The 144,179-nt window shown below is 35.4% G+C and overlaps 1 long non-coding RNA gene and 1 pseudogene across 2 annotated transcripts; one reads left to right on the plus strand and one right to left on the minus strand.

The window, feature by feature from the left end:
* Positions 1–11,814: 11,814 nt before the first annotated feature.
* LOC141511590 (uncharacterized) lies at positions 11,815–75,814 on the plus strand. Of its 2 annotated transcripts, none has more exons than XR_012475353.1 (3): positions 11,815–12,324; positions 50,336–50,413; positions 75,730–75,814. It is a non-coding gene; the product is annotated as an uncharacterized LOC141511590 (long non-coding RNA). The 2 variants fall into 2 exon arrangements; XR_012475354.1 differs by lacking the exon at positions 11,815–12,324 and adding an exon at positions 28,287–28,407.
* An 11,340-nt stretch (positions 75,815–87,154) lies between these two features.
* On the minus strand, positions 87,155–91,914 carry LOC141512175 (protein DBF4 homolog A pseudogene; annotated as a pseudogene).
* Positions 91,915–144,179: the final 52,265 nt, after the last annotated feature.

The following is a 144,179-nucleotide window of genomic DNA, read 5'->3' on the forward strand; positions in this document are numbered from 1 at the left end:
TCTTATGAATTTGAATCTGTTCCTTATGGTTCCTCATATAGTTTGGAAATTAGACTTTTCTACTACTGCAAAGATTTGTTCTACCTATCAGTTTCCTTTATAATTTCAATTATTGTTTGGCTTGTGCAAAAATTTTTGAATTTCATATAATCAAAAATTTTCATTTTATCTTGTGTGGTCCTATCACTTATTTAGTTATGAACTCTTTCCCTATCTTTATGACTAAAATGTATTTTTTTTCTTTCTCCTCTAATTTGTTTAAGATGTGACCTTTTATATCCAGGTAATATAATCCATTTTTGAGTTTATCTTGGAATATGGTGTGAGGTGTTAGTCTAAACCTAGATTCTTGCAAACTGTTGTCAATTTTTTTCCCAGGAGTTTTAGTCAAGTATTCCATCAGTTCACCAGTAACTAGGTCTTTCGGTTTATTGAACTCAATGATTTTGTGTTTTCTTTGTTTCTGAATGTTGTGTGCCTAAAATGTTCCTTTGATTAACCTATCTCTTTTTTTAAAAATGACTTCCAAATTGTTTCAATGATCTGGTTCTGATAGACTCCCCTTAATTCTCATTTTTTTCGTTATTCCCCTCTCCTCCTCCCCCTTTGGATTTCCTCCCATTATTTTCATTATTCTTCCATAGAATTCCATTATTTATTTTTCCTAGTTTCATAAAATATTACTTTGGCAGTTTGGTATAATACTGAATGAATAAATTAATTTAGGAGTATTGTCATTTTCATTATACTAACTTTATTATCATTATTATTATTAGCTATATTTCCCTTGAACAAATAATATTTCTTAAAATATGTTTTTATTTCTGCCAAGAGTGTTTTATAGTTGGATTCATATAGTTCTAGATGAATATTAGTAGATATCAAGTATTTTATAGTTTCTGTAGATATTTTGAATTAAATTTATCTTTCTATTTTTGCTGTTTTGTTTTTTATATAGGGAATTATGATGACTTATGTGACTTTATTTTAAAACCTGCAATTTTGTTGAGATAATCAATTATTTTAGCTTTTTAATTGACTTTCTAAGGTTCTTGAAGTCCATCATTGTATCATTTGTAATGTGATAATTTTATTTCCCCTTTGCCTATACTTATCCCCTCAATATATTTTCCTTGTCTTTTCACTATACCTAGCATTTCTATTACTGTGTGGTGATAATGATAAACAGTAGTGGTGATAATGGACATTCATATTTTATCCCTGATTTTATTAAAAAGACTTTATTCTTTATTATGTTTTATATATATATATATATAAAACCTATGCAACATAATAATTATTATATCCTTTATGATATATAATGCATGCTCTTAAATTTACAGATATTATTTATTATAATGAGATGAAGTTCATTTATTCCCTAGAGTTTTTAATTGAAACAGGTGAGATTTTGTCAAAAATTGTTTCAGCATGTAAATAATAAAAGCCTATGATTATAGACTTCTATCATTTAGATTATTAACATAGTTTATTGCATTTATAGTCTTCCTTATGTTGAATTAGACTTGCATTCCTATTGTAAACTCAACCTAGTCATAGTGTAAAATCTTTCTAATATGTTGTTGGATTGCCTTTATTTTATTCAGTTTTTCACAGTTATTCACTCATTGGGATAATTGATATGATTGTTCTCTTCCTGATTTAGGTATTGAGTGGGATAAAATCTGAGATTTTTTCAGTAGAATATTATAGATTGGAGAATAGTTGACTATGTGTCCCTCCTCCCTAGAGAAAGCAACCTCTGGGATATTGGTGGAGTCAACTGACCCCACTTTATCTGTTGAAGTCTGGATGGCTATTCAATCCCTAGGGTTGAAGAGATAATCTGGTTTCGGTTTGAATTTTATCCACTTTTCCCTAGATTAGATTGTAAAACCACATTCCTCATTAATGAGGGTGGGTCAGTGGGGGGCAGGAATCAAATTAGGATAAACGTGATTCTTGGGGTTTTTGCTTTTGCCTCAATCTCTGTAATTGATTGTGGCCCATTCCTCGAGAAAGGAATAAAGCTTTCTCTTCATACCTTGAGAGATCTCCAAAATTTATTTAAGTGGCATTTGTCCCACACGGGTATTAAGATCATATTTGTATGATAGAAATAAATTAGAAGATTTTTCTGCTTTTCTGTTTATGTAACATTGAATTGAATTGTTCTTTGAATATATTTTATTTTTATGAGTATTCATTTATTTCCTATAATTTATGGGTTTTATTAGTATGGAATTAGGGACAAATTTCTGATAATTTTCTTTATTTCATTCATTTTCCTCTTTAAATCAGATTTGTTATTTATTTTTATTTATTTTTTCTCAAAAGACCAGCTCCTGGCTTTTTAAAATCAATGTAAATTAAATTTAAATTTACTCTTTTTTAATTTTTTAGAAAGTTCACTTTGTTATCCAGTGGGAGATTTTTGGTTTGTTATTCATGTAATCTCAATTGCATACCTAATTCATTTATTTGGCCTTTATTTCATTAATGAAATCATTGAGAAATATAAAGTTTCTTCCTCAGAACTGCTTTAGCTGAATTCATAGATTTTGTTATGCTGTTTCATTATCACTTTCTTTGCTAAAGTTTTCTCTTTTTTCTATACTTTGTTCTTTGACCCACCAGTTATTTAGAATCATATTATTTTATTTTCAATTACTTTTTATTTCTTTAAACAGCCTTTGTTGAACATATTTTAAGAAAAGAGACTATCCTTTTTTGTTTCCTTTCATGCTCCTCCCTTACTTCTCCTTTTCCCTTATTCTCCCCCCCACCCCCATGCTGCTTACAATTTGTGGAACTAGGTAAATGCTTAAGAAACGTTTATTGTTTGTTTTTTTCCTAATCCATTCAAACTCTCCTACTTCTTTTTTAATGGGGGAGTTCATCCCATTCACATTCAGAATAATTGCTAATTGCTTATTTACCTCTATTTGATTCTCTAGTACTTTCTCTTTGCTTTCAGTTCTGAGTTTGCAAATAAGAAGGTGATAAAAGAGATTGAGGATTTGTGGTCTTATAAAAGAAACAACTTATTTCCTCTCTGCTGAGGCTTTTATTGTCTTCATATTTTGCATCTGGATGCAGATTTTTACTCTTTGTTCCTTTCTTTTAAATTTCTCTTCGTGTTTTTCCCTTCCAAATTTGAGTCTGTTTTGCTTACTACCTAACTCCTTGAACTCTCTCCTATTTTTTTTGAGTTTAATGTATTTATTCCAAGATCTCCCCCCACCCCCTTCTGGCCCTCTATCTCTGACTGTCCAGGAAGGAACCTTGACACTGATAAGTCTGAGGTTGGAGAGAAAAGGTGGGGCCACATTATGGAAATATTTGAAAATAACTTGTAATTTAGAGTTAATGCTATAGGCAATGGGGTACTGTGGTAGGTGCTTAAGCACGAGAGTGGAGTGGTAGAAGGGGTATTTTAAGAAGATTAATCCTCCGGTGAGTGAACTAATGTAGGGAGGCAGAAACATCAATTCTTGAATCAATTACAGGACTTCCCATGTAACATGAACTCTGGACCAGGTCCCTCTTTCCCGCAGACCTGAAGGAAGGGTTTACTTAACTAAACTTTAGGAGACTTGGATTTGTTGCTCAATCTACTAACCACGATTTTCACCCTGAAGGATTTACTCAGTTCAACATGAGAGTGACTGATAAATTGGGAAGGAGGAAGAGGCTTTTTTGAATCCATGGTAGGGATGAAAAGCTGAGATGAAAAAGTTGTTTAGGGATGGTAAAGGCCACCCACTAGCCTCAGACTCTTAATGTAAAAGGAAGGAATTCTGACTTTGTTTACAAGGATTTTGGAGAAACCCTATTTGTTATTTTTTCTAACTTTCCCTCTGAAACTACCTGTTTGCTGAATCAAGCAAACTTTTAACAATCTATTCTTTATCTTTTGACTGACTTTTATCTTTATCTTTTCCTATAAACATGTGTGGTTAATCTCAGGGAATCCCATTTCATCATGTATAATTTAAAATGCAGGGGTGTAACTAGTGGTATATGATGGAATCCTCTTTTCTCTGGCATTGGATATTTCTAACAATCACCTGGGGGCAATATTGAGCCAGCTTTGATTTTACTCTTATTAACAACCAGGTAGATCTCATAAAAAGGATGAAAATTTGAAAATGATGTTCAGGACCTTTCCATGAGCAATAACAATCTCGAGCATGGCTAGATGCTGGTGGCTGAGCATTTTTCATCCACATTCTTTCTAGACTCTCATACACTGAAAGGAAACGGTTAGAGGAAGGAAGGAGTTAGCCACTGGCACTAAAGAAGAAATACAGTTCTAGCCTATATAGGAGGCAGAGCTGGAGTTGTCTGTAGAGTTTCCTGTTTTTATTCTTTTTGATTGGGGTGGGAGTGAGGGGGATACTGGCTACTAGGATGATTACAGAACACCCAGAATTTTCATATGTATCAATCAATCAACAAAGGTTTATCAGAATGACAAAAAAAAACAGTTCCTGCCTTCAAGGAGCATAAATTCTAATGGGCAAGACAATGCATAAATAAGTAATACAAGAGCAAATGAAAGTGGTTTAAAGTTAGGAGAAGGCAAATTAGTTTTGGGGGGTAATTCATAAAGTAGTGAGTCTGGACAAAAAAAAGCATAAATCTGGGAAACAACATGAAAGGAATCAAAAATGAGAAACTAGGAGTGGCCCAATGAATAAAAATGGAGACACTGGTGGGGTTCTATTATTTGGTGGAGAATGTTTGGCTTTTTGGTGTCTTTTGTGTTCTCTGCATTTTTAGCTAATATCTGTCAGAAACAATTTGTTACTATCTGAACATGCCTGTTCATAGAAAGAGATCAAAATGAGCCTAATTTCCCCCAATTGTTCCAATAAACATTTATTTATAATTTATGATAGTAATGAAACAAAATACAAAATTCCATAGCAAGGTAAAACCTAGATACAAAGTTTAGATTTGAGGTCCCTGCCCTCAAGAAGTATATATATTCTAATAAGGAAAACATTTAAATGACTAGTTCAACTAAATGGTTGGGAAGTTTAGTTGTAATTGCATTGGTTTTAAATGTATTTTATGTATGAAATCAGATTCTGAGAATCTGGGTAGAGACAAAAGTGTAAAGATCATGGGATATTCATTTTGCTCTTCTTCTAAGGGGAAAGAATCTTATGATTAATGTATATTAACAATGTATGCTTAATTTTAAAGAAGACAACTGATATGTGGGGCTCTGACTTATGCTGTAAGGTAACTTATTGATGAATAAGATGTATCTGTCAGTCATGTGATATTCTTTTGTAACTGCAAAGAGATTATATTTGAAATACTTAGTTATCTATTGTGAATATGTTATTTAAATACTGTATTGTTAAAGCCTAGGATTAATGTGTGATTGCTTTGAAGGGCAATAGGGGAAATATCAAAAAGTAAGACCCTTTCTGGGATGATCTGTGGGTTCATGAATAATGTAATAATGGAAGGATTGCTTTGTACAATCTAGTAATTTGTGTGTTACTCTTATTGCTGTTCTGTTATAATGAAATTAGTAATACATGTTGGAAATTTAAAGCTACCTAAGGTGTTCTAATGGTTTTAAAGAATTCTGAAAAATAATTTGTATGTTAGGGGTTGGCTAGGTGTGGAAGTGGATAGAGCACTGGCCCTGGAGTCAGGAGACTTGAGTTCAAATCAGGCCTCACTTAATGATTATCTAGCTGTGTGACCTTGAGCAAGTCACTTAACCCCAATTGCCTTGCCAAAAATAACCTTTTGTATGTTGAGGATGGCTGGTAGGTAAACAAGTTTATGTATAGAAGTGTCTTGCTATGTATGTGAATTGGGAATATTTCAGATCTATAATGTATATTCCAAAGTGGTGGTTGTTTGCTTTGAAGTAAAAGCACTATGTAATATGGGAAAGATAAACACAAGATAATTTGAGATTTCTTTGTGCAATCTCCTGGACAAAGGAGGCATTTATTTGTTGTAAGATACAACAAGGCTAGAAGGAGGTTTCTCTAGCCAAGGAGAATCTGATATATCATCTTTATACAGAAATGGAATAGATATGATTTCAGACAAAGGGATATCTCTAGTAAGAAATAGGAGATGAGGCCTGTAGGGCCAGTCATAGTTAGAATACCTGGTTTTATTTAGGCAAAGACCAAAGAAGGATACTCAGAGCTTTAGGTAGGGGTTTCATTAATTGGGACTTCATTAAGATTATAATTGGAATTTAGTGAATTGTATTCACTGGAAGTTCTAACTAGGTGAAATTCTTTTTTTTTTTTTTTTTAGATTTTTCAAGGCAATGGGGTTGAGTGGCTTGCCCAAGGCCACAGGACTAGGTAATTCTTATTATTCTTATTCTTATTCTTTTAGGTTTTTGCAAGGCAAATTTGCAAGGCTAGGTAATTATTAAGTGTCTGAGGTCAGATTTGAATTCAGGTACTCCTGACTCCAAGGCCAGTGCTCTATTCATTGTGCCACCTAGCCTCCCCTAGGTGAAGTTCTAACTAGGAAAAACAACTATTTTAGATTACAGGACTCTTAATCAATTTTCTCTTCTGTTAGATACCAGGATGATCGACAAAAGGAAATGCTACTGGGTAAAAATCATGTTCTTGGAGCCAAGGAAGTCAATGGGCTAAAGATGTTAGGTGACAGGGATGTGCAGCCAAAGGGGCAGCTTCTCAATATGGCTGAGGTTGGACCCCTTTGACTTGATTTCCCCACAATGACATTTGGATAATGTCTCACCTGGAAGAATAAATCTGGCTTAAGACATTTGACTTACCCATGTGACCTGCCTGGACACTGACATTCAATACTTATATCTATAAAGAAATTTTCCTTTAAATTCCTGGATCTTTATAATTAGTTACTAAGCAAACCAGAAAAAAGAAGTTTTAGGTAAATTGGATCTAATAGCCAGGGATGGGTTAGGTGTCTGGCTCTGACACCTGCTATCAGCTACATGCTAAGATAGGAATTAAGTTTCCTTAGTTTTTGTGTCAGAGGGGAGGGAATATTTAGGTAAGAAGAATGAGAAATTCTTAGGATAATTACAGTTTCAAGTTTTAGTTTAAGGAAAGGAGTGTGAGTTAGATAAGTATACTAGGAAAAGGAAAATATGGGAATATTTGTGAGAAAAAATTCATTTTGGTTAAGGATGTTTGAGTTGTTATTATAATGAGAACAAAGGTTAAAATTGTTTTATTTTAAACCAGATGCTGGGTACTCTTAGAACAAAGATGTATTGAATGTATGTGTTACAAGCTTGAGTCAATGGGATCTCATTGGGAGTTTGCTCATGTAGTAAAATACTAATGGAAATTTTAAAAGTGAACTATGTGTGTCAATATGACAAAAAGACAAAATGTAAATTGTAATAAGTTCCAGAATCTCATTGTTTTGTGATGGGAACTTGTATTTTGATCTGAATAAGTGTTTTGATCTGAATAAGATATTAAGCAGTTTCTCTACCATATGACAAGGTCTCAACTAGCTACCAGAGCTGGAGAGGACTTTTTGGAACAGATTTAGAAGATGATGAAGGACACTGGATGCCTCAAAGGGAGAAGAGAGGAGAAACACTGGACCAGTCCATCTCCACCATCTCTTGTCTATGTATACATTGTTTATCTGTAACTTCCCCTTGACTCTGTGAGTGTGACACCCCTATTTATGCCCTTCTCGTTATGGAAAGGAGGAGGGGAGGCAGGGTGAAAATGTTCTCCATTGAGAAAGAGGGAGATTATTGGGTGGCATTTATTATATCCACATGAGTCTATATATCCTATCTAGGGAGTGAGTCCTATCTCTGATTTGGACAATGGAGTATTAGTTAAGGTGGGAAGAGAATCTAGCTGACAGAAGTCAGTGCCCAGTCTTTTGGTGTGGTTAACTGTCGGATTTGTGACAGTTTGAGAACTGGCCTTTGGTGATGGTACCCCTAGGTCTGGCCTAGATTCTCAGTCCTAGGTCAGAAGTACACTATGGCACTGAATTCTGATCCAGAGGAGAGAGACACCAGTGGCATATGACTGAGTCAATTCAGGGTGACTATTGTTTATAACTGACTGGCCAGGATATTTGCCTGGGGAGTAGCAAATGTCTGGACATGTCCAGAAGCATGGTACATACATTTATTCTGGACTGTACAACTTAAGAGATAGGTGGCCCAGACTCATATGAGATTAATGATAGTACCTGGATCCCTTGTAAAGATGTGCAAACTAGGGCATTTGTTAAGGGAAACTTTTATGAGTTAGTATGGACTTGCAAGGAAAATGTTGAAATGGCCATTTGCAAGAAAAATAACTTAAGGAACATCACTAGGTATATTAGCTATTCTTGGGTTGGTTGGCACAAAATCAGGAATTTATTTTGATTGATTTTGAAGCCAGGAAGACTTTTTTTTAAAATTTATTTTTATTAAAGATATTATTTGAGTTTTACAATTTTCCCCCAATCTTGCTTCCCCCCCCCCCAGAAAGCACTCTGTCAGTCTTTACTTTGTTTCCAATGTTGTACCTTGATCCAAATTGGGTGTGATGAGAGAGAAATCATATCCTTAAAGAGAACAGAATTCTCAGAGGTAACAAGATCAGACAATAAGTTATCTGTTTTTTTTTTCTAAATTAAAGGGAATAGTCCTTGTACTTTGTTGAAACTCCACAGCTCCTTATCTGGATACAGATGGTACTCTCCTTTGCAGACAGCCCAAAATTGTTCCCGATTGTTGCACTGATGGAATGAGCAAGTCCTTCAAGGTTGAACATCACTCCCATGTGGCTGTCAGGGCGTACAGTGTTTTTCTGGTTCTGCTCATCTCACTCAGCATCAGTTCATGCAAATCCCTCCAGGTTTCCCTGAAATCCCATCCCTCCTGGTTTCTAATAGAACAACAGTGTTCCATGACATACATATACCACAGTTTGCTAAGCCATTCCCCAATTGAAGGATATTTACTGGATTTCCAATTCTTTGCCACCACAAACAGGGCTGCTATAAATATTTTTGTACAAGTAATGTTTTTACCCCTTTTCCGCATCTCTTCAGGGTATAGACCCAGTAGTGATATTGCTGGGTCAAAGGGTATGCACATTTTTGTTGCCCTTTGGGCATAGTTCCAAATAGCTCTCCAGAAGGGTTGGATGAGTTCACAGCTCCGCCAACAGTGTAATAGTGTCCCAGATTTCCCACAACCCTTCCAACAATGATCACTACCCTTCCTGGTCATATTGGCCAATCTGAGAGGTGTGAGGTGGTACCTTAGAGAAGCTTTAATTTGCATTTCTCTAATAATTAATGATTTGGAGCATTTTTTCATGTGGCTATGGATTGCTTTGATCTCCTCATCTGTAAATTGCCTTTGCATATCCTTTGACCATTTGTCAATTGGGGAAATGGCTTTTTGTTTTAAAAATATGACTCAGATCTCTGTATATTTTAGAAATGAGTCCTTTGTCAGAATCATTAGTTGTAAAGATTGTTTCCCAATTTACTACATTTCTTTTGATCTTGGTTACATTGGTTTTATCTGTGCAAAAGCTTTTTAATTTAATGTAATCAAAATCATCTAATTGGTTTTTGGTGATGTTCTCCAACTCTTCCTTAGTCATAAACTGCTCCCCTTCCCATAGATCTAACAAGTAGACTAATCCTAATTTGCTTATGGTATTGTTTTTTTATGTCTATGTCCTATAACCATTTGGATTTTATCTTGGTAAAGGGTGTGAGGTGTTGGTCTAATCTAAGTTTCTTCCATACTAACTTCCAATTATCCCAGCAATTTTTATCAAGAGGGAGTTTTTATCCCAATGGCTGGACTTTTTGGGTTTATCAAACAGCAGATTACTATAATCATCTCCTGCTTTTACACCTAGTCTATTCCACTGGTCCACCACTCTATTTCTTAGCCAATACCAAACAGTTTTGATGACTGATGCTTTATAATTTTAGATCAGGTAGGGCTAGGCCACCTTCTTTTGCATTTTTTTTTCATTAAGCTCCTGGCAATTCTTGACTTTTTATTTCTCCATATGAATTTACTTACAATTTTTTCTAACTCGTTAAAGTAATTTTTTTGGAATTTTGATTGGTAGGGCACTAAACAGATAGTTTAGTTTTGGTAGAATTGTCATTTTTATTATATTAGCTCTACTTATCCATGAGCACTTGATATTTGCCCAGTTATTTAAATCTAATTTAATTTGTGTGAGAAGTGTTTTATAATTATTTTCAAAAAGATTCTGAGTCTGTCTTGGCAATTAGACTCCCAAATATTTCATATTGTCTGTGGTTACTTTGAATGGGATTTCTCTTTCTAGCTCTTCTGCTGTTTCTTGCTAGACATATATAGAAAAGTTGATTATTTATAAGGGTTTATTTTATAACCTGCAACTTTGCTAATATTGCTAATTGTTTCCAGTAGTTTTTTAGATGATTTCTTGGGATTCTCTAGGTAGACCATCATGTCATCTGCAAAGAGTGAGAGTTTTGTCTCTCAGGAAGACCTTTCTAAAGACATTGGTATAAAAACTTGCAGTGGAAGGAGGTACAGCAACTTTGGAAATTTACCTATTATCATGATGATTATATGGCCTATTTAAGAGGGCCCCTTGGAAGTAAAGAGGAACAGTAATATCCATTTGTTGGAAACTATTCCTGGAAGACCAACTAACACTAGAGAGACATTATTGGATTTGTAGGACTACTGCCTAGACCCAGTTGTCCAAGAGTTGGTCAGTTATCTAGACTTAAGGGCCTACCACCTGGGCACAGAATGGGAGTTGGGGGTATGGAACCCCAGTTTATATCCTGAATAGACTAAAAAGACTCCAAGTTATTGGCCCTAAGTGGGATAATCCTATTAACCATGTGTGTCTTCCGTGTATGATTCTATCAGCAAATTAGGACTGGTGTATGGCTCTAATAATGAAGAGGTAAAAATATTCATAGAAAAAGTCAGTAGTGCTATCAAGGATGAGGATTGTGAATTAATCTGAGGAAGACACTGCTGGTGAAGTGTGAAGACCAAGCTGTTATTAAAAAGAAAGGGGGGGAGTTGTGAGGAATTTAGGGTGTTGGTCTTCAAAGGGTGTGGAAGGGGGCCCCTTTGAAATCCATTACAAAGGGGGAAATGGCCCCAGTCAATCATACAACTGGGAGAATTCTCCTAATCCCTTTCCAAAAACGACAAACTAGATTAGAAGAAACTAGTCCTTAACTGATCAAGAGTAACTTAGTCTTGACCTTCACCTTTGTACATGCTCAAAGAGATCTATCTGTTCTTGCTTATTAGTATAATGAGCAGGGTGGGGAAACATATAGGAACCATGTATCAATTAGATTTGTGACCCCAGCCTATGGTTAGCATGAAGGGGCAGGAATAAAGTCTTTCAAAGTGCATAAAAGAGCTTGTATGTTGGGATTTCCCTGCCTCTCTCTCCCACCATGAGAGAGGTGTGCCATTTTGTTAAGCTATCTTCATAAAAACCATTTTAATCACTGTGGATTAAGTATTCTCTAGTCATTTATAACACAGCCCATTTTATAGCTGAGGATTTGAGGCAGAGTTAAGTGACATAACATAGCTTGGAAAAATGAATTTTCCTGACTTCAGGTCTGGCCCTCTATCCTCTGTGCCACCTAGTTGCCCCATTATGTACTATAGTAAAAACAAGCAAAAAGAAAGATAAACTCTGCCCTCAAGAAGTTTACATTCAAATGGGGGGGGGGGGGCAATATATAAAAGAAGTTGAAAAGGAGAAGGGATAGCAAAAATGGCTGATTTGGCATTCTCCTTAAATGGCGATTCAGAGAGGAGGACTCTACCTTCCAGTCAGAGGGATGGGCCCCCCACAGGTACAGGGTACTTTGAGGTTCCAAGACTGAAGTGAATTTCTGAGATGAAGAATTTTCTGGGACATTCTAGAGAAATCCAGAGGAATGCAGTCTGAGAATAGTAGAGAGGAAGAGATTGATGTTGGTAGGGAGAGCATGTATCATTAGAGAGGCAAAATCCCAGAGGAAGTGGTCATGAGTTTAGTTGTCTAATGACAATAATATAAGAACATGATGAAATTTAAATACCGAGAGGTACTTCTGAAACTGGTAGTAAGGAATCAAGAGGAAAATAGTTATAAGGATGATGAAATTGTGAGCATTGAAGGGATCTGAGCCTCTGTTCTTAATATTTGCAGGAAAGTAAGTTTGTGAGGAAGGTGAGGAGAGGAGGGATTGAATGATTGATGAGAAGGAAAGGAGAATTGTTATAAGAAGAGAACTGGAAGCATCAGACACACATTAATGGTAAGTACAAACAGGAGCAAATGATAAGTTGAGATTCTATCATATGAACTTGTAATGATGGAAGTCTGCTCACTTAGGTGTCTTGATCTGTGGCAGAAGAGAAAAACAGCAGAAACTAAGATGACAGACTTTGGAAAAGGAGAACAAAGTTAAAACTGGCTGAGGCAAGTGAAGAAAAGAATCTGGGAAGAACTAATTTGAAGTTATTCATGCTTTTGAGGGCAAAGCTTGAGTTTTTTTCATACATTTTTGTTTTTCCATCTAGATTATAAATTTAAATCCCACCTCAGCTTCTTTATGTGACCTTGAGGAAATCTGGCAAACCTCTCTAGGTCTCATTATACCTTGGTCCAAAGTGAGAGAATGAGAGAACCTCTAAACTTCCTTCTATGTTTTCCTTCCTAAAGGAGTCTAATGGTTTTCAGTACATTAAGTATTAGAAAACATAGATACATACCTTGGGTATCAAAGAGTTTGGAACCCAGTTATCCATATTTGAAGAAACTGAGATATGGAAATATATGAGTAAATTTAGGACTTTTCCCAGTTAGGGGAAATGAGGCAAAGAGAAAAATTATCCTTTCTTAATAATTACCTAAGATCTGACCTAGTTTGGATAAGACTAAAAATCCTTTGGATTAAGAGCAAATGAAATAATATATAAAAATCACAGTTCTTACAGAAGTAAGCAGGAAATCTGCTGAGTTGGTTAATAAAATTTTCATTTGATTCAAAATAGGATTTACAGACTTTTAATTCTACAGGTTTGGGAATTAGGTAGAGAGGAATCAAAGAAAGAAAAAAATACTTGATAAAAAATAATCTTTGGGGGAAATTTAGCACATAAAATCATAGTTTTAGAAGGAATAACAGAAGTTTTTAAGTTCAATCAGTTAATCAATAAACATTCTTCAAGTAGTTTTTTATTTTTTTGAACTTTTAAAAAATTTTATTTATTGAAGGCAGTGGGGTTAAGTGACTTGCCCAAGGTCACACAGCTAGGCAATTGTCCAAGGCCAAATTTGAACTCAGGTCCTTCTGACTCCAAGGCTGGTGCTCTATTCACTGTTCCACCAAGTTGCCGCATTCATTATTTACTATATCATCTTCTAGAGTTTAAAAATTTCCACTGATGAAGAACCACCTTATAAAATAGGACATACCATTTTCTGACAGCTATACTTATTTTTCATTTTATTAAACTAAAAGCCACTTCCTTCTAACTTCCACCTTTTGGTCCTAGTTTTGTACCTAGAGGCCAAGCATGATTTTTACATTTTTGTCTATGAAGACAGCTGTGATATGCTCTCTAATCCCTCTTCCCTAACCTTATTATGCTTATTTCTTTCAATTAGTCCTTATATAACAGGGTTTCAAGTGCTTTCACCCTTCTTGTCACTCTCATTTGGACATACTACATAATGCCAATGTGATAATTTAGGTTCGATGTTTATTTTGATACTTTTTAATTCTTTTTTTGAATGATATTTTATTTTTTCCAATTATATACAAAGATAGTTTTCAAAATTCAGGGGGCAGCTAGGTAGAACAATTGATAGAAGACCTGCCATGCAGACAGGAAGACCTGAGTTCAAATCAGGTATTAGACATTTAATAATTACTTAGCTTCTATGATGCCCCTGTTTATGGGCCAAAGACATACGGTGCATCTCAACTATTCAGTGATGATGAATCCACATTGATTAATAATAAGGACTTCATCCTAGAGAAATGGGCTGAACACTTCTATAGTGTTTTTAATAGACCATCATCAATCAATGCAGAAGTCATGAACGGTTTACCTCAAATTGAAGTCATGTACGGTTACCTCAAATTGAAATCAATCAGTCCTTAGCTGAATTTCCAATTGAAGAAGAGGTTTTGAATGCCTTTAGGCTCCTTTTGAATGGCAAAACACCTGGTGCTGATTCTATTCCACCTGAGATCCGCAAGAAGGGGGGTCCATTGCTCATCTAAAACTTGACTGAAATTTTTCAGATTATATGGCATAAAGAGGTTGTCCCCCAAGAATTCAAGGATGGCTTCATTGTCCACCTCTATAAAGATAAAGGGAATAGATTGTATTGTGACAATAATAGGGGCATTTCTCTTTTAGTCATTGCTGGTAAGATTCTTGCCAGAGTCTATCTCAATAGAGTGATCCTTCAACTGGAATATGGTCACCTCTCTGTGAGCCAGTATGACTTCCTTCAGAAAGGGTTGAGGAACAATCGATATGGTTTGACCGACAACTCCAGGAAAAATGCCAGGAACAGAACAGAGGTCTGATACAATATTTGTAGATCTGACTAATGAGATCATTAGTGTGAGGGTTTATGAAAAATTATGTCACAATTTGGTTGCCCAGAGAAGTTCATCAGTATTGTATGTCAATTCCATGACGGCATTCATGGATTCTGTGTCCAAGAGCACTTCAATGGAGTGAAACAAGGATCTGTCCTTGCTCCCATACTTTTTATCATGATGTTTTCAGCCATGTCATCAAATGCCTTCACTGAGGATGAACATGACCTCAAGGTCAATTACTGCAGTGATGGCAAATTCTTCAACTTGAAAAGGCTTGTAAGCCAAGTCCAACATGGAGGTGCATGATCTTCTGTTTGTAGATGATTGTGCATTCAGGGCAGCCTCTGAAGCTGAGATACAGCAAAGTATGGATCAATTCTCTGCTGGTTGTGCTAGTTTTGGTCTAATAATTAACGTATGTGAAACATTTATTACAGCAAATGGAGAAGTTTTGAGTATTGTGGACAAGCTCACTTACCTTTCTGATGTGATTGAGACTCACCTTGCCAGTGTCCTTGGGAAGTTCTGAAAGAAAGTGTGGGAGAGAAGTATTAGACTGATTACCAAATAGAGCTGTGGCACTGACCTCTTTGCTATATGCCTATGAAACCTGGACATTCTACTAGTGCTATATCAGGAAACTGAATCACTTCCATTTAAATTGTCTTAGGAAGATTCTGAAGATCACCTGGCAGGAGAAGATACCAGATACTGAGCTCCTTTCTTGAGCTAAGTACATTACTACAACATTACTATAGCAAGTGCAACTATGATGGACTGGACAAATTGTTAGAATGCCAGATGTACGCTTGCCCAAAAAACTATTTTATGGAGAACTCACACAGGGTAAGAGCTCACAAGGGGGTCAGAAGCAGAAGGTCTCAACTTCAGAACTGATTGTACAGCATGGGAGACACTGGCACAGGATCGTCCAGCATGGCGTGCCCTCATCAGTGAGGGTACTGCACTCTATGAGGAAGGCAGAATTGAAGCAACTGAAAGGAAATGTGACATACATAAGTTTAGAGTACCCACCCCAGGTGTTCACATGGACAACTTGTGCCAGAACATTCTGATCAGCCAGTTGGATACACTGTAATTTGTCTCAAACACATAGTGATATAATTTTGGTCTTTTTTGATCATGAAGGACAAGAACCACTTAGCTGTGTGATCTTGGGCAAGTCACTTAACCCTATTGCCTTACATAAACCAAAATTCTTTTTTTGTAAGCTTTTGAGTTCCACATTTTTCTACTTCCTTCCCTACTCTTTCATTATGACAGTGAATAATCTGATATAGGTTATGCATGTATAAATATGTTAAACATATTTCCATGTTATTCATGTTGTAATAGAAGAATCAGAACTAAATGAAAAAACATAAAGAAAAACATATAACAACTTTTAAAAGTGAAAATATTGTGCTTTGGTCTACAATCAGCCTTCTCTAGAAGTGGATAGCATTTTCCATCTCAAGTCTTTTAGCATAGTCCTTGATCATGAACAGCTTGATAGGTCTATCATAGGTGATCATCCCTCAGCCTCAGTTCATGCAAATCTTTGTAGGTTTTTCTGAAGTCTGTTTACTCATGATTTCTTTTTTTTCCTTTATATTTTCTTTATTTATTTTTCCAATTACATGCAATGGTGGTTTCTACCAATCTTCTTTTTTTCCCTCAAGGTTTTGAATTTTATAGTTTTTCTCCCTCCTTGTCTTCCCTTCCCCCTGACAGAAAGCAATCTGATATAGGCTCTACATTTATAACCATGCTAATTACAGATCGATATTGAACATGTTGTGAGAGAAGAATAAGATCCAAACAGATGAAAGAAAACATTAGAGAGAAAAATTGACATAATGTATAAGACAATTTTTACTCAGATATAGTGTTATTTCCATTAAATGATACTGATAAATGACTAATATACTTCATTCATGACAAGAGAGGTAGGAAATAATTTCTTTTTTTAAGAAATCAAACTAAAAAACTTATTAGTGGGGGCAGCTAGGTGGCATAATGGATAAAGCACCGGCCTTGGAGTCAGGAGTAACTGGGTTCAAATACGGTCTCAGACACTTACCTAGCTGTGTGGCCTTGGGCTTAACCCCATTTGCCTTGCAAAAACCTAAAAAAAAAAAAAAAAGAAGAAAACTTATTAGTTCAGAATGGAGCTAAAAAGTGATGTAGAATATATATATATATATATATATATATATATATATATATATATATATATATATCTATATATCTGCATACATAAATTTCATGTGTTTGTGTGGGTGTGAACCTAGAAATGTGAAAGGTGTGTACAAGTGTCTAAATAAGGAATTCCCAGTATAAGGTGTAAAAAGTCACAGAATCATAGGATTTTAGAGTTAGAAAGTACCCTTGGAATACTAATGCATTGTTGGTGGAGCTGTGAACTCATCCAACCTTTCTGGGAGAGCAATTTGGAATTAAGCCCAAAGGGCAATAAAAATGTGCATAACTTTTGATCCAGCAATACCACTACTGGGTCTGTACCCAGAAGAGATCTTGAAAAAGGATCAAAACAACACTTGTACCAAAATATTCATAGCATATATTTGTAGCAAAGAATTGGAAATTGAGTGAATGTCCATCATTGGGGAATGGCTGAACAAATTGTGGTATATGTACCGTTATGGAACACTATTGTTCTATTAGAAACCAGGAGGGATGGGAATTCAGAGAAGCCTGGAGGGATTTGCATGAACTGTACCAAAATGTTCATTTACATGAACTGAACCAAAGACTATATCCTTAATTAAAAAAATCATTATCTTATTATGTAATTTTGCTATCATTTATATTTTATTTTTTTAAGGATACGATTTTTCTCTCATTCAATTTAGATCAATGTTTATTTAGCATGGAAACAATGTAAAAGACTGCCTTCCAAAAATTGTAAAATCGAAAAACAAATAATTTTTTTAAAAAAGGGCCCTTGGCAACAATCTAGTCCAAACCATACTTGAAAAATAATCCCTTTTACAAAGTGTTCATCCAACCTGGGCTTGTAGATTCTCAGTGAGAGACAGGTTCTTCCACTACCTCCTAAGGTGACCCATTCTACTTTGGGACAGTTCTAATCACTAGGAAGGTTTCTCTCCCCCCACCCCCCCCAAAGAATTTTTGTCTCTTTGTAACTTCTGCCCACTGCTCCTAGTTTTGCCTTTCATGTTCAAACAAAACAATTTTTTTTGGGTTTTTTTTGTTTTTTCAAAGCAGTAGGGTTAAGATGCAACTAGGTAATTATTGTATCTGAGACTGGATTTCAACTCAGGTCCTCCTGACTCCAGGGCTGGTGCTCTATCCACTGTGCCACCTAGCTGCCCCCCAAACAAGACAAATTTAATCCTTCTTCCATGTATCAGTCTTTCAAGTACTTGAAGACACCTCTCATGTTCTGTGGTGTCTTCTCCGGACTAAATATCCCCCCTTTCTTCAGCTGATTCTTACATAGCCCTGGTCTCCCTGTCCTTTCTAGCTTATCAGTATCCTTCCTAAAATGCAGTTCTCCAAACTGATTAAATAATTAAGATGTGCCATCTGCCACACTTTGTTTTGGCAATGATGTCTTTGAATTCCTTGACTTGTCCTGAATTGCCCCATTTGTATAACTAATTATCAATGAATAATTGATTCTTGGCCAATTCTTATACCTGGGCATCTATACCTTTTATACTGGCTTTTAAAGGGAGAATACAGTTAGAAGACTTAAAATCTGGGAGATCAGATAGAAAGTGGGCACATATGTTTAAATACAAATATAATGAAGTTTTCTAGAAGGAATCCTGTGTATTTTTCTACTACCTCCAGGGAACAATGTACTCCAAAGAACTTTAGACATTAGTGGATTGCTAGGTCCCTGAAATGGCAGTGGAAAGAGGGAAGGGAAGAACATGAGAATGCCTTTGGTCTAATTGGGAACCAAAGAAATGCAAGATGGTGGCAGTGAAACATCACTGGTAGAGAGATGTGGAAATAATAATAATAATAATTCATATAGGGCAGCTTGTGGCTCAGTAGATAGAAGGCTAGGCCTAGAGTCAGAAAAGTCCACTTCCTGAGTAAAAATCTAACTTCAGGGCAGCTAGGTGGCGCAGTGGACAAAGCACTGGCCCTGGAGTCAGGAGTACCTGGGTTCAAATCCAGTCTCAGACACTTAATAATTACCTAGCTGTGTAGCCTTGGGCAAGCCACTTAACCCCATTTGCCTTGCAAAAACCTGAAAAAAAAATCTAACTGCATACATTTACTAGCTGTGTGTATGTGTGTGTGACCCTGGGCAAGTTACTTACCCTTACTTAGGCTCAGTTTCCTTATCTGTAAAATGAGCTGAAGAAGAAAATGTTAAATATCACTTAAGGCTCAAGAAAATCCCAAATGAGTTCATGAAGAGTTGGGTCTGATTGAAATGCTCAGACTGTACAATTATTATCTCATCTGATCCTCTTGGGAGGGAGGTGCTATGATTCCCATTTTACAAATGAGAAAATTGAGGCAAACAGGTTAAATGATTAGTCCTAGAATCAGGGGAAAAAGTGAACCAAGCCTCCTGAACAAAAGAGATCCAGACATTTCTGTCTTAAATGGACTGAGAAGGAACTGCTCAGAAACTGATGCGGAATACTAGTGTGGAATAAAAACACCTATATAGTTATCTCTTTCACATTAGGACTTTCCCCATTGTGGTTCTGATCTAAACTAAATGCGAATTTTTGAGAAATTTTGTGGCAGCCACAGATGACATGTGAAGGCCAGCAGATGACACAGAAAAAGTTTAGAAAAAACAGAAGTGCCTGAAATATATGTATAGTATATTCTAATATCATTAAGTTTTATCTCTTACACAGACTTTTTTTTTTCAGATTGTAGGGGCACTGTCTCCCTAACCCCTGTGATGTGGAGGGAATAATTGTATTCTGTCATGCACCAGGAAAGTGGATTATAGTGCTGTATAAAACCCAGGATTATGGGGTTTAACTCTAGCATCTCCAAAATGTGTTTTTGTGGAAGAGATACCATCCATATAACTCTATAAGAATGGGAAACGGAATAGCTCCTTCGGCAACGTGACTTTCTGGAAAATTATGACAATATAAGTATTTTTGAAGAGGGTTAAATAAAACCTGCTCCCTTCTTCTTCCTCCTCCTCCTCTCTCTTCCTCTCTCTTTCTCCCCTTTTGAGAAGTCATTGGGTGCTGAAGTAGCATTTAAAATTATTTCACTTTATTCAATGAACAAAACCCAATTTTCTCTTTGTTACAAATATATATACTTAACCAAAAAAATTTCCACATTTCATCATGTTCAAAAAAAACATGTTTCAGGTATTACTGAGTTTAAAACCTTTATGTCATGAGGTAAATAGCATATAGAATGGCCAAATTCTGATGTATCTAAGGAAAATCAAAGCTTGCCTGAGCACTAACAAGACTGAGACCGTGTAATTAAATATATATATATATATATATATATATATATATATATATATATATATACATATATATCTTATCTGATTTGAAGTTATAAAGACTTAGAAAAAACAGAGAGAGGAGGATTTTAGGATTTACTTAAGTGATTTGGCTTTAGAAAAAAATAACTCAAGGGGGGTGTGGTATGGAATGTCAAAGGTCTACCTTTGGTTCTGTTTTCCCCAAAGAATATTGTTCTTTCAGTAGCATGGGATCCTCCAACACCGTTCTGGCTCATGGGTTCGCTATTGAGTCAGAGGAAAGGAGGTTACCTTCTGAGTCATGGTTCCACTTCCTGAGTTTCCTTAGTCACCCACTCTAGTCGAGACCAGGCCTAGCCTACTGAGGAATTTTCATGTTTTGTTTCAAGGAAAGTTTAATTTACATTATTTTTTAGTACTTTTGCATTGATGTCAATAGTTTTTGTGTATATGTATGTGTGTGTTTACAAGAAGTTGTATATACTTACTAATTGTGCAGTAAGGCTCAATTATAATGGCTCAAATAATAATAATAATAATAATAATAATGATAACGATAATAATAATAATATCTATTGCAAGTCTAATGGGGGAAGTAAAAGGATCTGGGTTTGATATTGGAAAATTTTCCAGTGCTAAGGACTAAGTTAAAAATGACATCTAGCTTCAGCCATACAAAAGTCTAGTGGCCTTAATATCCAATGAATAGCAGAAGTACAGGTGTCTTAGACTAAAATAGCAACCCCTCCCCCAGGTAACTTCAATGTCAGATTTCTAAAGCTTTATCCTAATTTTGCTTTTTAGTTGTGATCTCACATTTCCTTTATGGATCTTCCTGGATTCTATTATTTTCCAGGGAGATTCTTGACCAAAAATTCTTTTTTTTTAAAGGCAAAACCTCTACCCATTCTTACTTGAACCATGCCAGTCAAATTTTTCATGGCTACAATTTTTCTTTTATATCAGTGGTAATAAATTTAAAAGCAATGGAAAGAGAATCTTTCCTTGCAATACTGACCACTTGGGCTCTGCAATAGTAAATAAGATAAGTTTCCCCCAACCCCTCCTTTATATGGGAGGGGGAAACAGGCTGTGATTATTTTGGACATTCAATGGTGGGTACTTGCCAGCAAAGGTTAGAGGTATAGCTAAGGAAAGTATCAGATACTTGGTGGGTGTTACTTTCCAGTCTGTCTTGGCATTGTTCAACAGTTTTTCACTGGTCTTGCCAGCAAGCCCATCAGTTTCCAGTAGCCTATGGCATATTTCCTTAGCTCCCACTGCCCATTATATAGAATGGTAACTTGCCAGTGTTTCTCTCTCTCTCTCTCTCTCTCTCTCTCTCTCTCTCTCTCTCTCTCTCTCTCTGTGTGTGTGTGTGTGTGTGTGTGTGTGTTTGTGGTGGGGTGCCTAGGGTGTAAAGCACTGAGGGTAGAAAGGTATCACTCTAACTCTAGTTCATTCCCTAGTCTCTCCTTATCCCTGGGGCTTGACCAAGATGAATTCTCTTGAATCTTTCCTGTTCCCAGGGTCTTAAAAATGCCAAGTATAAATGTCAGGAGACTTGTGTGCTTTGGGTAAAAGTCTGCTCAATTTCCATAAATAGTTATGTTCTGAGTAGTCATGTCCCCAGATTTGTGAATTGGGGGCTTCTTGTATGTTTCTGAATTTTGTTCATAATGCTTTATTAACTGTGTTAGATATAGAATCTAAGCATGTATGTATGTATGTGTGTATGTGCTCATGCATGAAGGGAGGAGAAGGAAAAGTTTTATTTTCTAAAGTTATTAGCAAATGCTAATAGGTTTTGTAAGCCTATAATTCAACCATCAGCTTCTACCTAGGAACAGATTCTTCCAGATAGGGTTTGGAGCAGACAGGTTATGTGGGAGGCAGTGAGGTGGAATGTTTACACCACTGCTATTTATGGCCTCTCTGGAGAACACAGGGCTGTAGTCACTTCTCTCATTGGTAATAAGATTGAGAGAGAAAGGAACAGAGAGATTAAGACCAAGAGATTGGCAGAGATCTTAAATTGCTCCATGACTTGAATTAAAAACACAGCTTCACATATCTCAAATGTTAAAGTGCTCTCAATGAGTTATGGAAACAAACTTTTTTGGAATCGAAGAATTTGAGAGGAGTATTTTGAATTTTAGGAAGATCAGATCTTGTCAACTCTGTGACTAGTCCTGTTCTCTCCTGTAGTCAAAACATCCCACTAAAGTGGGGGATTGGTTACAAGAATGTGTTAACTGTCTCTGCTGTTTTATTTAGTTACTGTTATGGGCTAACTTTTTCAGACATAGGTGGGTGGGCCAACCAGTCATTGAAGAGATGCTTCATTTATCCTCAATATCATGGAAACTGGTTCACAGAAGTCACTTAAAAATGTTTGCCTACTTATGCCACCTAACTCAGCCTAGACTATCTGTTACTCTGGGTCTGAAAACCCTTCCAGGGACCTAGGATCTGGAGCTCATCTCCTGCTTTCACTCACACTCTATCTTGAGTTCTTTTAAGTGGATTGAAACATATTCACTGGAAACATATGCCAAAAGAGTAAACATAAAATAATAAACATCAGCAGTTCTTTTCAATAATACAGTTGTTCTCACACCAAAGTGTGTCAATAAGGATGTCTTGAAAGGCTTTTATTTATCAGAGCTAAGTATTTTACCTACCTGGGTGGAAGCAGCCATTAATTCAGGATTCACTAAAACTCAGGACTTGTCTCAAATGCCTAAAAGTCCTGAGAGAGGTTCCTCTGCTTTTGGTTCCCTTGAATAAAAAATCTAGGAGGTTGGAATACTCCAAAATATTTTTTAAATTTAGTTTACTTTTTTTGTCTTTTTATATTGAATTGGGTTTTAGCAGAACAAATAGATATTTTAAAACTACTATCTTTGCAGTGTAAATATTATTTTCATTTTTTGAATTTTTATTTGCTTATGAAGCTTCAACTTGATTCTGACATTTTAGAGGGTTCAGGAAAGAAGTGAAACAAAAAGTCTTCATATGAATTGAAGAGGGGAGAGATAGAGATAGAAATAGATAGATAGATAGATGTAGAGATAGAGAGAGTCAGAGAAAGACAATGAGACACACATACAGAGATAAAAGCAGTCAGAGAGAGAAAGAGAGAGAGAGAGAGAGAGACAGAGAGAGAGAGAGAGAGACAGAGACAGAGAGACAGAGAGAGGGAAAGATATAGAATGCCTGTTAAGTGTCAGTTGAAATGAGGGGACTTTGTGGAAGAATAAGATAAGCAGAAAGCAACAGACATTTTTTTTTATCGGGCATGTTTAAGGCAAGGCCTCTTGTAGATACTGAAGGCAGCAGAAAGGGAGATGGGGGCAGTAAAAGTTATCCACCAACTCCAAAGGGACAGAACCATAGATGTTACCAGAGAGAGCCTTAGGTATTTTAATCTCCACTTAGTGGTAGGTTAGTCTGTAGTAGCCTGACAAGGGGTTGCTAATAGGAATTGATACATTGTTACCTCAAACTCTTCCAGAGGCTCCTGGTTCTATCTTCAATCAATAACTAAGGGCAATTTAGGGTCATGGCAGATCTTGGACCAGGGTAGCTCAGGTATTTTATAGGAATAAGATCTCTTTGACTGTTCTGATCAGTTCCCACTTCTGAGATTGAAGGCAGGAGATGTTGGTCAGATAGGACCAGAAATTTCTAGTATGGATTTGATCTGGTCACTGAATCTATATAATAGATTCCAAAAAGAAATCAAGGCAGGATACTAGACTACTTCACCCTGCCCTAAAACAGAACAAAACAAAAAAAAAACCCAAACCAAAAAAATAAGATCTAGCTTTTAAAAATTTTTTTCTTTTTCTTATTGTGACTTGAAAACCATCATCAAATAGATTATATAAAAGGACAGAAAATATATTCTATAATACTGAATTCTGTAAAACTTGTATTTTAATAGTATTTAATAAATTTATATAATAAATATATTTTTAAAAATATATAAATTTATTATCAATGCTATTTTATTTGTAATCCCACTTCTGAATTTCCTTCTGCTTTTTGTTCTTTTCTTTCTTTTCTCTGTTTTTTTTAACTTTTCCCTCATTCTTTTTGATTTTTTTTTCTTTGTATCATTGCTTGCCTGTTCTCCCCCCCACTCTTTTTTTTTTTTTGCAAAAAAGGGCAAATAAAATCCTTGTAACAACATGGTCAAGTAAAACAAATTCTAGCATTGTCTGTGTCCAAAAAAATATGACTCATTCTGTTCCCTGAATCTCTCTCAGAAGGTGGGTAGCATGCACATCCTGGGTCTTCATTAATTGTGATTGTAACTGTACCAATGAAATAGCATTAATCAGAATTATTACATTTTTCAAAGTTGTTTATTCCTTAAAATGTTGCTATTGAACAAATTGTTCTCCTTGGCACTGCTCACTTCACTGTTCAACAGATCATATAAGTCTTCACAGATTTCTTGGAAATGATCTCTTTCATAATTTCTTATAGCACAATGCATTTGTATTTCATAATGTATTCAGCCATTCCTCAATTGATGCTGCCCTTTCTCTCTTCACATAACCCAGATTGGTTATTATACTTTATTTTTTATTATTTATTTATTATTGGTTATTATACTTTGTTTTTCTCCTTTTAACCCCCTCCTTTTATGAGACATTGTCCTAAATTGAAGTTTGTTTTCTTATGACTATTGCCTTCCAATTCTATTCCTTCCCCTTTCCCTGTCCCCTCCTGTTTCTCTCTTGAATTTAATTCATTTTGAACTGAGGAGGAGATGATATGGTCTTATGTGTGCTTTAGGAATATCATTTTGGCAGTTGTAGGGAGAATGGATAAGAGAAAGTAATAAGCAGGGTTTTTACAATAATTTAGGTGAGAGATGATGAAGATCTCAACTAGGGTGGTGGTTGTATGAGTGAAGGAAAAGGGACAGGTTCAAAAGATTTTTGGTACAAGTAGAATCTCATAACAACTGGTTATGAGAATAAGGGAAAATGAAAAATGAAGATTATTTCAGAATTTTTAAGTTGGCATTTTAGACAGAAACATCAAAATTTATAAGTGGGTTTTAAGGAATAGAGTCAAGATGACAATGTGAAAGATCTTAGATAGCCCTGCTACCTTAAGAAATATGTTAACAAAGATTTTAAGAATCAGAGGAAAATGATCAAGAAAACCAACTGGATTGGGCGGCTAGGTGGCGTAGTGGATAAAGCACTGGCCTTGGAGTCAGGAGTACCTGGGTTCAAATCTGGTCTCAGACACTTAATTAATTGCCTAGCTGTTTGGGCTTGGGCAAGCCACTTAACCCCATTTGCCTTGCAAAAACCTTAAAAAAAAAAAGAAAAAGAAAACCAACTGGACATATTAATAAAGACCTCCATTCAATCCAAGGCTAGAGGTCTGCAGGCCAATTATAAATAATTAGTATTGATCCCATTCCTTTTCTTTCCCTAAGAAGAGGGGTAGAGGTCAAATTAAGGGGGAAATTGTTAGATTATCTAGTGGTTAGAAAAACACAATAAACCATTACAACTGTAAATGTGAATAGGATGAATTTACCCATAGAATAAGTGAAGGTAGCACAATGGATCAGAGAGCAGAATCCAGCACAATGTTGATTATAAAAAATGCATCTAAGAAATAAAAATCTTATAGAATTAAAATGAGGGAAGAGAAATAATATTATGCTTAAAGGGAAGAGATTCTCTGATTTTCTTCCATCTAGCTAAAATTCTTCCATCTTCAGGAAGTCTTTCTTGTTTCTTTCCTTAATTCTAGTGCTCTCCCTCTGTTAATTATTCATAATTTTTCCTGTAATCTAGCTTACTTATATGTATTTTTTTCATATTGTCTTCCTCATTAAATTACAAGTTCCTTGAGAGCAGAGACTATTTTTAACCTTTCTTTGTGTCCCTAGTGCTTAGCATAGTGTTGGGTCCATAGGAGATATTTAATAAATATTTTCTGACTGACTAATATAATAATGTGTGTGTATATAAATATATATATATATATATATATATATATATATATATATATATATATAAACTATAATAGTACAAATGATATAAAGTAAAATCTAATTGGGCCGCAGGGAGAAAGCGAAAAACTATAATAGTTGGGGGTCTCTTAATTCACCTTTCAAATTAGACATCTAACATGAAAAATAAGAAGTTAAACATCTGAAAAGAATTTTAGAAACATTAGAAATGATAGATCTTTGTCAATTACTTACTGAGAATCATTAGAAATACATTTTTCAATTTTGCATGAAATCTTTATAAAAATTGTACATACTAGATCATAAAATGCAGAAAAATCTAAGTATTAAACATGTCCTTTATTGGCTGTAGCTTATGAAATTGAATCAATCAAGGGAATTTAAAGAAAGAATTCACATATATGGAAACTAAATAATAAATTCTTAAAGAATATGTGTATTAAAAACAAATGACAACAATGAAATAATATACCAAATCTTTGGGGATTTAGCTAAAGCAATCCTATGGAGTGGGGGTGGGGGAGAGGATCATATCTATAAGTACTTTTATCCATCAAAGAGGAAGAAAACAGATAAAAGAAAAGTGTATGTAACAATGAAATCAAAATTTTTAGAAGATAGTCAAAGAATTCCTTAGTGTCTATGCAATTTTTCAGCAAAAGAGATAATAAACAGATCAATGAATTAATTAAATGGGAATTAAAAGAAAACTAGAAAAACAACCCATCATAATTCTCCAATTAGAAAAACATTCTGAAAATAAAAAAAAGATTAACACAATTTAAAATGAAAAAAAGTCATAGACCTGGCATGATAACAATTGATTAGTCAAATGATTAGCTAATTTGATTTTTTAAAAACCCAGCTACTAGTTTTATCACTTCAGTATTTTTCTTTCAATTTTGTTACTCTTTTTTTTTTTCAGGATTTCTATACTGATTTTTGAAGTCTATTAATTTGTTGCTTTTCTAGTTTTTGCTTGCAAACTCAATGCATTTATCTGTTTTTTTTTTTATCTTTTGCTAAAGGAAATGTTTATCAATGTACAGTTTGGCTCTTAGGTCAGATTGTTTTGGCTGCACCCCTAAAGTTTGATATGTAGTCTCATTGTTGTTATCATGTTGATTAATTTGTTTCTGTGATTTACTCTTTTCCCACAAATTTTTCTTTTAGGTTTTTGCAAGGCAGTGGGGTTAAGTGGCTTGCCCAAGGCCACACAACTAGGTAATTATTAAGTGTCTGAGGTCACATTTGAACTCAGGTACTCCTGACTCCAGAGCCAGTGCTTTATCCACTGTACTACCTAGCCACCCCTCATGAATTCTTTTAGGATTAGAATTTTAGTCTCCCATTAAAATGTTATCAGTTCTTCAAATCATTTTATGACATTTTGGTCAGTAAAGAGTATTTATATTTCTGATTTTCTACCTGTGGTCATTATTATTATCTCCTGCTTTTTTTTGAATTCAATTCGAGCATAATGGATTGTGTTCATCTCATATTTTGATTTTGTGAATCTTTATGCTTCAAAGTCTGTTTCTTATTTAAAAAATACATTTTTTACATTGTGCTTTATAACCTGTTTTCTAATGACATCTTAACTGATATGGGCAAGTTCATCACATTTATATTCATGGTTAATTGTGTGTTTTTCTTCATCCTATCCTTTTGTGCTTTTTTTTCTCTTTGACCACTTGTCTTTTTTAAAAAGATGAAGGTGTTGAAAGGGGATTATATTCAATACTAGTGATCTAATAGTTGAATTAATCTACCCCTGTTCTATGCCACTCCTTTTTTCTCCTTTCTTGGACCCAACTCACAGATTTTTACCCTTTATTTCTTTTTGATCCCTTCTTAATGATCAGCTCTCCAAAAACTGAATACTTTGGTTTATTGAATTTTTTTTTTTTGTTTATGGCTACTATCTCCTTGATTCTTTTTGTTTTGTTTTTTAGGTTTTTGCAAGGCAAACAGGGTTAAGTGGCTTGCCCAAGGCCACACAGCTAGGTAATTATTAAGTGTCTGAGACAGGATTTGAACCCAGGTACTCCCAACTCCAAGGCCGGTGCTTTATCCAATATGCCACCTAGCCGCCCCTATCTCCTTGATTCTTTACTCCCTCTTAAACATCTCCTTCCATTCTACATTTCCATATTATACCATGCTGAATTTAATATTTTTATACACCTCTCTCTCTCTCTGTCAGAAGGTGAGATTCTTTGTATAACCTTCTTCTGCCCCATCCTCATAGGAGCCCATTTGCAAGACCCTAGAACTCAAGGTAAGCAGTCACTGTCGAACTTTTTAAAAAAACTTATTTGAACAAATGAGCCACATGGTTTATTTATGATTTTAAATGGATATACATTGATTTGTTTAAAAAAATAGTTGAAATAGTAAGTTCTACCTTTCTTTCTTAGTACATTCCTTTCTATTTCTCTCTAGCTGTTTTCCTCCTAAGGTCATCCAAACAGAACAAAACTTAGGCCTCTCTGTAAAGCTTATTTTTTACTACCGCTATGACCTTAAAGACATAAGTATTTTGAAGGGACACTTGTGTCTTCTCTCTCTATTGTAATAGCAGTATTTCATTATGTTTTGCCTCCTAGTTGTTCAAATATTTTTACTATCCTAGGAGACCTATATTTTCATTTCAGTTTCTAGTCAGTTCTGGTCTTTTTTCATAAAGAATGCTTGAAGTCCTTTATTTCATTAAATATCCATTGCCCCCTCAGTTTATACTCAGTTTTACTAGTTAAAAATACTCATGGTTAAAAAAAAAAAAGAATACTCATGGTTGTATTTTATGTATTGTATTGTATTGTATTGTATTGTATTTTATTGTATTGTATTGTATTGTATTGTATTGTAATTTTTGGCTTTTGGAATTTATTCTAAGATCTTTCTTAAATAGTGTAGTTTCCAGTTCCTTGGTACTTGAACTCTTTCTTTTTGACTGCTTGAAACAGTTTTTTTCTTTGACTTGGAAGCTTAAGGTTTTGTCTGTAGTATTCCCAGCTGTTTTCATTTTGGGGTTGTCTTCATGAGATGGAAAGTAGTTTCTTTCTTTTTTAACTTTGTCCTCTGCTGCTAATAGGGATGGGCAATTTTCTAATTTGGCATCCTTGATACCTTAAAAAAAAAGGTATATTGGATATCTAATACACAAAGTCTTAAAGAAATACATAGCTTGGCCATAAGGCAAATCCTGGAAGAAATGAAGCAAGAGATTTAAAAATAATGTTATAAATGAAATGAGAGCTCAAAAGGAAATCTTATAAGGAGAATACAGCTTAGTATGAGGTGTAAAATCTTACTTAAATAACAGACTTTCTGAAAATTAGAATGAGCTAAACAGAAGTTAATGATACAATGAGTCAACCAGAAATACTAAAACAAAGTCAAAAGACTAAAAAAAAAAAAAAAAAGAAAATGTGATGTCAAATTTTTTAAAAAATGATCCAGAAAATAGGTCAAGGAGAAAAAAATTCTAAGAATTATTTGACTTTCTGAAAGCTATGAACTAAAAAAAGAAAGAAAGAAAGAAAGAAACCTAGATACCACACATGGTTCAAGCAGAATAGGAATATCAAAAATCAAATTACAGGAGTGAAGAGGAACATATAAAATTAAATATGCTTGAGCAACTGAAAGAATATGAACAGCTTTGAGTGTTTCAAAAGAAATGTATTAACTAAATTTCTGCTTTTTTATCACATTGCTAACATTTCAAAATGACCCAAACAAGTTTCATTTTGAGATTCCAATGTCTTGCTGCTCTAATATGGCAGAGTTGACTCAACAGCAAAGGCTTTTCACTATGCCAAATTATCCAGAACTTTTATGGGACTAATGAAAGGGCCTAGGGTGAAAAGATAATTTAATTCTAGTTTGGTTTGAGATATGAGGATGTTAACTTCCCAGTTTACCTCTACAGTTCATCCTAAAGATCTGGGTCATTCATCTTCTCCCTAAAGCTTAGTATGTGGCTCCAGTTTTCTTCCCACTCTTCATGAGGCCCCATAGTCTGGTTTACCCTTTTCCAGGTTTATTCCTGGTGGCAACTAGTCTTACAAGGTAGGAAAGTATGAATTTGGATCTTTGTGGTTATTTTTATGTAACAATGTTTTAATACATAAGATGTTTGAGTTGAGCTTTCTATGCTTTCCAAATGGTGTCTGTATTTTGATTTTTAATGTGCTCCCTGAACAAGGCTGTCTGCAAGCACAAGCCAAATCTGGTTAAGAAGGACTCTCGTAACTGGAAAGGGTCCCTTGAGAAAGTACTTCAAGTCATTTATTCAGAACTGGCTGGTTTTACACTTGGCTTGAAAACTGACGACTTTCCACCAGACCTGACGCTTAGTATAGCACATCCTCTCTGAGATGGTGAGTGAGCCAAAGAATGAGCAGGTTGCAGGAATGAGTGTTATAAAGCAGATGTTATTAGTGGTCTCTGGGTGAGGTTGGGAGGCTGAGTACAGTAGCCTTATTGCTGGCTCTGAGGTGGGCTATGAGACTGTGGCCTAGAAAGAAAGCTACTCCCATTTGGCTCAGCATAACATCATGAAAATCCACATGTGGAGAAGCACTTCTGCATAGTGAGTATCTTCATAGCTCATATTTGGAAGAGATGTGTAAATATAGCAGTTTGGGAGACCTTGCTGGGCTGCCATTGCTTAGTGTTGACCAATTTTCATCTTGTTCTGAATATATTTGAGAATAGAAAAACTTTGATAAGATCAAGAAAAGGTGGTATTATCAATGAAGCTAGGTCTAATTTTCTGAGATGTCAATGATGCCACTTTTTAGCAATCTGATATCTTGAGCTTCATAAATAATCTAAAGGTTTTAGAATATGTTCTAACTTAAATATGGGATATTAATTCTAATGTATCCTTCTCTGTCCTACTGTTTATTTGTATGAGAGAACTGTATGATTCTAATAGTTTCTCTGAGGGGATAAGTAACCTATAGATTATGGTGTTAGAAATGGATCACTTCATAGAGCATCCAGTTAATTGTCCAATGCCTTCTAGAGTATAATCTCCTTTCTTTTTATACATTTTTTCAAAAATAGAGAAATATGATAACTCACTTTTATATTGGATCACAGATGAAGACACAGCCAACATAATGTTTTCCCCAATACAATTCTGTGAGGTGTGTAGTTCAAATATTATTAGTCCTATTTTGTAGATAGAAGTTTAGAGTTAAGTAATTTGTAATGGTTACAGAGTCAGAGCTTCCTTTGGATTTAGGAAGATCTGGGTTTAGCTGTACCTGCTATTGTGTGAATGTAGGCAAGTCACTTTACAATTTAATTCTCCAGCTGACTCTAAGACTAATTTGCAAAGTAGGTGCCAATCTGTATTGATTGAAAGAATCTCCTTCCAGTAGTTTTCTATGTCTGTGAAATCATACATTCAGTTCTTTCCTGTTTATCCCACCTCTGCCCTACATAGTATCAAAGGGGAGAAAAATATGACCATTTTATGACCTCTCCTTCCTTCTCAATGGGGTATCTGTACGGCAGTAGAGTTTCAGTCATGGAATATCCTCCCCAACTACAGAATCCTGGCAGACCTTTATCCTCAACTCCATCTAATCCCATTAGAAGCTAAAAGGTAGCTTGGGAAGCAGAGCTGCATATTGAAATGAAAAAGAAAAAGAAAAAATCTCAATTCTCCCTAGAGAGCTACAGTTTCTCTGCAGCCATTTCAATCTAAATCTCTTAGATAGCTATTACAAAAATATATCTATCCGTGTCCCTTGAGAAAATTATGGAGAAATACTTGGGCTATTATCTCTAGTGTAGTGAAATCATATTTGATTCTTGTATGAATATAAAAAATTGGTATATTGGTAAAGAGATGATTATTAAATTAAAAAATTTTAAATAAATTTTATTTAAGGCAATGGGATTAAGTGACTTGCTCAAGGTCTCACAGCTAGGCAATTATTAAGTGTCTGAGGCCAGATTTGAACTCTTGTCTCCAGGGCCTGTGTTCTATCTACTGTGCCACCTAGCTGCCCTGGATTGTTAAATTTTCAATGAGTGCATTTAAACCTTGAAATTTGGCAAATGCTACAATGCTACAAGTCATTGTTGAATTGTCTTTCATTGAACTTAAAAAAGTGTTGGAGGAAATATTAATTATATTTATTATTATATTATTATATAATATTATTATATTAATTATAATTATACATAAATTATGTATATAATTATACATAAAAGTATATCCCAAGTATATTCCCTCCTCTTCCCCTCCCCCCAACCCCAGCCAAATGTTAAACTTTTACCAGCATACCTTGTGTGTAGGTCATTCACTCATGGCTTGGGGCAAAAATTTCATTGTTTTAGGTTTGGGCCATATACCACTTGACTCAAAGTTTTATATAGATTCACATGAACTTAGATGCTGCATGGTGAAAAAACTTGAATACAACTAAGAATTAGGAGATTCAGATGTGCAGAATCTTGTGTTTCCTTTAATGGAAAGTGAGGGAGTTAGACGAGAAGATTTCTAAATTCTTTTCCAGGTCTTTCAAGCTACAGTGTGATGATTTTCAGACAGATTTAGATAACTGATAATAATAGCTAGTGTTTAGATAATGCTTTAAGGTTTACAAAGCACTTCAACCTCACCATCACTCTGAGAAGTAGGTGCAATAACTATTCCCCTTTCACAGATGTGACAACTGAGGTAGATAGAAGTTAGGTCATTTGTCCAGGACCTTATAACGAAGTGTTAGAAGCAAGATTTGAACCCAGGTCTTGCTGACTTTAACTCCAACATTTCATCTACTCTATCATCATGATTGTTTGATATTTACTGATCACCCTCAGTGCTTTATGCCTTGTAGTTTTGCCCTTGAGGCAAAATTGACTTATTTGCCTTATAATTAAAAAAATTAAAAAATTAAATTAAAAAATTAAATCTAATTAAATTTAAATTAAAAAAAATTTTTAAAAACCCAGAACAAACCTACAGGACCCATTTTAAACTCCTTTCCCTTAACTTTATGGAAATCAGAGAATCATGAATCTCATTTTTGACTAAATTTAGCATGAAGAGGTGCAATTTCTGTAGTGGTAGACCTAATTAGGTTATGCAGTGTATTTAATCTGGAGATCATTAAAAAATTTGTTCCTTCTCACATCATTTCATAACTCTTTTTAAAAAATATGCACCAGTGGTGCCAAAGTCCAAATATATATATGCAAGGAAGCACCAAGGCAGAAGAGGATCAAGGGCATATCCATTAGACATATTTTTAGCTTCCCAAGCTTAAAGGGTTTAAGTGCCAAATTATTTGCATATTGTACCCATACTTCATATTTCTCTACTTTGCTTTACTTTCCACTTGTGATATTGCCAGTCTCAACTTCTGAGATGTTTCTCCTTGCATTATGAGGATCAAATGAGAAAATATTTATAAAGCAGTATCTAGTGCATAGTAGGCATCATAAAATTTCCCTTCCCTTCTCTTCATTAATTCCACGTCAAACTCACAAATTTCCTAGCTGTATATTGAGAGCAACTATTTCAAAACTAGAATTTTGCAGTTAATACTTTTTATAACGAGGATAGAATGATTAAGCCTTTGCTACATGATCTAGAGAATTTAGAAGACCAATGGCCTTTGTGATCCTTCAACAACATTAAAGCAGAGCTTACCATGAAGTTGGCAAAAATAATTGGTTAATATAGGAAATAATCAGATGTTATTCTGGGGTGAATCTTGCTTTCTCACTCACTCCTCTTCTCCCATCTTCTCCTTCCTTCTCAATGGGGTATCTCTCCAGCAGTAGTGTTTCAGTCATGGAATGTCCTCCCCAAGTACAATTAGGACCATTTTTTAAGCTATTCTAGGGTCTCTTTTGTTCCCCCTGTCCCATGCCACCCCTGCTCAAGTTTGTAGCCTTTTTTGCAGGACAGTAAAAAACAGAAAAACCCAATGTCATGACTCTGAGTCCCCAAATTCACCTATCGTATACAGTTTTTACCGATATATATATATATATATATATATATATATATATATACCTAGATACAGATATAGATTTAGATATAGATATAGATATATAGTTCAAATTTGAGTTTGTAATAAAATAAAACACCTATGGAATTAGAAATTAGCAAAAAGAGGTTTACTTGGGGCAGCTAGGTGGCACAGTGAATAGAGCACCAGCCTTGGAATCAGGACTTGAGTTCAAATGTGGCCTCAGACACTTTTATTAATAATTACTTAGTTGTGTGACCTTGGGCAAGTCACTTAACCCCATTGCCTTGCAAAAACCTTTAAAAAAGGAGATTTACTCAGCCATAGCAAGAGAAGGATATTTAATGAAGTTACTGAGTTGATTCGTCTTGCTGCTGTTGGTCTGGTAGGCATACATCTCAGTTAATTTGTACCAGGAGAGCAGGAAACTCCAAAGTTTAGTCTTTGAGTCAATGGAATCTTAAGGACAGTTTTTAATACCTCTTAAGAGAAAATGAGCTTAGCCTCTGTAGGATTCAGACTCAGGAAAAGCCATTCTCATTTACATGGCAAGGTCATAGGAAATATTATGGTTGCTTCCCTTTCTGTAACCTTTTGTTCCCACTTTTTGCGCCTTCTTTAAACAATTGCACAGTACTTTCATACAGCTGGCCACTCCTTTAATGATCTGATAAACTAATTCTCTTTGAATTATTAGTGATCAAATATGTTTCCTCAGGGAAACTGGCATTAAAAATAAAACAAAAAAACTTAAACAGAGAGACTAATACTTAACCCAAAGAAAAGACTCTTTAATCATAAAAGTCCAATATCCATTTGCCTAGTGTGGTATAGCTAGTTGGTTCTGGTTGTAGGTTTGGGTGCAGGAAATGTGTTGCCTTTAAAATCCTCCACTAACAATTAACCACTTTTTTCAATATTTAAAGTCAGCCCTAGTTAAAGGGATCCATATTATTTTCCTCTCACAGAAAGCAGTAAGTAGCAATGATATTTTTTTGAATGCTTGTTTTTACTTGTTGGCATGATTACATTTCCGCCTTTCTTTTTGATTCACTTAATGCATAGAAAATTTTTTTCCATCCAGTTTTATTTTGTGTGTGTCTTTTAAAAATGTGCTTCTTTTAAACAACAGATTGTAGAGTTCTGGTTTTTTTATTCTTTTTTTATTTTATTGGATTATTTAATCCTTTCATATTTAAAAATTATAGAATTAAGTTTATATTTTCCCCTATCTTTAATATAAATTCTGTTCTTTTGTTCTGCTATAAACAAAGTATTATGTTCCTTTCATTATTTTATTTTAATTTTTTTTAAGGTCATCATGTTCCCACTGACTGATCCTCTTTTCATTTCTCATTCCCTCCTTTTATTTGTTACCCTCTTTGGGATTTTGTTCCTTTTTTTCTCATGTCTTTATCTGGTTATAAAATTCTCTTTTGTCCTCTCAGGTAGTCAAGTAGATCCTCTCTTCCTTTCCTTTCCTTCAATTAGCCTTGTTCATTAATTTAAGTATCATTTTTTCATGCCCTTTTCCAAAAAGAATTTCTTTCACTCTCTTCATTATACAACGACATATCTGTTTACTGTAGATCAGGGTGGGAACATCCATCCTGCAGGTTGTATAGGGCCTGCAATCATTTGGTCTGGTGCTGCCATGGGAACTCTAGGCAGAACTCAAAATACAATAAGTGTAGGAGCTTTTTATGGTGAATTAATTAAATATTTGACTTATTATAGCAGACTAATTTTTAAGTTGATTTTATAGGACCCCCAATGATGTTATAAATATCCAAATGGCCCTTGGCAGAAAAGAGATTCCCCACCCCTGCTCTAGACCCTCATTCTCTGATTTATGACCCCTATAATTCTCTCTCTCTCTCTCTCTCTCTCTCTCTCTCTCTCTCTCTCTCCTTTATATTCTTCATATAGTCAAAGCTTCCAGGGTATCCATTCTAGTTTCTCCCCCTTGGGTTACAGCCATTGCCTTGTGGGGCTTGCCCTACACATTCCTCTTTTTTCACTGTGCCTCATTCTGAGAACAATGCTAATTATTTCAAATATCAGAGAAGACAATGGCCCATGGCAGGGTACCTCTCCACTATGTCCATTATTATTCATCTCACCACTGTTTCTACAGTTTCCACATTTGTGCCACCCCATGTTTCTACATTTGCTTCATACTCTTCCTTGTTCCATATGGTTTTCAACTCACCCATCCCCTATTTCCCTGATGTAGGATGAGTAGACTTTTCAACAACCAAATCCCCAGGTTATCCAGTATAAGGTCTCATTTTCCTTCACCAACCATTTCTCTCCATGTACAGAAGCATTCATCAATGGAAGCTTCTCCCATCTCCCCTGAAGATTCTCTTTCTGAGTCCATAAAGATCACCTTTCCTATATTGATAACCTTTGATTTGACCCCAGTATATCATATACTCTTTTCTATCCCCCTTCTCCTCTATCCCCATTTCATATACTTCTTCATGTTCCCACAAAACCAAAACAAAAAACCAAAACATTGTTTCATCTGTAGGTAGGGTATTATCAGGTTTTGTCTGTGAATTCTTTCAACTAATATTCCATTTTTCTACATTCAGAAATTCTGGGAAGTATTCTTCTAATATTTCCTTGAGTATAGTGTTAAATTTTTTTGGCCTACCAAGTTCTTTTGGGAGACCTGTGGTCTTTAGGATGACTCTCTGTATCTTGCCTTTGAGATCAGTATGTTTTGCTTGCAATAGTAAGCATTTTTTTCTTTTAACATTATTGTCTTGCTTCTGTGTATTTATATTTCTAATCAGTTGTTCTTTCATTTGTTTCTTTGGTGATCACTTTCCATCACAGATTCCATTTTTTTCTATTCTGCCCATTATTTTTTGCTGCACATGCCATAAATTTTGTTCTCATAGTTCTTATTTCTTACATCAGCATTTTGGGGTTACATGTTTTCCTCAAATTCTATTCTCTGTCTAAAGTGTTGAATCTTTTTCTTTTGTTTTATATTTATTTGTGTATACTCAAACTCATTTACTATCTGGAAGTCACGTTTCCTTCCTTATGATTTATCTGTTTATGCTCAATGCCTTTGAGTTTTCTTCCTGAAATCTCTGGTGTTTCATTCTTTTTTCTCCTTAATTTCCTTTGTCACTTACTCTCTGACTCCCTCCCTCTGATTGTGGTTTCCTTGGGGACAGCATGTCAAAGCATCTCAGCTCCCCTCACACTGGGCTTCATTCATTCATTCATTCATTCATTCATTCATTCATTCATGCTTTACCAGCCTTAAGTGACTACTGGGTGGCCAGCATTGGTCCCAGCTAGCTACTGTGCTGTTGATATCAGATTTAGTGAAGTGTTATACAGCCCCTCAAACAAGAGTTTCCTGTTCTGGTGTCCTCTTCCATTCCTTCTGTTCCTTAGTTCTTTGGGCTGGCAATGGCAAAGTGGAACTTTTCAGTACTCGTGCTATAGAATTATCTGTCCTGGCTCCAGCTTTGCTGGTATAAAAGGGTTGTTGGTCTAGTTCCAGCTATGCTGATGTTCCATTGTTGTTCACCTTGGCACTGGCAGTTCAGAGTTTTGCAGTCCAACATTATACAGTTGTGACCCAGTCTGTGACCACACTTGCTATCTGACTCAACCAGGGCAAATTTCCAGTCTGAAATCCTGCAACCAGAGTTCATTGAGTACAGGAAAGAGTGTATGTTTGTGTGTGTGTATGTGTGTGTGTGTGTGTGTGTGTGTGTGTATGGGTGTGGTGTGGGTGTGGGTATATGAGTATGGTGTGGGTGTGGGTGGGAGTGGTAAGCCTGTGTCATATCCTTGAGTCTCCTAGTGCAGCCTTATTGTTGGTATCATGGAGATCTGGAAGGGTGCTGAGTGAACTCAGGGTCAGTTTGCATTAGTTAATAGGTTTGGAGTGTATGGAGTGTTAATAGGTTTGGATTCTGAGTGTTTCAACCATGGAGACAGCTGAAGTTTTATCTTTGGTTCAATATTTTTGTTCTGGAAAGGTTTGAGAGGTCATGGGGATCAGAGAAAATATTCCATTTTGTTGCTTATGTTACTAGGAGAAGTGATTATCATCACACTTTGATAAATGAGAATTTGAAAAAGAGATTAGAGTAGCCTTTTGATTTTAGTTTTATCCTTTTTCTGCTAAATTGTTGCCTCCACACATGTTTGGGGATTATCCAATAGCTAATCTGGTAGAATAATGAATGTACTTAGTCTTTAGTGTGATGTGTTGGCACATTCAATAATAAGTAATGAAATTTAGATGTAAGAATCTTTCTTCATTCCCAGCATGGTTACTGGAAGTTTGAATTATTGCCTTGTTATAGTTAGGATTTTCCTAACTATTATCAGTAGGCAATAATACTATATTTCTTTCTTCCCTCTGTGTTTGAAAAATTTTTTTTCAGGCTCCTGGTTATATCAGAAGCCTATATAAAGCATATGTTGAACAGCTGTGGCTGCAAGTGAACAGTTTTTTTCCAATTTAAAACTAATATATGCTGCTCTTACCATGTCCCATTTATTTCAGAAACTGATTTATATTTTAAAAATAGCCTTGATTTCCAAAATTATTTCAAATTTAATCTGTCATAGATTTGCTGAGTTCAAGAGTCCAAAAGATGAAATCAATTAATTAAGATTGGTCACTAACACTAATCATTCAAGGATCTAGTAAATACTTCCTGTGAGCCAGATACTTTGTTGGGCCCTGTGAATATAAAAACAAAATTATATCTCTGCTCTTGAGTAAATTACATTCTAATGATCTATATTACTATAAAGAGAATAAATACAAGGTAATTAGAGCAGTCATCAAGCAGTTGAGAGGATTTGTAAAAGCTTCTTGGGGAAGCTGAGTCTGGAATAAAAATAAGAATTTTAAAAGAAATGAGGAAGGAGGGCATTCCTGAATAGGGCAAAGGCATGGAAGAGGGATTAGAGTTGTACATAAGTAAATGTAAAAAGATTAATGGGTCTGGACAATAGTGTTTGAAAGTGAAAAAGGCTAGAAGGGTAGTAAGGGATGAGGTTGTGAAAGGTTTAGACTACAAGACAGAAGAATTTATATTCAGTCCTATTGGGAAATAGGTAGATCCTTGGAGTTTATTGCATAGAGAAGTGACAAGATCAGAAGAGTACTTTAGGAAAATCACTTTGGCTGATGTTTAGAAGATACAAGGAAGTCAATTAAAAGAGTCTTTTGAGTCCAAATAACATGAGGGCCTTCCCTAGGTGGCAGCTATGTGAATGGAGATGACGGATGGATACAAGAGACGTCATGGAGATAGAAATTATGAAGCTAGATGGCATAATTAATAAAGTACTGGGCCTAGAGCCAGGAAAATCTGAGTTCATATCTGGTCTCAGACACTTACTAGCTGTGTGCCCCTGAGCAAGTCTGTTGGCTTCAGTTTCCTCATTTGTAAAATGAACTGGAGAGGGAAATGGCAAACCACTTCAGTATCACTGCCAAGAAAACCCCAAATAGACTAACAAAAAGTTGACCATGACTGAAACAGCTGAACAAAAATGAGATATATGGGGTAAGGGAGAGTGATGAATCAAGGATGATGCTGTTTTCTAATCTGAGTGGTTGGAAAAGAGAGTTGTTATATTCTTAACAGAAATAGCCAGGTTCATAAGAGGGGTGAGTTTGGAGAAAAGATGAGTGCTGCTTTTGACATGTTGAGTTTAAAATATATATGGTCATCTAGTTAAAAATATCTAATAGGCAGCTGATAGTGCAAGACTACTCAGGAGAGAGACTCATGCTTGATCTGGGAGTCATCTGCACGAAAATGGCAATCTCATTTATCTTTAGTCATTTTAATGGGATGTGAGAGGTACAAATGAAAAATAAGACTTTTTTGCCCTGCCTAAATTTCCGAAGGGCATTTTTATATACACATGGCAGACACACATAAATTAATGAGTTTTTCTTAAGTGCCTACTAAATATTGGGTTCTCTGTTAGATTTTGGGGATGTATGTACAAAGAATATAAGAATATAACTACAAAGAATGAAACAAATCCCTATATTCTAATAGAGATAAGCTTATCTATAAATATATATATAGCATAAAGTGAATAAATACAAATATATGTATAAAGCTATTAAATACAAGGTAATTTGAGAGGGAGAACACTACTAGAGTTTGGGATGATTGGGGAAGATTTCATGGAGAAGTTGCTGCTTAGAACAGTAGTAGGCTTCTGTGAGGAGGAAGTGAATCAGATAAGGGGGAATAGCCAGTGGAAAACCACAAAGATGTAAAGTGAGATGTCCTACATAAGAAAGAGAGAGAAGGCCACTGGAACTGGATTGCAGAATGCAGAGGGGAGAATAATATCCAATTAGGCTGGGATATCAGTTTGTAAATGACTTTTAAAGCTAAACAACTTTTAAAGTTTATATTTTATCTGAGGAATTTATATTTTATCAGAGAGATAATAGGAAACCTCTAAAGTTTATTGAGTAGGTCACATGGTCAGATCTGTGTCTAAGGAAAATTACTTTGGTAGTAGTATAAAAGGTGAAATGAATTGGTGAGAGACATGGGGCATGAAGATAAAAGTAATTGATGTTGTGGAGGTAGAAATTACAAGTCTTGATAAGTGAAAATATAGTGAGGGAGAGTGATGAATCACTACCATTTGGAAGGCTGTTGGAAGCCATCTAGTCAAGAGGTAGTGAGGACTTAACTCAGATGGTATTTGTGATCTTGAAGATCAAGTCCATAGCAGTTTTTCTATTGACCATTGTTTATCTAGATATCAAACTCATCCAGGTATAGGAATAGTGAAGAGTCCAGGATAATGCTGAGCTTACAAGTCTGGGAGATTGGAAAGATGGAAATGTTTTTGATGGAAATAGGGAGATCTGTCCTACCTCAAGCCTGATGCTCCTCTGATTTAGTCCCACTTTTAGATTTGAACTACACAATAAGAGAGAACATATTCTTGGATACCATGTACACTCTACAAATAAAAAAATTTACTTGTGACTCATTGAGAGTTAGTGGTTCAAGTGGGATGGATTCATATCTAGCAACTTAACCGGAGGCTTAATTATAGAATTTTAGAATTAATTCTCTTAAAGTTCACCTATATAAGTTTGCCCCTTATGGGTTAGTTGTGTTTTTTTTTTTAGGTTTTTGCAAGGGTTAAGTGGCTTTCCCAAGGCCACACAGCTAGGTAATTATTAAGTGTCTGAGACCAGATTTGAACCCAGGTACTCCTGACTCCAGGGCCGGTGCTTTATCCACTACGCCACCTAGCCGCCCCTTGGGTTAGTTGTTTTTTAAGAGTGGTCTAGATGAACTATAAGTGGTCTATAAGAACTCACCAGATTGCCTGAAGGCTGAATTCCAATGGTATTATTTAGAATATTAAAATTTGACATATCCATACTTGTTATTTTGGCATGTTAATAGTAAAAAACTAATAATAATGCTTAACTTCTATACAGAACTTTAAGATTTACAAAGTACTTTACAAATATTATCTCATTTTATCCTCACAATAAGACTGGAAGAAAAGTGTATCCCCATCTTACAGAGGAAGAAACTGAGGCACATAGAAGTTAAGGGACTTTTCCAGAGTCACACAACTAGTACATGTTTGAGTCTGGATATAAACTGATGATGATGATGATGATATTGGTCCTTCATTCTTTCAGAAGATCATGATATCAGGGAGGTGGTATCATGACAAGCACATGAATTGGATTTGAGTCAGGGGATTCTGTGTTAAGTCACCAGTCTCACTTTCTTCTCCAGAGTCATCTAGATCCAGTGGTCAGATATTTATCAGGACAACTGGAGATGGCCCTGGATGTGGGGCAATCAGGGTTAAATGATTTGCCCAAGGTCATAGCTAGTAAGAGTCAAATGTCTGAGACTGGAGTCAAACTCTCATCCTCCTGACTCCAAGACCAGTGCTCTAGTCATTGCACCATGTAATTGTCCCTGGATTGACTCCAGGTCCATCATGCTATCACAATTGTACCATTTAGCTACCTAGTGAGAATTAATGATGCTTACATATACAAAAAAAAATCAAATATTTTATTGTATCTTATATGTCTTTCCATTAAATTTGTTGTTTATCTTTTTGTGGATAAACAAGAGAGAAGTTAGGGTAGGTTGTTGCTGTTGTTTTTTGCCCTGAAACCTACCTTAATACAGAATTTTTAAGTAAGGAGATAAAATCAGTTTGATCATGGAGAGGATAACAGGAAGTTGCTGTTAGGTTTCTGGAATATCAGACAAAACCCTCTGATGAATGTGTCTTTGTTATTTTCATTGTCAGTGACTGGTAACATCTTATTATGTTACCATAATACTATGATCTTCTTAGGATTTTAGGAGTCTCTTAGAGAATTCTGGCAGCTATTGGAGGTCCACACAAGAAACAGCAGGATGTAATGAACTCTTCTGGACTCTCAGAGGCAGGAGAATTTAGATCTGGTCATCACGGGACAGTTTAGAAAAGCATTCTTTGGAGATGAAAAAAAGGGAATGTTTCCACAAAGTAAATGCTTTCCTTCACTGAGGTCAAAATGGTTTCCTTCTTAGAGGAAACCTTGAGATTAACACTAGAATTTCAAAGTAGAGAAAGTTCAATTCTGTTTCTTCTTTGTTTTCTATGGAGACTCAGAGTCACATATCTTAAAAGGGAAGAGGAAGTCAAAATAGTCAATTATGTCTCATAAGTTTCAGAATGAAGGAGAGAATTCAATTTATATGCATGAGAGTTAAGGAAGAACTGTGTTTGTTTCTCTAAAGATCTCTTTGCAAATCCAAAGATAATCTTGATAACTAGGAATGAAAATTCATCTAGCAAAACTCCAATATTTCATTCTCAAGGTGCAAAGCAGTCTAAAAAGTTAGAGAATTGTCTATAATACTAAACCAGGCTTCTGGCATAATACTAAGATATTTCCCAGAAACCTTAAGACCCAGAAAAAAGATTTATGTCAAAGAGATAGAATAATTTCAGATTTCAAAAGCAAGGAAAAGTTATGACAATGTTTATAAGGAGAATCAGAAGAAATGCAGTGTTTACCAAAAAATCATCATTTCTCAGACTTCAGCATGAGAGCATTTTTGAATAAATAATCTGGTGTTGGTGTGAATTTTTAGTGTTTGGAAGATTTATTAGCAATGCTAACCTCAGGAAAGTTTCTCTCCTCTGGTGGTATTTTTTTGGAATTTATACTTTATGCTCTTCACCATAAACCCTTAATACAGCCACAGGGGTGGGGTAGAGTGTAATAACATAATAAAGATTTGGTAGGGGAAAAACAGGTGCCAGGTCTTCTTCCTAAACTTTCTAACTCAGTGTACATATCTCAGTTCTTTTTTGCACATGACACAATTAAGGAAAATGGATTTAAGATCTTTAAAAAATTCATTCCTGAGACTCACCACATGCATATAAATAAGTTAAGTAGTGCTTTTCTCTAGATCAGTTTTTAAGAAATCTAATACATGTCTAGCTGAACAGTCTATGTCATCTTCCTTCTTTTGGAACTGAAAGAACTGAGAAACAGAAAGGCTATCAAGAATTAAATGCTGAGTTGAATAAAGATATGAGATTGATTCCAATGAATTATTCATTAGGCTTTACTATATTACTGACTTATAACAAGAAATACCTTGTACATAAGTGTTTTAAGAGAGTTTGTTGAAATGATTTTTTTTAATGTAAGAAAAAAATAGCTTAATGGAATCCCAAAATTGGAAGAAACCTTAGCATTCATCTGTCTCAACTCCTTACCTGTACACAGAATTCTTACTGGGAATGAACTTAAAGAACATTTTATCAAGTCCCTTCATTTACAGTTGAAGAAATTGAGGCCAGGAGAGACCAACCTGACCCAAGGTCAAAATGACTAATAAATAACTGAGTGGAATTTGAATGTAGGTCCTTTATCTACAAGTCTGAGCTTCTTTCCATCATGCACTAGTGTGTAGAAGAATTTCCTCTGACAGAAAGTCATCTAGTCTCAACATGAATTCCTCGATAAGACACAAGGTATTAATTTTAAAAATAGCTCTAATTGCTATGTTCATTATTAATTTTAAGGGGAAAATTTACCTTAGTGAAAAACTTGAAGAGTAAAACCAAGTACATTTATTTCCTTCCCTTCCCTATCAGTTGAAGGCATCTAAGATTGCACTAGACTTTTTAGTGATCATATGACATTTCTTACTCAAATTGTGTTTATGAGATGCAACAAGGCATAGGTGAAGAGAAAATCTGAAAAATGAGTTTAAATTCTGCCTCTTCTCTTACTGGCTATGTGACCTTGCTTGCTTCATTTAATCTCTTAATGTTTGGACAATTCTTTAAGATTATGTGTTATTGAATGATAGAAGGAGTTCAATGTTGGGAGATCTTTCAATGAAAGATAGGTCTAGTAGTTAACTAAAAATCCCCAAGAATTTATATGAACTACTGTCAAATCACATCTTTTCTCTCTCTCTTTTTTTTTATGTTTTTGCAAGGCAATGGGGTTAAGTGACTTGCCAAAGGCCACACAGCTAGGTAATTATTAAGTGTCTGAGACCGGATTTGAACCCAGGTACTCCTGACTCCAGGGCCGGTGCTCTATCCACTGCACCACCTAGCCGCTCCAAATCATATCTTTTCTCATTCTATTTTAGGGGTGGTTGTTTTTATTTTTTTGAATAGGAATACATTCCATTCATTCCTATTCAATATAAAGATGTCAGATTTACTCTGTTTTGATTTCTTGAGCTTTTTTTTTAAGATGATGAATTCTGTCATACAGACAGTCTATTGCCTTTCTCCCAGATTCCTCTCTAAGTTATTGACAAAATCTCAAACAGAACAGAGGAGAGAGGGTCAAAGCTTATGTGAGGTTTACTTTCTGGTCGACATCAATGTTATTCCACTCCCAAATAATGTAGTTAGAAAATTGTTGGAAAGGGGTGGCTAGGTGGCATAGTGGATAGAGCACCGGCCCTGGAGTCAGGAGTACCTGGGTTCAAATCCGGTCTCAGACACTTAATAATTACCTAGCTGTGTGGCCTTGGGCAAGCCACTTAACCCCATTTGCCTTGTAAAAAAATAAAGGGAAAAAAAGAAAATTGTTGGAAGGTAGAAGAAACATAAGAGACCAAAGAGGGAAAAATACATTCTTTCAGAATCACAGAAGTTTAGAGTTAGAAGGAGCAGCTCATCTGTTGGAAGTTTTTTCATCTGAAACCTATGGTCCCATGGTCCATGTTCAGAGTTGTAATTTGCTAGAGCAGGCCTGCCTCAGGCCAATACCCTCTTAGTTCATTTTCATTGTTGGAACAAAATGAAATGAGTGCATTTCATTTTTTCCAGAAAAATGTGGGAGGTTTACTTAACGGTAGAATAGAAAGGATATTTAACAATTAGCTTGTACAAATGTTGCCCTTTTTGTCTCCATTTGGAAATGGACCTTATCTGCCAAGTCTGAAAGACCCTGCCACTATGGGTGAACATTTTATCTCTTTAGATGACACATAAGCTATGATATTATGGTCAGAAGCTAACAAGAATTTGCATCAGGCACAGCTTGAGTCTTAACCATCTGAAATAATTCAGTCCTAAGGACAATTTGAAGATTTTTCAAGCAAAGAAAAAAAATAGCTCAACTTTCAGCCTCCTAGCAAGTTGTGACAGTGATTATAAATTGTTACTGAATCCTATTTTGCTAAAGCATACTGTCAGTCTTTTATTTTCTATTATTTTGAAGTTAGTTGAGACGTAGCACCTTTACTCCCTCTATGAATAACAAGAGGTTCCTAAGTAAGATTCACTCAAGTCCTGAGCTCTCAGTCATAGTAATTCTAAGGCACAAGATGGAGAAAAGCTTCACTAGGGAAAGCCAAACTCAACTGAATTAATGTTTTTACTCAGTGAAATGCTCTTAGATCTCTGTGTCTGCCTTACTTTCCAATTCTTTTTATTAACTCTGGTGTTGATAACATGGCTTTTAGAAGATTTTATAAAGATGAATGCAGTGTGGAACATAGCAAGCAGGTCATTAATCCCTTAAAAGTGCAATTTAATGCAATGCTTCATGACAGGAAGTGAGCAGGATAATAAAAACCTTTACTGCTTAAAACCACACTTAATATTTTTATGGCCCAATTGGCTTGACAAAATATTCTTTGTGATTCATCACTTCAAAGTGAGGTCCTAGGGACCCATTAAAGATATAACTGCAGGCCTCATTCCCCATTGTATAATGCCACATGGTCTTTAGCTATTTAAGTAAGATCTTTTAAGTAAGTTGAAACCTTGCATCAGACAAGTTGCCCAGGAGACCTCTTCATTCCCTGACTATAAGTAAAACATATGGCTAGAGATATTATTTTAAATCATTCACTCAACTTCCTGATGACTTAACTCAGTTTTATTTGATATTTATATAAAGCTGATGATATTCTAGGAGCTGAAGAGACCATAAAATTAGAGATAGTCCCACCCACCTTGTTTATAATTTAAATAAGACAGACTAGAGAATTAACAAAGATTTTACTTGTGAGAGAGTTTAGGATTGGGTGAGGTTAATTCACATCAGACAGAGCTTTAGTTACTGATACAGATGGACAATATTAGTCAGGTCAGTATAAGCACTACTTCTAAAATAATGGGGTGAGAAAGGATCTTCTGGAGCAATGATATCCTTCCTTTTGCTTACAAGCAAGATGCTCAGTCCCTCTGTTGGAATTATTAATGAATACTTATCGACTGAAGAATATCTAGAGCCCTTTAAAAGACTCCAGGGAAGGGAATTCCACACTCTCCTTTGGGAATCTTCCTTATCATCTTATGACTTTCACCAGGGACATTTTCTTTGTCTAATGTAATGTTCTCTGAGTCCATTTCCTTCTCTTTACACATCAGAGGCAATGAAAAATCAAATAATTAGTTACTTTAATATTCATTGTTTCCATCCTTCAATCCCTCAATGTTACTAATGAGAGGATTATAATAACCTTTGACTTCCAATTTCCACTAGACTACCTCACTTTCATTCTGAATTTATTAAACATTTACTACCTATACAGCATTTATTGAACACTTAAATGAATAATAATAAAAATGAATATTTTCATGGTATTAAATATCATTTTGCCCATCATTTTCATGGCAATGCAAAGCAGTAACAAAATATCCCCTTGAAAAACCTAAGTTGCATGTTCCCACATATAGCATGAGGGAAGAATGGGAAATCAACTTGACTAACTTCATGCAGTGGAATCCAATGATAATTTCTTTTTCAGAGTTTTAGTCATACCATCAATTCTTCTCTGTGTTCACCTGATCATATTCCCAGAAAAGACTGTTTTCTTATATTTGTAGTGCCCTCTATGGGGTACTCCACCTCACTTTTAAGTCCCATTGCCTGGAAAATAATTACCTCAATTTTAAAGTACTTTCTCAGTTCAAACTCCTCAAAATGAACCCCCAGGGGTGTTTTTACTTTCCAGTCAACCAACAGTTACAATTAACTCAAAGCAAAGGCATTTACTGAAGTGACATGAATGGGAAGAATGGGCATACCCATAGAGTAGATAATTCAAGCAACACACATAGGGAACTTGTGTAGCAATTCACACCTACTAGATGCCATGGATCTACTGCTCCACTGGGGGTAGAGAATCTCTATTAGGCAAGTTGCTCAGTTGGGTCTGCTTCTCTCTAATTCAGTTCCCAACTGTCAAGTTGAATCATCTCTTGGCTGCCAGAGAGGACTATCTTTTTGAATTTGCTTATGATTTTAAAATCACCAGAAACATGCAATTTTGCTTCAGCTAACCAAAAGCTAGCTGTCTTATCATTCCATCAAGCTGACTGAGAAATTTCTTCATGGATCATAGACTCATAGTACTTAGAGCTAGGAGGGATCAAAAGAGGCTGCCTAGTTGATAGACAACCTTTATATCAAAGACAAAGAGGTATAAGAGGTATTAAGTTGTGAACAGGTCACTTCTGTATCAACTCCTTATTCTCTGGGTTTCTCCAGCCCCTTACTAGCAACTTTGTTCTGACTTGGGCACCCCTCCGCCAACAGCATAGTCTGCTTTCCTTTTATTCTTTATTTTTCATCATTAGAATGTTAGCTTTTTTAGGATAGGGACTATCCTTTTTTCCTTGTATTTTTATCCCTTGGCATAGAATTCATAACAAGTTTCTTTCTCTGTGTATATCTCTGTCTCTTTCCATACAACATTGACTGACATAATTAAAGAAATGTTTAAAGTAAATAATTTCTGACAGTGATTGTTCTTGAGGGAGGAGTATCAGCTTACATCAGGAACTTCCCTAGCTTCTTCCAAAATCATTTATCTATTGACTGCAAGCATTTTTCAAGCAGACTTCTTCACCTGTGTCCTGCCCTCCTGGTCTTACCTTAGGGGATTGGCTCTGTCTGAGTTCAGTTTTGATAAGTGACATGGAAGAATCTGATTTTGATACTCTCCATCCACTTAGTGTAGAGAAAAGGGGGATTTTCTCTTTTGGTTGGGGGGCAGGGTGTGGTATAAAGAGGACCCAATTTGTTCCAGGTGCAGTTTGTTTCCTTCTCTCCCCAGCCCCAAACCAGATATAGGATCAGACATGTTTTTTTATGTTTTCTTTTAAGCTCTTCACACTTCAAGTGGGAAATATGCTGATGCAACTCAAAGTAGTGGGAGCCTTGATCCAAAGTGGCTGTTTGACTTCAGGCCAGATTTTGCAACATCTGGCCTTTCATGGCAGAGGGGAAAACCATGTTAGACCTTCTGGACATGCCATGCAACTAACACTCAGCATCTATCAAGAAAATCTCCTTATCTGTGCATCCCCACCCATCTGTCTAAGGTCTGGGATGGACTCACCTGGAATTAGATCCAAAAGGCTAAAGCCACAAAGCTGTTTACTACATATTTAGCAAACAATGCACAACTTAATCATGACTAAAATTAACAAAAAAGTACTTAATAGACAGTATCATCTCAGTCCTATCAGAAGTCCTATGGTACCCCCCCCCCCCAATGGTTACAGTCTAGAAGAACTGCTGCTAATTCTTTCCTGGTAAAAAAAAAAATTGCATGTTGTGTTGAGGATAGGTCTAGTGTCCTGCTCTTTTTCTTTGTGCATTAAATTCTTTTAGCCTAGATTTCTCCCTTGTGAACAGCTGTCTGGCTAAGCCAATATTTCTTCTCTGCCCACAGCCAATTCTATCTCCCTGTCACTTGTGTAATGGATCTTGGATTTTTAGCAGGAAAAAAATTAAAGTTAGACAATAGCTTCTAATTGTTTCAGTTGATTACAGTGGTATTTGTTGACAGAATTACAATGTATTACAACTTCAGTTCTGGCTAAATCATAAAAATGTATGCTCTATTTGGAGCACATATTTGGGTATCTGACACATTAAACACTAGAAATATGCCAGGGTAACCAATGAACTGGCATAAGTTTCTAACCTCTGGATTCATAATCTAACACTTTGGAAATTTTGGGGCAAATTCTGCTAGTGAAAAAGGGAATAAATTCTGCACTTTTAATACTTTCCATGTGAACTTTTCTGGGCCTCTAGAATATTGTTTGGGTTAACTTTTCTCCTTTTCTTTCTTCTTTATCTTTTCTTTCCTCATTCCCTCCCTTCCTTTTTTCCTTCCCTTCCTCTTTTCCTTCCTTTCTTTTTTCCTTCCTCCTTTTCTCCTTCTTCCCTTCTCCTTTTCTTCCTCCTTTCTCTCCCTTCCTCCTCTTCTTCATTCTTTCCTTCCTCCTCTATTCTTTCCTCCCTCCCTCTAACAAATATTAAGTGGCTTACTAGAAGAACTAGACACTTATAGGATAGATAATCTGGCCCCTGAGCACAATTTCAGAAAGGATTTCTTTTTCCTGTCAATACATGATCAGTATTTACTTCTTTCAAGAAAAGTTTCAATTAGTATAAACTTTTTAATCTTTGCTCTGTAGCAGAAAGCCACATGCTTCTCAAAATGAATTATTTAACAACTGAGTATTTATTAATACTGTGGATAAAAAAGGTTTTGAAAAAAGCAGGTATTAAATAAAAATGCTCATTTATGAAACTTGTATATATTTTTATTTCATTTAGGAGACTCTTCCAATAAATAGATGATTGATCTAACCTGGAAATTTTGCATTGATTCCTAGGTTTTGGATACTTGAAACTGGAGGCACTATACCTAGCATGTGACCTGTGCCTAGTGATACAAAATATAATTGCTAAAAGTAAGTAGATTTCTTATTTTTTACTACCAGAATTAGGCCTAGCATTTTAGAATATTAGTCCAGTGACAAGGTTAAAAATTATGGTTTCTGGGGGGTGGTATTCAGAAACAAAATACTGCGGAATAGGGATAAAGGGAAAAAAAGGAGGGGAATACAAACAGAGGGAAGATAGCATGGAGGGAAATAAAGAGTTAGTAATTATAACTTTGAATGTAAATGGGATGAACTCTCCCTTAAAATGTAAGTGGATAGTAGAGTGGATTAAAAACCAGAATCCTACAATAGGCTGTTTACAAGAAACTCATTTGAAGCAGAGAGATACATATAGAATAAAGGTAAAAGGTTGGAACAAAATGTATTTTGCTTCAGCTGAAGTGAAAAAAAGCAGGGGTAGCAATCCTTATCTCAGACAAAGTAGCTACAAAAATAGATTCCATTAAAAGAGATAAGGAATAAGGAAGGAGACTATATTCTCCTAAAAGGTACCATAGACATTAAAATGATTTCAATACTGAATATGTATGCACCCAATGGGATAGCATCCAAATTCTTAGAGGAGAATCAGAACTACAGGAAGACAGCAAAACTCTACTAAAGAGAGACCTCAACCTCCTGCTATCAGATTTAGACAAATTGAATCATAAAATAAACAAGAAAGAAGTTAAGGAGGGAAATAGATTGTTAGAAAACCTAGATACAATAGACTTATGGAGGAAATTGAATGGGGATAGAAAGGAATATACCTTTTTTTCTGCGGAATATAGCACTTACACAAAAATTGGCCATGTACTAGGGCATAAAAACCTAATAATAAATTGCAGAAAGGCAGAAATAGTGAATACATGTTTATCAGATCATAATGCAATAAAAATCATAAGCAATATTGGGTCAGGGAGATATAGACCAAGAACCAATTAGAAACTGAATAATCTCATTTTAAAGAATGAGTGGCTCAAAGAACAAATTATAGAAAGAATTAATTTATCCTAGGTAATGGCAATAATGAAACAACATACCAAAACCTATGGGATTCACTCAAAGCAGCTGTTGGGGATATATTATATATCTTTAAATGCTTACATGAATAAATTAGAGAAGGAGGAAATCAATGAACTAAATATGCAACTAAAAAATTAGAGAAAGAACAAATTAAAAACCCCCAAATAAATACCAAATTAGAAATTCTAAAAATTAAAGGAGAAATTAATAAAATTGAAAGCAAAAATACTATTGAATTAATATATAAAAAGAAGAGTTGGTTTTATGAAAAAGCCAATAGAGTTGATAAACCTGTGGTCAATTTGATTAAAAAAAGAAAGAAAATCAAATTGCTAGTATCATAAATGAAAAAAAGATGAACTCACCACCAATGAGGAGGAAATTAAAGTAATAATTTAGAATTATTTTGCCCAACTCTGTGCCAATAAATTTGACAATCTAAGTGAAATGGATGAATATTTACAGAAATATAAGTTGCCCATATTAAATGAAGAGAAGATTAAATACCTAAACAACACTATCTCAGAAAAAGAAATTCAAAAAGCCATCAGTGAACTCCCTAAGGAAAAATCTCCAGGGCCAGATGGATTCACAAGTGAATTCTACCAAACATTTAAGGAACAATTGGTTCCAACTCTAAATATACTCTTTGGAAAAATAAGTGAAGATGGAACTCTGCCTAACTCTTTCTATGGCACCAATATGATGCTGATACTTAAACCAGGAAGAGTTAAAACAGAGAAAGAAAATTATAGACCTATCTCCCTGATGAATATAGATGCAAAAATATTAAATAAAATCTTAGCAAAACAATTACAAGTTATCACTAGGATAATACTTTTTGACTAAGTAGGATTTATCCCAGGAATGTAGGGTTGGTTCAATATTAGGAAAACTGTTAGTATAATTAATTATATCAACAACAAACCTATCAGAAATTATATTGATTAAATCAATAGATGCTGAAAAAACTTTTGATAAAATACAGCATCCATTCTTTCTAAAAATACTCGAGAATGGAGGAATAAATGGACTGTTCCTTAGAATAATTAGCAGTATCTATCTGAAACCATCAACAAGCATTATATTCAATGGGGAGAGGCTAGAGGCATTCCAAGGACATCAGGGGTGAAACAAGGATGCCCATTATCAGCACTACTATTCAATATCATATTAGAAATGTTAGTTTCAGCAATGAGAAGAAAAAGAAATTGAAGTAATTAGAATTGGGAAGGAAGAGACAAAACTCTCACTCTTTGCAGAAGACATGATGGTATACCTAGAGAATCTCAAGAAATCATCCAAAAAACTACTGGAAATAATTAGCAATTTTAGCAAAGTTGCATGATATAAAATAAACCCTCATAAATCCTCAACTTTTCTGTATATGACTAGCAAGATATAGCAGGAAGGGCTAGAAAGAGAAATCCCATTCAAAGTAGCCTCAGACAATATAAAATACCTGGGAATCCATTTGCCAAAGCAGATTCAGAAACTTTTTGAAAACAATTACAAAACACTTCTCACACAAATAAAATCAGATTTAAATAACTGGGCAAACATCAACTGCTCATGGATAGGCCAAGCTAATATAATAAAAATGACAATTCTACCAAAACTAAACCACCTCTTTAGGCTACTTCTTTTGTGCCCTACCAATCAAAATTCCAAAAAATTACTTTAATGATTTAGAAAAAATGGTAAGTAAATTCCTATGGAGAAATAGAAAGTCAAGAATTTCCAGGGATTTAATGAAAAAAAGTGCAAAAGAAGGTGGCTTAGTCCTTCCTGATCTAAAATTATATTATAAAGCATCAATCATCAAAACTGTTTGGTATTGGCTAAGAAATAGAGTGGTGGACCAGTGGAATAGACTAGGTGCATTAGCAGGAAATGATTATAGTAATCTGCTGTTTGATAAACCCAAGGAGTCCAGCTTTTGGGGTAAAAACTCTCTCTTCGATAAAAACTGCTGGGAAAATTGGAAGTTAGTATGGAAGAAACTTAGATTAGACCAACACCTCACACCCTTTACCAAGATAAGATCCAAATGGTTACAGGATTTAGACAAAAAACAATACTATGAGCAAACTAGAAAATCAAGGAGTAGTGTACCTGTCAGATCTATGGAAAGGGAAGTAGTTTATGACTAAGGAAGAGATGGAGAACATCACCAAGAACAAAGTAGATGATTTTGATTACAATAAATTAAAAAGTTTTTGCACAGACAAAACCACTGTCACTAAGATCAAAAGAAATGTAGTAAACTGGGAAACAATCTTTACCACTACTATTTCTGACAAAGGACTCATTTCTAAAATGTACAGAGAACTGAATCATTTTTTAAAAGCCATTCCCCAATTGTCAAATGGTCAAAGGATATGCAAAGGCAATTTACAGATGAGGAGATCAAAGTCATCCATAGTCATATCAAAAATTGCTCTAAATCATTACTTATTAGAGGAAATGCAAATTAAAGCTTCTCTCAGGTACCACCTCACACCTCTCAGATTGGCCAATATGACCAGGAAGGGTAATGATCATTGTTGGAAGGGATGTGGGAAATCTGGGACACTATTACACTGTTGGTGGAGCTGTGAACTCATCCAACCCTTCTGGAGAGCTATTTGGAACTATGCCCAAAGGGCAACAAAAATGTTCATACCCTTTGATCCAGCAATACCACTACTGGGTCTATGACCTGAAGAGGTGATGAAAAGGGGTAAAAACAACACTTGTACAAAAATATTTATAGCAGCCTTGTTTGTGGTGGTAAAGAATTGGAAATTAAGGAAATGCCCTTCAGTTGGGGAATGGCTTAACAAACTATGGTATATGTATGTCATGGAACACTATTGTTCTGTTAGAAACTAGAAAGGATGGGAATTCAGGGAAGCCTGGAGGAATTTGCATGAACTGATGCTGAGTGAGATGAGGAGATCCAGAAAAAACATTGTATGTACCCTTAACAGCAACATGGGGGTGATGATCCACCTTGATGAATTTACTCATTCCATCAGTGCAATAATCAGGCACAATTTGTTGCTATCTGCAGTAAAGAATACAATCTGTATCCAGAGAAAGAACTGTGTAGTTCGAACAAAGACCAAGGACTATTGCCTTTAATTTAAGGAATAAAACCTGATATCTTGTTGTCTGATCTTGCTATCTCTTATACTTTATGTTTCTTCCTTAAGGATATGATTTCTCTCTCATAATATTCAATTTGGATCAATGTATACCATGGAAATAATGTAAAGACTGGCAAATTGACTTCTGTGGGGGGGGTGGAGGGAAGTAAGATTAGGGGAAACATTGTAAAACTCAAAATAAATAAAATCTTTAAAAAGAAATTATGACTTCTCTATCTAAAAACTAAATATAGCTTAAGTGATTTGTTTATAAAACAACGGAATTGAAATTATAGCCCTTAGTGATATAATTCACTACCTTTACACAAGGCTATATCTGGAATCATGAGAATTATATCTAATTTTGAACACAGAGTTTTAATAAGACTACTGACAAGTCAGAGTGAGTTCAAAACCATGTCTTATGAAAATTATTGGAAGGAACTGGGAATATTTAACTTGGAGAAGTCTTGTGAGAGCTTTGAAATCTATCTTAAAGTATTTGAAGAGTTTGAAGACTGGTTCCCTTTGGTCTAAAGGATAAAACTAGAAGCAGTGGATACTAGTGATAAAGAGACAAATCAATGTAAGGAAATAGAGGTAATGAGTAGGCTTGGAATCAGGATAATCTGGGTTCAAATCTTGTCTCTGACATTTACTGGCTGAGGAACTCTGAGCAATTCCTTAACTCTTATGTTCTTTGGGTAACTGTCAGTACTTATTAGTACATACTAGTTAATAGTATATACTTATTAGTAAATATTAGTTCATTGATGTGCTATGATTTGTTTTGAATGAATTGGAAAAAAACCTATTTATTTAGTTCTTATTATATGTCAGTCAATATGTTAAGTGTCAATGATATAGAATGATAGACTCTGCCCTCAAGGGAAACCACTAATAGACCAGTGGCTAGGGAAGGGGGTTTTGGTGTAGGAAGTCAAATGGTTAGAATGTTGAATCATAGGGTTGTAGATTGATTTGTCCTTTCTAGATGTAGGGGATGGAGAATAGGCACATCTGGGGAGAAAGATAACTAGGATTAAGTATGGAGGCATCCAATATATTAGGTGATCAGGTACTCCAATCAAGACTTCTTGAGTCCAGGGCAAGAATTCCAAAACTTAATTACTTAGACCCTTCAGGGAATAGTCTCACATTCTGGCAGTTGAGTTTTCAAATTGGGAATTCTCTATGTTTATGAAATCACAAATTCTTCATGAACTGGGAAGGAAACAATTTCTTAATAATGACAGAAGTTCAAAAATCAAATGAGAAGCTTTGGGAAATAGTGAAGATCTTCAAGAAAAGGCTAGAAGAACATGTGTTAGGAATGTTGTAGAAGATTCATGAATGTCCTTAAAAGTTTACTTCAACATTTGAGAGTCTAAAGTTTTGTTAGCTGTTTGATATATAGGTTAAAAATATTTATCCATCTGAAAAATTTTTGTTCCTTTTCGAGTTAAGAAACCTGCCTTTATTGACTTTAGCATAAAGTGCTGTTATAGGTGCTGGCATTGAGGGGGTGGGGCTGAGATAAGCATAAAAAATTTTCAGTATAATTCCTTCCCTTAAAGAATTTACTGGGGGTGACTAGGTGGTACAGTGGATAGAGCACCGGCCCTAGAGTCAGGAGTATCTGATTTCAAATCCATACTCAGACACTTAATAATCACCCAGCTGTGTGGCCTTGGGCAAGCCACTTAACCCCATTGCTTTGCAAAAAAAGCCTAAAAGAAAAAAAATTAAAAAAAAGAATTTACTACAATTTCATGGAGATGAGAAAGTTTTATACTTTATCCATTAAGAACTTTCGATTTTATAAGTAATTCTTGGCAAGGAAACTCCCTGTATCTATGTAGAGCTACAAGTCATAAGTCTTAGAGAGTTGTCTGGGTCACTGAGAGGTTAAGTCACTAGTCATCTGGGGATTCAGTGGAAAAGGTAAAGGCATCTGGAAAAGAGGATTCACATTTGAAATCCTGCATTAAAATTCTGGCAATACTATTTTGCTGTGGCTTCTATATCCTGTGAGTTTTCCGAGCTATACTTTCCTAATTCATAAAGGTGACTCTAGATTCAAGAAGTTCTGAGTTCACATCTGAAGGAATGGGGATGACAATGGGGCAATCAATTGGAGGAGATGGTCCACCTCTTCACGTAAGATGTTAGAGAGATATTAGAGAAAATAAAGGGAGTATTTGAATGATATGAGACAAGGAGGAGCAGAAGAAATGGATCTCTTGACAAATGGTCTCATTTTTTAAATAAAAATTACAAAGTCATGTTTTCATCTGAGAGAGTAGGGGTAGGGCAAGTCATGAGAAGTTTTAATAGGAATGAAAAGATTTGCAAGATCCACTCCAGATAGTGGGCTAGTGGGTTGATATACTAAAATTGCTGATTATCAGTGAGGATCCAGTTGAGGTTGAATAACAGATTTATAGTGGACCCACTCAGAATGACTGCACAATTTTTTCTACTTTTGTTCTACAGTACACGTATAGTAGAGAAGGCAGTGGAAATGACCCAGACTGAAGCCTGGCAGGATGCAATTAGTGATTTGGTAAAGTAGGACTCAAGAGGGACACAAGAGAAGAGAACAGTGTAGAGCTGAACCAATTCACTAAGGGGTCAAAAGAAGAGAGGGGCAAGTATAGGGAAGATGGCCTAGGATTAGGCGGGTTGAGAATGAGGAATGGAATTTGAATGATAATTTACAGGAGCTCAAAATCATTGACAGGTTATGAGAATTTTTATTATTGAATTGGAAGGTGCTGCTTTTTTTCCCAAATAAGACTGGTGATAGGTGCAGTACCAGAGAGACAGATGGGGGGGGTGTCCTTTCATGAATGTGAAAGCTGGAGATTAGGTAGGAAATAGTACAGCAGGAGAAGGGAATTGAACCTGCACAGGCGAGATTAAAGTCCCTCTTACTACTAACTTTCCTCTTTCTCTTCTATCAAGGGATAGAGACAGCAGAAGATTGAAGGCCCCAAAGGTGTTGCTCTTTATTCCATCTGACGATGGCAAGGAGAATTGGGGTGGAGTGGGATTTTGGAAGGGAATAGCAGGAAGTACCTAGGATAGAAGGAAGATATTTTGGGGTAGATGGAAATTGGGCTTCTTAATGCCTTTCCCCAGGGGACATGCATTGTAGGAGGTAAACATTTTGTCAGACAAAGTTTTCACTCTTCACCTGAGGCTGGCGATGAGGCAGGTATTATATAATTATGAACTATTATCATTTTTTTATTATAAAATGAAGGTTATAATACCTACCTCTAATGATGTGTTTTGGAATTTAGGAAAAGACACAGTCTGCCAATCAATAAGAATTTATTATTATTTACCAGGTACAAGGACAGCTAGGGACTCAGTGGTTAGAATGCTGGACCTAGAGTTGGGGAGATCTGACCAGAGCATGCCATTGCTGTCCAATGGAGTTTTCTTGACAAAGATACTGTAGTGATTTGCCTTCTTCTTCTTCTTCTTCTTCTTCTTCTTTTTCTTCTTCTTCTGAGAGAGAGAGAGAGAGAGAGAGAGAGAGAGAGAGAGAGAAAGAGATAAAATAACAGCCAAACAGTGTTGGCTGGACCAGCAGGTCTGAGAAGACTGGGGCATTGAGTAGGAGTCCAACCCAGGTTTCTACATCTTGCTTCTCATCCAGAGGGCAAAAGATGAACTCCCTTTCTCTTACTGGATCTGGAATTAGGTAGAAGATGAAGCCTAATGAGATCAGGATACAAATTTTACATTAAACAATGAATAAATGGTAATGGGGATCTCCACCCAATTTGAGCAGCCTTTAAGATTACAAATTTTGTTTCTGTTACAATCATAATTCTCTACTTCTAGTCAATTTACATCTCAAGAATAGGGGGTTGTCAATTTATATCTCCACCCAATTTCTACATTCACAATTCCCTTCATCTTTCCCCTGCATTATTTCCCCCTCAAAATTATTCAGGACCCAGATTCTTCTGGGCCTTTCAGAGTCCATTTGGAGATGAATACATTACAGTGAGGACTTCATTGAGGCAGGGCCCAGAGAATGATAACTGGCAAAGCTGGCTGGCATCCTGCAGAGACTGGTCTCAGAGATATACAGCCAGGGAAACAAAACTCAAGGGAAAAAAGTTGAGCAAGCAAAAACCAGAGATATTGTAACAGAGAAGGCTATTTAACAGAGGTCCAATAATTAGGGAAAAAACAGAAGGTCTTTGAGGGGCAAGAATTATACTTTGTGATCCTAAGCCAGTATCAAAATACCTTTTATAAGAACATGGGTTCCAATATAACACAGATTCATTGATGGTTGCCATAGAGGATGTAAATAAAAGCTCAAAAATATTATAAACAAATGTATTGGAAAAGCATTTTTAAACTGCACATGTCCAAAATGTGATTTGCTACAAAATTTTCTATTTTTCTTTGGCCATGTTTGGAATGAACAAAAATTCCAGTTAAAGCAGTTAAAAAATATACCAATAGGCATTATTCTGATCCAAGGGCTCACTCTCATACTTAATTATGATGCATCTGGAATGATCATGGCAATTTGCTATTACAGAGCAGAGAGGGACACCAGGACATGTTCCCTTCTGAAGTCATGCAGACAATCCTTTTCAATGAGCCAGGTGAGGGATTCCTTTGAGAATCCTACCCCAATTGAAGCTAGGGCTGTTCTTTCATAGGCCATTTACTTCATGTGCAGCATTTAACATCAAACCCTATAGGGCTAAATGGCTTCATTAGCATATTGTCTTTCTATTTTAACATACCTGATGTCAGGCAGATCAATTATCGATATATTGTAATGTTGCATTTACCTATAACCAGAGCTTCAGTTGACTTGAGCACTAAGGAGAACCAAGAGTGTGCCAGACTGTAACTTGGTATAAGAGGTCCAGGGGGAAAAAAAATCATAATTCAATTGTTTCTCATGTATCTAAGGACAGTTCTGTAGATGAAAAGAATAAACAGATTTTGAGATGTAAAAACAACAATAATCCTAATTCATATTTTTTTTTATAAAATCAACTTTTTGCAATGAACCCATTTAATTATTAACTATGTTTAAAGTAACTAAGCATCTCCTTCTGACTAGGAGGTTGCCCATCATCTCTATACTTCTCACATAAAAATTAGAGCTAGTTTACATACATATATGTATCTAGAAACTTCTTTACAAGTCTACATTTACTAAATCTTAGAGTCTTAACCTAAGTTGAATACAGCCTTCAGTCAATATTAGGTTAACAAAAACTTAGCTCATAGCTGAAATCATTTTCACAAACTTTGCCACTTATAAACTTTCAAATGATAAAAGGGGATAGGCTCAGATCTCAGTTTCATTAATTACTTAAAATTAGACCCTTTCAAGCAATTCAATTCAAAACCCAAACTAAAAGGAGTCACATTTAACTAAGGTAACTGTAAGTATTTCAGATCTGAATTACACACACACACACACACACACACACATACACACATAGAGAAACAGACATAAATACACAAAACAACTCTTTTGTATAAAGGTTTCAATTTTATCAAAGTGAGATTGATATACTGGCCAGTACTAAATCTCTGAATATAGAAACATTTTCCCACCTCTCCAGGCCAGTGGAGAGATGTGAAAATGCCCCATTGATGTTTAAATACACATATACACACCACACACACACACACACACACACACACACACATATTTATATTATATATTTATTGAATGTACTAATTAAGACCAGTCAAAAAATGATTTTTAGAATCAATCAGAATTTCTTAGGGAACTTCTTATACGTTTATTAAGATTTTGAAGTAGCCAACCAATAGGTAAAATTGAATGCATTCTTTTTTTTTTTTAGATTTTATTTATTTTGAGTTTTTTAATTTCCCCCCAATCTTCTTTCCTTCCCCTCCTCACAGAAGGCAGTCTGTTAGTCTTTACAATGTTTCTATGGTATACATTGATCTAAGTTGAATGTGATGAAAGAGAAATCTTCCTTAAGGAAGAAAAATATAGTATTAGAGATAGCAGAATTACATAATAAGTTCATAGATTTTTTTTCTAAATTAAAGGTAATAGTCTTTGGTCTTTGTTCAAACTCCACAATTCTTTCTCTTGGATACAGATGGTATTCTCCACCACAGACAGCCTCAAATTGTCCATGATTGTTGCACTGATGGAACGAGCAAGTCCGTCAAGGTTGATCATCACCCCCATGTTGCTGTTAGGTTGTACAATGTTTTTTCTGGATCTCCTCATCTCACTCAGCATCAGTTCATGCAAATCCTTCCACTTCCCTGAATTCCCATCCTCCCTGGTTTCTAATAGAACAATAGTGTTCCATGACATACATATTTATTCCATAATAATTTATTTATTATTATTATATCCCAGCATGGGAAAAAAGATTCTCATAACTCTTGAGAATTGTAACTCTAACAGAGAGAATATACCTAGTCAGAAGTGATGGACATTCATGACTTATCCATGAGACTGTTATCCAATGGGATGAAACTGGCTATAACCCTACTTAGGAGAAAGACTGTAATAAATCTTAAGAATTTTAACTCTATTAGATGGAATATACTTAGCTAAAAGTGATGGATACTCAGAATTTTCTATGACTCAGATAAAATGATTTAAAAGCACTTCCTCCTTAGAAAGGGGTACAGGAAGGAGACAGGAGGAGGGAGGGGATTGAATGGGGGTAAATCTCATTACAATAAGAGGTACAAAAGACCTATGTTAATAGAGGGGAAGAAGGGAGGCGATGACAAACACCTGAATCTTCCTCTCATCAGACTTGGCTTAAAATTCACTTTACAAACACACACACTCAGTTAACTTAAAAAACATCATACTTCTCAAGTATTTTTCCCATGCTGGGATATAGCCAGTTTCATCTTATTGGATAGCAGTTTTTTTCTTTACCCCCCCCCCTTTTTTTACCTTTTTGTGTGTCTCTTGAACCTCCTGTTTGATGTCTAAATTTTCTGTTTAGCTCTGGTCTTTTCATCAGGAATTTTTGGAATTCTTCCATTTTGTTAAATGTCCATCTTTTCCCCTGAAAAAGAAGGCTCAGTTTTGTAGGATAGTGGATTCTTGGCTGCATTCCAAGCTCCCTTGCTCTTCAGAATATCTCATTCCAGGCCCTTAGATCTCTTAATGTTGCTGCAGCCAGGTCCTGCGTAATCCTTACTGTTTCTATTTGGTATTTAAATTGTTTCTTTCTGGCTGCTTGCAGGATTTTCTCTTTTATCTGATAGTTCTGGAATTTGGTCACAACATTCTTTGGTGTTTTCATTTTAGGATTTCTTTCCAGAGGGGATCAATATATTCTTTCAATAACTACTTTTCCCTCTGGTTTCATGATATCAGGGCAGTTTTCCATCACTAGATCCTGTAATATTAAGTCCAGGCTTACTTTTCTCTTTAATGTTTTCAGGAAGTCCAATAATTCTCAGGTTGTTCCTCCTCAATCTATTCTCAAGGTCATTGGTTTTGCTGATGAGGTATTTTATATTTTCTTCTATTTTTTCTATTTTTTGGTTTTGTTTAACAGGCTCTTGGTGTCTCATGAAGTCATTAGTTTCCACAGACTCCATTCTTTTTTTTAGATAGGAGTTTTCTTCATTTACCTTTTGCAAATCCTTTTCCAATTGGTCAATTCTATTTTTTGAAAGAGCTTTCCATTTGACCAGTTGAGGTTTTGAGAGAATTATTTTCTTTTTGCATTTGCCCAATTGAGGATCTGAGAGAATTATTCTCATTTTGCATTTGTCCAATTGAGGATCTGAGAGAATTATTATCATTTTGTATTTGTCCAATTGTATTTTCCAATGATTTGTTTCTTGTTACAAGGTGCTAATCTTCTCTTGGGTTTCTTTTCCCAAATTTTCCAATTGGTTTTTAAACTCCTTCCTTATTTCTTCAAGGAAGTCTTCCTGTGCTGGAGACCAGATCATATTCTCCTCAGAGGTTCTAGGTCTCTCTGAGTTGGGGTCTTTTCCTTCCAAGAATTTTCTATGGATCCACTTTCTTCTTTTTGCTGAGACCTTGAGTTGGGGAGGGGCTGGTTCACAGAGGTTTGGTGTTAGAAGTAAAGCCCTAGAGGCTTTACTGAGTGTGATATATCCAGCTGGACAGTAGGGGGTGTTAGAGGATTTGCTCACTGAGTGTAATTTCTCCAGCTGGCCAGTAGGGGGTGCTCATTGCTTTCTCTGGCTTGTCTGTGACCTTGATTGAGGCCTTCTCCCTTGGCCTGGAGGGAGTGACTGAAGCTGTTAAATATTTTTGTCTTCAATCAATTGTGGGCTTTACCCTGGGGTGAGGTCATCCCTCTCCCTATAGTCAGCTGAGTTGGTTTTTCTGCTTATACACCTGTGCCTGGGGCAAAAGGTCTGTAATTCTGTTTGTTCTGGGAAGAGGCTTCAGCCAAAATGGAAATGCGGACTCTGGCCTGGGATGATGTCCGCAGCTCTCCTGAACTGGAAGTCTCCCCCCAGCCATGTCAGCAAGCTCCATATGGTCAGCACCAACACCAATGACTCTGCTCCCTAGTTGACTCAAGCCCCTGTGGTCCAGCAGGCTCTAGCCCTGCTGCTGATCTAGTCAGTTCAGTTCTCTGGCCCTCAGGCTCCAGGGCTCCATCCCTGCCTCTAATCAGGCTGATCTGTGACTGATCCACCCTCTGTGTCTGGAATCACCCAGGACTGCAGAAGACAGATCTTGAGGTAGATGTTCTACCTGGCTTTTCTTTCTGAGTTTTGCGGATTGAATTTCTGTTAAGAGGTTTGTTTCATATCATAGATGGGGAAAAATCAGGAGACTTTAGAACTTTGCCTGTCTTCTCTCTGCCATCTTGGTCAGAAGTCTGATAATTTACTTTTTTAAAAAAATAGCTAATTTACTTTTTTTGATCAGATTGAGATAGATTGATACAGATTGAGATAGAGATAGAGATAGATAGATAGATAGATAGATAGATAGATAGATAGAGAGAGAGAGAGAGAGAGCACGCGAGCACACCAAGGAGAGCTGGTTGGACCAAGACTTTTGGGAAGTCTTTAAGGGGTCTTGAGGGGAGTTTAGAGCAGGATTTTATAGCCTTGCCCATTCTCTGAATGGTCTGGAGATTGAGGGAAAAAGGGAAATCCCTCTCCCTCTCTTACATGATTGAAACTGGGTAAAAGGTTGGAAGCTGGGCCCAGGTTAGGAATGAGGATCCAGTACAAATTTTACATTTAACAATGGAACAATAGGAGTTAATTTACATCCCAGGAGAAGATAACATTTTACATTTTTACAAAATTTAACAGTATAAAAATAACAAAATTTGTTTCTAATTACAAATTTCCTATATTTATAATTCCCTGCATCAGAAGGGCCCTTTAATGGGAAAGGTGTGGATACCTGGGCCCCTTTAGCCTACATGAAGTTTCTTAATGTTAGAAATGAAAGTATTTTCTCACAGCATGTGAATGAAAATGTAAAAACATTTCAGGAACTGTAAACAGTATTATATATATAGCAGCTGCTGCCACAATAAGACATATAGAGGGAAAAAGTTATTTGAAATAACTATCAAAGATCTGTGCAAAGATGATGGAAGATAACCCAACTATTTAGATGGTACTTTCAGTAGAAAACAATGTCATATGTCCTCATTAAAAACAATTGTAAGTAAACATGGAGTCTAGGAGACAAATAGACATTAGAAATTCTAGGTTTCCTTAATCAGCAATTGAAAGCAAAAGCAAAATAATTATGGAAATAAGCAAATTGTATAAGGATGAAAAAAGCAATCAGACATTAACCAGATATGCTGCTATTTAGGTTTAAGAATTAAATCAGACATGAGAGAGAACTTTTGATTAAGGAGGAGGCAGGACATTTCTGGTTATAAGTAGAGTCACAAGAAATCTCACACAACAAAATTGAAATTCGCATCAAATGAGTAATGGAAAGCTTATGAACTATTAATATTGTGGGGACAGAATCATTGTACCAAGGGAATTAAGTGAAATTATCACTTTTCTACACAAATGGAAAAGCTACAGAGCCAGATAAGATCTATAATTATTTGTTCATACTTCAGTGATGTGTGAATTAATAGCAAAGTACTTTACCACCTTCTTACATGCAAATCTTAGTTCATATTTATTAACCTGAATAATCAAGTATCTATTACCAAAAGATGAAAATACTTTTGAACTCTTTAGATAAAGCCCAGTTATATGTTAATGTATTTATACAAAGCAAATTCAACTTCCATCATTAAAAATTGTGGATATGTATATGCAAAAGAGCAAAAAGGGTATACCAAAAAAGTTTTAAAAAATCAACTTATTTTTGAGTCAAGAATTGTGAACAAGCTGATTTCAAGGGTCATGATATTTATTTTGCCTTCATGGTTAATTATCACAAAGTTTTTGACTCAATTTTATACAGCAAATAAAGAAAATTGAACTGAAGCATATTGAAAATGCTAAATTATTTCATGTTCTCATGGAAAACTGATCTCTATGTCACTTGCACAGTAAAGTTAAAAAAATGATAAAAAATGTGGCATCTTGCCTGCTAATGTTTTTTTGAAACTAAAAAACCCCTTATCACTTCTCTGTAGAGTGCTATAGAATTCTGTATAGAATTCCTCTTCCATCTCCTACTTGAGTTATACTGAGAATACTTTCAGTGGGCCTACAAAGGATGAGCTTGTTGATATGCATTATACTTATAGCCAAATATAAAAAGCAACAATTTTTTTATTTACCCATGCAATAATCTGTAAAACATTAAGTAACAGCAGTTTTCTGAGTTCCTTCAAGCAAGTTGAGAGTGTTTTTCAATAATAATAATAATGGTATAAATATAATGAAATCCCACCAAAATGCACATATTCTAACAATTTCCAAGCAGCATGGAAAGTTAGCAGAAGAAACCAAGGACATGTGGAATCAGGATTAGATTTATATCATTCTGTTGTCTTGTCTCATATTTGAGTTGTGCCAAAGATGCTTTCTGAGAGCTAACAGAGGAGAATACTTCTTATCATCTTAATTCAACTACAAAAAAAGTTTTATCTACCTGTGTAAGAAGTCTGCAGATTAACTTATCTGGAACCACTCTGAATTCCTTAGAATGAGAAGAAGATGCTTTTTTTAAAAATAATCATGATGATGATGATGATGATGATGATGATGATGATGATGATGATAAAAAATCCCACTTCTTAAGTATCTACTATGTGTGCAATATCATTCTAAGTGATTGTAAGGGCCATGAGGAGTTCATCCTGAGAGTCATTGAGACCAGGGACAACAGGGATGTCCATACCAGAGTGCTCTGAACTCAGGAAGGTGCTCTGGCCCTTCTGTTTGTTCTCTGGCTTTCATCCTTATCTTGTTGAAGATTCTCAGGAAGGAGCTTTTCATCCTTACCTTGTTTAAGTGTCTCAGGAAGGAACTTTGGCCCTTATCTCTCTGCCTTTCATCCTCATCCTGTTTAAGCCAGGATACACACCTTTTGTGGTATGCCCATTACTCTTGCACAGTGCCTGGAGATGAGGAATGCTGATAACAGGGAGACTAGGCTTATATATACCCTTACTCAACTATGTGAGTTAGAGATATAGAGATGTAGAGATGTAGAGATGTAGTGCCCTGTTAATAAAACCTGTTACATATCTCTCCTGGTTGAACTCTCATTATTGAACGTGTGGGTCGTGTCTGTGTGGTGCCACGAAGACCTTGAAAAGTTAGGACCCGGCTGCCCCAAAGGAAAAGTCAAAGGACTTTTCAGGTGATGACATTAAAAATATTAAAGCAAGATAGTATATACTTCAAGGAGTTAAAAAGGGGAAAAATGCTAATAGGGGAAAACAACAAAAGGGGAAGTGGCCAGGAAGGGGTAATCTGGTCTGGGAAGTTACAGTGATAGAGAGTAGAACAATAGGGTCCTCCAGGGACAAACTCTTTCTGAAGACTATGGTAGTTTCGATTTGCTTTATAATTTTCAATGTAAGTGGTAGAGAAAGTGGTGGTGAAGGGAGCATGCCTGTTGTAGCAGGGTAAAAAATCCCTGTGGTGGACTTCTGGGGGAAAATAATTCTTGATTAGCAGAACAGAGGAAATGAATAAATGAATGAAACATTTAACAAATGCTTACTATATGCAAAACACTGTACTTAACAATAGGGATTTTTTGTTGTTGGGTCATATCAGCTGTGTCTGAATGTTGCTGAGCCCATATGGGTTTTTTTGGGAAAAGATACTGGAGTGGTTTGCCATTTCCTTCTCCAGTTCACTTTACAGATGAGGAAACAGCTGCAAACAGGGTTAAGTGACTTGGCTAGGGTCACACAGCTAATAAGTTTCTGAGCCTAGATTTAAAGTCAGGTCTTTCTGACTCCAGGGCCAGAATTCTATCCATTGTGCCATCTAGCAGTAGGGATGCAAATTGAAAATCAAGAGAGTTCTCTTTAGGAGTTCACATTCTAAAGGAAGAGATAAAATTCCCATTAGCAAGACAAATGATAGGGTTCCATGGAACTTAAGGAGTTATATTTAATTAGTTGTATTATATTTAATATAATTTCCACTGATAAAATAATTTCAATTTATGATACTGAACTATTTGAGAATATAGTGCCAAGGACTTTTCGTGACAAGACTTTTTTTTACTGGCCCTTCAGTAGCTATAACACTTGAAGGAATAGTTGCCAAACCTTATTTCTACGAGGAGTTGGGGCAATGCTATTGCTGAGATTCTTGCATCTACGATCCTGGAATGTCTTCATTAAGATGTGAGGGGAGGAAAGAGGTCACAGTTACGGTAGTTTGATTTACTTGTTATGTGCTGCCTCCTTTATTTCCCTCAGGGTACTTTGCTTCTGCTAGGCTAGTTTAACTGTCCTCTGATCCCAACTGGTTGCATTTGGTGCAGATGGCTGGCACCTTCCTCATAGAAGCTGTTTCTCAGGAGAATGACTGTGAAGGCTGGCCTGCAAGCAGGACCTTAGGTTTGGGCAAACTTTTACTCTGAGGACTCTGGGCTCATCTGTTTATTGATAGCAGCTGTTTAACAGTTGTTACTAGTAGAAATGAGGATGGAAGTAAAACAAGAGATTCAGAATAAAAAAAAATTAGGGAGGAAAAAATGGCAAGGAAAAATGATCTTAGAATAGATGTTGGAAATTTTCTCTCAAGAACTGAATGTCATGAAAATTAGAATGAGACAGACAGAAAACAATGACTCAAAAAGACAACAGCAAAAAAAAAATCAAAACAAAACCAAGAAATTTAAAAAAAATATAAGAAAATCTAAGAAATGTAACATAAAAAATTGACCTGAAAAACAGGTAAGGGATAATTATCAGAATAAATGAAATAAATAAAAGTCTAGATGCCATATTTCAGGAAATTAAAAATAAAATTTTCTCATAACTCTGAGAACCAAAAAGCAAAGTGAAAATAGAAAGAGTCCCCACTCACTTGCAGAAAGAACCATCTCTAAATGAAAACTCCCAGCAACATAATAGCCAAATGATTTCAAGTCAAAGGAAAATCTCTAGTCAAAAATAAATTAAGGAGATAAAATTAAGGAGATAAAATAAGGATCACAAAAGACAGCCCACAAATAAAACAAAAGATGATAGCATAATGAATTAGAAAATAATAATACAAATCTTGTTTCTACAAAACATGCTTGAAATACAAATATTCACAAAAAATGGGGGTGAAGCAAAATTTATTATTAAAACAGGGGCTGCAATCATGATTTCATATAAGGACATGGTCTGAGGTTGGATTTGAACTCAGGTTTTCCTCACTCCAGACCCAGTACTCTTTCCACTATGCTACCCAACTGCCCTTTTTATGATGGACTTTTTTTTTTTTTAGTTTTTGCAAGGCAATGGGGTTAAGTGGCTTGCTCAAGGCAACACAGCTAGGTAATTATTAAGTGTCTGAGGCTGGATTTGAACTCGGGTACTCCTGACTCCAGGACCAGTGCTTTATCCATTGTGCCACCTAGCCACCCCTAACTGCTCTTTTAAAAAAGAGACAGAAGAAAATTCTTTTTTTTAGGTTTTTTTTCTTTTGCAAGGCAAATGGGGTTAAGTGGCTTGCCCAAGGCCACACAGCTAGGCAATTATTAAGTGTCTGAGACTGGATTTGAACCCAGGTACTCCTGACTCCAGGGCTGATGCTTTATCCATTACACCACCTAGCTGCCCCGAGAAGAAAATTCTTAAGGTGAAAATGAAGGACCATGATGCCAGGGAGCACAGTGACTTGGCTTTAATTTGGAATGGTATCTAAATAGTCCAGTTTGTATGTTGTAGCAGTATTCTACCTTATCCTGTCCTGTCCTATCCTGTCCTATCCTATTCTACCCTACCCTATCCTGTATTGTAACAACAACGACAATGACAACAACAACAACGTCAACAACAACAACAACAATGACAACAGCTAGTGTTACTTCTAAAGACCAACTTATTACATATATTGTGAGGGGGGCACCAGGGACAAGGAAGGAATTGCCAGTCAGTTTGTTACACAGTAGAAATTCTGTGTGTGCCTTAATACCGCTATAATTGTTTGGCAGTCATGACAGGAACTCTGAAATGTCAGCCAGCTGGATTTTGGTTATATTAATTATTAATCTAGTTGTTCCTTTGAGAAATAGATAAGATTTCAGGCTGGTCCTATTAAAAACTATTGTGATGATCAGTTTTAAATGCAGATCAGTTTAGCATATCATATTCCTTTCTGTTCTTGTACTACAAAAAGGCAAGATTTCATCAGAAAAAAATGTAGGCACATTGGTATAAAATACGTTGGTACAGACAGCACTGATTACTAAACTAGGGAAGATGTGTAAAATTTCTTTGCAGACCAAAGAAGTTCAACAAAATGAAAGTACAAGTTGTTTCAAATGTGAAACAGAAAGGTTGTGCACCGTAAATATGATGATGCTTGTCCTTCATTCTCAAAGAAGACCATTACACCAGGGGGTGATGCCATGACAAACAAATGAATTGGATTTGAGTAAGGGGGTGCTGTGCTAAGTCATCAAGACAGGTAACTGAAATTCTTGCTTCTCTGGAGAACTGCAAAACAATTCAAAACTTTGATGTAATTCTTATTTTTTAAAGCATTTTCTTAAACATCACTTCTTTATTGCCAATGATGAGAACATCAGTGACCTCTCCAAACATGTTCAATTTATTGTTTCCATATTTTACACAAAGCATTCACAACTCATATGAATGAAAAAACTTAATAACACATTTTGAGAGATTAATATTTAGACCATACCAACACCTTTAAAAAGTTAACTAAATACAGGGTTCATGATTTCAGGGCAGCTTTATAATGATTATAATTCCATGTCAAAAAAGTGGAAGAGAATTGATAGATATGCTCACAAAATACAAGACAAAATGAACAGAAATACTTTTCACTTCAAAAGCAATAATAGAGATGACAATAGGTTACCATCTTTAAATTTGTTGAATGTAATCTAAAGTAGTTTATCTTTTATGACTATCTAGAGACTATGCAGTGGTTAAGATCCAAGATGAACTCCAGTCTCCAGTTGCCGGAATGTTGGTGATAAGGTGGAATCCCAAAGCTGATGAGGCCTTTTGAAGTCAGAAGCTTGCTGTCCTTTAAAAACTAATAACAACAACAATCATAATATAAATGACAGCACATGATAGTACTGCCAGAGACATCACAAAACTTTCTGGACCAAGATAACTTTGCATTAACAAAGTTGATTACAAATATTATAAACATGTTCCACTCTAAAGTTTCAGTGATTCTTTATTCCAGAAATCTCAGCTGCATTTGTATCATTGTTTTTCACTTAAATTATTAAAAGCTAGGGAGATGTTAGTTACCTTACACAAACTGTACACTAGTAAAGAGTCTTAGTCTCACCAAAGAGATAGCAAGTTAAGTGTTCTATATAGTTACTTCTGGAATATAAAAGAAAAGACTTACAGAAGAGGTGAGGTTTTAAAAACTGTATTTTCTAAGTTACTTCCTCATCTGCTCCTTTAAATTTATTGAAAAAAGAGGAAAATCAAGAGAATTTGACTCTTGAATATCTAGACACAAGATCTAATCAGATTTTCTTCAAAAGTTTTGTACTAGAATAACAAATGAAACACACATGCACAATGGAGCAATAATCACTTGGTTAGATGATATTGAGAAAATGATTACTGTTCAACTGGTATTGGGAAGAATACAATGGATGGTAGCTAATGATCGAGAATATTAGAGAACTCCAGCTCAGACTGTTAGAATTACCTCCAAGCTTCTGAGGGGAGAAGTAGCTATGATAAATATGGATTATTATAATGAACCCAGAGCCTATGTGTCCCGCACACATTTATACTATTTATATATTCACAATAGATATATTTATATCTATTCACAAATATATTTCTATATTAAAATTATAAAAATAATCTGGAACAGTTAGTATCTATACACATAATGTAAGGCAATAGTTCTTATTGCCTGTGTTGGAATCTAAAGATTTTCTAATCGTATATGATATTGATGGGAGTGAGGGTTGATACAAATGAAATAGAAGGCACTTGTCTGTTTTAGAGCTTATTTTCTAGTCAGGGAGCTAAAATATATATAGAAAAAGTCATGAAGCTAATCATATACCATAAACGATACCAATAACTTTGAATTCATGGATAACACCAGCTTTAATAATCTCTCCAACAGAAATTTTCGATATTTACTATTCTTATTTTTTAGGAAGCATTGGAATCTAGGACAGCAACAATTTAGTATTCATTACTTACGAGTCTGTAAGAAGACAAAGAATTTTAACTCTTATTGGTAAGAAGAGCGAGTGTTTCATTGTCACCTATGAAAAACCTGAGAATTTAACTGTTATTCCCTGTGTTGTATATGAAGTTATCTATTATGAACAGAGAAAGACTGTGAAAGGACAGAAAGAAGGGGAAGGAAAAAATTATTAAGAATATAATATGTATCAGGCAATATGTTAATCACTTTACAAAGATTAACTTATTAAATATCATCTCAAAGAAATTACTCCCCTGAAGAAAGGAAATTAACCTTTAAATTGCAAATAAAATGAAGATCATTTAGAGACTTGACTGCTTTCCAAAGAGCTGAATGGTAGAACTAGGAGTGAGAAAGTAAGAGTAATAGTAATGTAAGTGATCTTTCTCACAGATGAAGCAATATAAATAATGTTTTTGTTTAATTATTTATTATAGTTTAATCAATTATAAAGCCAAGTAAGTTTGCTATTTACTTAAACGTTGTAGAATAGGAGCTTTGGTATCTCAAAAAGATAAACAAATGGGGGATTCAGATCTTATTTATTAATAACCAATAAAGTATAAACTTGATAATGAATAAATTGTTATTTGGAAATACTCCTGGATTATCTTAGAATTTGTGATGAGAATAAAATGAGGTGGTAGAGGCAAGATGGTAGAGTGAAAGGAAACATTTTTTGGTTTAGCTACTCCAATACTTACTCCACAACATACCTACTCCACAACAACTTAGAAAATGTGCCATATTGAAGTCCCAGTGAGTCATTTTTCCAACCCAAGGAAGTTTAGGAGGACAGAAAGAGATTTGTGGACACTGGGGAAAGAGTTGTCTAGGAGCACACAGTGGTAGCAGCAGTGGGAAATTTCTGGATTTTGGAATGGTAAGAAGGCTGACACAGAATATCAGATTAGGAAGCACTGTTCAAAAAAGAGAAACAATCACTAATTTCATTAAAGATAATGACAACATTAAGACCACATACCAAAATTTGGGGGATATGGTCAAAACAGTACTTACTGGAAAAATATATCTCTAAACACTTAATTTTTAAAGAGAGAAAGAGCAGATAAATGAATTGGCCATAAATGAAAAAGTTGAAAGCAAATATATTTTTAAAATCCAATTAAGGGGCGGCTAGGTGGCGTAGTGGATAAAGCACTGGCCTTGGAGTCAGGAGTACCTGGGTTCAAATCTGGTCTCAGACACTTAATAATTACCTAGCTGTGTGGCCTTGGGCAAGCCATTTAACCCCGTTTGCCTTGCAAAAACCTAAAAAAAAATCCAATTAAACATCAAGATAGATATCCTAAAAATCAAAGGAGAGATAAACAAAATTGAAAATAAAAACTTAATTAAAAAATAAAATAGCTAAATCATTGGCTAATTTGATTACTCAACTGACAGAAAAAACAATAAAAACTAAAGCATGAATTTAAAACCAGTGAAAAAGAAATAAAAAGAATTACTAGAAACTAATTTTCCCAACTATGGGCCAATAAATCTGACAAGCTTAATGAATGAAATGATTGAATATTTAAAAACATGAATTGCTCAGATCCTATAAATGAATTCCCTAAGTGGGGGGGACCAGGACAGATGGGTTTACAAGGGAATTCTATTTCTACCAAACATTTAAAGAGCTCAAACTGTTTGACAGAATAATAAAGAAAATGTCCCACAAGATTCTTTCCATTAGGTCACAAATATGACCAGGGAGAGTAAAAACTAAGATTAAAAAACAAAACCAAAAACAGATCATTTCTCTTTTGATGCAAGAATTTAAATAAAGCAATAGAAGATTATCTCAAAATATTCAAAAAAAATCAGAGACTGTGACCACATCAGATTTATACCAGGATTGCAGAATTTATTCAATACTAGGAAAACCATAAACTTTATTGACAAAATTAGCAAAAATAAGAATGAATGAAAATGAATATGGCAATGAGTCAAACAGCGGACTAGGTTTCACATGATTTTGGTTAGCTTGTAAAAACCTGCTACCTATAAATCAGTATTCTGAGGGAATGTAAAATAGGGGTGAGTAAGTAAAGTGAGGTTAATTAAGGAAGATTTCCTGGAAGACATAACTTCAGTTGGGATTATGACAGACATGGTAAGCATAGATTTCCCGGAAGGAGGGTGGTTTTTCAAGGTCAGGCATAGTAGTAGAATGACAGAAAATCAATTGTTAAGGATTACAATTAGAATTAAGACTAAAAAAGTTTATAAAGACAGCTGATGGAGGCTGTAAGAGGCACTCTAGGACATCTTAAATCTAATATGACAATTGTGTGAAGGGATGAATTGGAATTGGGATATGAGAGAGCCTGAAACATCAGCAAGAACAATAATACAAATGTGAAGTAAGGAGAAAATGGAAAAAAATGATAGTTGTGACAATGGAAAGGAAGTTACCAACAAAAACTGAAAAGAGAACTCTTAGAAGATGAAGAGGAACGAGTAGTAAAAAATGATTCTTGGAGGGAGTAGAATATTGATATTATTTGTTTACTTGCAATGGGATTTTGATTTGCACATTCTTTGTATTTCTAATATGATGCATTTTACATACAACCTTATGTTAAATTGTGCTTCTTGAGGGCAGTGCCTATGTTTTGTTCAACTTTGTATTTCTCTGTCATGTCACTTCCTTGTACATAGGAGGTATTCAAAATGAATATTTTCACCATTTGTTGAATTGAATTAAACATACTAATTTTCATTTGGAATACAAAAGAAAAAGAGTACATTTGATAGCTTGCCTTGGATTTAGGGAGATCAAAATCAAAGTCTAATCTCTAATACATACTTTCTGGGAGATCATGGGTAGGTGCTTTGACCTGTCAGTGCTCTAGACAACTCTCCAAGATAGGTTGATGATCTGTGTTAGTAAAAGGAACTTCCATGCTAGAAATTTCCTACACAAATCAGAACATGATTCATATCTTATTTCAGCTCTTGATGAATTAGCTACATAGATATGATAAGTTATATGATAAGGTATTCAAAGGTATGAATTTATATTTTCCCCTTTGTCCTTCTTCAGGACAAATTTCTTTTTTCTCAAAGAGAGGAGAACTATGAATTAGCAATATAGAATGATGGGAGAGAAGCTGTATTTAAAGAATCTATTGATGTAATTACTGATACTCTCTTCTGGACTCTTCTGGACTCAGACATTCAGGTTTCTCTTCTCAAATAGATTCATGAGAGACTACTAGGAAACAGCATAATTGGGGATATATTGCTGGTTTATCTCCATAGAGAAATAGGAGAAATGATTTGTATTAAAGCAGGTTACCCCAAGGCAGTTTTTCCTCTCCTTAACACATTGGTTTTTCAAAGAAAAATATAAAGAATGGTAAAGTCATTGCCCTTCATTTCCTATTTTTTTTTTAAATGATGTGTGAGACTGGAGGAGACAAAAATGTTCATAAGCTTTGTTTTTGAAGTATTCTCCACCAAAGAGGCTATTAATTGTGAGCTTAGCATACCATATTTTGCTTTTCTCTTTCCCATTTCCAATCCCTCTTTTTCTTCCCTCTCCCCCCATATCAAATTTTTACTCCAGGAAAAAAATATTATGCCAGCAGCCTAGCAACATCAACTCTTGACTTCAAACTGAAGGGAGAAATTTCCTGACACTCTTAGGATTTGGTGCCTTCATTGGGGGAGTCAAGTTCTCCTATTTTGAGATTACTTTAAAACTCTTCTTCTAGGGGAGGCTAGGTGGCACAGTGGATAGAGCACTGACCTTGGAGTCAGGAGTACCTGAATTCAAATCTGGCCTCAAACATTTAATAATTACCTAGCTGTGTGGCCTTGGGCAAGCCACTTAACCCCATTGCCTTGAAAAAAAAATCTAAAAAAGAAGAAGTTATCTAGTTTAAAACTCTTCTTCTTACTCTCTGTAAACAAATGCCTTGTTAGTCCATTGTCCCAGAATGTGCTAAGCAGAAATTTTTATTTTCAAAATGTTCCAAGGGTGAAAGTACCCTCCCTATGCTGGGGCTTTCTATACCCTCAGGCCTTCTCTAACCAAATTGATTCAATTGCTACCAAAAATAAAAAAAAGGAAGGAAAAAGAAGAAACCAACCATATATGACTTTTTTCCCTTAAGTCCAATAACAACTATTTTCATAAAGAGGTCCAGATGTTTAATTTTTCCAAAAGAAATTTTAACAAAAACAAAATAAAAGTAACTGAGGAGAGATCATTTTTCCATTGACTTCTTAACCCAAATGGGACTAGTTATGCCAATAAAATCACAGATTTGCTTTCCTCAAACACTCATCCTTCATCCTTCTATTGCCTCTGCTTTTACACAGGTGCCTTCCCAGAATTCCACTAGCTCAGATTTTTGCAAGTTGCTGCACTGAATTTCAAGAAGCCATTATAAAAGGCCAAGTGTGGAGAACTGTAAGTTGCTGCATTTTTTTCTCCAATACAGTAAACCTATGGGTAATTATAACCTGGGTTCACTAGCATGATTTACATTTTTCTGGGTCTGTTAGGAAATTCCCCTATTCTCATTCTTCAAAACAGAATCAAACAATGAAGTAATATGTTTTCCAAATATTCTGAGTCTCAATTCATAATTTAGAAAAAAGGGTGTGGTGTAGGACAAGAGACTATCTGGGTGGAAGTCACCAGAACTGTAAGCCATGGTTTATTATGTTGTCAGCTGGATTCTGATGTCAAGTCCCTGAGTTTTTAAACCTCCTAGTAAACAAATTGCAACTATTAAAAATTTACCACAACCCTCACACTTTATGAGCCCCAGAAAGATTATAGAAGAAATTTTTATATTGAAGATTTTTATATTGAAGCTTCTGAGCCTCCTTAAAATTTTTCATTAAGACTTGTACAACTCTTGGTTCTTATTGGGAAAACAGTAGATATTGAAGTCTTCTGTATTAGGCATTTATATACCTGGACACCTACCCAGATCCTCCTACCTTCCAGTCCCATAAAAAAGAGATGTCTGTGTGTGTCCCATAGCTTGTTTGATTAATGCTTTAGCTCATACCTAAAATGCCAGTTTAGCCGACAGTTTGTTTTGTTGGAGTTTGGTTTGTGCATAAATATGAGTGGGAAGGGATTGATTTTTTTCTCAGTACACATTTTATTTTTATTACTCCTGCTTTGCTTTTTGTTTCAAAAGGATGGCATAAAGTCAGGATAAAACAGCTGTACTAAAACCAGCTGGAAAACCCCAATATTTAATTGATACTCTTAAAAGATTGTATATTTAATAAACCATTCAGTCTTTGTCTCTGTATCCCTGTCTCTTCTTCTCTGTCTCTTTCTCCCCATCCCAAGTTACATATACTATACAGTAGGATCCAAGATCCTTCATGACACTGCACACAAGATGTCAATGAGAAAGTGCATAGGATTTTCCAAGTATATTAGTGCAGTTTTAAGAAGTTAAAGCTTAAATTATTAAGCTGCTAAATCTATCTGATTATCTGATAAGTATTCTTCAGAGCCCCTCATTACTTATACCAGTTTTCCCAAAAGGTTTAGTTCAGTTTTAACAACTTAAGCTTTCTTGAAGGATTTAATTGATTCATGAGTCCTCTTTAGTGATGGAGATTGTCATTCAGTATTAGATGACTATTTTGTGCAACTCTTGAACATCTTCTCCCAGCAGCATGCCATAGAGGATCCCATTAAAATACTGAAGCTTTCTCATCTTCCCCTGGAAGGTTATCAGTGGAATATTCTGGCTGACCACCTGACATTCTTCCTTCTTTCCCCATGGCAGCCCATCTTAGCTTCTTCTTTTTTTTCTTTTAAATTTATTTTTTATTCTCATTTTGTACAAATGTTTTTTTGCATTAATAAAATATTCTTGTTTATAAGTAAACAAAATACCCCTCCTCCTCCATGAATATAGATAGACTTGTTTGGGTGAAAAAAGTAAAGGGGAGAGAAAAAATTAAAATAAAAAAATAATAATAGTAATAATTGTAGGCATGGCCAGGTGGCGCAATGGATGAAGCACCAGCCCTGGAGCCACGAGCACCCGAGTCCATATCCAGCCTCATAAACCCAACAATCACCCAGCTGTGTGACATGCAAGCCACCCGATCCCCACTGCCCTGCAAAAACCAAAAAAAAAAAATAAAATAAAATAAAGAAAAAAAAGACCCAAAATAAAATAAAATAGTAATAATATTAGGGGTGGCTGGGTGGCAGACAGAGCATTGGCCCTTGAGCCAGGAGCACCTGGGTCCAAATTCAGCCCCAGACACCCAAAGATCACCCTGCTATGTGGCCCCAGGCAGGCCATCCAGCCCCACTTGCCCTGCACCCTCCCCCAAATAATCATAACCAAAAATGTGCTTGAGTCTTTGTTCCAACACCAACAACTCTGTCATGGGTGGATCTCATTCTTTATGATAAGTCCATCACAAAAGTTATTTCCATATTTTTCCGACGTTGCCATTGCTGATCGCAACTCCCTCCTTTCTTATTTCTCCACTACCATGTACTCTATTTTCTCTCTCCTTTCTCTATGACTCTGCTGTAGGGTCACTGAGTGGCACAGCAGACAGATCCCTGGTCCTGGGGCCAAGAAGCCCTGAGCCCCCATACCACCCCTTAGGCCCAGAATCCACCTGGCCCTGTGGTCGTGGGCAGGCCTTCCAATCCCAGCCCCTTGCAAGAAGTAAGAAAGAAAATGTGTTATATCTGGCCACTCTCCCCCCATGGTCTATCCTCTCCTCCTTTATTCACATCCCCACCCCTTCCCCCTGCTCCCCCCTCCTTCTTATTCCAGATGGCTATACCCCATTGAGTATATTTGCTGTTTCCTCTCCTAGCCATCTCTAATGAGAGCAAAGTTTCCCTTATTCCCCCTTGCCTCCCCCCTTCCATATCATTGCAATAGCTCATTGTAATAAAAAAAAATCTTATGTGAAATATCTTGGACTATTCCCCCTCTCCTTTTTCTTTCTCCCATTCTATTTCCCTTTTTTTCTATTGACTCCATTTTTACACCATATTTTATCTTCGAATTCAGCTTTCTCCTGTGCTTCAACTATAAAAGCTCTCTCTACCTGCTCTATTAACTGAGAAGGTTCACACGAGTATTATCAGTGTCATTTTTCTATGCAGGAATACATGCAGTTCATCCTCATTAAGTCTCTCATATTTCCCCCCTCTCCTCCAATCTCCATGCTTCACCTGAGTTCTGTATCTGAAGATCAAACCTTCTGTTCAGCTCTGGCCATTCCAAAAGGAATATTTGAAATTTCCCTGGCTCATTGAAAGTCCATCTTTTTCCCTGGAAGAGGACATTCAGCCTTGCTGGGTAGTTCATTCTTGGCTGCATTCTAAGTTCTCTTGCCTTCCGGTATATTGCATTCCAAGCCCTACGAGCTTCCAATGTAGCTGCTGCTAAGTCCTGTGTGATCCTGACTGCAGCTCCATGATATTTGAACTGTGTCCTTCTGGCTGCTTGTAATATTTTCTCTTTGACTTGGGAGTTCTGGAACTTGGCTATAATATTCCTAGGGATTGGTTTTTTGGGATCTCTTTCTCTGGGGGATCAGTGGATTCTCTCCATTTCTATTTTGCCCTCTGTTTCTAGAATATCAGGGCAATTTTCCTGTAGTAATTCTTTGAAAATGATGTCAAGGCTCTTTTCCTGATCATGACTTTCAGGTATTCCAATAATTTTTAAATTATCTTTCCTAAGTCTGTTTTCCATATCAGTTGTTTTTTCAATGAGATATTTCACATTTTCTTCTAATTTTTCATTTTTTTGGTTTTGAAGTATTGATTCCTGATTTCTGTTAAATTCATCAATCTCCCTGAATTCTATTCTTTGTCTGAAGGATTTGTTCTCCTCAGAGAGTTTTCTTATCTCTTTTTCCATCTGGCCAATTTTGCTTTTTTAAAGCATTCTTCTCCTCAATAACTTTTTTGAACTGTTTTATCCATTTGACCTAAGCTGATTTTTAGCATGCTATTTTCTTCAGCATTTTTTTGGATTTCCTTGACTAAGCTGCTGACTTCATTTTCATGTTTTTCCTACATCTCTCTCCTTTCTTTCCCCAGTTTTTCTTCCAACTCCCTCATTTGATTTTCAAAGTCTTTTTTTGAGCTCTATCATAGCCTGAGACCAATTTCTGTTTTTCTTGGAGTCTTTAGATGCAGGAGCTTGTGCTTCCTCATCTTCAGACTGAGTATTTTGGTCCTTCTTGGGCTCATTTGCAAAATATTTCTCAATAGTCTTCTTTTTGTTTCTCTGCTTGCTCATTTTCCCAGCCTGGGCCTGGTTTGGGGTGTTTCTTGAGCTTTTGGGACACTCCCACAAGGGTCTCAGTGTGTGCGGCTCTGTCCTCCCTCCTGGTCTGTGAATGACCATAAGCGCCCCCCTCTGCCAAGGGGCTGAGGTGGGGGGGGCTGCTGTTCTATGGGTGGGGCCTAGACTGTGATCAGAATCTGAATTTGCTCAGAGCCCCAGAGTCCTGTTTCAGGGGCAGAGGACAGAGCTAGGCAGTCTCTCTTCACTCCCTGCCCTCAGCTCAATGGACTCATGCCCTGGGGGCTCCTGCTTACTGGCTCTGCCTGCTTCTGTTTCCTGGATCAGGGCTGGGGAAAGAGGATGCTGCTTGCTGTGTGCCCTGAGGGCTGGGCTCCAAGTTCTCTGGCAGAGGTCCCCTGCTGTTCCCCCACTTTGTGCCTGGTGCTCCTCGGGATGCAGCTCAGGAGACTCCCCTACTGCTGTGAGCTGAGACACCTAGTGCCCTGGGGCTGCCTCCGGGAGGCTGAGGTTCTTTCCTCTGGCAGGCCACCCCTCTGGTGGGCCGCCCCTCCAACTCAGGGGAGCAGAGCCTTTCTGCTCTTTTCTGGGTTACCTTGAGTAGGAGAACTGCCTCACTGGGTCCCTTTGTGGGTTCTTTAGTTAGTGGAAACTTTAGTTAGAGTCCTTAGCTGATGAATTTTATCAGAGAGCTCCTAGGACTCAATCCCTTATTGTCGCCCCATCTTAGCTTCTTAACATACAATTCCTTAATGATATGCTTTACTTCCATTCTTCTAGAGTTCCTCATAGGTGTTGTGTTGCGGCCTGGTAATGTCACACCCTATACTATGCCTTTTCATTGCCCTCTGTATGATACTTATACTTAGTTTTTTGAAGAATTATATATATCATATAGTAACACATAAAGTTTATTTCATTTTTAATTTATAGAATAAAACAAGCATTTCCATAGCATAGTATAATAAAAAAGATGATTGCATGTGAACTTTCCAATCTATTATGTACAACTTGCTAGTCCTTTAAAAAGATGCAATAAAATTATATAAATTTCTGTTTTTTCTTTTTTTCTTCTTATGTCCCTCCCTTTTTCAATATGGCAGGAACACTATTAAAATGTTATTATTGAAAAGATAGTTGAGTGGAACTATGATGGCAGAGTTGAAAAGCACTTAGCCATATTTTCCTAAAATTCCCCAACAATCAACTTTATTTTTTATTTTTTTAGGCATATGAACTTTATTTTTTTCTTTCTTTATTTATTTTTGAATTTTACAATTTTTCCCCAATCTCCCTTCCCCCCATCTCCCTAGAAGGAAATCTGTTAGTCTTTAAATTGTTTCCATGCTATACATTGATCTAAGTTCAACGTATTGAGAGAGAAATCATATTCTTAAGGAAAAAAATAAGAGATGGTAAAATTACATAATAAGATAGTAGTTTTTTTTTAAAATTAAAGGTAATAGTCTTTGGTCTTTGTTCAAACTCCACAATTCTTTCTCTGGATACAGATGGTATTCTCCATCGCAGAGAGCAACAAATTGTTCCTGATTGTTGCACTGATGGAATGAACAAGTCCATTAAGATTGCTCAGCAACCCCATGTTTCTATTATGGTGTACAATGTTCTTCTGGTTCTGCTTATCTCTCTCAGCATCAATTCATGCAAATCCCTCCAGGCTTCTCTGAATTCCCATCCCTCCTGGTTTCTAAGAGAACAATAGTGTTCCATAACATACATATACCACAATTTGTTCAGCCATTCCCCAGTTGATGGCCATTCACTCAATTTCCAATTCTTTGCCACCACAAACAGAGCTGCTATGAATATTTTTTGTATAAGTGATGTTTTTTACCCTTTGTCATGATCTCAACAGGGTACAGACTTAGCAGTGGTATTGCTGGATCAAAGGATATGCACATTTTTATTGCTCTTTGGGCATAATTTCAAATTGCTCTCTAGAAAGGTTGGATGAGTTCACGGCTTCACCAAAAATGCATTAGTATCTCAGATCTCCCACATCCCTTCCAACATTGATCATTGTGCTTTTTCTTTAGTCAGTCTGAGAGGTGTGAGGTGGTACTTCAGAGATGCTTTAATTTGCAATTCTGATAAGTAATGATTTAGAGCAATATTTCCTATGAATATGGATGGCTTCAATTTCCTCATCTGTAAATTGCCTCTGCATAACCTTTGACCATTTGTCAATTGGGGGTGGCTTTTTTAAAAATAAAATTAATTCAGTTCTCTATATATTTTAGAAAAGAGTCCTTTGACAGAAATACTAGTTGTAAAAATTGTTTCCCAATTTACTACATTTCTTCTGATCTTGGTTACAGTGGTTTTGTTTGTACAATGTAATGTAATCAGAATTATCTAGTTTGTTTTTAGTGATGTTCTTTATCTCTTCCTTGGTCATAAACTTCTTCCCTTTCCATAGATCTGAACGTAAACTATTCCTTGATCTCCTAGCTTGCTTATAATATTGTCTTTTATGTCTAAATCTTGTATCCACTTTGATCTTATCTTGGTATAGGGTGTGAGGTGTTGGTCTAATGCAAGTTTCTGTCATACTAACTTCCAATTTTCCCAACAGTTTTTATTGAAGAGAGAGTTTTTATCCCCAAAATTGGACTCTTTGGTTTTATCAAACAGCAGATTACTGTAATCATTTCCTGCTATCTCTTTTGCACATCGTCTGTTCAAATGATCTACCACTCTATTTCTTAGCCAGTACCAGACAGTTTTGATGACTGATACTTCGTAGTATAATTTTAGATCTGGTAGGGCTAAGCCACCTTCTTTTGCACTTAAAAAAAATAAATCCCTAGAAATTTTTGAATTTTTATTTTTCCATATGAATTATAATTTTTTCTAACTCATTAAAGTAATTTTTTTGAATTTTGATTGGTAGGGAACTAAATAAGTAGTTTAATTTAGGTAGAATTGTCATTTTTATTATATGAGCTTGGCCTATCCATGAGCAGTTGATATTTGCTCAGTTATTTGAATCTGATATTTGTGAGACAGGTGTTTTGTAATTGTTTTCATAACGTTTCTGAGTCTGCCTTGGCAGGTAGATTCCCAAATATTTTATATTGTCTGAAGTTACTTTGAATGGGATTTCTCTTTTTAGCTCCTTCTGCTGCATCTTGCTAGTCATATATAGAAATGTTGAGGATTTATGAGGGTTTATTTTATATCCTATGACTTTGATAAAGTTGCTAATTGTTTCTAGTAGTTTTTTAGAGGAATTTTTTGGATTTTCTAGGTATAACATATCATCTTCAAAGATGACATCCTTTTGCTCTATCCTTTACTCTATATGTATCTCTCTGTTTCAAATGTGTTTCTTGTAAGCAGCATATTGTAGGTATCTGGTTTTTAATTCACTCTGCTATTTGCTTATGTTTTATGGGAGAGTTCATCCCATTCACATTCAAAGTTTTCTCTTCCTTCCCAATTCTAATTCCTTCAATTTCTTTTCCTTCTGTTATTGCTAACATTTCTAATACAATATTGAATAGTAGTGATGATAATGGACATCCTTGTTTCATCCCTGATCTTATTGGGAATGACTCTAGCTTATCTCCATTGCATATAATGCTTGTTGATGGTTTCAGATAGATACTGCTTATTATTCCAAGGAACAATCCATTTATTCCTATACTCTCTAGTGTTTTAGATAGGAATGGGTGCTGTATTTTTCCAAAGGCTTTTTCAGCATCTTTTGATATAATCACATGATTTCTGATAGGTTTGTTATTGATATAATTAATTATACTAACAGTTTTCCTAATATTGAACCAACCCTGCATTCCTGGGATAAATCATACTTTGTCATAGTGTATTATCCTAGTGATAACTTGCTGGCTAAGATTTTATTTCACATCTATATTTATCAAGGAGATAGGTCTATAATTTTTTTTCTTTCTCTGTTTTGACTCTTCCTGGTTTAGATATAAGCACCATATTGGTGTCATAGAAAGAGTTAGGCAGAGTTCCATCTGCACCTATTTTTCCAAAGAGTTTATATAGAATTGGAACCAATTGTTCCTTGAATGTTTGATAGAATTCACATGTGAATCCATCTGGCCCTGGATATTTTTTCTTAGGGAATTCAATAATGGCTTATTGAATTTCTTTTTCTGAGATAGGGTTATTTAGATACTTAATTTTCTCTTCATTTAACCTGGAAAACATATTTTTGTAAATATTCATCCATTTCACTTAGATTATCAAATTTATTGGCATAGAGTTGGGCAAATTAATTCTAAATTATTACTTTAATTTCCTCCTCATTGGTGGTGAGTTCACCTTTTTCACTTATGATACTAGCAATTTGGTTTTCTTCTTTCTTTTTTTCAATCAAATTAACCAGAGGTTTGTCAATTTTATTGGATTTTTCATAAAACAAACTCTTGGTTTTATTTATTAGTTCAATAGTTTTCTTCCTTTTAATTTTATTAATTTCTCCTTTAATTATTTTAATTTCTAATTTGGTATTTAATTGGGGGTTTTTAATTTTTTTCTTTCTCTAATTTTTTTTAGCTGCTTGTTTAGTTTGTTGATTTCCTCTTTCTCTAATTTATACATATAAGCATTTAAAGATATAATATATCCCCTGACAACTGCCTTGGCTTTATCTCATAAGTTTTGGTATTTTGTTTCATTATTGTCATTATCTAGGATGAAATCATTAATTCTTTCTATAATTTTTGTTTGATCCATTCATTCTTTAAGATGAGGTTATTTAGTTTCCAATTAGTTTTAGGTCTATCTCTCCCTGGCCCATTATTACATGTGATTTTTTTTATTGCATTATGATCTGATAAGATGTATTTACTATTTCTGCCTTTCTGCATTTGATTATTATGTTTTTATACCCTAGTACATGTTCAATTTTTTCTAAGTGCCACATAGAAAAAAAAGTATATTCCTTTCTATCCCTATTCAATTTTCTCCATATGTCTCTCATGTCTAGGTTTTCTAACAATCTATTTACCTTTTTAACTTCCTTCTTGTTTATATTATGGTTAAATTAATCTAATCCAAGAGCAGGAGTTTTGCATCTATGTCTTCCTGTAACTCATTCAACTTCTCCTCTAAGAATTTGGATATTATACCACTTGGTACATACATATTTAGTATTGAAATTGCTTCATTGTCTGTGGTACCTTTTAGGAGGATATAGTTTCCTTCCTTATCTCTTTTAATGAGATCTATTTTTGTGGCTACTTTGTCTGAGATAAGGATTACTACCCCTGCTTTTTTCACTTCAGCTGAAGCAAAATAGATTTTGCTCCATCCTTTTACCTTTACTCTCTATATGTATCTCTCTGTTTCAGATGAATTTCTTATAAGCAGCATATTGTAGGTATCTGGTTTTTAATCTAGTCTGCTATTCGCTTATGTTTTATGGGAGAGTTCATCCCATTCACATTCAAAGTTATAATCACTAACTCTTTATTGCCCTCCATGCTATCTTCCCTCTGTTTGTATTTTTCCACTTTCCCCCTTTATCCATATTGCCCAGTATTTTGTTTCTGAATATCACTACCTTCAATGTCTTTGCCCCCTTATATCCAATCCCCCCTCCTTTCTTTCCCCTTTCCCTTTGCCCCTTCTTCCTTCCCTTCCTCTTTTCCTCCCCCTCCCCCTTTCCCCTTTTAATACTTAAAAGGTAAGATGTGTGTATGTTAACTGTAAGCCAAATCTGATGAGAGTAATATTCAGGCAGTTCTCACCTCTTTTCCTCTTCCCCTCTATTGCAATATGTCCTTTGAGCTCTTTATGTAATATCATTTACCCCTTTCGATCTCCTCCATCCTCTTGTCTCCTTTCTGTCTCCCTTTTTAAGAAGATATTGTTTTTAAATCATTCTATCAGAGTCACGAGTGTCCATTACTTTGGACTAAGCGTATTCTCTCTAATAGAGATACAATTCTCAAGAATTATGAAAGTCTTTCTCCTATGTGTGGATATAGCCAGTTTCATCTTATTAGATAGCAGTTTTTTTCTTTACTTTTTTTTTAAACCTTTTCATGTGCCTCTTGAGTCTCCTGTTTGAAGTTCAAGTTTTCTATTTAGTTCTGGTCTTTTCATCAGGAAAATCTGGAAGTCTCCTATTTCATTAAATGTCCATCTTTTCTCCTAGAAGGGAAGGCTCAGTTTTGCCAGATAGTGAATTCTTGGCTACATTCTAAGTGTCCTTGCTCTTCAGAATATCACATTCCAGGCCCTTCAATTCCCTTAGTGTTGATGTAGCCATGTTCTGTGTAATCCTTACTATGGTTCCTTGATATAAATTGTTTCTTTCTAGATGCTTGCAGGATTCTCTTTTATCTGATATTTGGACACAATATTCCTTGGTGTTTCCATTTTGGGATCCCTTTCTGGAGAGGATCGATGTATTCTTTCCATAACTATTTTGCCTTCTGGTTCCATGATGTCAGGGCAATTTTCCACCACTAAGTCCTGTAACATTAAGTCCAGGCTTTTTATCCCTTCAATGTTTTCAGGGAGCCCAATGATTCTTAAGATGTTTCTCCTAGATCTATTCTTGAGGTATTTTTGCCCATGAGATATTTTACATCTTCTATTTTTTGATTTTTTTTTGGTTTTGTTTAACAGATTCTTGTTGTCTCATGAACTTCATTAGTTTCCACAAACTTCATTCTTTTTTGTTTGTTTGTTTGTTTTTTGCAAGACAATGGACTTAAGTGACTTGCCCAAGGCCACACAGCTAGGTAATTATTAAATGTCCAAGATCAGATTTGAACTCAGGTTCTCCTGACTCCAAAACCGGTGCTCTCTCCACTGTGCCACCTAGCTGCCCCCATTCTTTTCTTTTTAGAGAACAATTTTTTTCATTTTCCTTTTGCAACTCTTTTTCTAATTAGTCAATTATATTTTTGAAGGAGTTTTCCATTTGTCCAATTGAGGTTTTAAGAGAGTTATCTTCTTTTTTGCATTTTTCCAATTGCATTTTCCAGTGATTTGTTTCTTGTTACAAGGTGCTAATCTTCTCTTGGGTTTCTTTTCCCAAATTTTCCAATTGATTTTTAAACTCCTTCCTGATTTCTTCAAGGAAACCTTTCTGGACTGGAGACCAAATCATATTCTCTTCAGAAGTTCTAGATCTCTCTGAGTTTGGATCTTTATGTTCTAAGTAGTTTTCTATGGACCCCTCCCCTCACTTTAGTGGCCTTTCTTCATTTTTCTAATATCTTGTGTTGGGGGAGGGGCTGGTTCACAGAGGTTTTGGAGTTGAGATCCCTAGAGCTCTGCTCACTGGGTTTAGTAACTCTAAGTGGGCCAGCCCCGAGCCAAGTAGGTGCTGGTTGCTTTCTCTGCAGTGTTTGTGACCTTGATTTGAGGCCCTCTTCCTAGGCTGGAAGGGGTGGGTGGCCCTGTTGGATACTTTTATCCTTGAACAATGTGGACTGTACCCTGGGGTGAGAATGCTAATCTCCCTATTCAGCTGAGAGAGCTCTGCTGTCCACATCTGAGCCTGGGGGGATGCCAGTGGTTGGGCTGTTGTGTTTTTCTGGGAAGAGGATTCCTCTGAAATCAAAGTATGGAGTCCCCAGTCCTCCAGACTAGCTGAGTCCTGCAGATCAATGTCTAGCCACACTCTGCAACTCCCTGCACCTGAATTTGCCCTCCAGCCCTGCTGCAGCACCCCAGACTGCTGCTTCCACAGCCAAAGCCTTTCAGTTGGCTCTTGGACTATGGCTCCCACAGTCAAAGCCTTCCTAGCTGATCTTAGATTAGTCCAGCTCTCATGCCCCTCCCCCACTGGTTCTCTGCTCTCAGCCCCCAGCTAATCCATGATCACTGGAGACAGACCTTTTGATCTTTTTCTGGGTTTTGTTGATTGAATTTCTGTTAAGAGGTTTGTTTCATATTATATAGGAAGGAAGCCTTGGAGACCTTACCACAATGTTTGTCTTCTCTCTGCCATCTTGACTGGGATCCCCTCCAGTTAATTTTAAAGTAATGCCTCATATTTAATTCTGGGGTAGCAAAGCCAGCAAAAGATGAGAGTGAAACATTCTACCAGCCCAAAACAATATAGGAGGTCAGAAAGACAGATCTTTGATATGGGAGAGAGGATGTTGATACAGAGCTCACATGGATGAAACATTAACAGTGGGACTAGGTGGTGACAATGGAAGCAGCAGCAGCAGCTTTGGGAGCTCTCAAGTCAGAGATTAATAGCTAAATACTCATTATTCTATCCACTATACTCATTATCCATACTCGTTATCCATGCCCACTTCTGGGTTATAATTAAAAGGCAGAGAGGAGAACTTTTGGTTAAGAGAGAGTGAATGAAAGCTTTGAGGTGTGGTATCACTTCTGACCCAAAGGGATCAGGGACTCTGAGAATCACTATAGATTGTAATCCCAAGGGATAAGGGACCCTTTCTGCCTAAGAACCAGAATGCAAAGCCAGAGGGCAATGATCACATCTCTCCCCAGATATCTCAATCTTGGAGGCATTAAAAACTTTCAAACTCTCAGAACTATCTCTGAAAATAGCAGCACCTAAAACCTGAAACTTGGATCAGAGTTTTCTTTTCCCTATCCCCAAAGAATGTTCTGAATTAACAATTTGGGTAGAAAATGAGCAAACAATAAAAAATTAACCGGACAATAAAAAGCTGCTCTGGTGACAGGGAAGATCAAAATGTAAACTAGAAGACAGTGAAGTCAAAACAGCTGCAAGCAAAACCCCACAGAAAAATGTGAATTGTACATAAACCCAGTAAGAATTCAGAAGAGCCAAAAAATGATTTTCAAAGTCAACTAGCAGAGATTGAGAAAAAATTTTGCAAAGAAATAAAAGCAAAGGAAGAAAATTATGGAAAGACAATGATAATGAAGAAGCCTACACCTTAAAAAAACAGAACTGGCCAAATGGGAAAAGAGATACAGAATCTAACTGAAGAAAATAGTTTCTTAAAAATTAGAATTAGGTAAATTGAAGATAATGAATCCATGTGACATTGAGAAATAATAATACAAAAACCAAAGGAATATAAAAAAACCCAAATGTGTACTATTTCATTGGAAAAGAATTTAAGAATTATTGTTTTACCTGAAAACCTTGATCAAAGAAAAATCCTAGACATCATATTTCAAAAAAATTATCAAGACAAGCTGCCCTGATATTCTAGAACCAGAATGTAAAATAGAATTGGAAAGAACCCATTAGTCACCAATCCATTCACCCACCTACAATTAAGTGAAAACTCCAAATATTATAGTCAAATTTCAGACCACCAAGATCAAGAAGAAAATAATGCAAGCAGCAAAAAAAGAAACCACTCAAAAACAGTGGAACCGCAGTCAAGATTTAGCAACTACAATTTTTTTTTAAATTTATTTTTATTAAAGCTGTTATTTGGGTTTTACAATTTCCCCCCCAATCTTGCTCCCCCCCACAGAAAGCAATCTGTCAGTCTTTACTTTGTTTCCATGTTGTACCTTGATCCAAATTGGGTGTGATGAGAGAGAAAACATATCCTTAAAGAAAAGAAGAGAAGTCTAAGAGGTAACAAGATCAGACAATAAGATTTCTGTTTTTTTCTAAATTAAAGGGAATAGTCCTTGCACTTTGTTCAAACTCTACAGCTCCTTATCTGGATACAGATGGCACTCTCCTTTTCAGAAAGCCCCAAATTGTTCACAATTGTTGCACTGATGGAATGAGTGAGTCCTTCAAGGTTGATCATCACTCCCATGTTGCTGTTAGGGTGTACAGTGTTTTTCTGTTTCTGCTCATCTCACTCAGCATCAGTTCATGCAAATCCCTCCAGGCTTCCCTGAAATCCCGTCCCTCCTGGTTTCTAATAGAATAATAGTGTTCCATGACATACATATATCACAGTTTGCTAAGCCATTCCCCAATTGAAGGACATTTACTGGATTTCCAATTTTTTGTCACCACAAACAGGGCTGCTATAAATATTTTTGTACAAGTGATGTTTTTACCCCTTTTCATCATCTCTTCAGTTGTAGACCCAGTAGTGGTATTACTGGATCAAAGGGTATGCACATTTTTGTTGCCTAAAGTACTGAATGATATTTATACCTATCATTAAAATGTACAGTTGATAATACAGCAAGAACTACATGCATAATGTTTTCAAGAATACAATTCTCACCATTTGTGAAAATATAAATTAAAGGTAAAACTGTGAAAAAACACCTCTTAAATTCAGTTAATGTGGAGATTGAGGAAGGGGAGAGAAACATGGACAGTAAGCTATTCCCATTTTCTTCTTACCAAGCCTCTAACTAACATTACACAAACCATGAATTTCAGAACAACTTGTAAAACTCCAAAACTCAGAATTTCCTTCATTGACTTGAAATAATACCATTAAAGACTGCGTTGGTGAACTCTAAATAATGTCTTCTTTTTTATGTAGCAGGAAATTCTGTTTTGTTCTTCCTAATACTATTTGAATTTTTTGGTGTAGCTTCCTTGAAGTTAAAGTATCTTTACTTTTGACCTCTACTTCTTTAGGGTCTTCATCAGAATGACTATGGAATGCCATTTTTGGCTTGACCTGTATGTTGTTCTGGTGAATTATTAATGACTAAGATTTGAATTATAACTATGTGGGGAGCTAGTGTATTTTTTTTCTTCAGTCAAGTATCTGGAAAACATGTACTACCCTTTGTTTTAGTTCTGATATATTTTTATGTGTTTTTTCAAAATCAGAAACTTGCATAAATGTCTATAGAATACTTTGTTTTAATTCTTCTAAATCTTTTTTATTTAAAGTTCCTTGATATTCAGAAACTTCAGGAGTATATCCCTTTGTATCTTTATTCAGAGTAGTTGTACAAAATCCAGCTCAATGTCCTTTTCTTCACTGGATTTCTAATAAAATTTTTTTACAATACAAATGTTTTTTAATTTTACTTGTTGAATATAAGGACTTTGAACTGAAGGAGCAGGATCCCTGCTTTCTTGTATTAGAAATTTTGTGTTTTCATCTATTTGGTGGTATTTCCCCAAGAGCCATTCTTGGAAACAGTGGTACAATTCCACTGGTACAGTTGTTTTTCAGGTTCATTCTTTTTAAATGTATTTCCACATTTGGGGGCAAAAATCCAATAATGCACTTTAATCTTCTGGATACATTGCTTTTGTATTTTACAAAATCATTTACCAACTTGGATATGATATCATCAGAAATTTTTCTGTGTTTCACTTAGAAGATAGGCCTGGGACACCTCATTTCTGGGAGCAGCACACAAAGTTACACTTCTTGTTCTCTTTGAAATAGAACTTCATGGGAGTGTAATGTCCTTCATTTGGTTCACAATCCATTCTGTTCTTTTGCTTAGCTTCTGCAGATTAGATGTTTTATCCAAATCAAAAGGACAGTAGGACTTAGGAACAGAAAAGTTCATAAGAGATACATCGGATGTCTGAAAGTGAATTGTCTATGATAGTAGCTTGTATCTTTGATCTTTATGAATGACTTTTTGAACCTTGCTTTTTCCCCTTTCTGACTACCAAATCATTTCCCTACCTCTCTTAGTGATGTGCTTGATTTCTTGATCAGATTACAATTCTTTTTTCTTTTCCTCCATATATCATTTAATATCATCAATAAGAAGAATTTTCAATCCCCAGGACAAAACCTTTGATAATGTTTTTACCTTTTTTTTTTTTAGATTTTTGCAAGGCAAATGGGGTTAAGTGGCTTGCCCAAGGCCACACAGCTAGGTAATTATTAAGTGTGTGAGACTGGATTTGAATCCAGGTACTCCTGACTCCAAGGCTGGTGCTTTATCCACTACACCACCTAGCCACCCCTATTTTTACCTTTTGAAGGGATGAATACATATCACTTGCTAGCTCTTTTAACTAATAATTTTCCTTTGCCCATACATAATGGATCTGGAGTCCTGAATGAAATTCTGTAAACTATTTCCTCCTGTATATGTTGATTCTGGACTTGGAACAGGAGTGTTACACTCCAGTGTCTGAGCACATTTTGCTTCCTTTTTGTTTGAAATTAGATAACATATCTTTGCTGAGAAATTCTTCAATTCTTCCTCCTAGTTCCTTGAAGTCCTTTTCCAGTCTTTTAGAGATCACAGTAGATATCAAATTAAGATAAAAAGTTTCCTTCAGATTGGTTTATATTTAGACTTTTCTGATTTGTTATCGTTTTTCAGTTTTCAAAGGGGTCTTTTTTCTCATATTTTTTTTTGTCTGCTAATGGCTTTTACTGTGGATCCCCATAGTACCAGCTTTCATGTTTGTTGAGCAGAGGTCCTCATACTGGAACCAGTTTTGAAGGTCCACTCTTCTCTAGTTGGACTGCTTTCCAGGACCAGCTTTAAGAATTTTTGACACTAATATTACAGGATATACCATACTCATATTGATTCTCTATTACCTGGTTTTCTTTCTAAATTCTTCCTTCTTTTAAGATGAATGGCGAGTTCTCTTTCCATCTACATTAATTTGTGCAGATGAACCCTATTCTCCTTCCTCATTGTAATTATTTTCTTTTGTATCTTCAGAATTATTGAACATCTCCCATCCCTCTGCAACTGCCTTCCCCTATTTTAATCCATAGGTTCAGTCAGTCAGAACACTAATTAAGTGCCAGGCATCAGGGATTCAAAAGGAGACAAAAGATGTGTCTTTTGGGAACTCATATGGGGAAGGCAACAAGCAACTATGTGTACAAATATCCTGTACATAGACAAAAAGGAAATAATTAAAAGAGGGGCACTGGAATTAAGAGGGGTTGAGGAAGGCTTTTTGTAGGTGCAATTTTAGTTAAGAATTGAGTAGACTTGAGAAAGGAGAATGTTTTAGGTAAAGGAGAAAACCAGAAAAAATGCCTCGAACTGAGACAATAACAGAATAACAGAATAACAAAGAAGCCAAAGTTATTGAACTGAAGACTAAATTGTAGGGAGTTAAGGTGTAAGAAGACTAGAAAAGTTAAAAGGAAAGTTATGATTGACTTTGAATGACACACAGGACTTTGTATTTGATACCAGAGTCATTGTATTAACTTCCAGGATATTTAGAAAGGTGAAAAAAAAATAGTCCCTATTCTGAAGGTGTTCATAGTCTAATGGAGGAAAATAATGCAAATGATTATAAATTAGCAACATATTTATAGGAAAATTAGAGTTAACCATAGAGGAAAAGAACTACTAGCATTATAGGAGATTGGGAAAGATTTCTTGTATAAGGTCTTTACCTTTTTTAGCTGATACAGGAAGCCAGAAAAGAGAGATGAGGACTGAGAGAATTCCATGGATAGGGAAGAGCCCCATCTTAACAAGCCCCATCTTAACAAGTTCATATTCAAATGAGGAAGATAACATGCTTAGAAGATTTCAACCACAAATCATATTGAAAAGTTCCATCCTCCCTAGAGTACCCAATGTTGTTGTCCAGTCCTTTCAGTCTTATCTCTTTTGACATGATCTTATTTGGGATTTTCTTGGTAAAGAAACTGGTATGGTTTGCCATTTCTCCAGCTCATTTTATAGATAAGGAAACTGAGGCAAACAAGATTAAGTGACTCATCCAAGGCCACATAGCTATTAAATGTGTAAGACCAAATTTGAACTCAGAAAGATGAGTCTTCCTAACCCAAATGTCAGCCTTCTATTCATTCTACCACATAGCTGACCATGGGAATGTATCTTAATATTTGACATAATGTTTTTTGTAAGCATCTTTGCTTACTACTAGTTTTTACCTGGTCTGATTCTTCCTGAATCATGAATTCCCATTTTTTCATATTAATATATATATTTCATGTTCTTTTAAAATTTTTTTTATTTTATTTAAGGCAATGGGGTTAAGTGACTTGCTCAAGGTCACACAGCTAGGCAATTATTAAGTGTCTGAGACTGGATTTGAACTCAAGCAGGTACTCCTGACTCCAGGGTCAGTGATCTATCCACTGTGCCACCTAGCTGCCTGATATCTTTCCTATTCTTACCTATTCTCCCTTTATTGAAGTGGTTAAATATTGGAGAGCATGTTTAATCAATTTGAAGTTTTTTATATTCTTTTGTAGATTTTCAGTATCATGTTCTCCTCAGCAACTGATACAGCTGATTTTGGTGTATCAGCTGCAATTTTTTTCATCCTGGTCTTTTTTGCAAATACTTACATTAGTACTAAAATAAACAATGACCTAATAGCCTATAGAATGATGTTTCTTCTTGTCCTTAAGTATTCAATAAGCCTGACTCTGACAACTCCTTTCTTTGTTTCTCCAAGAAGGGCTTGTGAGCTATCCTATTTAGTTGAAACTTCCTTCTTCCTTCTTTTTTTTTCTTTATTCATTCATTCATATCCAACTCTTTATGGCCCCATGTTCCCTGGTATGCTAGACCCTTATATCCTTCACTATCTCCTGAAGTCTGTTCAAACCCATGTTTATTTTTTTTCCATGAAGCTATCTCTGTCTCTCTAATCTCATCTTTTAATGTCCCTTTTACCTTTTTTTCTTTCATCTTTTCCAAAATCAGGATCTTTTCCAATGACTTCTATATTTATATTATGTGATCAAAGTATTTAAGCTTCATTTTCAGTATTTGTCCTTCCAATGAATAGTCTGAATTAATTTCTTTCAATATTGACTTGATTTGATCTCTTTGCTATCCAAAGGGACTCTAAAAAATGTTTTCCAGCACATTATTTCAAGAGTCAATTCTGCATGACTTAGCTTTCCTTATAGTCTAACTCAAACAACCATACACTATTACTGGAGAAAAACAGCTTTGACAATAGGCACCTTTATTGGTTATTTATATGTATGGTCTCATTTTTTAGTATACTATTTAGATTTACTATAACTTTTCTTCCAAAGAAAAAGTGTCTTTTAATTTCATGGCTACAATCACTGTCTCTAGTGATCTTTGAGCCCAAGAATGGAAAATCTTCTTCCATTTTTTCTTCCTCTATGTATCAAAAAGTGATGGAACCAGTTGCCATAATCTTAGGGATTTTTTTGGGGGGGAGGTTAAACTTTAAGTCAGTTTTTATATTCTTCTCTTTCTCCCCCAATAAGAGGTTTCTTAATTTTTCTTCACTTTCTGCTATCAGAGCAGCAGCATCTAATATTGGTTGATATTTCTTTTAGTAGTTTGATTCTTCTAATTTCATTTATAACAAAAATATTGATTAAAAGGATTCAGTTCAGGGGTGGCTAGGTTGTTCAGTGGATAGAGCACCGGCCCTGGAGTCAGGAGTACCTGAGTTCAAATGTCACCTCAGACACTTAATAATTACCTAGCTGTGTGGCCTTAGGCAAGCCATTTAACCCCATTTTCCTTGCAAAAACCTTAAAAGAAAAGGATTCAGTTCCTCCAGTAAACTAACCACTTGTTGGTCATAAGACAAAGGTGTCACAGTTAGAGAAACATTAATTATATTGGAATTTGTTGATGGTCTAAAAACTATCTATTTCTTTATATTAATTGTCCCTTTTCCCACTTCTCTATAATCATCTCAAATGAAGTAGAAGGTATGACTTAGGATGCAGGACAATTTTAAATCTTTCTTTATTTTATGGTCTGAAATGGCCAGAAAATTTTATTACAAGGTAATTAACCTATTGTGATATATCTCTCTGTGTTTGGCTGGGTTGGTCTTTTGAAAACAGTCTATTACTAGCATCATACTCAAAGTCTATCTAGCATGGTTGAACATATCAAAGATTATGTTCTACTAGCAGAACCTTTAGTATCCTAGGGCCAGCAAAGATAGAATTTATAGAATATCTTATAATATTCTGTAAATATTAAAACTGGGGGTAATCTCAGAGACTACATATTAAAAGACAGTTTTAAGTGAAAGTGAAAGACACTATTAAGTGAAAAAATAATATTTTATTTTTCTAATTTTATGCAAAGATAATTTTAAACTTTTATTTTTTGTAAATTTTTGTTAGCTTTTTGTAAACTTTCATAAACTTTTTGTAAACTTTTATTTTTGTAAGATTCTGAGTTTCAAATCTTTTCTCCCTCTCTCTTCTCCTTCTCCCCTGCTCAAGTCAGTAAGCAATATGATATAGGTTAAACATATTTTCATATTAGTCATGCTTTGAAAGAAGAATCAGAACAAAAGGAAAAAAACCAAGAGAAAAAAAAACAATAAAAAAAGTAAAAATAATATATTTTGTTTTGCATTATACTCCATAGATCTTTCTCTGGATGTGGATGGCATTTTCCGTCACAAATCTTTTGGAATTGTCTTTGATCTCTATATTGCTGAGAAGAGCAAAGCCTATTACAGAGGTTTCTTTGTTCTGTTCACTTCACTAAGCATGTAAGTTCATGTAAGTCCTTTTAAGTATTTTTTGAAACCTACCTGCTCATCATTTTTTATAGAATAATAGAATAATTTCTTTGTATTCATATACCACAATTTGTTCAGCCATTCCTGAAATGATTGGCATTCCTCAATTTCTAATTCTTTGTCATTGTGGAGAAATTCTTGAAAAGTTGGGAAACAATTGTGAAGGGAATCATGGTCCTGTAAATTATGTATTTGTTTCATGGTATATTAAGGATAGAAGTAACAAGGTGCTTTAGTGAATAGATCACTGAGCCTGAAGTCAGAAAGATCTGAATTCAAATTTGATCTCAGACACTAGCTGTGTGACCCTAAGAAAAAATGGCAAATCACTTCCTTATCTTTGCCAAGAAAACCCCATAGAGTCACAATGAATCAGACATTACTGAACAACAACAACAACAACAACAACAACCTTTCGAGGATAGCTGGTGTATTGGGAAGGTATGAATTCAAATACCATAAAAGGGAAAAGTATAGGGAGATTAGATTAGAAAGCAGAATACAGTAGTATTGTTCATATAAAACACATTTAACATACAGATCGACAAAGAGTTAAAAAAAATGAAGGACTGGAACATTAAAATTTAAACAGGTGTCTTCTGACCTTTTTTGTTAACCATCTATTAAAATAATCCAGTTTTTTTTCCCCACATGTGCCATTGAGATAATTGTAGCTACATTAAAATTTCCCATTTTCCTTTATGAGAAAACTCAGGGGCTTGGTATATAGTTAGTGAACCATGTTTCCTGGTATGGCTATCTTTTTTCTATCTCTAATATCTCCAGTTGTATTTTTAAAAAAATTCTTCAATACAAAATGTTCTACAAATATGTCAACTGTAATAGTTATCATTCCCCCCCCCCCCGAATATTTTCTTCTCTAGGCTCAATATGCTTGATTTCTTTAACAGATACTTATGTTCCATGTACTTGGTGCCTTTCACTATTCTGATTATATTCTTCTGGACCCTCTCTATGTTTATTTGTATCTTTAAACCAGAATCCCCAGAACTGAAGACAATACCCAAGGTGAGATGTCAAGGGTAGTAAGGTCATCACTTATCTTTTCCTAGAAGTCATGATCTTATTAATTTAATTTTTATTTAATTTTATTTTTTTATTCTCATTTTGTACAAAAGGTTTTTTTTACATTAATAAAATATTCTTTTTCAAGAATAAACAAAATACCCCTCCTCCCCATGAATATAGACTTGCTTGGGCGATAAAGTAAAGGGGAAAGAAAAAAAATTAAAATTAAAAAAATAATAGTAATAATTGTAGGTATGACCAGCTGGCACAATGGACGAAGTACCAGCCCTGGAGCCATGAGCACCCGAGCCCACATCCAGCCCCGTAGACCCAACAATCACCTAGCCGTGTGACATGCAAGCCACCTGATCCCCACTGCCCTGCAAAAACCAAAAAGAAGAAGAAGAAAAAAGACCCAAAATAAAATAAAATAGTAATCATAGTAGGGGTGGCTGGGTGGCAGACAGAGCATTGGCCCTTGAGCCAGGAGCACCCGGGTCCAAATCTGGCCTTAGACACCCAAAGATCACCCTGCTATGTGGCCCCAGGCAGGCCTCCCAGCCCCATTTGCCCTGCACCCTCCCCCAAATAATAATAATAAAAAAATGTGCTTCAGTCTTTGTTTCAACACCAACAACTCTGTCATGGGTGGATCGCATTCTTTATGGTAAGTCCATCACAAAAGTTGCTTCCATATTTTCCCAACGTTGCCATTGCTGATCGCAACTCCCTCCTTTCTCCACTACCATGTACTATATTTTCTCTTTCCGTTCACTCTGACTCTGCTATAGGGTCGCTGAGTGGTGCAGCAGACAGATCCCTGGTCCTGGGGCAAAGAAGCCCTGAGCCCCCACACCACCCCTTAGGCCTAGAATCCATCTGGCCCTATGGTCCTGGACAGGCCTTCCAATCCCAGCCCCTTGAAAGAAGTAAAAAAGAAAATGTGTTATATCTGACCACTCTCCCCCCATGGTCCATCCTCTCCTCCTTTATTCACATCCCCATCCCTTCCCCCTGCTTCCCCCTCCTTCTTACTCCAGATGCTTATACCCCATTGAGTATATATGCTGTTTCCTCTCCTAGTCACCTCTGATGAGAGCAAAGGTTCCCTCATTCCCCCTTGCCTCCCCCCTTCCATATCATTGCAATAGCTCATTGTAATGAAAAAAATCTTATTATATGAAATATCTTTGCCTAATCCCCCTCTCCTTTTTCTTTCTCCCATTACATTTCCCTTTTTTTTCTATTGACTCCATTTTTTCACCATATTTTATCTACGAATTCAGCTTTCTCCTGTGCTTCAACTAAAAAAGCTCCCTCTACTTGCTCTATTAACTGAGAAGGTTCATATAAGTATTATCAGTGTGATTTTTCTATGCAGGAATACATGCAGTTCATTATCATTAAGTCCCTCATATTTTCCCCTTCTCCTTCAATCTCCATGCTTCACCTGGGTCCTGTATCTGAAGATCAAACCTTCTGTTCAGCTCTGGCCATTCCAGAAGGAACATTTGAAATTCCTCTGGTTCATTGAAAGTCCATCTTTTTCCCTGGAAGAGGACATTCAGCCTTGCTGGGTAGTTCATTCTTGGCTGCATTCTAAGCTCTTTTGCCTTCCGGTATATTATATTCCAAGCCCTTCGAGCTTCCAATGTAGTTGCTGCTAAGTCCTGTGTGATCCTGACTGCAGCTCCATGATATTTGAACTGTGTCCTTCTGGTTGCTTGTAATATTTTCTCTTTGACTTGGGAGTTCTGGAACTTGGCTATAATATTCCTAGGGATTGGTTTTTTGGGATCTCTTTCTCGGGGGGATCGGTGGATTCTCTCCATTTCTATTTTGCCCTCTGCTTCTAGAATATCAGGGCAATTTTCCTGTAGTAATTCTTTGAAAATGATGTCAAGGCTCTTTTCCTGATCATGACTTTCAGGTATTCCAATAATTTTTAAATTATCTTTCCTAAGTCTGTTTTCCATATCAGTTGTTTTTTCAATGAGATATTTCACATTTTCTTCTAATTTTTCATTTTTTTGGTTTTGAAGCATTGATTCCTGATTTCTGTTAAATTCATCAATCTCCCTGAATTCTATTCTTTGTGTGAAGGGTTTGTTCTCCTCAGAGAGTTTTCTTATCTCTTTTTCCATCTGGCCAATTTTGCTTTTTAAGGCATTCTTCTCCTCAATAGCTTTTTGAACTGTTTTATCCATTTGACCTAAGCTGGTTTTTAGCATGCTATTTTCTTCAGCATTTTTTTGGATTTCCTTGACTTCATTTTCATGTTTTTCATGTTTCATGTTTTTCCTTCATCTCTCTCCTTTCTTTTCCCAGTTTTCCTTCCAACTCCCTCATTTGATCTTAAAAGTCTTTTTTGAGCTCTGTCATGGCCTGAGACCAATTTCTGTTTTTCTTGGTGTCTTTAGATGCAGGAGCTTGTGCTTCCTCATCTTCAGACTTAGTATTTTGATCCTTCTTGGGCTCATATGCAAAATATTTCTCAATGGTCTTCCTCTTGTTTCTTTGTTTGCTCATTTTCCCAGCCTGGGCCTGGTTTTGGGGTGCTTCCTGAGCTTTTGGGACACTCCCACAAGGATCTCAGTGTGTGAGGCTCTGTCCTCCCTCCTGGTCTGTGAATGACCATATGTGCCACCCTCTGCTATGGGGCTGAGGTGGGGGTGGCCTGTTGTTCTATGGGGGGGCCTAGACTGCTATCAGGATCTGAATGTGGTCAGAGTCCTGTTCCAGGGACAGAGGACAGAGCTAGGCAGTCTCTCTCTCTCTTTACTTCCCTCCCTAGGTTCAATGGGCTCATGCCCTGGGGGCTCCTGCTTACGGGCTCCACCTGCTTCTGTTTCCAGGATCAGGGCTGGGGAAAGACCAAGCTGCTAGCTGTGTGCCCTGAGGGCTGGGTTCTATTTGTACGCTCTGGCAGAGGTCCCCCGCTGGTCCCCCACTTTATGCCTGGTGCTCCCCGAGGTGCAGCTCAGGAGGCGCCCTGGGGCTGCCTCCGGGAGGCTGAAGTTCTTTCGCTCTGGCAGGCCACCCCTCTGGCGGGCTGCCCCTCCAACCCTGGGGAGCAGAGCCTTTCTGCTCTTTTCCGGGTTACCTTGAGTAGGAGAACTGCCTCACTGGGTCCCTTTGTGGGTTCTGTCTCTGGAAAGTTTAGTTAGAGTCCTTAGTTTCCAGTTTAACCTGAGAGAGAGCCTAAGACTCAATCTCTTCTTGTCACCATCTTTGTCATGATCTTATTAATTCAGTCCCAGATCACATTAATCTTTTTTGGTTTTGGTTTGATATATTGCTTTTTTAATCCACTGCATCCCTTAGTTGTTTTTAGAACAACTGCTAAGCATGTCTTCTTCCATGGGACCGTCTCATAGCCTCCCCAGAAGAGGAGAATCTGAGGAGAATCTGAGCTATACAAGCAGATTGGGGACAAATCCAGACCTAGGTCCAAGCTGATCAGTGCCTATCCAGTAGGACCATCACCCTGCCCCTCCACCAGCCACTCTGGGGGAATAGCACTTTCTCTAGTAAGATAGAAGCTGAACCTAGATGACCTAGTCTGGTACCTTCTATAACATTTGGAGAATGTGTACATCACTGTTTCATCTACTTCCCACTACTACTTATAAGACTTTTCTTATTTCTTTCCCTATCCCTATATTAACCCAATCACCAGTCTTACAGAAGAAAAAATATGCCCAATTCCTCACTCCTGATCTCTTATTCATATACTCCTTAACCCTATCCCACTCATGTCCCACTTCCCACTCCTTCCATCATATCCTCTAGGATTCTAATTTCATAATAAGCAAACTTCATTTCATCATGAACTTTTTTCTCTCATAGTTCTATCTGCTAGCATTTCACTAAGACAGAGTTTAGTTATCTCAATAACCAGATAACTCTGAACCTTTGAAATTCACTCAGGCAAAAATTTCCACCCAATCTTGTTCTATACCAGTTCCTTATTCCTCTTTTTTCTAAAGAAGTTCCCTACCTGTCTCACCATCTTTCTCTAAATCATAGCTGAGGCTTTCATAAAAGGAGACTTCAGTATTCCTAGTAATATTCTCTAACTCCCCAATCTCTCAATTCTTCAGGCTTCTTAAATTTCATAACCTATTTCACAACATAACACTAACAGTTATAATAAAAATATTATTACTATTATATGTTATATAATATTACATAAATATAATATTAAACTTAATAGGTATATTATAAATATATGCTATGCAACTTTAATAGGGAAGGATTTTCACTACAGCAGAGAACTGTCATCTCCCATCCCTCTTTGGTTGATTCCCTTTCTTCCTTCTGACAGAAGTTATTCCAAAACTTCTTCCCTCTTCAGGCCTCCACCACTTTTCTCTCCCTATTCTTTCTCTGAGGATCTTACCTTTTACTTTACATAGAAAATTGGTGCTATTTATCATGAGGTTACTCTTCTCTCTTTTTTCATTGAATGCCCATTCTTTCCTTCTTTCCTCCAGTCTGAAATGAAATAGCTCTTCTTTGGCCAAGTCAACTCCTCTACAAATGCATTTTATTTTTTTTTTTAGGTTTCTTTTTTGCAAGGCAAATGGGGTTAAGTGGCTTGCCCAAGGCCACACAGCTAGGTAATTATTAAGTGTCTGAAACCGGATTTGAACCCAGGTACTCCTGACTCCAGGGCCCATGCTTTATCCACTGCGCCACCTAGCCTCTCCTACAAATGCACTTTAGACAATCCCCTCTCAACTTTTCCAGTTAATTGCAAACTTGATTACCTTTCTTTCTCTAATTTTTACCCTCTCTCTATGTACTGATTCTTTTCCTATTGTCTATACTATCCCCTCAAATGATTATCATTTTTCTTCCCTTTCTCAGCCTAAACTGAAAGCATCTAATACTAGCTGACTTCACTTTCTTTTCCCTTATTTATTCATCTTTTTGTAATCTGCCTTCTAATCTCCTCTCTCATTGATGAGAGATATTTGCTCCAAAGTTATTAGTGCCAAATCTAATGGTCTATTTTCAGTTTTCATCCTTGTTTACTTGCCTACTGAATTTGATATAGTTAACCACTCTATCCTCCTGGAGACTTCCTCCTCTATGGAATTTTGTGATATTACTTTCTCCTGTCAGACCCCTTCTTTTAAACTCCTTTGCTGGTATCATTCTCATCATACCCCCTATTTGTGGGTGTACCTCAGTGTTCCTTCTTTAGACTATCATCTATATGTAGGTGATTCATCGATCTTATATACCTTATTCTCTCCCCTGAGGTTCACCAATTTGTCATTTCAAACTGGTTGTTTCACAAACTCAGGATGGACAAAACTAAACTCATTTTTCCTTCTAAAACTCTACTCCATACAAGACCATACAAGAACAACTCAAACTATACTACTGGTTATTCAGTTGTTTTCAGTCATGTCTATTCTTCATGATTCCATTTGGAGATTTGTCATTTCTTTCTCCAGGTCCTTTTATGCATGAGGAAACTGAGAAAGAAAAGGTTAAAAACTTACACAGAGTCACAAAGTTAAGTAATGTTTGAGGTCCAAATTGAAACTTGAGAAATTTATCTTTTTGATTTCAGGCCTGTCCCCTGCACCATCTAGGTGTCTCCTTCAAATTATATTACAAAGTGGTAATCAAAAACTATTTGATATTGGATAAAAATAGAGTGGCTGATTGATGAAATAGATTTGATACACAATATATAGAACTGGGGAAGTTAGGTGGTGCAGTGGATATACCACTGGGCCTAGAATCAGGAACGTTCATCTTCCTGAATTATACATTTTTAACTCAATGAAAGTCTTCAAGAAGAGAAAAATAAGCATACTTCCAGGAAAATACAGTGACTATAATTTTTGCTTAATTGTTTTTTTTTGTCAAAATCTGGAAGGTTGAAGTGGGACAGAAAGACCAAAATGCATTATAACATTTTTTTTCTCAAAGGTTAAAAATGTTTGCTTGAGAAATATTTCTTCCTTAAAAACCATCAATTATCTTTTATTTTGCATTTCTTCTGCATAACACTCTAGATCAATGAAAGCAACATGTTACTTATTAAATTTAATCATAGAGACAACTTTAGAGAATTCCAGAATCCCAGAGTTTGGAGTGACTTTTTAGTCCAATTCATATGTTTATCCAATGACACATGGTCATCTAGTCTTTTAGGGAGAAAACTCATTGTCTGCTGGAGTAACCCAATCTACTTGATGGTTCTAATTGTAAGGAAATTTTTCCTGATGTCAAGATTTTTTTCCTTTTTTAATAATTTTCTTTATTTATTTTCCCAACTACATGTAAAGATAGTATTCAACAATCATTTTTTGTAAAGTTTAGAGTTCCACATTTTTCTCCTCTCCCCCTGACAGAGAATAATCTAACATAGGTTATACATATGTTACTATGTTAAGCATATTTCCATATTAATCATGTTGTGAAAAAAGAATCAGATCAGAAGGGAAAAAAATCATGAGAGAGGAAAAAAACATAAAATGTAAAACAATTTAAAAAATTGAAAATAGTATGTTTTGGTCTGCATTCAGACTTCACAGTTCCTTCTCCGGATGTGAATGGTAATTTCCATCACAAGTCCTTTAGAATTGTCTTTGATTATTGTACTACTGAGAAGAGCAAATTTAATTGCCGCAATTTGTTCAGCCATTCCCCAATTGATGGGCACCTGTTGCCAAGTTTGATGAGAGCTACAATCAGCAGGTTTCTCTCTATGAAAATTACAAGGAATGATATTGGAGAAGTGAGTAAATGTTGAGAAAGTGAAAAAATGAATTAAAAGGATGTGTCAATCATTGACATGGGGAACCTTGTGAGTTTTGATTAATAGGTATAAGGGTCTGTCAGGATCATCTAGTACAAATTCCTCAGTTTATAGGTGAGAATTTTGAGACCTAGAGGAGTTAATTGACTTGAGCAAAGTCATATAATAAGCTGCAAAGCTAGTATTCCAATCTAGGTTCTCTGATTATGAATCTAACAATCATTCTATTGCACAATGCTGTCTCCTTGAGAATCAATGATTTACCTTTGAGCCAATGTTTTGAAGAGGATTATTCTCAGCAATGGAAGATAGATGAGAATATTTGTAAAATTTAAAAAGTCTGGAAAAACTCAATGAGAATTTAATAATTGCTACCAAAAATACTAATTATAATAAGGAAGCTACTATTATATTAGTAATGTTTATTTAAAATATTTTTGAAAACTAATTTCAAATCCAAACTTATTGTCATTTTAATACTAGAAAGAAACTCTTATTTTGCAGCAGATTCTGAAACAGCTTTCTTTCCTATCATCATCCTTTGAACATTTTCCAAATGTTTGGAGAAAGATGCTAAGATTTTTAAAAATGGCTTCAACAATGAAAATTGTTACTCTCAAGGGAGATTTTCTAAGAAGACTCTTCTACCTTGGAGGGTGGAAAGCATAATTTTTGGGCAACACCCTGTCTATTTTAAATCATTGGAGAAGGGAAAAAATATTTGTCTCCAAGACAGTAATTTTCCAGATGACACCATCTTGTTGTACAGTTGCCATACCATGAGAAAGAGCATTCTTGTGGTTTCTGAACTGGAAATGCTGTAGGAATACTATTTCTGGCATTTTTTCACAGTGAAGCAAGATGTGCATGGGAAACAGTCTGACCAGATACATTTTGTTGTCTTTCAGCATTTTCAGAGTCAGTAATGTCCTCAAGACACATAACCCTTTTGCGTAGGACTGTTGAGTATATGAGTGTTGAGTGAAACTGGTGATGGTGAATAGTGGGTGGAAATGTCAGTCAAGGTTAACACCCAAAACTATGATCTTGTCAAACATCCAGATTTTCTTCATGCAATTATTCTTTCACTAAAAAAAATCATTAATCTTTAACTTTGTGTAAATTGCATTTGATTGGGATTTAAGTATATATTGTCCTTTTAAAAAAATCACATCTGAATGGATAAAATGGAATCTGGTTGACCTTAACTCTTATACCTCAATAAAAGTTCATAAAAAAGTCAATAAAATATTTTTTATATTTACAATTTTAAATGTTTTAGTTATATGGGAACTTTACTCAGGTATTTTTTTTTCTCTTTAATTTGTAAGTAAGGTCACCATTAGGACTACTAGAACCAACTTCAAAATGATCAGAGGATCAGAGGATCAGAGGATATAGAGCTGGATGGACTATTGAAGTCATATTCAGTCTGCTTTCCCTAAACTGAAAACATGAACAAATATGGTGTATTACTCTTAGAAAGCTATTTATTTAGTAAGTTTAGAAACCACTTTGAGGTTACCACTATTAGAATGAGAGGAAATCTCTAGCAATTCAGACATCAGAATAAGGGGACTATGAAGCAAGACTGAATCATTTTATACCCTGGCCTAATGGATGAATCAGGCATTTTTTAAAATTAATCAAACCTCAGAATATCTTATATTTTACTGCCATCTCTCAAATAGAATAGCCTTCCTTCCCCTCCCTTTCCCTTTTCCTCTTCCTTCTTCCCTTTCCCCTTCCCCTCTCTCCTTCTCTTCCCTTCCTTTCCTCCACTCCCTTTCTTTGCTCTTTCTTTCTCTTCTCTCTCATCTAACAGGAAAAATACAATATTTTCTGACATTTCAGGGAAAAAAACCCAAAAAAATAGGCAAGAATCAAGCTCAGACCTCAAACTCTGCCCCTTGATGTAGGAAGACTGTAGAGATAGTATGTTTGACTCTAAAAGGAAGGAGTATGTGGAAAGACCATGAGGCTTCTCTGGCTTTTATTGGGGATAGTGTTGACAGCCTTGGTAGAGTGCCTGAATCTTTTGTCAGACCTGAGAATTGTCTTTTTACCACAGGAGTAAAGGAGATTAATAGACTGAAGAATAAAAGTTGTAGGTTGTAATATAAAGAAATTTGAAGTAAAATATTCTTTGTTTTGCACTTGAGATATAGATGGTTTTTATCTCCTGTGAAATTAAATCTCATGAAAACAAAATTCATTGAAAAAGGAAAAAAATAGATAGGATCATATCTGTCCCCTCTGAGATGGGGAAAGTTAGTGGAGTTATGGAAATAGTCCTAAATACTTCCCCTCTTTCCCTCCCTCCCTCCTTTCCTTCCTTCCTTCCCTCCATCCTTCCTTCCTTCTTCCTTCCTTCCTTCCTTCCTTCCTTCCTTCCTTCCCTCCCTCCCTCCCTCCCTCCCTCCCTCCTTCCCTCCTTCCTTCCTTCCTTCCTTCCTTTCCTTTTGTTTTCCTCCTTCCTTATATATAGACAAGTGAATATCTAATTTCCTCAGCTTTAAAATAGCTTCACAGAGTTGTGAAAAAGGAGAATATTGTGTCAGTCAAAAAGTTCTATATACAAATGAACAGAATTACTATCCTTAGGCCTTCTCTTTGTATAGAAGTAAATGGTGATTCTTGTAGACCAGTCAACAAATGCTATCTCTGGCAAGAACTAACATTAAATTCTGTCTCTGGCAAGCACTAGTAACCTGGAAATACTTCTACTATCTCAAGATAAGCTCAGGTAAATAAGACGACCAGCTTGTGGTAAAGCATAGCTTAGATGTAGACTGTGTGAAGGACAGTAATATGAAATCTAATTATAGACATATCATGAAAGCTTTAAGTGCTAGACAAAGAAAGGGATGGAATTCAGGAGACAGAAACAGGGACTGACCTTGTTATCCTAAGCAAGCCTATCTCAGAAAAAGAAATTCAACAAGCCATCATTGAACTCCCTAAGAAATAATCTCCAGGGCCTGATGGATTCACAAGTGAATTCTATCAAACATTTAAGGAACAACTGGTTCCAATTCTATATAAACTCTTTGGGGAAAATAGGTGAAGCTGGAACTCTGCCTAACCCTTTCTATGACACCAATATGGTGCTGATACCTAAACCAGGAAGAGTTAACACAGAGAAAGAAAATTATAGACTTATCTCCCTGATGAATATAGATGCAAAAATATTAAATAAAATCTTAGCAAAACAATTACAAGTTATCACTAGGATAATACTTTTTGACCAAGTATGATTTATCCCAGGAATGTAGGGTTGGTTCAGTATTAGGAAAACTGTTAGTAATTATATCAACAATAAACCTACCAGAAATTATATGATTATATGAATAGATGCTGAAAAAGTTATTGACAAAATACAGCACCCGTTCCTACTAAAAACACTAGAGAGTGTAGGAATGAATGGGCAGTTCCTTAGAATTAATATGCAATAGCTATCTGAAACCATCAACAAGCATTATATTCAATGGGGAGAGGCTAGAGGAATTCCCAATAAGAACAGGGGTGAACCAAGGATGCCCATTATCACCACTACTATTAAATATCATATTAGAAATGTTAGCTTCAGCAATAAGAGAAGAAAAAGAAATTGAAGTAATTAGAATTGGGAAGGAAGAGACAAAACTCTCACTCTTTGCAGATGACATGATGGCATACCTAGAGAATCTCAAGAAATCATCCAAAAAACTACTGGAAACAATTAGCAACTTTAGCAAAGATGCAGGATATAAAATAAACCCTCATAAATCCTCAACTTTTCTATATATGACTAGCAAGATACAGCAGGAAGGGCTAGAAAGAGAAATCCCATTCAAAGTAACCTCAGACAATATAAAATACCTATTTGCCAAGGCAGATTCAGAAACTTTTTGAAAACAATTGCAAGATACTTCTCACACAAATAAAATCAGATTTAAATAACTGGGAAAATATCAACTGCTCATGGATAGGTCCAGCTAATATAATAAAAAATGACAATTCTACCAAAACTAAACTACCTATTTAGTGCCCTATCAATCAAAATTCAAAAAATTACTTTAATGAGTTAGAAAAAGTGATAAATAAAAATATGGAGAAATAAAAAGTCAAGAATTTCCAGGAATTCAATGAAAAAAAGTGCTAAGCAGGTGGCTTAGCCCTACCTGATCTAAAATTATATCATAAAGCATCAGTCAACAAAACTGTCTGGTATTGGCTAAGAAATAGAGTGGTGGACTAGTGGAATAGACTAGGTGCAATAGCAGGAAACAATTATAGTAATCTTCTGTTTGATAAATCCAAAGAGTCCAGCTATTGAGATAAAAACTCTCTCTTTGATAAAAACTGTGTGAAAATTGGAAGTTAGTATGGAAGAAATTTAGATTAGACCAACACCTCACACCCTATACCAAGATAAGATCCAAATGGATACAGGATTTAGACATAAAAACAATATTATAAGCAAACTAGAAGATCAAGGAGTAGTTTACTTGTCATATCTATGGAAAGGGAAGCAGTTTATGACCAAGGAAGAAATGGAGAACATCATTAAAAACAAACTAAATAATTTTGATTACATTAAATTAAAAAGCTTTTGCACAGACAAAACCACTGTAACCAACATCAAAAGAAATGTAGTAAACTGGGAAACAATCTTTACAACTAGTATTTCTGACAAAAAACTCATTTCTAAAATACACAGAGAACTGAGTCAAATTATTTTTTAAAAAGTCCATTCCCCAACTGACAAATGGTCAAAGGATATGCAAAGGCGATTTACAGATGAGAAGATCAAAGCGACCCATAGTCATATGAAAAATTGCTCTAAATCATTACTTATTAGAGAAATGCAAATTAAAGAATCTCTGAGGTACCACCTCACACCTCTCAGACTGACCAATATGACCAAAAAGGACAATGATCATTGTTGAAAGGGTTGTGGGAAATCTGGGACACTAATGCATTGTTGGTGGAGCTGTGAACTCATCCAACCTTTCTGGAGAGCAGTCTGGAACTACACCCAAAGGGCAACAAAAATATGCATACCCTTTGATCCAGCAATGCCACTACTGGGTCTATGACCTGAAGAGATGATGAAAGGGGTAAACATATTATTTGTACAAAAATATTCATAGCAGCCCTGTTTGTGGTGGCAAAGAATTGGAAATCAAGTAAATGTCCTTCAACTGGGGAATGGCTTAGCAAACTGTGGTATATTAATGTCATGGAAAACTATTGTTCTATTAGAAACCAGGAGGGACCGGAATTCAGGGAAGCCTGGAGAGATTGCATGAACTGATGCTGAGTGAAATGAGCAGAATCAGAAAAACATTGTACACCCTAACAGCAACATGGGGGTGATGATCAACCTTAATGGACTTGCTCATTCCATCAGTGCAACATCCAGGAACAATTTGAGGCTGTCTGCAATGGAGAACACCATCTATATCCAGAGAAAGAACTGTGAAGTTTGAACAAAGAGCAAGGACTGTTACATTTAATTTAGAAAAAAAAAAACCTGATATCTTATTTCTGATCTTGCTATCTCTTTTACTTTATGTTTCTTCCTTAAGGATATGATTTCTCTCTCATCACATTCAATTTGGATCAATGTATACCATGGAAACAATGTAAACACCTGCAAATTGCCTTCTGTGGCAGTACGGGGAGGAAAGTAAGATTAGGGGAAAAATTGTGAAACTCAAAATAAATAAAAATCTTTAAAAACAAAAGAAAAAAGGTCATTGAGCTCAGTAGTATGCAAGACTTATTTCTAGGGGGCTGCTTGGAACCCCCATCCCACCAAGGAATAGCAATCAGAGGACTGGAAATGGATTGATTTTCAACCCTCTCAAAATAATCAATCTGGACTTTTCTTTAACACAAATACACTTAACTTTATCCCCAGTACTCTACCAATCTTCCCTCTTCCTTTGCTGTATAGGTACCCAAACTCCTCTCTTCTGAGGTCTTGGAGCTACCAGGCACATCATGGCTATGACAGCTGCATCTCAAAGAAGCATTTTTTTGGGGATGGTACTTGGAAAATAAGGATTCTCCCTTCTCCCTTACATTTTGGGTAGGATAGATTCACCCCAAATCTATCCCTCTTCCAAATTTCCCTATTTCTATTGAGGACCCCATCATTCTTCCAGTCTCCAAGGTTTTTACAATTTTGCTGTCATCTTCAAATCCTCTTTTTCCCACCCTATCCCACTCTTTTCAGTTTCTAAACCTTGTTAGTTCTGTTTCTACATCTCTCACATCTCAATCTTTCCCTGTACACATACAAACATCACTCATAACCTCCTAATTGATCTCCTTGACTTTACTCTCCAATGTCTGATATAGATATGAGGGCCTCCACCCCAACTGCCTTTAACTCTCCAAATCTGAAATTAATCCAGGACCTAAACATTTAAAGCCTCCAAAGGCATAGCTAACCTAACTATAACAATTATGTTTTTCTTTCCTTGACCTAATCAGGGAAGCATTTGCCCTTGATAAGGATGGTAAGGAATAAACTCTTCTCCATAGTCAGTTTTACATCTTTTATCATATTGGTAATTATATGCATAATAAAAAATAAAAAATAGAAATTATAAAGTATAAAGTATAAAGAAAAAAGAACATTTAATAGAGTCAATAGGAAGATCCCAGTATTTATTGAGTTAGGAAGTGAAATTTTGAAATATGACCTTTAATGTTTTGTATTTATCTGGAACTAACTGTGGTAGATAGTGTACAAAGGTTGGTCCAGGGCTAAGTTTTGCCAGCTGTTCTCTAGTTTTCTCAGAATGTTTTCCCACATGGGTAGCTCTTGTTACAGTTATTGATACATTTGAATTTAGGTAACATATATCCAAGCTCTAAATCTTTGATCTTATATCTATGTTCAATTGCTCCTGGGGCTTTTTTTTTTTAGGTTTTTGCAAGGCAAATGGGGTTAAGTGGCTTGCCCAAGGCCACATGGCTAGGTAATTATTAAGTGTCTGAGATTTGAACCCAGGTACTCCTGACTCCAAGGCAGGTGCTTTATGCACTAGACCACCTAGCTGCCCCTGGGGGCTTTTTATTTAGGTTTTTCTATTCATAATTAGATTGAATTAGATATTCAATGCCTTTTTAGTATTGTTTGGGATCTGATAATGCAAGGATAAAAACAAAGGGGATTAAAAGAAACAGAAAATTAAAAGGTTAGACAGAACAAACAGGCATCTGGCCCAACTCATTCCTGAAAAGAATCTTGATTATGTCAACCAATCAATCAATCAAAAAACATATTACAGGTTACTTATTTATATGCCATTTACTATTAAGCCTTGGGAATAATCTGTTTTACCACTTTGAATGTTTCTTCAAATATGACAATGATTTTGACAAATAAGATTGCCATTAATTTTATAGTAATGGTCCTATTAGTCTTATAGACACTATTATATAAAGAAATGATTTGATTATTCCTATTGCTTTACATTAGTTTAAAAAAACTGGAAGAAAGAGACAAAACTCTCACTCTTTGCAGATGACATGATGGTCTACTTAGAGAATCTCAAGAAATAATGCAAAAAAACTACTGGAAACAATTAGCAATTTTAGCAAAGTTGCAGGTTATAAAATAAACCCTCATAAATCCTCAACTTTTCTATATATGTCTAGCAAGAAACAGCAGAAGAGCTAGAAAGAGAAATCCCATTCAAAGTAACCTCAGACAATATAAAATATTTGGGAGTCTATTTGCCAGGACAGACTCAGAATCTTTTTGAAAACAATTATAAAACACTTCTCACACAAATTAAATCAGATTTAAATAACTGATTTAAATATCGGCTGCTCATGGATAGGTAGAGCTAATATAATAAAAATGACAATTCTACCAAAACTAAACTATCTGTTTAGTGCCCTACCAATCAAAATTCCAAAAAATTAGTTTAATGAGTTAGAAAAAATTGTAAGTAAATTCATATGGAGAAATAAAAAGTCAAGAATTACCAGGAGCTTAATGAAAAAAAGTGCAAAAGAAGGTGGCTTAGCCCTACCTGATCTAAAATTATATTATAAAGCATCAGTCATCAAAACTCTTTGGTATTGGCTAAGAAATAGAGTGGTGGACCAGTGGAATAGACAAGGCATAAAAGCAGGAGATGATTATAGTAATCTGCTGTTTGATAAATCCAAAGAGTGTGGCCATTGGGGAAAAAAAAACTCCCTCTTTGATAAAAATTGCTGGGATAATTGGAAGTTAGTATGGAAGAAACTTAGATTAGACCAACACCTCATATCCTTTACCAAGATAAGATCCAAATGGTTACAGGACATAGACATAAAAAACAATACTATAAGCAAATTAGAAGATCAAGGACTAGTCTACCTGTCAGATCTATGGGAAGGGGAGCAGTTTATGACTAAGGAAGAGTTGGAGAACATCACCAATTAGATGATTTTGATTACATTAAATTAAAAAAGCTTTTGCACAGATAAAACCAATGTAACCAAGATCAAAAGAAATGTAGTAAATTGGGAAACAATCTTTACAACTAATGATTCTGACAAAGGACTCATTTCTAAAATATACAGAGAACTGAGTCATATTTTTAAAACAAAAAGCCATTTCCCCAATTGACAAATGGTCAAAGGATATGCAAAGGCAATTTACAGATGAGGAGATCAAAGCAATCCATAGCCATATGAAAAAATGCTCTAAATCATTAATTATTAGAGAAATGCAAATTAAAGCTTCTCTGAGGTACCACCTCACACCTCTCAGATTGGCCAATATGACCAAGAAGGGTAATGATCATTGTTGGAAGGGTTGTGGGAAATCTGGGACAGTATTACACTGTTGGTGGAGCTGTGAACTCATCCAACCCTTCTGGAGACCTATTTGGAACTATGCCCAAAGGGCAACAAAAATGTGCATACCCTTTGACCCAGCAATACCTCTACTGGGTCTATACCCTGAAGAGATGAGGAAAAAGGGTAAAAACATTACTTGTACAAAAATATTTATAGCAGCCTTGTTTGTGGTGGCAAAGAATTAGAAATCAAGTAAATGTCCTTCAATTGGGGAATGGCTTAGCAAACTGTGGTATATGTATGTCATGGAACACTATTGTTCTATTAGAAACCAGGAGGGATGGGATTTCAGGGAAACCTGGCATGAACTGATGCTGAGTGAGATGAGCAGAACCAGAAAAACACTGTACACCCTAACAGCAACATGGGAGTGATGTTCAACCTTGAAGGACTCGCTCATTCAATCAGTGCAACAATTGGGAACAATTTTGGGCTGTCTGCAAAGGAGAGTGCCATCTGTATCCAGTTAAGGAGCTGTGGAGTTTGAACAAAGTACAAGGACTATTCCCTTTAATTTAGAAAAAAACAGATATCTTATTGTCTGATCTTGTTACCTCTTAGACTTCTGTTCTTTTCTTTAAGGATATGATTTCTCTCTTATCACACCCAATTTGGATCAAGGTACAACATGGAAACAAAGTAAAGACTGACAGAGTGCTTTCCGTGGGGGTGGGGGAAGGGAAGCAAGATTGGGGGGAAATTGTAAAACTCAAATAATATCTTTAATAAAAATAAATTTTAAAAAGCTGCTATATTTTCTGAAAGGGTTTTTTCTTTATACATGATTTTAGTTGTTTTGTTATCTGTATGATCTATTATATATTATATATTTATATATTATATTATATATTTAATTTTCTTTTATTATGAGTTGTCCTTGAATTCTTGATATAAATTCAACTTGTTTAAGGTGAATGAATTTTTAAATATATTACTGTAACAACATTTTACTTACTATTTTTGTATTGTATTCACTGATGATTGTTGGTCTATAGTTTTCTTTCTACTTAATCTTTCCTTAATTTGGTTATCAAAATTATTTTTCTTTCATTGAAGAAGTTTTGTAAGGTACTTTATCACCTTATGTTTTTGCAAATTTTCCTTGAATGTTTGATAGAATGAATGTGCTTCAAGGATTTGTTTTGTTTTGTTCTTTCCTTTGGGAATTCAGTTATTACTACTATAGTTTCAGTGTCTGAGATTGAACTGTTTAAATCTTTTTGTTCTATTAATCTTGAATTTTAAATAGTTTTTTTTGACATTGGCAATGTGATACAGAGGATTGGGAACTGGTTTTGGAGTCAAGAAGCTCTGTGTATGAATTTCACCTTAGATATCTTTCCCGGGAAAAGAAGAGTTTGTTTGAGATAGGTCCTGATAGTCTAGAAAGGTAAACTGCATTACTACTTGGAGGTCCCTGTCTTCTCTTTGGGGAGGGTGCCAATATAAGACTGAAATATGGTATGTAGGAACAAGGAGAAGTTGTCATCCCTGAAATCCTAAATCTACCTTCTCCCTTTATACATGTTTTTCCTAGTCATATAAAGCTTAAGGTTAGAATTCTTGGGAATGAGGGAGGAGATTGTGTGTCAGCTCTATGGGTGAGCAGTTTTTTTATCTTCTTCACATTCCTAATTTGATTATAGTTTTTATTGGAAAGGGAGTTGTAAGTAATGCCTCACAATCTCTCTGTTTCCTTGTCTACAAAATGAGGTAGTTGGACATTGTAGCTTCTAAGGTCCCTTTCTTATTTCTAAATCTATGATCCTATGACAAAAGACTCGATATAGGTTCTAGTAATTTCCTAGATTTTATTGTGAATTTCACTTTATCATTTTTGATTTGAGAAATTTATCTTTCATTCTCTCTCTTTTTATCACATAGTATTATAATTTGTTTTACATATTAGTGTTTTAAAGGTGTCTTTTAGAGACATTGTGACATAGGGAATAGAAAATTGTTCTGGAAGCTGGTTAGTCTTGGGCACAAGAACTGTTTTTGGCATGTACTGGTTATATGACCCTAGTCAAATTAAACTCCTGATTCTCTAGGCAATGTGTTTTAAGTACTAAAGAAGATGATGAACATTTGTAGAGGGAGTTTTCTGATTCAGAAATTTTCTGACCAATGAAATCACAATTGAAGTCCCTATTTTAACCTAATTCATCTATCAACTTGACAAATTTTTCTTTTCATTACTGTCTTTTCTTTGATTTTTCAAGAAGAGTATTTTTGTATTTAGTTGTCAATTTTGCTGATTTTTAAAAAACTGCATTATTTAATTGACTATCTTTTTTTCTCAATTTGTCAATGAAAGGTAAGTATACAAGGATTGCTTTCTCCATATTCCACAGGTTTCACTATGTTGTCTCATTGTTAACATTTTCTTTGACAAAATTATTTCTTATTTCTATGATTTATTCTTTTGTTCCATTATTCTTTAGAATGACATTCCCTTACTATTTTAGACTGAATAATTCACATTCTTTTTTTTATTATAATTTTTATTGCATAGGAATCAACAAAGAATGGGTTTAATTACTCTGAATTTTTGCATTTTTAATCTTAATGCTCTAGTATATGGTCAATTTCTGTAAAGGTACCATGCAAAGCTAGAAAATACATTTTTTGGATTATCATTCAGTAATTATCAAAAGTCTGGCATTTCTATTTTTTCAAATTCTGTTCAAGTTCCTAAGTTCTTTCTTGTTTTTTTTTTCTTTTTTAGATTTATCTATGTCTAAAAGGGGGTAGCTAGGTGGTACAATGGTGCCAGATCTGAAGTCAAGAGAACTTTTCTGCCTAAGTTCAAATCTCACCATAGCTAACAATTCACTTAACCATATTTACCTTAGCTCCTCATCTGTAAAATGAACTGGAGAAGGAAATTGTAAACCACTGCAGCACCTTTGCCAAGAAAATCCCAAGTAGGGTCATGAAGAGTCATATGACTAAAATGACTAAACATCAGATGTGCTAAAAGGGGTTCATTAAAATCTCCATTTTTTAAAGCATTTAGGTTTTCCTATAGTATGATTAGTTTTTCCTTTAAGCACTTTGGTATTATTCTATTTGTGGCATATTTAGTCTTTTTTATTTTTTAAATAGTATTTTATCTTTTTAATTACATGAAAAACAATTTTAGTATTCATTTAAAATTTTTAAGTTCCAAATTTTCTCCCCTCTCCAAAAAAAGTAATATATTTACATATTAGTAATGTTGTAAAGGAAGAAAACAGACCCAAAGAAAAAAACATGAAAAAAATAAAATGAAAATAGTATACTTCAATTTGCACTCAGTCTCTATCAGTTCTTTGTAGATAGCATAGTAGATCATTACAAATATTATGGTAATCTCTTTGCTAGTATTTTACTTAAAAGTTTTGCATCACTATTCATTAGGAACATTGGGCTTTAATTTTCTTTCTCTTTTTGGTTCTTTCTGATTTAGGTATTAGCACCATATGTGTGTCATAAAATAATTTGGTAAAACAAATTTTTTTGCCCCTTTCTCCCAGTAAGTTACATAGTAATGAGATTAATTATTCTTTAAATGTTTGGCAGAATTCATTTATGAATCCGTCTGTCCCTGGAGATTTTTTTCTTAGGCAGCTCAATGAAGGCTGCTTGCTCAATTTAGATTGGGTTATTTCAGTATTTTATTTCCTCTTCTGCTAATCTGGCTATTTATATTTTTGTGAATATTCATCCCTTTTATTTAGATTGTCAAATTTATTGGCACATAATTGAGCAATAGTAATTGTTTTAATTTCTTCTTCATTAGTGATGAATTCATCCCTTTCACTTTTGATAGTGGTAATTTAGATTTCTTCTTTCCTTTGTAAATCAAATTAACCAGTGGTTTATTTTATTTTTTTTCATAAAGCCAGCTTTTAGTTTTATGTATTAGATCAATGGTTTTTTCCCCAATTTTATCAATCTCTCCTTTGATTTTCAATATTTGCAATTGGCATTTATTTAGGGATTTTTTAATTTGTCCTTTTCCTAGTTTCCTTTAGTTGCATGCCCAATTCATTAATCTGCTCTTTCTCTATTTTATTGATACAAGCAACTAAAGATATAAAGTTTCCCCTAAGTACTCTTTTGATTGCATCTTATAAATTTTGGTAAACTGCCTCATTGTTATTCTCTTTGATGAAATTATTGATTGTTTCTAGGATTTGTTCTTTGACCGCCTCCTTTTTTAGAATTAGATTATTTAGTTTACAATAGTTTTAATCTATTTTTCTACTGCCCATTATAATCTGAAAATGATACATTTAATATTTTTGCCTTTCTGTAAGGTTTTTTATGCCTCAGTTTTTATATAGCTGCTATGTGCTGCTGAGAAAAAGTTATATTCATTTCTATTTCCATTCAGTCATCTCCTAAGATCAATCATATCTAACTTTTCTAAAATTCCATTTACCTCCTTTTACCTTCTTTTTACCTTCCATTTACCTTCTTTCTTGTTTATTTTTTGGTTAGAATTATTTTGCTCTAAGAGAAGAAAGTTGAGGTCCCCTCCGAAGCATTGTTTTATTATATATTTCCTGTAACTCATTACATGTTTTTTAAAGAAATTAGATGCTATACCATTTTGGGGGGAGCATATTTGTTTTGAATTTATATTGCTTCATTTTCTATGGCACCTTTCAACAAGACATAGTTTTCTTACTTATCTTTTTTAATTGAATCTATTTTTGCTTTTATCTTATTTGATATCATGATTGTTACTCCTTTCTTAACTTCAGGGAAGCATAATAGATTCTGTCATAGCCATTTACCTTTAATCTGTATGTGTCTCTGTGCTTCTTTTAGGATTCTAGTTTTAAATCCACTTCGCTATCCATTTCTATTTTATGGGTGAGTTCATCGCATTTACATTCAAAGTTAGGATTACTAAGTGTATATTTCTCCCCATCATGCTCCCTCCCTCCCTTGTTATTCTGTCTCTCATTTTACCCTATCCCTACTCAAAAAATGTTTCGCATTTGACCAGCACCTCCTTCAATCCTACTCCCTTCTAATCTTATTTTTTCTGCTACTTTTCAGTAGGGCAAAATAGATTTCTTAACCAACTGAGGGTGTATGTTATTCCCTTTTTGAGCCAATTCTGGGGAAAGCAAGGTTCAATCATTGTCTCCTCCCCACTGTAAAAGCTCTTTCAATCCTCTTTTATGTGAGATAATTGACCCATTCTACCTCTTCCTTTCCCCTTGTCTCAGTGCAGCCCTCTTCTTTCTCACCAATTAATTTTATTTTTTTAAAAATATCATTCCATTATAACCAGTTCACATCTGTACTCTCTGTCTATGAACTGCTCTAATAGAGATAAAGCTCTCAGAAGTTACAAATATCAGCTTCCCATATAGAAATATAAACCATTTAACCTTATTAATTCCCTTATGATGTCTTTTTTCTATTTTCCCTTTCCTTTTTCTTTTTAATTTGAGCAATGGGATCAAGTGACTTGCCCAAAGTCACATAGCTAGGCAATTATTTAGTGTCTGAATCTGGATTTGAACTCAGGTCCTCCTGACTCCAGGGCTGGTGCTCTATCCAATGCTGCTCTATCCACTGCACTGCCTAGCTGGCCCCTGCCCCCTTAGTCTTTTTCTGTGTCTTGAGTTTTGTATTTGAAAATCAGATTTTCTATTCAATTCTAATTTTTTTTTTACCAGAAATACTTGCAAGTCCTTTGTTTCATTAAATGACCATCTCTCTGACCCCTCTCTTTCCCCCTCCACCCAAGTATTATATTCACTTTTCTGAGTAGGTAATTCTTGGTTCTATTCCTAGCTCCTCTGGATTATTATATTCCAAGTCCTCTGATCCTTTAATGTAAAAACTACTAAATCTTGTGTCATCTTGACTAGTTTGATGATACTTGAATTGTTTCTTTTTGACTGCTTGCAATATTTTCTCCTTGATCTGGGAACTATGTGGCTATAATTACTGTCAGTTTAATTTTGGGGGATCAATTTCAGGAGGTGATAGATTATTTAAATCAAGGCAGTTTTTATTGATAATTTCTTGAAAGATGATGGCTAGGATCTTTTTTTTTATTCTTTAGGTTTTGCAAAGCAGATGGGGCTAAGTGGCTTGCCCAAGGCCACACAGCTAGGTAATTATTAAGTGTCTGAGGTCGGATTTGAACTCAGGTACTCCTGACTCCAGGGCCACTGCTCTATCCATTGTGCCACCTATCTGCCCCCTAGGCTCTTTTTTTGATCATGGCTTTCAAGTAGTTCAATAATTTTAAAATTATTTCTTCTGGATCTATTTTGAAGTTCAGTTATTTTTTCAATGAGACATTTCACATTTTCTTCCATTTTTTCATTTTTTTAGTTTTGCTTTATTATTTCTTGAGGTCTCATGGAGTCATTAGTTTTCACTTTTCCAATGCTAACTTTTTTAAAAAAATATTTTCTTCAGTGAGCCTTTGTGTATCATTTTCTATTTGGCCAATTCTACTTTGTAAGGAATTCTTTTCTAAGGTGGATTTTTTTTGTACCCCTTTTTCCATTAGGCCAGTTATGCTTTTCAAAGGCATTCTTTTTCATTGGATATTTGTACTTTTTTTAAAAAATTATTTTGCCTATTCTGTTTTTTAAGGCATTGTTTTCTTCAGTGTTTTTGGTGCCTCCTTTACTAAACTAAAAATTTTATTTTTTCATTTATGGAACAAAATAAGCATTTCCATTATGTAGTGTGATACAAAAGATGATACAAGCATACAGCATAGTTATCATGTAAATTTTTTCTTCCCCCTCCTTCCCTAGAGATGGTTACCATTAGATACAAATAGGTATTATATATGTATGTTTGCATTTATACATATATATGTAAAACTATTCTAGATTTCTATTTCAGTTCTTTCTCTGGAAGAAGATAATTCTTTCTTGTCTAGTTAATTAGGTATTTATAATAGTCAAAATAACTTATTTGTTCCAAATCATTCTTAAAGCAATATTGCTATTATGATGTACAACTTTCTTTTGGTTCTGCTCATTTCACTCTCCTTTATTTCATGCAAATCTTTCCATGCTTTTCTAAAATTAGTCAGATGCTTATTTCTCACAACTCAGTAGTATTTCATCACAATCATATCAGATCTTGTTTATCCATTCCCTAATTGAGGGACATCTCTTCAATTTCTAGTTCTTTGCCACCACAAAGAGAGCTGCTATAGATAATTTAGGATGTATTGATTCTTTTCTTTTCCCCTGACCCTCTTGAGAAATAGATGTAATAGTGTGTTTGCTGAGTTATACATAACTGTATAACTCTTCAGGCATAATTCCACATTGCTCAGAAAAAGGTTGAATCACTTCACAATTTCACCAGCAAAGAATTAGTGTTCCAGTTTTTCCACATCCCCTCCAACATGGCACTTCCCCTTTCTATCATTTTAACCCATCTGTTAGATATAAAAATGCTATCTCAAGATTGTTTTAATTTGCATTTCTCTAATTAAATTTAGAACATTTTTTCATATGACTATAAATTGTTTTGATTTTTTCATGGGGGAAAACTGCCTGTTCATATTCTTTGACCATTTACCTAGTGGGGAAAGACATATTCTCATAGATTTGACAAATCTTATAGATTTATATATTTTAGATGGAACTTTTATTTAATAAATTGTCTATAAAATCCCTCTCCTGCATATTTCCTGCTTTCTTACTGATGATAAGTTATATTGGTTACATTGTTTTAGTTGTATTACAACTTTTTAATTATCTGCTTTATATCTAGCTTTGCTATTTATCTCTTGTTTATTTATAAATTGTTCACCAATCCATAAGTCTGATAAGTGATATGTTTCATGTTCGTCTAATTTTCTAGAAAAATCTCCCTTTATATCTATACCATTTATCTAAGATATAGATTTTATCTTGGTAAATGGTAAAGGATATTGTCTATGTTCAGTTTCTACCATACTGCTTTCTAGTTTTCACAACAATTTTACCATTTGTCATATATGAAGTTTTCCCAACAATTTTTTTTAGGTTTTTTTTGCAAGGCAAATGGGGTTAAGTGGCTTGCCCAAGGCTATACAGCTAGGTAATTATTAATTGTCTGAGATCGGATTTGAACCCAGGTACTCCTGACTCCAGGGCTGGTGCTTTATCTACTGTGCCACCTAACCACCCCCTCCCAACAATTTTTTTTACCACTAGTCATATATAAAGTTATTATGCTTATTTACTGCTGTAAATTGTGTGTTTACTCTGTTCCGTGGCTCTATCTTTCTTTTTCATAGGCAATACCAGATGGCTTTGATAACTATTCCCTTGTAGTATAATTTAATATCTGATACTGCTGAATTAACTTCCTTTATATTTTTGTTGTTTAATATTCTTGATTTTTGTTTTGCAAGTGAATTTTGTTAATTTTTATAATTTAAGAAACAAAAATTGGTAGCTTAATTGGATAACATTGAATAAATATATAAATTAATTTTGGGGTAATTGTCATTTTATTATATTAGTTCTGCTTACCCATAAATATTTTTCCAATTATTTAAATCTGATTTTATTTATATAAAATTTTTTGAAACTAATTTTCTTAATCATAAGGGACTTAAAGATGTTGAACTATTTATATTCCTGCATGGGAAGATGATACTGATACATATGAACTTTCTCATTGGGGCAGTTTGAAGGAACATATATAGACAAGGCACAGGTGGGAATTGAATTTGAAGGTATAATATATAAAAAAGATGGAGTGAGAGAGTAATGTCCTGGAAGAAAGGGAAAGAAGAGGTAGAATGGGGTAAACTGCTTCACATAAAAGAAGCAAGAAAAAGTTTTTGCAATGAAATGGAAGAGGGAGGGGGAGAGGGTGGGGGAGTGAGAGAGATTTACTCTTATCAGAATTGGTTCAGAAAGGGAATAACACACACTATTGGGTATAGAAATCTATCTTATCCTAGAGAAAAATAGGAGAGGAAAGGAATGGGAGAAAAGGGGCAGGAGGCAGAGTAGGTGACAGAGGAAAGGGAAGATTGGGGGAAGGGTTAATCAGATGCAAAACACTTGAGAGATAGAGTAAAGGGAGAGAGAATAAAATAAATGGTGGTGGGAGAAATAAGATGAAGGGAAGTTAGCAATAGTAACAGTGGGGAAAAATATTGAAACAATTTTCTCAGATAAAGACTTCATTTCTCAAAGAAAACTATGTCAAATTTGTAAAAAATAAGAGTCATTACCCAACTGATAAATGATCAAGAATTATAGTTTGTTTTCAGAGGAGTTTAGCAAGGCAATCTATTTAAATCATTTTTAAAAGTCCTAATTTATTGTTGATAGAAGAAATGTAGGTTGGAATAATCCTGAGGGACCAGATATCCATTGGATTGGTTAATAGGATAGAAGGAAAAAATGGCAAATGTTAGAGGGGATATAGAGAAATTGAGACATTGATGCACTATTGGTGGAGTTGTGAAATGATTCAACAGTTCTGTAGAGCCATTTGGAACTCTGCTCAAAGGGCTAAAAGACCATGTCTACCCTTTGATCTAGTGGTGCCACTGCTATATTCCAGAAGAAAGGAAATAGGAGAAGAAAAGTGCCTGTATTATAGGGATATTTATAGCAGCTCTTTTCTGGTGATGGGGAACTGGAGATTGAAGGGTTGCCCATAGGTTAAAGAATGGCTGAAGAAATGGTAGTATGTGACTAAGTTGAAATGATGTTTTGTTTTGAGAAATGATAAACAAAAATGTTCTCAGTAAAAATAAAAAAAAAACTTTCATGAGCAGAAGGTACAGAGTCATGATGTAGAAGAGTAAATCTCTACTTTTCCTCCCTATAATAATATGAATTAAGTGAACTATGATGGTCTGGATTAATGAGATGGGGTGGGGGTGGAGTCAATCAAGGTATTATATAACTCTAGAGGATTGAGGAAACAGTTGGAACAGTAGACCTGAATTTTGGATCTGACATCAGGTAGATCTGAATTCAAATATAGCTTCAGACATTTACTAGCTGTGTGAACTTGGACAAATCACTCTATCTCTATCTGTATTTGTTTCATTATCTATAAAATTGGAGTAAGAATACCACCCATAGTTCTTGTGAGGATTAATGAGAGCATATTTGAAAAGTTCTATAAAAATGCTAGTTGTGAAAGTGGGGCTCACCAGGAAGAAGGGTTGTTTGATTTTGAAAGTAGCCCAAATTGCTTAATCTCAGAAGGACAAACTTAACCCAAGAAGAGGAAGCAGAGGACCACTGAAGAGTGAATTAGAGCTGTCTTCACCACTTTAATACTAAAACTTTTATTTCTCAGATAAAAATAAATCCTCTTCTATATGGGCTGTATTATTAGCTTAAGCTGTTAGATTAAATCTGAGAGCCACTTCTCTTTTTGTAGAAATATAAGCTAAATTCAGATAATCTTGGGGAGAGACAAAAAAGAGAGATTTTACAGAGATGTCTCCAAGATTGAATGTAGTCCAAGAAAACCCAAAACTTTGATTCTAGCCTAACGGTTGCAGAGTTATTGCATTTGCATTTATATTTCTGTTTTAGTCATAGTTTTACTTTATATGAAACTTTGTAGCAATCATCCTGTTAATATGCAGTATCATTAACCTCAATAAGTAGTTGTGGAAAATGGCATGTTCAAAAGTCAAGTAAAAAGAGAATTATACTTTATACTTCCATGTGTTGAATCCTGAGCTCCCAACATAGATTAAGTAGTTTTGCATATACTAAAAATCTTTTAGATTTGAGGGGAGTGAAAGGTCACCTTGTTCAGACCCTTTATTTCATAGAAAATTATCACAGTCTGACTAAACTGGAACTTTTACTATGCCTAATATAAAATATTCTATTTCCTTTTTCTGTATCTTTGTGAAGATTGTCTTTTAGACCTGGAATAGACCTTTTCCTCATCCTACTTTGCTTTAAATCTCAGCTCAGTTTTATTTCTTTTGTGGAGCCTTTTTTGAATCTCCTAGTTGCTAGAACCTTCCACAGTCCCTCAGATTACCTTGTGTATATCTTGTGTATATGTATACATATATAAACTCACACATATATATGTATATATATATATATATATATATATATATATATATACAAACTTTTATATAGACACATTCTCTCTCCTGATAGAAGTTCATGAGGACAAGAACTGATCATTTTCTCTTAGTATCTCCAATACCTCAATATAGTGCTTACAACTTAGTAGTCACTTGTTACATGCTTGCTGATTGATTCAAGATAAATGTCTCAACTAGTTTTATCTACTAATTAGTGATAGAGGTGGAACTCAAATCTCAGTTTCCTGATTCCCAGCTAGGTGTAGTTAGTTCCTTTACCTCACTAAGAGGTCCTGTCAGACAATAGTGAACATGCATTTATTAAGGTCCTATAATGTGCTAGGTAGGTATTGTGTTAAGCACTTGTCTCTTTGGAGACAAGCACTTGTCTCTTTGAATCAGAAATAATATCTTGAGTGACATGATGTACAATGGAAAAGGCAAATGATCACATTATATTGCCATTTTTTAAAGGAACAGTCAAGAGTCTAGAAGTGAAAAATTCCTTACAAATATTACAGCAAGGAGAATCTTAAAACTTGGATTTGATGTTCTTGATTGCAAATTTTATTTCTAAATAAAGAAATTTAAATGCCATTAATGGAGCACCTCGATAATGAAATCAGATAATGAAGCTTCACATTGGTAAACTGTTTGGATTGCTATTACTTAAGGAAAAAAATTAGGTTCCTCAGATTTTCTGAGACTGCTGAAATCTTGCACTTAAGTACAAAACCCTTACTATTGCACATAGTTAAGAGCTAGAACACTAGCACACCTGAAGAAATCAAAAGGAAATTGGAATAATGGCAAGTATGTTCTTAGAGTACAAAATGAAGCAAAGTAGGAACAATTAATAAGGTTTTGTCAAGAAAACTAAGGTCACAGCAAACACTTTTTTTCAATAACCCAAAATAACATGGACCTCACTAGATAATGAGTATAGAAATCAGATTTCTTTGCGGTTAAAGGTTAGTTAAAACAAGATTTGGATCTGACTATGGCTCAGATTATAAGCAAAATATATTGTAAAAATCAGACTTAAATTGAAAGTAGGCAATACCATCATACCATATTGGTATGACCTTTTTTGGGTATGAAGTGGAGGCAATAGATAGATTTAAGGTATTAAATTGGGTAGATAGAGCACCTGAAGAACCATGGATAGAGGTTCACAATATTATATAGTGGGCAGCAACAAAAACATTTCAAAGAAAAAGAAGAGCAAGACAGCAAAATGATCATCTGATGAGGCTTTATAGATAGCTGAGGAAAGAAAGATTTCACAAAATAAAGGAAAAAAGGAAAGATATATCAACTGAATGCAGAGTTCTAGAGAATAGTAAGGAGAGATAAGGAAATTTTCTTAAATGATCAATGCAAAAAACTCAATAGAATGGGAAAGATTCAGGAAAATTAGGGCCATCAATGGAATGTTTTATGCAAAAATGGACATGATAAAAGACAAAAATGGTAGGTACTTAACAGAGGCAGAGGAGATTAAGAAACAGAGGCAAGAATACACATAAGAATACACACAGGATCTTAACATTACCAAAAACTATGATGGTGTGATTACTTACCTAGAGTCAGACGTTCTAGAGAAGGAAGCAAAGTAAGCCTTAGGAAGCATTGCAGACAATAAGGCTAGTGCAGATGATAGAATTCCAGCTGAGCTATTTAAAACCCTAAAATATGATGCTGTTAAAGAGTTACACTCCATCTGTTAGTAAATTTGGAAAACTTAACAGCGGCCACTTGATTGGATAAGATTAGTTTATCTTCAATTCTAAAGATAAGCAAAACCAAGGAATGTTCAAATTACATTTCACTTGCCAGAAAAATTATTTAGATTCTGCAAACTAGGCTTCAGCATTATGTGAGCTGAGAATTATCAGAAGAGCAAGCTGGTTTTTAAAGAGGAACCAGAGACCAAATTACCAAAAGTTGCTGGATTATGACGAAAGCAAGGGAGTTCCAAAAAAAAAAAACCAAAACCCCATCTACTTCTTTTTTATTAACTGCATTAAAGCCTTTGGCTGGGTAAATCACAGCAAAATGTTACAAGTTCTCAAAGAGATGGAAGTACTAGTTCATCTCCTGAGGAACTTGTATGTAGGCCAAGTAGCAACAGTTAGAACCAAACATGGAACAGCTGTTTGATTAAGACTGGAAAAGGACTACTACAGGCTTATATATTATCTCCTTATTTGTTTAACCTATATGCAGAGAAAATGAAAAAAAATTACAATTGAGGTTACTTAGAGAAATATCATCATTCTCAGATTTGTAAAGGACACCACTGTGATTGCAGAAAGTGAAGAAAAATTAAGAAGCCTACTGATGTGGGCAAAAGAGGAGAGTGTAAAATATGACTTGAAGCTCAACTTTCAAAAAACAAAAGGAACAGCAACAAAAAACCCTCAACCTAAGCTGGTTCTTTCACTTCTTGGAAAATACAGGGAAAAGAAATGGAAGCAATATCAGATTTTATATTCTGGGGTTCAAAGATCATTGTAAGCAGTGACTGCAGTCTTGAAATGAAAAGGTATAAGCTTCTTGGAAAGAAGTTATGGCAAATCTAGACACCATTCTAACAGCAGCGATAACACCCTACCCATAAAGGTCCATATAATCAGAACAATGTGTTTTTTCCACAGTAGCAATGTATGGCTGTGAGAGTTTAACTGTAAGGAAAATTGAAATCTATAGAACTGGCACTTTGTGGTGCTGGAGAAGATTTTTGTGAGTCCCTTGGACATCAAGAAGATCAGATCCCAATACTTAAAGAAATTATTTCAGATTACTTACTGAAGTTGAAGCTTAAATATTTTGGCCACATAATGAGAAGACAGTATTCATTGGAAAAGACCATGATATTGGGAAAAATTGAAAGTAAATGGAAAAGGGGACAGTAGAGGATAAAATGGATAGATAGCTTCATGGAACATGAACTTAGACATACTCAAGGAGAGAAGGGAGGATAGAGGACCCTGGTGTGTAATGGTGCATACAATCATGGAGAGTTAGACATGACTGAATGATTGAATAACAACAAAAATAAATATCAACTTATATGACAAATAATTATAAATGATCACATATCAAATTTTTACTCACTTTAGATGAATGACAGAAGTATTTTTCCTTTTTGAAGTGTGACAGCTCTATAATGCTTGTTTACACTTACAAAAGAAGCTCCTGAGACCATAACAGTGAGCTTTTCATTTATAAAAACAAATCACAATGACACCATTAATTTTTAACCTCGGAATATTTGCTAAACAAATCCAAAATATGAGTTATAATAATATAACCCTTACATGACAGCTAACAAAAGCAGTAAATAAATGGTGTTTATGTAATAACTAAGTCACACTGTCCTGCCAAAATATATAGTATTTAATGTCTATGGTGGAGAGTTATTTATATATATGTACATGCATGCATGCACACACATGTTTATGAATGCACACAAGAAATATATAACACAACATACATGTATACATATACATACATATATGCATATCTATATATCTACCATATAAATACACAGATACAGATAGGTAGATAGATATAGATATAGATATGGATACAGGCACAGAGATAGAGATAAAGATAGTTTTATATATATATATATATATAGATAGATATAGATATCTATATATCTATATCTATATATCTATATCTATATCTATATATATCTATATATATATATATATATATATATATATATATATATCTTATAAGTTCTACCTGGACAGAACCACTCTGAGCTTCTCTGTTCTAATGAATGAAGCTATGCTTCTGCAATTTTAAGGCTACAGAGGGAGTATTAAACTTTTTTTTTAGCTTAAGCCTAGTTTCTTTAGAATTATGCAGGTCTGCACTGTGGGCTTTCTAGCCAGAATGGGCAATAGGGAGTAATGTAATCGAGACTTTGCTGGATTTCTCCTCACATAAGCTGTAGATGGCACTAAAGAATAGGACAGATGAGCTCAGCCAGCTCTTCAATTGCAGCAGAGGAATTTTCTTTCCTCCAAACAGTTCCCAGCATTAAAGTTTGTCTTTTCTCCTCTCAGCTGCAGGGAGTGTAGAAGGAAGGTCCAAAGCTTTTCTCTTAGCTTTAAGTTCAGATTGTCTTTTCTACCTCTGGCTATGCTTAACCTAAGTTCTGTGCTTTTTCTGTCTTTGGCCTCTCTTTTCTTCTTGTTTGTTTTTTTCTTTACTGTTCTTCAAAACAGGGTCTCCTGGTGTGAAATGATTTACTTCTACCTTAGGATGAGAAAGTCTAAAACCATCTTTTCATCAAATATATCAGAAATTGTTATTCATCAGTCCCATAATCTCCAAATAGTTCTTTGAGGGAGAGTGTCCCAGAAAAATTCAAAAGTCCTGAAAACATTAATGTTTAGATTAGCTGAAGGAAAATCAGTATTTTTCCCTCTTGGATGCTTTCAAAAGGATCCTTTACATTTGTCTCAAAAGTTGTTTTCTTTCAGGTCTTCAGATCTTTCACAAGCATTTTGCTTCAACAGACACTGTGCTAAGTACTGGGGAAATAGAACGTCCACATGAAAAAGGGATGGTACCTATAATGAGTTATGAAGATACAAAGAGAAAAAGCTTTCTTTTTAAAAATTTATAAAAATATTTTTATTTATTTGATTAAACAATTCTCAGTTATATGTAAGATTTTTTTAACATTCTTTTCCCTCCTGCCCTTCACTTGCCCATTGAGAAGACAAGTAGTATATTAGACATACATTTATATGTATATATCTATATCTATATTTATATATATATATGAAGTCATACAAAACATAGTTCCATATTAGCTATGTTGCAGAAGGAAAAAAACTCACCCACAGATAATTAAAATAAAAAATGTTTCAATCAGAATCCATCAGTTCTCTTTCTCTAGGTGGTTAGCAGTTTTCATCATGAGTTTTTGGAACTGTTTTGGATCATTGTCTTGATCAGAGTAATTGAGTCTTTCATAGATAAACATCACTACTATGTACAATATTCTTCTGGTTCTGCTCACTTCACTCTACTTTAGCTCCTATGAGTCTTTCCAGGTTTTTTGGGGAAACCATTCTATTTTTCATTCCATCATACTCATCTCCCACTATGATGGACATTCTCTCAATTTTCAATTCTTTGCCATCACAAAGAAGAACAGCTATAAATATTTTTGAACAAATATGCCACTTCCCCTTTTCTGTCATCTCTTTGGTGTACAGATCTAATAGTCATTCCTTGTTTTTAAGAAATTTACATTCTAGGGGGCAGCTAGGTGGCACAGTGGATAGAACACCATCCCTGGAGTCATAATGACCTGAGTTCAAATCCGACTTCAGACACTTAATACTTGCCTAACTGTGTGACCTTGGGCAAGTCACTTCACCCCATTTCCTTAAATAAAAATAAACATTCAAAAAAGATACATCTTCTAAATGGGAATATACAGAATATAAGATTTTTAAAAAATCATATAGTATATTCCAAGTAAACTAAATATTCTAAGAAGAATAACCAAGAAAGAAAGTCTGGACAAAGACTATAGGCTGTATGTGTTGTGAAATAAACCTGGAATCAAAAGGTATGTGTTGGGTAGTAATTTTGAGGTGGATAGTCCAAAGTATCACCCCCCCCCCCCATGGTTGAACTGATTTATAGCTCTACCTTTAATGTATTTGTTTTTCTGGAGCTCTTCTAACATTCCAGTTTCTTTTTTTGTTTACTTTGCCAATCTGATAGATGAGAATTTGACAACTACTTAATTTGCATTTCCTTTGTATTTAAGTCAAGTTCTGCTCATTTCTGGAGATAATGATTGCTGGGGGTCATGTATGGTCCTTATTTGTATTATCTGAAACTCTTCATTTGATTTTTTTAAGTTTGAGTGCTATAGTCTTCAAGGATCCCAGGAATAGCTTACTCCATGTTGTTGCCTACTTTCAGCAGTCCCTAAGTGGTCTGTCTGATCCTTTGCATGGTCTGATCTATCTCTCTGGTCTGAGCTTTACCAATTTGTCTATTTTGGGTTTGTAGGCTTTCCCTGGTCACAGTGCCAATAGACCATTGCTAGCCTCAGTCCATATCAGCTACCAAACTCAGAGTTACAGAGTTTGTTCCTGGTTGTCACCCCCTGCCCTTGTTTCTGTAACCCAAATCTGTGATCTAAGTTGATGAAACTCTTTTGGTGACAGAGTAGTGACTTCATTTTAGAAATTATCAAGTAGTCTGTTTAAATGTAGAATTAGAGTGTCAGTTAAATTTATCCCATGGTATGAAACTGAACAGTTTTTAGATGCTTTGAAATGGAAAGGGGAGAGTTCCCACCAAGATGGCAGAGAGAAGCCAGGCATTGTATTAAGGTCTTCTGGCTTTCCCTCAGAACAAATGTGAATCAAGCCTCTTAACAGAATTTCGATTGACAAACCTAGAAAAAGAATCTAAGAGAACATCTACCAACAAGGTCTGTCTAGGGGAGTGTAGGTGAGAGTGAAGAGCCAGTGAAGAATCTCTGAGGTGTCATCCAAGGACTAACAGCCCCTGAAGCTTTGACTCTGTGAACGGTGGGCAGGACAGCTCCAATGGGAGTGGAGGGAGAGTTCCAGGGCAGCAGGTGAGTTGTAGAGTGTGACTAGACATTGATCTGCTCAGCTGGGCTGGTCTGGAAGACCAGGGCTGTGAGCCCCATATTTTCAGTGGAGTCTCAGTGTTTCCAGTTGATTCCTTTCCCCCCATCCCTGTGGGAGAAAGTGACTCTTCCCAGAACAAGCACAGTAACAGCCCACCCCACCCAAACTCAGTAGAATAAGGAGATTAACTATCTAACCCAGCCCATATTGTGCCAGAATCTGCTGCCCTCTTACCCCATACCCCCAGCCTACAGAGTGGGCCACAAATCAAGGTCACAGATACCCTAGAGAAAGTGTGTCTAGCATCCCCTACAGGCTGGCCCACTTGGAGTTACTAAACCCAGTGAGCAAGGCCTCTAGGGATTTCAACACCAAAGGTATGTAAACCAGCCCCTCCCCAACACAAGATCCTAGGAAAATGAAGAAAAGTTATTGGAAAGGGGTGTCCATTGAAAGTTATCTCAAAGACAAAGTTCTTAACTCAGAGAGATCTAGAAATTCTGAGGAGAATATGAATTGGTTTCCAGCACAGAAAGACTTCTTAAAAGAGATCAGGAAGGAGTTTAAAAATCAATTGGAAAAATAGGGAAAAGAAACTCAAGAGAAATTAACACCCTGCAACAAGAAAACAAAGCCTTGGAAAAATACAACTGGACAAGTGCAAAAAGAAAATAATTCTCACAAAACCACATTTGGGAAAATGGCAAACCCCATCAAAAATAGAATTGACCAATTGGAAAAGGAGTTGCAAAAGGTAAATGAAGAAAATTCTTCTCCAAAAAAAGAATGGAATCTGTGGAAATCAATGACTTCATGAGACAATAAGAATCTGTTAAAAAAAATACCAAAAAATACTTCATTGATAAAATCACTGACCCGGAGAATAGATTCAAGAGAGACAATTTATGGATCATTGGATTTCCTGAAAAACTGAGGATAAAAAAAGCCTGGATCAATATTTCAGAATTTAGTGATGGAAAATTGCCCTGATATCATGAAACCAGAGGGCAAAATAGTTATTGAAAGAATACATTGATCTCCTCCTGAAAGGGATACCAAAATGAAAGCACAAGAAATATTGCGGCCAAATTCCAGAAATGTCAGGTAAAAGAGAAAATCCTACAAGCAGCCAGAAAGAAAGAATTTAGATATCAAGGAGCCACAGTAAGGATTACACAGGACCTGGCTGCATCAACATTAATGGGTTGAAGGGCTTGGAATATGATATTCCAAAGAGCAAGGGAGCTTGGAATGCAACCAAAAATTCACTATCTGGCAAAACTGAGTCTACTCTTCCAGGGGGGGAAATATGGACCTTTAATGAAACAGGAGACTTCCAACTTTTCCTGATGAAAAGAACAAAGCTAAATAGAAAATTTGGCCTTCAAACAGGAGACTCAAGAGACAGAGAAGATAGCATAGAGGGCAATAAATACTTAATAATTATAACTTAAAATTTTTTTAATTTTATATTATTGCAATAATCTTGTTATAAGAGTAAACATACCCCCTCCAAGAAGATGAGAAACCTGAAGAATAGTGAGAGAGAAAAAAATGTACTTCAATCTGCTTTCAGTTTCCAATGGCCCGGTCTCTGGGATGAGTTGCCTTCTTTATCACAAGTCCACCAGAGAAGTTGCTTCAATATTTCTCCCACAGTTGCTATTACAAGCTGTATTTACCTTTACTCTGTTCCTCCCCACTCAAATTTATTCTATTTTCTCTCTCTCCTTTCAGCTTGTCCCTGTCCAAAAGTGTGTTGTATCTGAGTATGCTCTCCCATGATCTTCCCTCTCTTCTATCACCTATTCCCCCCCTTCCCCATAATTTCCCCTTATTGAATCCCTTTTTTCTCATTTTTCTCTAGGGTAAGATAGATTTCTATCCCTATTTAGTGTGTTGAGAATGAAGGCTCACTCATTTGCCCTCATTTTCCCCTATTCTGTTCCATTGAAAAAGCTTTTTCTTAAAGCCATTCCCCAATTGACGAATGGTCAAAGGATATGCAAAGGCAATTTACAGATGAGGAAATCAAAGCGATCCATAGTCATATGAAAAATTGCTCTAAATCATTACTTATTAGAGAAGTGCAAATTAAAGCTTCTCTGAGGTACCACCTCACACCTCTTAGACTGGCCAATAGGACCAGAAAGGATAATGATCATTGTTGGAAAGGTTGTGGGAAATCTGGGACACTATTACATTGTTGGTGGAGCTGTGAACTCATCCAACCTTTCTGGAGAGAAATTTGGAACTATGCCCAAAGGGCAACAAAAATGTGCATACCCTTTGATCCAACAATACCACCACTGGGTCTATGACCTGAAGAGATGATGAAAAGGAGTAAAAACATCACTTGTACAAAAATATTCATAGCAACCCCATTTGTGGTGGCAAAGAATTGGAAATGCCCTTCAACAGGGGAATGGCTTAACAAACTGTGGTATATGTATGTCATGGAACACTATTGTTCTATTAGAAACTAGAAAGGATGGGAATTCAGGGAAGCCTGGAGGGATTTGTATGAATTGATGCTGAGTGAGATGAGCAGAACCAGAAAAACACAGTACACCCTAACAGCAACATGGGGGTGATGATCAACCTTGATGGACTTGCTTATTCCAACAGTGCAATGATCAGGGACAATTTGGGGCTCTCTGCAATGGAAAATACCATCTGTATCCAGAGAAACAACTGTGGAGTTTGAACAAAGACCAAGGACTATTAATTTTAATTTAGGGAAAAAAAACTGATATCTTATTGTCTGATTTTACTATCTCTTATACTTTATGTTTCTTCCTGAAGGATATGATTTCTCTCTCATCACACTTAATTCGGATCAATGTATACCATGGAAACCATGTAAAGATTGACAAATTGTCTACTGTGGGGGTGGGGGAGGGAAGTAAGATTAGGGGAAAATTGTAAAACTCAAAATAAATAAAATCTTTAATTTCAAAAAAAGAAAAAGCTTTTTCTTGACTCCTATGTGAAATATCTTAGCCTCTTCTTCCTCTCCTTTCCCTTCCTCCCAGTACTTTTCTTTGTCACCCATTGTAACCATCTCTTTACTAATTATACCTTTATATTATGTTCCTTCCTGTGCCTTGTCTATATATGCTGTTTCTAAAAGCTCTTAGAAATGAGGAAGTTCATATGAGTTATCGATATCTTTTTCCCATGCAGGAATACAAACAGTCCAACATCATTAAATTCCTCGTAGTTAGTCCTTCTTGTCCACCCCCTTTATGTTCTTGAGGATCAAGCTTTCTATTAAGCCCTAGTTGTTTCAATAGGAAAGTTTGAATGTCCCCTGTTTCATTGAAAGTTCATATTTTCCCATGAAAGAAGCTTTTAGTATTTTTCTCTTTGACTTGGGAGTTTTGAAATTTGGCTATAATATTCCTGGAAATTTTTCTTTTGGGATCTCTTTCAGTAGGTGATTGGTGAATTCCCTCAATTTCTATTTTACTCTCTGCTTCTAGGATCTCAGGGACATTTTGCAGCATTATTTCTTGAAAAATGAAATCTAGGCTCTTTTCCTGGTTGTGACTTTCAGGTAGCCCAATAATTTTAACATTTTTTCTCTTGAATCTGTTTCCAAGGTTGGTTGCTTTATATTTTCTTCTAATTTTTGCCTTTTTTGGAAGAGTTTTATTTCTTCCTGATTTCTTGTGAAGCCATCAGCTTCCTTTAGTTCCATTCTACATTTGAAGGAGTTACTTTCTTTAGAGAAATTTTTTATCCCCTTTTCTAGCAGGCCAATTCTGCTTTTTAAGGCATTCTTCTCATTTGCCTTTTGTTTTGATTTTTCCATTTGGCCTAAACTAGTTTTTAACATATTATTTTCTTCAATATTTTTTGTATTTCTTTCACCAAGCTGCTGATCTACATTGCTCTCATTTCTCCTCCTAATTTTTCATCCACCTTCCTTAACTGCTTTACATAGTATTTTTTGAGCTCATCCATATGCCACTTTCTATTTCTCTTAGAGGCTTTGGATACAGAAGCTTCAATTTGTTATCTTCTGAATCTTCCATGGGACCAAAGTAATTTTCTATGGTCATATTCTTCTTTTTCTTTTATTTGCTCATTTCCTCAGTCTAAGACTAATTTACAACACTTCCAAAGCTTTGGGGAGTTCTTGGGACACTCCACTGGTACCTTTATTCCTTCAAGGTCTTATGCTCTTTTTTTTTAGATTTTTCAAGGCAATTGGGTTAAGTGGCTTGCCCAAGGCCACATGGCTAGGTAATTATTAAGTGTCTGAGGTCGGATTTGAACCCAGGTACTCCTGACTCCCAGGCCGGTGCTCTATCCACTGCACCACCTAGCCTCCCCTGGTCTTATGCTCTTTTGCCTGTGCTTTGATATATAGATGACCACAGGTACTCTCCTCTGCCTTGTGAGGAGGATTTCTATTTGGCCTTCTTAGTGTGGAAGCCCAAACTGCAACCTGGATCTGAGTGGAAAAATAGCTGAGTTCTGCCCCAGGGAGAGCATAGAGATTTCTGCAATCTCCCCCTACCCTGCTACCTCTGTGGACTGCAGGCTGGCTTCCCCAATTCCCACTGCAGGTTCCCACAACAGGGCTGTTCTGAGACTGGCACTCCCATACCCTCTCCCACACCCACACCCACACCCACTCCCCCACCCCACCCAGAGTTCTCTCACCACCCCTTCAAGCTGTTCCTGGTTTTTCCAACCCCCAGTCCTGGTGAAAAACACCTTTCTCATGGAACTTCTAAGTTGTCTTGGACTGGGAAATTTTATCACTCAGTCTTTCTGTGAGTTCTGTCCCTCTAAATTTTGGCTAGAGTCATAATTTGATGGCTTTTAGAGTTTTTTTGGGAACAAATTTCAGGGAAATCCTGCCTTCATGCCACCATTTTGGCTCTGCCCCCACAATAGTAATTATAACTTTGAATGTGAATGGGATGAACTCTCCCATAAAATGTAAGTGAATAGCAGAGTGGATTAAAACCAGAATCCTACAATATGCTGCTTACAAGAAACTCATTTGAAGCAGAGAGGTACATATAGAATAAAGGTAAAAGTCTGGATCAAAATATATTTTGCTTCAACTGAAGTGAAAAAAGGCAGGGGTAGTAATCCTTATCTCAGACAATGCAGCTGCAAAAATAGATCTCATTATAGAGATAAGGAAGGAAACTATATCTTCCTAAAAGGTACCACAGACAATGAAGTAATTTCAAATACTAAATATGGATGCATTAAGTGGTATAGCATCCAAATTCTTAGAGGAGAAGCTGAATCAGTTACGGGAAGACATAGACAACAAAACCTCTTGTGTGAGACCTCAACAATCCTCTCTCAGATTTAGGTAAATCTAACTATAAAATGAACAAGAAGGAAGTTAAGGAGGTAAATAGAACGTTAGAAAAACCTAGACATGATAGACTTATGGAGGAAATTGAATGGGAGTAGAAAGTAATATACTTTTTTTTCCTGTAGTACATGTCATTCACCCCAAAACTGACCATTTACTGGGCATAAAAACCTTATAACCATATGCAGAAAGGCAGAAATAGTGAACACTTACTTCTCAGAGCATAATGCAATAAAAATCACATGCAATAATGGGTCAAGGAGAAACAGACCTAAAACTAATTGGATTCTAAATAACCTCATTTTAAAGAATGAGTGAATCAAACAACAAATTATAGAAAGAATTAATGGTTTCATCCTGGATAATGACAATAACAAGACAATATACCTAAACTTATGGGATACAGCCAAGGCAATTATTAGGGGATATATTATATCTTTAATGTTTACATGAATAAATTAGAGAAAGTGGAAGTCAATGAACTAAACATGCAACTAAAAAAATTAGAGAAAGTACAAATAAAAACCCTCAATTAAATACTAAATTAGAAATTCTAAAAATTAAGGAGAAATTAATAAAATCAAAAGCAAGAAAACTATTGAACTAAGAAATAAAACCAAGATTTGGTTTTATGAAAAAAACCAAAAAAATTGATAAACCTTTGGTTAATTTGATTAAAAAAAGAAAGAAGAAAACCAAATTATTGGTATCATAAATGAAAAAGCAGAATTCACCACCATTGAGGAGGAAATTAAAGTAATAATTTGGAATTATTTTGACCAACTGTATGCAAATAAATTTGATAATCTAAGTGAAATGCATGAATATTTACAAAAATATGTTACCCAGGTTAAATGAAGAGGAAATTAAATACCTAAATAACCCAATCTCAGAAAAAGAAATTTAACAAACTCTCATTGAACTCCACTATAAAAAATCTCCAGGACCAGATAGATTCACAAGTGAATTCTATCAAGCATTTAAGGAACAATTGATTCCAATTCTATATAAATTCTTTGGAAAAATATGAACTTTGTCCTTCTATGATACCATTATGCTGCTGATACCTAAACCAGGAAGAGTCAAAACAGAGAAAGGAAATTCTAGACCAATTTCTCTAATTAATAAGGATGCAAAAATATGAAATAAAATCTTAACAAAGCAATTACATCAAGTTATCACTAGAATAATATATTATGACCAAGCAGGATTTATCCCAGGAATGCAGAGTTGGTTCAATATTAAGAAAAGTATTAATATAATTGACTATATCATTAACAAACCTAACAGAAATCTCAATAGATGCTGACAAAGCCTTTGACAAAATACAGCACCCATTCCTACTAAAAACACTAGAGATCATAGGAATAAATTGCTTGTTCCTTAGAATGATAAGCAGTATCTACATTTCTGGCCAAGATGGTGGAGAGAAGACAGGCACTTCTTTAAGTGCTCCCTGTGTCCCTTCAAATAAAAACATGAAAGAAACTTCCTAACAGAAACTTGATCAACAAAACCCAGAAAAAGGAGCTAGAAGATGAACACCTAACAACAAGGTCTGTCTCAGGAGAACATGGGTTAACTGGGGGAGGAGACCAGAGGGTCAGTGCAGGGACAGCAGCGGGAGAGGTGGGGGGAGAAGCCAAAGGACTGGTGTTAGAAGAAACTTTGTTGAGAGGCATTAGCCTGAGAGACTTTGGTCATGTTCTTTAGCCATGGAGTCTTTGGCCAGGGGAAGGGGAGGTCTGCAAGCCTGGAAATCTTCCAGCTCTGTGCATGACCTGAACTCCATACTTTTGGAGCATTCTTCTAGGAACAAATGGTAGATGCCTGGCCTCCCCATCCCCTCAGGCATAAGTGTGGACTAAGGTTTCACACTCAGCTGAAAGGGAGATTGACATCCAACCAGTTCAAGGTCAACTCAGACCCTGCTGCCCCTCCTCCCTCCCTGCTTGCTCCCTCCAGGATAGGAAGAGGGCTTCAATCACTCCAGAGAAAGCAACCAGCACCCCCTACTGGTCAGCCCTTGGAATTACTAAGCCAAGTGAACAAAGCCTCTTAGGATCTTCAAAAGCAAACCTCTGAAAGCCAGCCCCTCCCCCAACACAAGATCCTAGAAAAATAAAGAAAAATCTGCATAAAGGGGTACCCATGGAGAAATATTTAGAAGGATCAGATTCTAACCCAGAGAGATCTAGCACTTCTGAGGAGAATATGAATTGGTCTCCAGCCCAGAAAGACTTCCTTGAAGAAATCAGGAAAGCGTTTAAAAATCAATTGGAGAATTTGGGAAAAGAAACTCAAGAGAAAATTAACACATTGCAAGAGAAAATTAGCATCTCACAACAGGAAAACAAAACATTGCAAAATATAGTGGACAAATACAAAATGAGAATAATTCTCTCAGATCCTCAATTGGGCAAATGCAAAAAGAAAATAATTCTCTCAAAACCTCAATTGGTCAGATGGAAAACTCTTTCAAAAATAGAACTGACCAATTGGAAAAGAAGTTGTAAAAGGTAAATGAAGAAAATGCTTCTCTAAAAAAAGAATGGAATCTGTGGAAACCAATGACTTCATGAGACAGCAAGAGCCTGTTAAACAAAACCAAAAAAAATAGAAAAAAAATAGAAGAAAATGTAAAATACCTCATCAGCAAAACCACTGACCTTGAGACATTTCCTGATGAAAAGACCAGCAAAATAGAAAATTTGGACATCAAACAGGAGGCTCAAGAGACACATAAAAAGATTTTAAAAAGGGGGTGGGTAAAGGAAAAAAAAAACTGCTGCCCAATAAGATGAAATCAGCTATATCCCCACTTGGGGAAAAGATTCTCATAACTCTTGAGAATTGTAACTCTATTAGAGAGAATATATTTATCCAGAAGTGATGGATACTCATGACTTGTCTGTGAGACTGCTATCTAATAAGATGAAACTGACTATATCCCTACCTGGGAAAATGACTCTGAATTGTAACTCTATTAGAGATTTTAGCCAAATATTTATCATACCTTTTCTGTGACTCAGATAGAATGATTTAAATACAATGCCTCCTTAAAAAGGGGGACAGTAAGGAGATGGGAGGATGGAGGAGACTGAATGGGGTAAATCACATTATATTAAGAGATATAAAAGACCTATTGCAATAGAGGGGAAGAAAGGAGGAGTTAGAATCATCTGAATCTTCTCATCAGACTTGGCTTAAAGTTAACCTACTCAGTATGTTAATATACTCAGTTAAGTTAATAAACTTATTTTACCTTTCAAGTATTAAAAGGGAAAAAGGGGAGAGGGGACAGGAAGCAGGAGAGAAAAGGGGGAACTAACAGAAGGAAGGAAAGGAGGAAGGGCAAAAGGGAAAAGGGGAAAGAAAGGGGAGAGGGGTTGATATAGGAAGGCAGACACACTGAAGGTGGAGGTATTCAGAGACAAAACACTGGGGAATATGGATAAAGGGAAAAAAGGGGGAAAATACAAACAGAAGGAACATAGAATGGAGGGTAATAAAAAGTAAGTCATAACTTTGAATGTGAATGGGATGAACTCTCTCTTAATATGTAAGCAAATAGCAGATTGGATTAAAAACCAGAATCCTACAATATGCTACTTACGAAACTCATTTGAAGTAGAGAGATACATATAGAGTAAAAGTGAAAGGTTGGAGCAAAATATATTTTGCTTCAGCTGAAGTGAAAATCATTATCTTGTTTTATAATTTTGCAATCTTTTATACTTTGTTTTTCTTCCTTAAGGATATGATTTCTCTCTCATCACATTCAACTTAAATCAATGTATATCATGGAGACTAACAGACTGCCTTCTGTGGTGGTGGGGAGGGAAGCAAGAGTAAGGGAAAAATTGTAAAACTCAAAATAAATAAAATCTTTAAAATATAAAAAAAGAATGAGAAGCTGTATCTACCTAAACCATCAAGAAGCATTATATACAATGTGGATACGCTTGAAGCATTCCCAATAAGATCAGGGGTGAAACAAGGATGCCTGTTATCACCACTACTATTCAATATAGTTTTAGAAATGTTACCTTCAGCAATAAGAGAAGAAAAAGAAATGAAGGAATTAGAATTGGTAATGAATAAACAACTCTCACTCTTTCTTGATGACATGATGATATACCTACAGAATCCTAAAAAATCATCTAAAAAATTAGTAGAAACAATGACCAACTTTAGCAAATTCACAGGATATAAAATAAACTCTCACAAATCCTCCGCATTTCTGTATGTTACTAGCAAGCAGCAAGAGCTAGAAAGAGAATGCCCATTTAAAGTAACTTCAGCAATATAAAAATACTTAGGAGTCTACCTACTCAGAAACCTCTATGAATAAAACCATAAAACACTTCTCAGACAAATACAATCAGATTTAAATAACTGAACAAATATCAACTGTTCATGGATAGGCCCATCTAATAGAATAAAAAATGACAATTCTACCAAAATTAAGTTACTTAGCAAAGTTCCAAAAAATCACTTTAATGAGCTACAAAAAATTGTAACTAAGTTCATAAGGAGAAACAAAAAGTCAAGAATATCCAGGGATTTAATGAAAAAAAGTGCAAAAGAAGGTGGTTTAGTCTTACCAGATCTAAAATTATATATATATATATATATATATATATATATATATATATATATATATGTGTGTGTGTGTGTGTGTGTGTGTGTGTGTGTGTGTGTGTGTGTATGTGTGTTTTTAGAAAGATTTTATTTATTTTGAATTTTACAATTTCCCCCCTAATCTTGCTTCCCTCTCCCACCCCCACAGGGAAGTCTGTTAATTTTTACATTGTTTCCATGGTATACATTGATCTAAATTGAATGTGATGAGAGAGAAATCATATCCTTAAGGAAGAAAAATAAAGTATAAGAGATAGCAAAATTACATAATAAGAAAACAGTTTTTCTTTTTTTCCAAGTTAAAAGTAATAATCTTTTGTCTTTGTTTAAACTCCACAGTTCTTTCTCTGGATACAGATGGTATTCTCTATTGCAGAGAGCCCCAAATTGTCCCTGATTGTTGCACTGATGGAACGAGCAAGTCCGTCAAGGTTGATCATTACCCCTATGTTGCTGTTAGGGTGTTCAATGTTCTGGTTCTGCTCATCTCTCTCAGCATCAGTTAATTCAAATCCTTCCAGGCTTATTCCATCAGTGCAAGGTTGTTCATCACCCACCATGTTGCTTAGGGTATACAATGTTTTTCTGATTTTGCTCATCTTGCTCAGCATCAGTTCATGCAAGTCCTTCCAGTCTTCCCTGAATTCCCATCCCTCCTGGTTTCTGATAGAACAATAGTGTTCCAACACATACATATACCACAGTTTGTTAAGCTATTTCAATTCACTTAATTTCCAATTCTTTGCCACCACAAACAAGGCTGCTATAAATATTTTTGTACAAGTGATGTTTTTATCTTTTTCATAATCTCTTAAGGGTATAGATCCAGTAGTGGTATTGCTGGATCAAAGGGTATGCACATTTTTGTTGTCCTTTGGGCTCAATTCCAAACTGTTCTCCAGAAAGGTTGGATGAGTTCACAGCTCCACCAACAATGTATTAGTGTCCCAGATTTCCCACATCCCTTCCAACATTGATCATTGTCTTTTCTGGTCATATTGGCCAATCTGAGAGGTGTGAGGTGGTACCTCAGAGATACTTTAATTTGCATTTCTCTAATAAGTTTTCATTTAGAATAATTTTTCATATGACTATGGATCGCTTTGATTTCCTCATCTGTAAATTGCCTTTGCATATCCTTTGACCATTTGTCAATTGGAGAATGGCTTTTTTTTTTTTGAAAATTTGACTCAGTTCTCTGTGTATTTTAGAAATGAGTCCTTTGTCAGAAATACTAGTTGTAATAAATTGTTTCCCAATTACTAATGTCTTTTAATATTGGTTACAGTAGTTTTGTCTGTGCAAAAGCTTTTTAATTTAATGCAATTAAAATTATCTAGTTTGTTTTTAATGATTTTCTCCATTTCTTCCTTGGTCATAAACTGCTTTCCTTTCCATAGATCTGACAGGTAAACTATTCCTTGATCTTCTAGTTTGCTTATAATATTGTTTTTTTCCTTGCTATTGCACCTGGTCTATTCCATTGATCCACCACTCTATTTCTTAGGAAATACCAGACAGTTTAGATGACTGATACTTTATAATATAATTTTCAGATCTAAAATTATATTATAAAGCATCAATCATCAAGACTGGCTAAGAAATAGAATGGTAGAACAGTGGAATAGACGAGGTGTAAATGACATAGCAGGAATTAATTATAGTAATCTGCTGTTTGATAACCCCAAAGAATCCAGATTCTGCGATAAGAACACTCTGATAAAAACTGCTGGGAAAATTGGAAGTTAGTTTGGCAGAAACTTGGATTAGAGCAACATCTCACACCCTATGCCAACATAAGATCAAAATGGGTATAGGATTTACACATAAAAGTCATTATTATAAGCAAACTAGGAGATCAAGGAATAGTTTACCTGTCAGATCTATGGAAAGGTTTATGACCAAGGAAGAGATGGAGAACATCATTAAAAACAAATTGAATAATTTTGATTATATTAAATTAAAAAGCTTTTGCATATACAAAGCCACTTTAACCAAGATCAAAAGAAATGTAGTAAATTGGGAAACATTTTTTACAACTAATATTTCTGACAAGGAACTCATTTCTAAAATATATATAGAGAACTGAGTCAAATTTATAAAAAGACAAGTCATTACCCAATTGACAAATGGTCAAAGGCAATTTACAGATGAGGAAATCAAAGCTATCCATAGTCATATGAAAAATTTCTCTAAATCATTACTGATTAGAGAAATGCAAATTAAAGCATATCTGAGGTACTATCTCTAACCTCCCAGATAGGCCACAATGACCTGGGATAATATATTGTTGCTGGAGCTGTGAACTGATCCAATCTTTTTGGAGAGCAGTTTGGAATTAGGCCCAAAGGGCAATAAAAACGTGCATATCCTTTGATCTAGCAATACCACTACTGTGTCTATATCCTGAAGAGATCATGAAAAAGGGCAAAAAACATCACTTGTACAAAAATATTTACAGCAGCTCTGTTTGGGCTAGAAAAGAATTGGAAATTGACTGTCCATCAATTGGGGAATGGCAAAACAAATTGTTGTGTGTGTGTGTGTGTATGTTTGTGTGTATATATATATATATATGTATATATATTATACATAAATATATATATATATATAATATGTATATATATGTATGTATGTTATGGAATACTATTGTTCTCTTAGAAACTAGGAGGGATGGGAATTCAGAGAAACCTGGAAAGACTTGCATGAACTGATGCTGAGTGAGATGAGCAGGACCAGAAGAAGATTTTACATTGTAACAGCAACATGAATGTGATGATCAACCTTAATGGACTTGCTTATTTCATCAGGGCAATAATAAGAGGCAATTTTAGGGTATCTGTGATGGTGAATACCATCTGTATCCAAGGAAAGAACAGTGGAGTTTAAACAAACACCAAAGACTATTTCAATTAAAAAAAGTTTTCTTATGTGCTTTGTAATTTTGCTATCTCTTATATTTTATTTTTTCTTCAAGGATATGATTTTGCTTTCAACACATTCAATTTTGATCAGTGGAAATAATGTTAAAAAAGAATATTCATGTTCACTAAATGACAAATTTCATAATTATACTTTCTACTAACCACTAGACTTGATAGCTACTATTCTATTGAGGGCTTTTATTTTGAACTTATTCAGATATTTTTTTTTAGGGTTTTTTCAAGGCAAATGGGGTTAAGTGGCTTGCCCAAGGCCACACAGCTAGGTAATTATTAAGTGCTGAGACCGGATTTGAACCCAGCTACTCCTGACTCCAGGGCTGGTGCTTTATCCACTTCGCCACCTAGCCGCCCCCAGATATTTTTTACCAATTAAGTATTTCTAAGTTTTTAATGGCAATTTTGTCTAAAATTGCCATATTTTAAATACCCAATGTCTTTTTGAAAATATATGATAATATATATAGTCTAGCATGATTGTAGTTTGTGGTATCCATTAAAGGTGACCCTACTTTCCAATCTGAGATTTAAATTTAACTTTTGAATATATGCAGAGTTGTTCCATTTCTATCTGATTTACTAGTACTTGGGCCTTTAAAAATTACAGTCTTACAGTTTACCAGATTGTTTCTGGCTGTTCTTTTTCCTAGTTCCTCTTCCTGGTCACACCTAGGAACATGTGTAATCAAGAGATAAGTGACTTTTAGGAAAGTTGGAGATTTTCCTCATGTCTTCAAGAGAGAACATGACTTTCAGAGATGACTAGCCTCTTTGAGCAAAATTCCAAACCAAGACAAAACAATAAGCA

This window comes from Macrotis lagotis, chromosome 2, assembly GCF_037893015.1.
Source record: "Macrotis lagotis isolate mMagLag1 chromosome 2, bilby.v1.9.chrom.fasta, whole genome shotgun sequence".
In the NCBI taxonomy this organism is placed as follows: Eukaryota; Metazoa; Chordata; class Mammalia; order Peramelemorphia; family Peramelidae; genus Macrotis; species Macrotis lagotis.